The sequence below is a fragment of the Netta rufina genome (assembly GCF_964035555.1).
Source record: "Netta rufina genome assembly, chromosome: 4".
Classification (NCBI taxonomy): Eukaryota; Metazoa; Chordata; class Aves; order Anseriformes; family Anatidae; genus Netta; species Netta rufina.
Genome location: NC_140127.1, coordinates 74,501,336 through 74,643,241, shown reverse-complemented (window position 1 = coordinate 74,643,241; position 141,906 = coordinate 74,501,336). Strand labels below are relative to the sequence as shown.

Genomic DNA, 141,906 nt, shown 5'->3' with positions numbered 1-141,906 from the left:
CATTACCTTTCTGCAGGCTGTTAATTCAATAAAGCACTGTAACCAATCCGTTTCTGCCTCATTTTCAGATGGTATCACATGCTTTTATTGCCCCCTGAATAAAGTATGGAAAACTGTGAATGGAAAGCTGGCAAGGGTTAGAAAACAAGATAAAAGCACAAATTTGGCCTTAAGAGTGTGGGCTGATGGAGGGGGAAGAAAGCTACTGGGGTCAGAACTGAGGTTAAAATTTGTATAATGTGTGCATCTCCAGTTACACTGAACTTTAAAAAAAAAAAATTGGTAAAATTCTTGTTCGTTCAATCTAATTTTGGAGCTAAACTGGGGAAACCCAGTCTCTGCAGGTGGTATATTACTCCTGGTCAAGGGTAGACTTTCTGCTTTAGAGATCTGATGGCCATTGATTAGAAGTAGGTATGCTCATCTCTCACCAACAAATAGTGAAGCTGTCAAATACAGTAAACAAGCCTTTGCAGTCGCCTTTGCAGTTAGCAGGATTTCATTTTAAGCACGGGGTATCGCACATGTTAACGCTTTCTTATTTGAAGTTTCTTTGAAGGAAGGATGAGATCAAGTACTGACTCCTCATACAGCTTTGATGATACAAGTGACAGCAGATTACTTGAAATGTGCTTGTATTATTGATATCTCCTTAGGACTGGAGATATGTCCTTTATCTGAATGCTGTAGACCTCAGTTGGACAGGCATTTAACTGTGTAGCTGTATTAATAACCTCTGCATCCTACATAGCATGTGCATAACCAATTTCAATTTCTTGGTACTATGTACACTGACTAGAGCTGGAAATCTCTGGCACAGTCTAACTGGTGGTAGAATCTGCTGGGGTTGACTTAATTTAGAAAGATGCAGCCCTAACTCACTTTTCTTCTAAAATACAGGGAAGAACTGAATAACGATCAGATATAAGGTTATACAGAAGTTAAGTTTGACTTAGCAAGCAGTGGTGTTTCAGATAGGTTTCCCTTGAGCATAATGCCCAAGACACAACTTCATACTAAGCTGTTAAAATGTACAGGCCACAAAGAGCAGTGCTGTAAAGCACAGCATAATGGAGCTAATGCTGACTGTTTTATGGTCAAATAATTAAAGACTGACTTATACTCTTTCACTCACAAAATAGGAAAAACTTGCAGAAGCTAATTCCTGCCTGCTACTGTGAAAGTGTTTCCCCATGTGCCCCTGGTGCCTGTGCTGTCCATCAGCAGGTTTGTGTTTCCAGAGCTGCTGGGTGGACTCTGCTCCTTAAAATGATAACCTCCAAAAGAAAGTGGCTTCCTCACTTAAACAGCTCCAGAAATTCAAAATATGCTTTGGCTAGCAGAGCTTCCCTGACAAGGAGAGTGGGGAAAATGAGGTATTCCCAAGATAAAGTCATGTTCTGCAGTGGAACCAGTAGAAGACGTCTCACAGTCTGCCTCAACATCTTGTTACAACTCCTTGGTCTTCCGAAGCTCCTAAGCCTGCTGGCTCACATGTGGGTTTTGAATCTTCTTCATTTACCAGTCCTCTTGGTAGCTCTCTCCTGCTGCTGCCAGTTGTTTGTTGGCTCCTGTTCCTTGTTACCTCCTGCCTGCCCTGTACCTGCTTCTAATTTTGCTTAGTGAAGCCAAAACCCTTGAGTCTTAAATTCTAAAGTCGAAGGGTTGTTGAGCATATGCAATTTAGTTGCTTTTTCTCCTCCCCTCAAAAGGCTTATAATTTGCCTAGATTTTTGGCGATGACAAAAATTAAATTTGACACAAAAAGCTATCCCCTGCTCATTAAAGTCCCAGTTCTAAATCATGGGTCCGAGGCTGTTCAAAAAAAAAAAGTCACCAGAAATTGAACAAAACAATGTGTTTATTCCCATGCTGCTTTCTGAGAAGCAGTTGAACTCACATGTTCCAAAACAACTCTGCCTGAGGCAGAGCCGGCTAGCATGCAAACTCCTATCTTGAACAGCCAGGACTTGGTGAATTTATAAGCAACTGAAAACAGTACTGGGAAGGGTTAGGCAGCCTTAATAATATTGTCCAAAGATGCAGTCTTGGAAGGAATATTATCTCTTTAAAGTCTCCTTAAAAAATCAAGCCCTGCTGAATTCCCCCAAGAACGCGATGGATTTAATTCAGACTTGCCACACTCTTGCGCAGACCTCCACAGACCCCACATCATTCCTGTTTAAATAGCCCAGTATTCTTGAATCTACCACAATAGCACAAAAGACAAATGGAAGTGATTGTGTGCTTGCGAGTCTATTTTCTTTAATGGATGCATTTCAGGGGTCATGGGCCATGTGGCCCTCCCTTAGATATACAATCAGACCCTGAAAGAACATTGTCTGCTGGAGAACTTCCTCTGACACACCACCCTGCTGAAACAGCATGACAACAGCCGTGTTTCATTTTTCAAAGAGCTGCATTCAGCCAACTTTGTAATTAGGACAATGAGGAGTACGTATCTCTAAAGCAGCGTGTCTTTTAATAGTTGATTTATTTTTAAGAATGGGTGTGATTCAACAACTTTTTAAAAACTTCATCTCCTACTGTCTGTATCTTAAGGAATAAGCCTGGTGTTGATCTAGTGGTTCCTTAAATGGAAGGCCACAGTTGGCTGGCTTCACTGTTTTGAAAGTATTTTTTATCAGTGTTATACCAGTGTCTGGGTTCTCGAGACTTGCTCCTTGGCCTCTCTATTACCGGCACTTTTGCAGTATGTTCGTCTGACCTATTAAAGCGAGCGCCTTGCAATGGAGATGTTTCCTGTGAGAGGTTAGTGACATTTGTCTGGTCTGACATCTGTGCGTGAGCTCTGTGGTTGCCAGCATGAGTGCATGTCTTTGGGCTAGCCCAAGGGGGCTGTTGGCCCTTAATTTGGGGAGGGAGAGGTGGAATGCTCTGTAGGTCCTGCTGCCTGCCCACCCCAGGAAGGGGTATGGTGCATCGCTGGGAGCTTCACAGTGGGCTTTCCAAGAGAATGCTTATAAAATGTATTTTTTTTGTCCTGTTGTCCATCATTTGTGTAAGGGATGTAGCATGTTAATAACTTCAGTAGTCCAAACTCCACGCAGGCATTGGAGGATCCTTGCTGTCCCTTCCTCTGGAAGGAAAAGGGGAAAGGCTGTAGAAATAACTGGCTGTTGTGATGCTCATGTGGTGTGTCCCCTGTAAAAGGGGTTCTGCCCTTGCTGCTTTTTAATGCCATATTCTCTGGATATGGCAAATCATGTCATATCATATGATATCAATGTCACATACTGGAACGAGAGGGTTTCCTGCACAGATCCTCTCCTATGTCAGAGCTTTCTGCCCTCCTGTTTTCCTTCTAGGAGGTGCTGACATGAGTAATCCTTTCTGAGCAGCAACTATAGACTCCTTTTCCCAGGAGCACACAGCTGGCTGATGCTAGAAAGCAGGGCATGGTGCTGTCAATGGAGCTGGGCTTTGGATTTTGCAAGAGGAGAAGATTGCAGTGGGTGACAGTGCTGTGCCTGCTAAAATGGTCTCATATTTTGTCACTTCTCTCCCCATCAGAAGGGTCCATCAATGCTCCCTGACATTTTGGTTGCTCGCATATAGTTATCAGGCTATTGTTATAGGCAACTGCTATCTCTGAAGTCTTGTATCTCACAAGTGCTTCATCTCATACTCTGCCTTCTGCCCTTTCACTCATGGGTGCTCTGAGCCTTAAGGGCTGTTGAATGTTTATTGTGCAACTTGGGGTGAATGTGGGTGTCAAATACTGAGATGAACAAAATTTACTTCCCCTTTTTCTGCCCCTTGCTGCCTCGTCTCTTCAAGTTGAAGCCACATTTACTGATGGAAATTTCGGTTGCTCTTGGCATCTTGGGTGGGCTGAGCATCTCCCTGATAAGCCCTTGAAGGGTCTTGCTTGTAATAATGTTCCTCAGTGCATGGCGTGGGCGAGCAGCACTGAACTCATGACAGAGCTCCATGGTAACAAGCAATGAGATTAACAAGCAAAATAGCCAGTTCTCCTGCTTGCGAGCTCTTATAAAATAGCCTTGCAGCTGGATGAGCACATGCCTGGACCAGGTGTCAGCTGGGTTCACCCTGAAGTTGTTGCCGCCACCAGTTCGTTGTGGACCTACAACTATGTCTTGTTCTTCAAACATTAGTGCTCTTGGGTTTTCCACCTAGAAATGCTTAATTTCTGTATGGAAGTGTTAAAGATTTCCCTCATGTGGCCAGACCTCTTCCTTGTCTACTAAAGATGCTGTTTGGTACCACAATGTGGTCAAGGCCTCAGCTGGTCAGACAGCTTCTTGTGGTGCAAGGTCAGACTTAGCAATGCATTTGAAATGTGTTTCCTCCAGCCTTTCCTTTCCCCAGAGGAAAGGGATATCATCTCTTACATTGTACACTGGGGTTAATGAATATGAAACAAGTAGGGTCAAAAATACATCAAGTAGCAGGCTTAGGTGCTGAAATCTGAGAGTGGATTTGCCTGGGGTTCAGGGTAAGCAACATAGCTCAAGAGGAGTCTGGGCATTGGTTTCCAGCACTGTCAGGTGTTAAAATTGAGGATATGCAGCCCCTTGAAAGAGGTAGCTCCTGCAACTGTGCAGGTACTGAGAAACACTAGCTTAAATTTCAGTCAGGACTGAGTGTGGGCAAGGAAAGAGCTATTGAAGTTTCCACAACATGAGAGGGGAAATTATTCCACACATTGAATTCCTATCAGAAAGATAGAATTCAGTAGCTAGTTTTTAATTTGTTGTGCAGAGTACAGGAACAGCTAACCTGAATGGTGGTAACTGACAAAATATTAAATGTCTGCTTCTGGCAAGCTAAGAGATGTTTTTTTTTTCTAGTAATAGGGCTGACTGAGGAGCTACAATGAGCAATAATAGTGCTCCCCACTGCATTTTGCTTAAATATACATATGACTATTCTGTTTAAATGTACGTATGACTACCATCTTGATGTTAGGGATGAAAATTGTGCAGATAAGATGGCCCTTCTGGAAAGGCACTTGAAGAGAGAACCTTTCTTTATGGGAGACTTAAATGGTTTTCCCTGCTGAATTACCTGAACTTTTCTTAAAAATGGCTTTTAAGTGCCATCATGAAGTACACAAAAATAACATTTCATCTCAGAAGTACTGAGTGTGCACTAAATTCTACTGTAACTCCTAGGAAATAAAAGTTCTGGTGATCAGCAGAAAATGAATGCGATGTTTCTGTATTTGAGTCATTGCACCTAAAATAGTAAAAGATAGGGGTCTGGCAGGCAATTATGTAGCCCAAGTGTGACACACTTATCTACTGAGGAGACCAGTGCAGGCACAGGCAACTTGAAATGATGAGCAGTAATTATCTGAGGCAGGTTTCTATTAACATGACTATTTCTTGAGTAATTTTCAGCTGTAGCTCTTGTCTGAGAATCTTCAATGTGGATATATTAAATAGTACATAGTGTACCGGAGATAGAGAAATGTACTGGGGGACTGGCCATAACCACACGGAGCTGTGTGTGCTCTTCCCCTGGCAGACAAGAGTTTATAACCCAACTGCCAGAATGCAGCTGGAGACTAGCTGTGTGAGGATGCTACCTGTCTTGTTGAAGTTGCTTTTAAACAAAAGACCTCTTCCCTTTGGCAGAGGGGAGGGATGTATTTCTTTAAATGTGAAGGTTTTAGTTTAATTGGCATCCTCATGGTTCATCAGGACGGTATCTGTGGGTGATAGTGCCCTTCTAAAGGAAGGATAGTGTGGGTAGTGGTTATGAACATATTTGTTTTTCTTCATTCCTGTGATTTTAACCTCTTTTGACAGCTGAGAGTAATGTCTTGTTAACTTGCTTTATCTTTTTGAAAACACTATTTCTCAGCTGCTCTAGCAGACTTAAAAGATAGATTCAGCATTAATTTGTGTATTTTTTTTGTTGGTGTTTACGGATTCCCACATCTCATGGGGGATTGATTTTCACTGCTGATTTCTTTGGAGGTACTACAGTGCTACAAGTCCCTTTCCATTTTTTTTTTTGAGCTGCTATTAGTTGAAAATATGAATTCACTCCCTTCACACTGACAGATACATCAGTAAGTTGTCACTTTACTGCAGAACTAAAAACCTGTGTGGTGTTAACCAGCAACCTAAGCTCAGCAGAGCTTAATCTTTCTGTGACACTCTTTATCAGTGAATGTCCCTTCACTGGGTGCAACTCTATTAAACTCTTCTAGAGTTTCCTGTGTGCTGTAAGGTCTCCTGCATCTTGTTCGTGGTCTCAAGATGTGGCCTTTGTCTGCTCCTACTTCTTCCTCCTAGAAAATGGATTGTTTACTTATCTAGATGTGTTATTTAATATGCTGATGCCCTATGATGTTTCTCCCTTGCTATATGTGCACCTCACCTTGGAGGCTGGTTAATTATGAAGTAAGCCAGTTCCTTTAAAACCTGATGGTGTCCTTTGGGAATGAGAACCCATGGGCGTGTGGCTCTGAAAACAAAGCAGTTGGAAGCTGAGCCTCTTAAAGCCCAAGTGCTCAGAAATAAAAGTAGCTTTGCTTTCACCTTTGAAAGGCAATAGGTGACAGCTTTGCTGGAAATCTGTGTAGAGTATCAGGAAACTGAAGACCACAGTGCTGCAATGGCCTGGTGAGATGCTCTAAATTCAGTGCTCTTTCTATTGCCATGCTGATGCTGTGCAGTTGAAGTTCAGCAGAATCTCTTTAGAGGACCAGGGTTTGTGCAACATGACTTTTCCCCTTTGAGGTAGAAGTGGAGTCCCTTAGTAAAAAGGGTTTGCAAGACCTCTACCAGAGGTCTCATGGCTTGCTCAGGAAGACAACTTAGTCCTTGGTCAAATTCCAGCTGAGTTTTGCCTGCTGGCAAGCTGTGAAGGCTCAGTAAGAAAATAGCTGTCATCCTACACCACACGAATGGCTAGGTGGGTCCTAATGTGTTGATGTGGGACCAAAAATAGTGGAAGGCATGATATAGGTTCTGTGGGCAGCATTGCAAGGACTCTTGGTGGAACAAAGGGCTGTGTTTAACTCTGAGCCTGTCTTAAAATTCTTATGCAGATAAAGATTAACTGGAGAATATTAAAGTATCATGAACATGCCACGGTCACTTGGTCTCTCCAGCTTTACAGATGAGCAAATGTGAGAATGACATGTTTTTGGAGGAGTCTTAAAGGATAGGCTGCTTTGATATTTAAATATGTATCCAGGGAGGCGGGTAGTTGTGTGTGTTGGAGAGGAATGCAAGTTTGCTTGCTTGCTTGGATGATCGTTCAACCCACCACTTGTAGCGTGAAATATGAATTTGGAGAGCAACTAATAGAACAGCTCCAGAGACTGCAGGCAGATGTGGGGTGGGGTGTGCGGTCTTCAATGTGTATTTAACAAGCTCTGTTTTAAAGACTGGATATAGAAACACAGCTCTGCATGTGTATCCTCTGTAACCCTTATGAGATCTTTTGACTATTGGATCCTTAATTGTGACTTTCTGCTGAGAAGATTTGTGTGAAGGAATTGAGGGGAACCTTAAACTGTGCTGGGAGGTCCTGGGGAGCAGTACTGCCAGTCTGGCCCTCCTGCTCACTTCTCATCAGCTTTGGAGGTTTTTAAGCCTGAGCTGTTGCTTGAATGGAAGCAAGGAGTATTGCTTTTATCTCCTTGGGGTGAAATGAAACAACCTTTTCCTCAGGGTGACAGCCATCCAGCAGTCCTTCACTCAGCTGTTTCTGAGATGGGCTGATAAGATCTGCTCTACTTGACACTGGGCTGGAGGACCTTGGGGAAGTGCACCTTGAAATAGATCTGTAGTATGGCCTCAGATGGAGTATACTGTGTACATGCAGTTTTAGCTGCTGTTAAAGTCCAGCTAAGAGCCAGTCTACAGGATGACATCTTAAAAATGAATCTGATGGATTTTTCTATGCTACCTTATTGTGAACAAATACAACTGGTTTTCTTTATCCAAGTACTAGAAAAAAAAAAGCAGAACAGAAGATTAAAAGAAAACTTCTTCCACTGTATTTTGTCCAAAAACCTCTTACCAAAATAAATGCTTCTCAATGTGGAGAGAAGAGTGGATAGGAAGGAACATCTTTAGCCTTTATTTGTCTGACTTCTGCAAAAACTCTGGACAGGGTAGAGAACTCAGCTGTGGATCCATCAGGGCCCTCAAGATGAAAGGCCAATGCCCACCAGCAGTCCCTCTGCCTAAAACCAACTCTCATGGCCCTTAGGTCAGTACATAAGGGTAGATTTAGAAGATTGAAAGCAAAAATACTCTGGTTGCTGTGGTCACTTGTATCTGAGGTAACACTTCCAAAATAAGTGTGCTCTTGAGGTTGGTTACTGTGATACTGGATGTCAGTGAGGTTTGTATTAAGTGACTGATAGTGATGATCTTAATAAGTATGGTTGAAATTGCCAGTGGAAAAGTTCGAGGCAGTTAGCATTTAAAAAATAACACTAATGCCTGCTTATATTACCAGGCATTATCTTAATATAAAAATGTTGGTACTATCTGAGCACTTAAAAATATATTTTACCTCAGGGTCCCCGAAGCGGAAGGTCATGTATCTATTACCTAGTGCTTAAAGTAACTTCTTTTAGGTATGTGAAATTCCCTGTGGGTAGATGAACCTTTGGTTCATCCCACAGAGCAATGGCAGTAAGAACTCAACAACAAAAACTGGTGCTGATCCACCTTAAACAGCTTTTACCTCAGTATCACCAGCCATCTGGCCTCTGGGGATACCTTGAGCAGACACTTCCTTCTGGTCCTTTATCTTCTGGGGAGGCTCTCAGGGACCAGCATTGTGGCTTGTGCACTGTGTGCTCTACTGCTGTAGATCAGAGTTGTTCCCTGTTCTCTCATAGTGCTGATGTAGCTCTGGGATGCTCTGTTCTGCCTGTGAACCTTCCTCACCTGCAAAATGAAAGGGGCTGAGTGCATTAAGACTGTTACAGGGCATCCCTTTTGCAGAGAAGAGGGAGGAGCTGTGGCTGTATAACTTGCAGGATCCCTCAGTTAACTAATGCACCCAAACTTGTTAGCCTAAAGCACTTCTTTTATCTTCTCTGGCAGTGTCTTTTCTTTCAATCCAAATGAACTTTGAGATGAAATGCAAAATAAGTCTTTGAAATAAAAGCTTCTTAGGTTTAAAGCACTGCAAAATTCATACTGGATTGGAAGATAGGGGGTTTTGCAGGCACAGAATTGATGGCTCCCATGCAAGTAATTCCTGTTGATTAAAAATAAAGTAAAATTAACCCTTGGTATAAACATCCCTTGAACTGGAAAGTGAACGTGTTCTTTTTCAGAGGCACTAAGTGTTTAATCCCTGAAGGTTCTCTCCCTTCAGACACAACTTGGCAATTTATAGCAGATCTGAGATTTGTTTGAACTCGGGCTCTGGCAATACTTTTTGGCTAAACATCCAGATTCACATCTGATGGCCTTTCAACTTGGAGTGTGTGAAAATAAATTCAGAACTTGCCCATCTGCAATCCAAGAGGGTAAGAGTTCAGGCACACTTCAGAGGGCTTTCTGTCAAGCCATCCTGCTCGTGGGTTTGATGGCCAATTCATACTGCAAGTGTGTAGCTAAGGTGGTGGTGTAGAGGCAGCATGAGAAGTGGCTATGATAATGATGTGTGAGGTTGGCAAGGTTGCGATAGCTAAATTGTGTGTAATGTTGCAGGAGATTTCTCTATGAAACAACAGATGTCATAGTAAGGCCAAGAGGAATGCTGGCCAGAATTGAGCGGAGCAAACTGCATACCTATTCTGGACTTCATTTGGTTGGCTTATATAAAAGCATAGTTGTTGCATGGTGGTCGGGGTTCTTCCTCGTGCTGTCCTTGGATTTTCTGGCTGTGCAAATCTGACGTGCCCAGAAAGGCCTCTGACACTCAAAGGCTCTCGTGCTGGGAGATGTCAGCTCTCTAAAATATTATTTTTGGGGAAAAAAAGCAGACCTCTGCAATTGAATTCAGTCAAATTCAAGATGTGCATAACAGGAATCCTACAGTGTGGGACAAAGCGGGACATGCTGTGCTGTATATTCTGCTGGGGTTTCCTTTCTTATTAAATGACTTCACAGAAGGAAGTCATAACCCAAATGTTCCCTCTTTTGTCTGGAAGAGTTAACTCTGCAGCACAAAAACAATCCGGCACAGCAGAGTGACCGCACTGAGTGCAACACAAATCCATTTACTAAATGGTGGCTTTCTTGAGGGTTTTGGAGAGTGCCTCTCTGAAGAGAAACTCTAACACTACTATAGCTTTTTTTGATGTAGCAGAGTCCATTTTTGACAAATGCAAGATGCTTATTATGTGTGGCCTTGCTACAGTCTGTTACACTGCAGCTACCTCCTGAAATGGCCTTGGACACCAGCTTGGCTTCAGCTGCCTTAGGTTGTGTGAGGATGGTGTGGGCAGGGGGAGCTGGGTGTAAAACTGCTCATTAACAAAGTGAGCAAAACAGGCTGCACACTTTTCCTCAAAATCTAGGGAAAATGCATTTTTGGGCTATCTAGGCCTGATAGCTTTCTGTCAATAACTAGACTTTATCTGGGTCCAGCTGTAGCTAGAGCTGTGACAGCACTTGGAGGCAGATGAGTCCCCTAGAGGCAAGGCTAAAAGCAGAAAGGTGTTGGTGGCCCTGGCTGTGCAGAAGACAAACCCATTCTAAGTTCAAAAAAAAAAAAAAAAATCTAAGCAAAGAGGAATTGGTGGGAGAAGCCTCTCTGCCAACAGGTTGTCTATGCCAGGTCAGGCTGCTTCTAGCTCAGATGTCTGGAGTTTGCCCAGGCAACTTTTGGGGCACCTAGAGAAAAGTCTGTTCTAGATGTAGATGCTTAAAAGTGGCAAATGCCTGTGCTTTGTATGCCTCTGCCTTCCTCTGGAGAGCTGAAAACCTCGAGAGCAGGCTTCAAAGGCCTAAGGCCTGCTCCCAGGCCTGCCTCGATGTTTCTAAGAACTGAGTGCTGTGACCAGGCTGTGCCTGCACTGGGAATATTGTGACACTCAGAAGCGACGCCCTTAATTGGGTTCTGCCTTATGGACAGACTTCTTCAATAATAAAACACAGCGTTTCTTGCACACAATCCCTGATTATTTTTTTTCACCCCCACCCCAGGCCAGGAAGCTTCAAGCGAATGTGCTGTTCTCGGCTGTGGCTTTGCTCCCTGCTGTTGCTGGCAGGGATGGGCTTTGTCCCAGCAGCAGCCCCTCTGTGGGTGACAAGGGACCAGGAATGGGGGTGTCAGGCTTGTCTGAGCGAGGAAGGATCACCCAGACACATGGCTGGGACAGAGGAGACCAAACTGTGCTCTCTTTGCTCTATTCACCTCCTGAACTCGGACTAGCAGCTCTCTCTCTGCCTCCATCTCCAACTCCTTTTTCCTTTCAGGCTGGAAGTGGGGGGGGTAGGGGGGGAGGAAAAAAAACTTAATGCAGGAGCTGGGGCACCTCCCTGGGAGATGCTGAAAGGCCAAGCTGCTCTTTTGAGCATTGTTACCCGCTTTCGTGGCTTTGCTCTGCTGCGTGAGCGTGGCCCCTGGGGCCATCCCTGCAATGGGTAATTGTTGCAAGCTGAGCTGAAATGCTGCGGCATCCCCCCGGCCGAGGCTGCCAGCACAAACAGCTTCCCCGGCTGGCCAGGAAGCTGCTTTGGGACTGCTTCCCCTCAGAGATTCTTCCGGAGGCAGGGGGTCTTCCTGCACGGGGACACCAGCCCTTTTCCAGCTATAGCTGGAGGAACTGGACAGCCCAGCCCTGTGTGACTCCTGCAGTGTGGGTCCATGCTTGGGCTATTGTGGGCAAGGGGGGGAACCCACCTCTGGGTTGGGATGAAGCAACGGGTCTGCTGGGGGTGAGGTGGTTGCAAGGTGGTGGAGTTGGCATGTGGTTTTGGTCTGTCTCCTCCCAAAGAGGGCTGACAAATCACTCTGACCTCAAGTGGTGAGGCTGGAGGCAAGGCTAGCCATGGGGAGTCTGCTTGGTTTGTTTTTCTGTGTCCCTCTTGGGGTGAGAGGTTCTGAGTGGGCTATGAGGCAGATGGTGAAAGCTTGACCTAGTGCAAGTTTGCACCTGCTTTGCAACTTGATATTAGTGTGCCATGCTATTGAAGTTTAGAAAACAAGATTTATCTGTACAGTGAGTGGGTTGGATAAGGTGCTAGTGGTGGTGCATGTGGTCAGGGACCCTCTGGTGTCTGCAATATGGAGAAGTAAAAAGGATGGGAGGAGGGCTTTGGGGATACCCTGGAGAGCTCCTGCACTTGTTGGTCCTGTAGTGGCTCCAAGGGAGTCACAGCTTCATGCAAAGCAGCCTGTGTCAGCAATGCCTGGGACTCCCAGCCCTCATCACCTCTCAGGAGCTGCTTGTGGGGAGTACTTGGAACGCACTCAAAAGCTGCTGGTCTCAAATTTATCAAGAGCTTCCAGCTCTGAGGAGGTGGCTCCAAAGGACACAGGTATAAGAAAGTTGCTTATTTTAAAAGTTTCCTGTGATTGTGCCAACAAACCATATTCTGAGAAAACAATCATTGCTTCTCCTGGTCTGGGTCTACCCGCCTGTCCAGTCTGTTCTCAGGAAGGGCTGTGTGGAAGTGTCTGTGCATCTCCCTCTAGGGAAGCATTTAGCTGCAGGAGGCCACTTCAAAGTGTCTCAGGTGCTTCCCCCAGAGCTCCCAGTACTGTTCTTGTTGGCTGCCATGGTCTCTGCCTTCCAAACCATGCTGCTGAATGCTTGCAGTCACTTTGCAAGTTACACTTGCTTTGGAGCACAGGTACTATGCTTTAAGAGCCAGACTTCTAGAAATCTTTTGTGTTACCAGCAACTTATGTTAGGATAATCAATGGACAATTACTTAACCCCTTGAACTTTTGGTTCTGTGTTGCTCCCATTCACACTGTTAATCGAATCAGTCTTCATTAAGTCTGTGCTCCAGTGTCATTACTAGAGCATAATTCACAAAGGGAAGTGGAATGTAAACGTGTTACTGAGCCCAGTTTGCTTAACCTACCTAAAATAGCCTATCAAATGTGTATTCCTCTAGGCCATGGCTAATTCTGTTTCAAAGCTGCTGAAGATCTGAATGACTTCACGTGATATGATCTTTATGTGACTTAGGGCCTCTTGGTTACGGGAAATGGAGTGAAAAATTTGTGGCTTACCCAGATGATTATGAGGGAAAAAGCACTTACCTATGGGAGCCAAGGAGAGGTGTCCTCATCTTTGTTCCTCCTGTTCTGTGAACCTGGCTTGTCTGCCTGTAACATGCAGAGCTCTAACATGTAGATGTCTGTGCTGCCCCTCCAACAGCCCTAGGAACCTCTATGGGGTCAGAAAGGCAACAAAGAGGACCACAACCAGCTAGGAGTAATAGCAATTTAGCTCTTTTTTCCCAAGGTGGAAAAGGTCACAAGGGAAGGGATCAAAGAGAGCAGTCAGTGGTGGGAAGTTAAAGGGCATGATGCAGGTTCTTGGCTCAAAATCTAGCAGAAGACACAGTCACAAGAACAGTTTGCAAGCTGTTTCCATGCTGTGGGATTTTGGAGGTGTTGAAATGCAGGTGACAGTGATTGACCCCTTCTGTGGAAGGGATTCACTGCAGGCTATGGAGCATGGAGGCCTTCAGACCTGCTGGAGGCTTAGGATACCCTGTATGGCCTCTCTGTAGGATGGGCTGCTGGTGCTAAAGCTCTCTTCCAGGTATTTGCTGGTAGTGGCTATACAAATTAGGCCACTTGCCTGGATACGTATTTCCTTGCCAATGGAAGGAGCTGTTCTTAAGCTCTCAAAATGCTTTTGTGTTCTGCACCATACCCATCACCAGCAATTCCCATTACGTTCAAAGCTAATGTATGAATAGCCATAAAGCCCTAGGCTTCACCTAGCTTTCTCTGAAGGACCAAAACCTTGATGCCATGTTTGTGGGAGAAGCATGGCCAGAAACTCTCTGGAGTGGTAAGGAGATGGACTGTGATTTTTAACTGTCTGCAACCTGCTCTGTTCCCAAGTTCTTACTAATCTGTTCCTTATCTTTTTCACAAGACTTGCTAAACTGTTTCCTCATTTCTGTTGCTTGTTGATGATCTTAACCTTCCTTACAGTGGAAGTGCACCAGGTGACTTTCTTCACCTTACACAAGGTCAGATAATAGCCTTGAATCTGGCTAGGATGGTGTTCTCAGCACTTCAAAGAGCATATTAGAATTGGGACACTGGTGGTTAGTGACTTCAACCTTTCCATGAGCAAGGTTGAAAGCAATCCGGTGACTCAACCCACACCAGATCTAGGCAGTGATATTTCTGATACAGACTGAAATCAAAAGCAAATTGTTTAATAGTTCTGAGTTAGAGCATATACCTTGGGCAATAAAGGATAAGACAACAGGTTTTGAACTTCTCAAGGGCTGTCAGATATCACTTATCTGGCTTGAGGTAGTTTGAAATCTAAATTGTTCTGTCTATTGAGACAGAACCAGACTGAGGTGTGGACAGGCACAAACTTTTCTGGACACAAGCTGCTTCTCCAATCTTCTGAGGGACAGAAACCAGATGTATGGTGTGTAGGCAGGCTGTCTGGTGGAGAATTGCTCACAGTAGAGCTATGTGAAGCTGGGTAGCAAGCGCAGGTCATCATTTCAGTGAAGATACCTTGCTAAACCTAGCAAGCGCTTAATTTAGAAGCATGGACCAAGATGGATATCTTACTCCCAACCTGTTGGGCGTTGAGTCTTACATCCTGAGGAGGTGGCAAAAGGCCTGGGAAGATGGCATTGTTCAACCAAACATGAGCACAACAGGGCTATCAGTGTTTAGTAATCTATGTAGCATTGCTTCAGAGTACAGTAAAGTGTTTTGACTGATATTTTCTTGATTGCTACCGAAACTAGCCTAAGAAAGCTGTAGCACACCTTGACAGAAGATGGCTTCCAGTTACCTGATGTCTTTGTTTTCTGGTATATAGTTGAAAAACAACAAACACCTTGCAATGGCAGGCAAGCCCTGTATTCAAATGTGCTCTAGTCTAGGTATCTGCTTTATGCTTCCAGGGTGAAAACAGCTGCAAAAGCAGCAGTCTCCCCAGATCTTTCACGCTAAATGCTGCTTTGATTTTGCTCACCTGTTTTTGCCAGCTCTCAGCAGCACAGAGCCTGTAGCTTGGACTGAAATAGGGGAGAAATATCTGAAGGAATAAAGCTATTGATGACTTTGACCCAGCTGGGGGAGTGTTGGACAACCAACAACCAGCTTGAAATAACTGTGTGGCCAAGGAGAGGTGGTATATCTGCAACTTCTCACCTAAATGTTTCCCTTTCTTGTAGGGAAGGGCAGAGCTACTTATTTAACATATAACAAGAGTGCTTGGCATGTTGTGTAGAAAGGCAAATATACTTTTAGAATTGCTGTGGTGTTTTTGATGTTTTGCAGATCAGCATATTGGGTACCTGGAAGGAGGCGGGAGGTCACTCTTGCTGCTCTGCAGGAGGGATGCTCTGGGCAAGGCATTACAGGACCTCCCCTTCCCTAAAGCCTTGAGCAAGGTGGTGTTACGGTAAACTTGATCACTTAAGGACATCCTCTGCTCAGCAGCATGTGCATTAGTTGGTTTAATGATATCAGCTCCGTGACCCTGATTCTAGTTACTTATTTGGTTCCCAGCAGGTCTCGAGTTCAAGATCTCAATGTTCAGAGACAAAATGATCCAAGGCTGGCACTGGCTCAGAGAAAGATGGGAAGCGATTAGCAGGTTTTTGGGAGGAATGAAATGCTGCGAATAGAGGAGCCGTTCCTAGCTCTGAACTAAAATGCTTCCAAAATGAAACTGCTGTCTGGCTTATGAGGGTGTAAAAATACGCTCTTGTGGGAATAGCAATTCTAGGCTGGTCTAAGCTGAACCCAGCTACCTGCCTTCATACCATCTGCTGGATTTTCTCAGGTGGTACTGGAGGTCTTCAGGGGTTTTAAGGCATGTGATTTCTCCCACAAGTATTTTTTTTATTAAGGGAGCAAGAAAAACCTTTAGACTACCAACAGTATTGAGTAATTCAGTAAGGACGAGTGGTGGTTCTGCATCTCTAGTGAAGACAGTACAAGGGAAAACTCCCTCTTTGAGCAGAGCCCAAGGTTTGTCTGTCTTGGTGCTGAGATCAGAAAGCCATCGAGCCTTCTACAGACCCATCTTTGTGGTAGTTTGAACTGTTTGAACTCCTGTGGATTTGTTGCACAAGGATCTGTTCCAGACACTTTACTCAGGCTCTTGGTGTAATTTCTTGTCCCATGCTAGGTCTTCAGGACCTTCTCGCTGGAAGGCTGGTAAAAGGGCAGGGCATGTGGGAGCTTCCCAGAGAAGGAAATTACTGTCAAGTTGCTCTCTGCTTTAATTTCAGTCTTTTCTATCTACTTCCTCAGTGCTCTTAGCCAGGAGCCAGCCTGTCTGCAGCAGGAAACCATCTGAATGGGTGACAGCGTGCCAGCATTTCTGGGGGTGGCTTTTGAAGTCTTCTCGCTATCTTCAGCCAGGACACCCAAAAACCTGGAAGCAAAGGACAGGGGAATAGGTGTTGTAATCATAGCTGTCTGCAGAACTGGCTCTGCAGCCTGGCATACACGGGTCTGTCATAGTGAACATCTCTGAATGCGCTTCTCAAACAGGCAAGTAAGGGCTGGTGTCTTTCAGTCTGTGTGAAACTCATCTCTGCTCACTGGGGTGAATATTGTCATAGTAAGGCATTTAAAGGCACTTCATGTATTTCTGCGACCTTGAGTGAAGATTGAGGCAAGGGTGGGGAAAATTGGAGTATGGCATCTCAAAAAAAAAAAAAATCTCAAATGAAAACTAAGTGGCAGAGTCCCAGAAATATTAGCCAAGCTTGAAAGCCACAACCTAGAGGTTTTGTGGGTTAAGCCTTCTGCACTGTGGATGAGTTTGGCCCATTCAATATGTAAGATGTGAAACTATCCAGGTGGGTTACAGACTCTTGACTAGGTAAGAAAAGCTCTTACCAGTAAAGCTTTGTAATTGCCTTGAAGTGTTTGTGCACTTAAATGTGATTATATAGCAGTGTGCAAACGCAAGGTTTTGGAGATGAATCCTACACTGAATATCTTGCATCCTTTTACATATAAAGCTGTTTTCTGCCACGAGGAAGTAACTTTATATTCCTCTGGCACAGAACTAGAGGTAAGACACTGATTCCAGAGATAAGAACCACTTGTTTTCCTTCCAGCTCTGTTTTTCAAAAAAAAAAAAAAAAGCTCATGTTTGCTGGATGGCAACCTTTGGGTTTTTCCAGTTTGTGCAGGAATAATAGTCTCCTGGGAGAGGATGGCTAGATTGCAGTCTAACTAGATTAATAGTTGAAGACTTTCCTGCTAGTCAGCCAAAACTACCTTGCTTGGGTTTTTGTTCTGTTCTTTTCCAGTTCCTCAGTCTTGAAGCCTATCCACAATTGCTTTCCTCACAGGTCAGCTTTCCGAGAAACTGTAATCATTTTATTGTTTGCTCTCAGGATTTCGTTAAGCTCTGCCAACAACGTTGGAGTGAGCATTTCCAACTGCAGCCCTTAAACCTACCTGCCCAATGCTTAATGCCAAACCATGGATCTCAATTATTTAAGATGGTGACTATTAATACTCAGCTGCTTGATTCTGAATATGAATGGGACAAATGTAAGCCACAAAATAGCTGTAAAATATTCTGGTGGTCTGTCTGCAAGTTTTTGTGGAACTGCTTTTCCTTGAGCCCTTTGTAGACTGACTGGTGACTTCAAGCTTGTTATTTGGGTACTAAATGCTTAGAAGTCTCCCCTTCTGCCTTACAAAGACTTAAAAGAAAACTAGAAACCCTAGATAGCTCTGAAACAGCTCCTTCCTTTTATGAAAGGAAAAAGCAGGCTTAATCATCTCAAGAACGGCTTGTCTAACTGCATGTGTCCTTGAGAACAGCCCTCCCATGGAAAATGGAGCTGTGTGGCTGGTGTTACAAGGGGGGAAAAAAGCAACTAGTGTGGTGGTGGGGAAGGTGCAGGTAGGTAGGATCCAGCCACAGCCAGGTAGATCAGTGACTTGTTGCCTGAAAAGCTTCTGAGCTCCTACAGGAAGGGATTTTTATGAAAGCTAGCTTGTCCTTGCTGGCAAGAAGTCCTTTGCTCAAAGCTTAGGAAAGCCCTGGCTGAAAATTGGTTGGCTCAATGTGAGCTGTGGGTAACTTTCTGTAGAACAAACCATGGACTGAAAACCAGGCCAAGGAGAAGGCCTCAAGCTTTGGGTTGACTCCCACCTACCCTTAAGATATAGCTTTGCAGCATGATTATTTGCATTTTTCTTCTGGTACCTAATACAAGCGTACATTCAAACGAGGTCTAAAAGTGGTGGAAATAGCCATCTTTCCTGTTCCCCCCTGAGCTTTGTTACTACTCACAGAGGGAGTAGATAAACCCTTGGTGCTATCAATTTGACTTTTACTGCAAAAAAAAAATATATAATTATACTAGTATAGAGGTGCTTCCTAATGGCATTAAGGGTTTTATTTATCCAGTTCTCCAGGCAGTGAGACTGCTACTGGTCTAAACTAGTTTTAAAGAACAAGTGCTATCTAACAGCTTGCATATTTGGGTCAGCTGGGTTTTTAACATCAAAAGGGCTTGGTTTTGTTTAATCTGGCAGTAGGGAAGGTAACTTTGGGAGCTGGGTTTCCAAATCTTGGGTTTGCTGTTGAGAGGCGCTGCTGGTGTTTATGTCAGAGTGATGGGGAGGGTGAAATGCTGTAAACCCACAGTCAGTGATGGTCTGCAACCACATCTGCCTGCACATGGAAATAAGGCAAAGCTGTGAGTGTCTTCAGGCAGTGGCTTCTGCAGTCTATTATGCCACTGATCTTCCAGCAGCTGATTAAGTCTTTGATTAATGAGTACTATTTTAATGGCCTGTGCTTCAGTATGTGCATACCCAGCTACTGCTTTCATGCTCTAATTAGCTCTGAAAGGCTCAGTGGTAAGTGGGAGAATTCCTATCCCACATCTGTAGGGCTGGAATGGGATGGATTTTTAATTAAGCTCAAGCAGCTCTTAAGGAGATGAATGCTATCTGACTGCTCTGTGTCTCTTCCTGAGGAGGGTGGTGAAGGTGGCTAAGACATCCTTAGACCTGTCCTGGAGGCACATTTTGGTCACCTATGTTTCCTAGTGGGAGTAGAAGGTTGCAAAGTAGACAGCTCTAGACTTTTACCAAATTAAAATGGGGGAAAAAAAAAACAAATTTTAGCAGCTATTTGTGCCATTGAGGTGCCTTAGTAAACCCTGTGGATGTTCCTTAACAGTGGGGAAAACTGATCCCTGTGCCTTATTGCAGCCTGTAGGTCATGTTGGTGCTAATGGTGGGGAGGCAGAGCCTCAAAATGGTTTGTCCAGGGCTGAGAATGATACTCTCCAGTTAGCTTGGCTTCATCTGATCACTTATGCATAAGCTTTGTGTTTTAACAGGGCTTTGTATCTGCTCACCTTCGACTCCTGTATGTGGCTGGCCAAGAGGCTCTCCAGTCTCTGAAGGGGCCAGGAATTAGCATCCATGTTCCCTTCCTAATAATCAAGCTGAGTCCCAAAAATGTCCCTCTACTACTGAGTTGTGCTGTTGTCAACTTTTTACTTTCATTTTACTGTTTTTCAAGGGCATGTGTCTTGTTTAAGATTAACGTCCTGTTAAAGCGGAGGGCTCACAAAACTTGAGCAGATGCAATAGCTCATGGATATGTGGAAAACCTCTGCTCTCAATCCATGGGAATCCCTTGGGAATTCCCCATGGAAGACAGTGATGCCCATTCTCAAAGAGAACCTGAGCAGGGATGCTGCATCTCACATGCTTGGCTCAAACTGCCTTCTTGTACTTGAGATATTTCTTAAAATGCCTCTACTACAGCATTGCTTTACCAGATACCCAGCTCTGAATCCAGTCTGTGCAGTGTCAAAGCTGGAGGTGCCAAACTGTAGTCACTCGAGTCAGAAAACCAGTGCATGCCTGCTACTGTCACACTGCTGGGGGAGGGTGGCACCTCCAGGAGAAGCGAGAGGCTTTTCATGCAACTCAAATTTAATTAAACAAGCATAGCAAACTGCGAATCTGTTTTAGCAGCGAGTAAAAACACTACAGGGCTTTGAAGCCTGTTGTGGAACTTGAGTTTTTTTTTTCTGTCCTTGTGTGTTTGCTGCCAGCAATTGTATCTGCTCGGGGAGATGAAAGTCTTCGTCCCAAAGTGTGAAGAATCTTCAGAACCGCATCCCAGCATATGATCCTTTTTCATGTCAGAAGTGGGGGTTTTAGCCTTGTTTAAAAATGGTCCCAGTTGCTCTTGACTACCAGTCGCTTTGTGCTGCGAGCCCTCGTGAACCTGCTGCTGAGTCTGTTAAAAGTGACTTTGCCTGGGAAATGTTGGGCTCGATCTGTCTTGTTTTCTTCTCTACTGCTTCCTGTGTGCTTTTGCTTGGTATGAATCTGCACCAGTGCCTGGTGCCCTCCTCTTCCTGGCCTTGAAGGCTTCAGGTAAATATTTACGTCCGTAGATGTAGCGTGATCTAAGTGGATGTTAGGCAAGGGGCTCTGCGAGTGTGCATAGCTAAGATTTAAGGCTATTCTTCATCAAGCCTTTCGGTGTTGCTGAGTGTTCCTGTTTTTTATCTGTTGCCTTCAGTTGTGTAATTCTTTATTGCTCTATTACATGACATCATCTGGATCTGCTGCTCTGGTCTGTTCTTTGGGCTTCATAACATGTTCAGCTGAGTCTTGGGTAAGGACCATCATTTATTTCTAAATCCATTAGTGTTCTGAAAATAACTAAATAAATGCCACGCTAAACTCCTTATCGCCAGCACGTTGCCTCCAGCAGTAGTGAAAATATTCACATTGTTTGAGTTGCTGCTCAGTGCAGAGGGGAGGCTGGGTTGCCAGTGGCTGGACTGGGTTTCTACTGAGGGTTTCTTCTCTAAATTGTGCTCTTGCACACAAAAAAAGAGGCTGGCAAGTGTCTTCTCTACTGGAACCAACAATCTCCTAATGCTCTGAGGCTAAACTGAGGCTGAACTCAGCTATTCAGCTGTGGCTGTGTATGAAGCTATTGTGTGTTTATCTCTGCCTGGGACCTTCTGAGGCTAGCAGGACTCATTGCGTGGCTGTAATGTTTAAGGGGGTGTCACTTTCCCACAACCTTCCCCATGTAGAAAGCAAAGAATGAAAAAACATCTTTATTGTCACCTCTTAAGAGACTTCAGTGGCTGGATCTCAGCAGTCCTACTATGCCAGTGTATGCTGTGTCCTGTAAGGATGGGATGTGTCTGTTCTCCTGCCTGTGCTGGCAGGAGGGAGATGGAGCCCAGGCTGGCCCCTGCTTGCTATGGGGTCTGGGGAGCAATGGTCCAGGCAGAGATGTGGTGTCCTGTTGTTAATGAGCCATGAAGTGGAGATGTGCTTCAGTAAGCTCCATGGAAATGCCCCTTAATTGTCATAAAAAGGTAAAAATGACTCTCAGGTGTTAGTGTCAGGCTGGAGTTAAATCCAGTTCCCCACCAGTAGCTTACAGCACCATACTTAGGGCATAGAGCTGGTTTGGAGTAGCAGTAAGCATCATTCCTTCAAATGCTGGCTCCAGTTCTTCCCTTGGGTGGAACCTGCTCAGGTGCTGGAGGACAGATCGTAGCTCTAGGAGTGATGAATTCTGCAAGTGCATGTGCTGTTGCTCCTCTCTGAGCTGCTCTGTTCACATCTTTCTTGCCCTCTTGAGCATCCCTACTGATTGAAGGGTGCTGGAAAGCCTTGGGATGATGATTGGTGTGCTTAGGTGTTTCCTTGGCATTTCCCTGGGGAAGCCTCTTCTGCTTTCTGCAAGTGTTTTGCAGGGAGCTTGGGAGGCCCAGTGAAGCTTGGGAGGCCCAGTGAAGAGGTCTGTTTTTGGAGGATACTTTAATCAGATAACCTGATCTTTAGCAGGCAGGAGGGTTGGAACCAAATGATCTGTAATATCCCTTCCAACCTGAGCCATTCTATCATTTAGATTTAGATAGCCAAGAGGATTGCTTGAGGCTAAATTGTCCAGCAGAAGCTTTCTGTGGCCAAAAGTCCATGTCAAACTGGTATTTCACGGGTAGCTTCTTGGGAAGAGATCCAGATAAATCATCTGCTTGCCAAGATTTCTAGAGGAGACCACCAAATGTCCCTCTGGCTCCCTTCATTTCCCTGGGAAGCCTGACTAATGTGGATATGAGTCTGACCATGTCTTGTCTTAGTGCTGTGACCCCATCCTTCCAGTAAGGAGGGAGCTTGGCCAGTCTCAGACTGCTTGAGCAAGTGTTGCTTGTGAAACATCTTGGGGAAATAGGTGGCTGGGTGAGGAGCCAACCTTTGATGTCCCAGTTATGGGGAAGACCTGAGTGTCCCCAGTTCATGGGAAGAGATGATATTCTGGCACTGTGCTCCAGGCAGCTTCCAGGTATTGCCAAGCATTTCTAGCTAATATTTTGGCCCTTAAGCTCCAGGCAAGGAGAACAGGGTCTGCTGGGTGACTTGTTCCCATTATGTGCTTGCAAGAGAACCTTAGACTTTTCTCCTGGAAGCAAGAGCATCTTTTAGACTAAAAAAAACTGCATTTAACCTGAGTTCAGAGCAGGGGCTGTGCAGCAAATCGTTGTTTGAGGGCTCCATCCTGCTCGCATCTCTCTGCTCTGCTTGGTGGCAACACAAGCTGGCTGCACGGCGCTGGCCTAATAAAACCTGCATGCTGGTGTGACTTTTTTGCCAGGGAGTCTCTGCCTCTGGCTCTGGCAGAGCCTGCTGGGGAGGCTGGCTGCTTTCCCCAGCTCCTAGCGGTGCCAGGAGGAAATCACCATCTGGGTGCAATCTGCATTACAGGAGCCTGACCTTCCCAGCAGCTGCTGGCCTCAGCGCCAGCCCTGGTCCTTGCAGGCTCCGAGTGCCTGCAGGAGAGAGCTAGAACTGCTCGAGGAGCTGTAAGAAAATGGATCTGCAGGAGGGAGACGAAGGAATGAGCATTTATGTGCCTCTTGTTTGATGATAACTGGTGTCTCCTCCTGCCAGATGTGGCCAGCTCTCTTCTTAGCTGTGAATGTGAGCCTGGAGAGGTGCCACCTGTAAGGGGCAGAGTGCTGTGTCTTTCTTGCCTTTACAGCATCAGTTTTATTGGGTCAGTTCCTTGTGCTGCTACTTCGGGAGCTCCCTCGATTCCCCCTCCTGCTAAAGGTGCTGCTGTGCCTTTCCTTGGGCTTATTTTGTGACTGCTCCTCTGGTCCTGTCTCCTGTTTGGGTGAGCCTCCCTTGCATGGAGAGGTGCAGAACAACCCTGGAAGAACAATACTGGACTCCTAAGGTATACCTCAAGCTACTTTTTCACACTTGAAGGGACTGATTCAGTCCTGCCTGAGGCTTGTTTGCCTTTGCTGTGGGCTGGAGGAAAGGCACCAAGCAGTGATGACAACTGGGCAGCTTGCCCCATGTCTCCACCTGCAGCTGCTCGAGCTGCGAGGCCACTTGGCCTCCAAAACTGAACTTCTAAAAACCAAATCTGGTGCCCCAAGCCACCCTGGGCTGCTCACACCAGTGTGCTAGAGCAACTTCAAACACATGCAGTGAAATGGATCTCTTAGTGCTGTGGCTGAGACCTGAGACCGGGGTGAGGCCAAAGGGCATTTGAAGCAAATGGTGGTGGGATCAACCCTTAAATACCTTAAAGACAAGAGCTGAAGTTCCCACCTGGCTGCTGCTCCCCCAGAGGGGGATCCCAGCAGGACCCTGTGCTCCCTCTGCTGTGCTGCAGCATTTATTGCACTGCCCTGCAAGCAGAGCTGCTCCCCTGCAGCTGCCTGCACAGCCCACTCATGGAGCAAACTCCTTTCCTTGGAGTCGCAGTCGAAGCCACAGGAGGGATTTAAGGAGTTCAGGGCATGGTTTAAAAAAGGATAAACCAACTCTAGCTGCAGGTTATGGTAGTGTTTAAATTTTTTTTGATCCCATGAGCAACTCTGTTTTAGTCTTGGCTGGATTCGATGCATGGGAATCCCAGCATTGCTCTGCATGAGTACTGGATAGGAGTTTCTCTGCAATGCTAGGGTCCACCTAGTGTTTCTTTCTGGGCTCCGAGCTCTGTCTCCAGTATTGGCCCACCAGGAAAATCATGGTCTGGGCAAACATGTCCCACTAACAAGAAGATATGCCTGGTATCTGTCCCTGACTTGGAGAAAACCCAGGAAACTTCTGCTCAGTTAAGTGGCTGATCCTTCTGCACTGGGGAGTCTGGTCCTATATGATCTGGTCATAAAAACAAGCAAAAATCCCACTTCCAGCTGGATTCAGCCTGGGTATGAAGAGCTACTTCATGCCAGTCAGACATTGAAGAAATAACTTGCTGAGAGGATCACAAACATCCTCCTTCGGGGAGGCTGTCTTTGTTCATCACATCATTTTCCTGCTGGAGGTGATTCTCAGATGAGGCTTCTCACAGGCTGATGGGTTTGGGGTAGGATGTAATGTGTGCTCCTTGGAGGCAGCTCCCTCTGGGTGGCTGTGCTCAGCTGGGCTGGTGGGGACTGCAGAGAGGTCTGGAGCCACCAGGGTAGACCAGATAGCGCCAGACAGAAGATATCTGGTATCTTCTCTGGTGCCTCGCCTCAAATCAGATAAGCTGATATCTGTGTTCATCTTCTCAAGAGCTATACTGGTGGTGGGGCTAATATTTCCAGCAAGGGATACCTGCTGCTGAATCTTCATTATGGGGGAGTAGGGTTTGGCTTGAGGTATGAGAGGAAATGAATATGGGGCCCTGTTCTCCGTCATTAGCTTCGTGGCTATAGGATGGAGGTCTTGAAGGAATTGTACAAACCTCTGCAGGACACTTCTGTGGAATAAAGCCCTGAAAAACTGCCTCTGTATGCTTTGCATCGCCCTACCAGTCTGGTGAACTCTTATCCAGTGATGGGTCTTGGTGGTGGAGCCATGGGATGGGTGTTACACAGCACTGTTGTCTGTTAGTGTCGATCTTCAAAAACTGTAAGTGCCTCTGATGTACAAGCTGCTTATTCTGGCCATTTTCCTCCATACCTTGAATTTCTGTCGCGTGTAGCACAGCTATCGCCCGCTCAGCTGCCAAGGAGCTGGAGGAAGAGCTGCTTGCCCTACAGAAAATGCCAGGCTCCCACTTCCAGAAATGCATCCCACTTACTGGGGAAAAAAACTAATCATCTCCAGATTGGGATCAAATGGCAGGAACTTAATCTGAGCATTTTGCCCTCCTGGCAAGGCGACAGCTTGGGAGACTGGGCTCCTGATCACCTGATATAACTGAAAGCAGTGTGCTCACCTTGTGCAAGGGGTTAATGGTTTAAACTGGCGACCTTTAACATAACATTTCAAATGCCAGATGAATTCTGCAGCATTATCAGAGCTTCAGCAGAACCACAAATCACTTAAAAACTTTAAAATATACCCTTCCTCCAAAACAAAATTGAATGAGAAGTAGATCTCCCCCTACTCTTCTTCCCAGGATGATTTATGGGTGGGAGTGGGCACTTCTTGTGGGCTTAAGGTTGCACTTAGGGTTGCATTTTAAATGCAACTTAAGGTTGCATTTGAAACAGGAAAGAAGGTGAATTGCTTTCTACAACTGAATCTAGGTACTAAATAAGCATGAACTTCTTCCTCCAGTATTTGCTACCTTGATCTGTACAGTCTCATAAGCCTTTAAAGGGGGCAGGTGGGGATTTTAGGTTTCTTTTTTGTCTGGGTGTAGTTTGGTATTCAGAGGATGACGGGGAAGGCTTAGTCTGGATAACACGGCCTTGAGACCAACATCTGCAGCAATCAAAAGCTGAGATGTTTTAAGATTTCTTTTCTATCCAGCTAGGAGACCCTTCTAGAGGAAGGAAAGATGGAGGAAACAAAACCAAAACATCCTGAGTCAGCCTTCATGGCAGGATAGCTATTCACCCTAATGTGTCATGGTATACCTACTGCAGACAATACTAAATGTCCTCTTGCCAGCTTCTAATCGCCACCTTGCTTTTATTTCAGTGCAGGCATTAAGTTTCAGTTGCTGCCTTTCTCTGCGACAAGTTACACCACAAACCTGTGATGGGCTCCTAGCTGAGCCCCTGTTCTCCAGCTCCTGGTGCTGGCACCCCCTTATTTCTGGGAGAGGGGTTTGAGCAGGGAAGCTAAAACCACCAGGCTGTGAGCAAATGAGGTATCAGCAACTGGGGGAAAAACTCAAATTTCTTGTTTTTTTTTTTCATAAAGCAGAGGCTTGTAGGCTGGGGAGCAGTGCTGTATGGTGTGTAGCTGCTTGGGTTTTGGGGGGGAACTTGTAAATCACTGTGGTGCTCCAGGGATCAGCTTGGAAACCTGGCTGGCTGCTTGAATTCCAACTCACCTGTGTCAGGCCATCTCTTGGGGGGAGAAAAAAGTGGTCCAAGGGAAGGGATTTGATGTACATCATCCCCCAATCTGTTTTTTTTTCCTTGTTCTGCCTTGTTTTGGGGTTCCCAACAGCACCGCACCTGGCGATGCTCCGGCCACATCGCGCCCCTGGAAAAACAAAATCCCGTTTTGTAACAAACCTCAGGATAAGGAGTTACGTGTGGGGAAGGGGGGAAAAAAGGAAATGGCATGAGACGGTGGTGTTTTGAAAGCGGCTGGGAGGGCGCTAGGACCCGGCGGGGTGTGCCCGCTCCGTCCCTTCCCCTCGCAGCCGCCCGGGGACTTTCAGTTTTGGCTGCGCTGCCTCTTTTTTTTGGGGGGGGCGAGCAACTAAAAAAAAAAAAAAAAAACAAAACTCAACAAAACAAGGCCGAAACCGCAAGAAAAGTTCCCCCCCAAAAAAGTGTGGCAAGATGGTGAAGACGGGATGAGAGGAAAAAGCGAGGCAGCCATGGCAGCGAGAAGGGTTTTTCACCTCCAGCCCTGCGGTGAGCAGCCGAGGTGGCAGGAGGGGGGCAGGCACCGGGGCTTGGATGAGTTCCTACAGCTGGGGGGGGTCCTGCTTGTGTCGCCGCTTTGCTTCTGGCTTTTTTCCCCCTCCCCACAGCGGTGGAAGCATTTGCAATGGGATGCGATGGGGAGGGTGGGCTGGGGATGCGTGTGCTGCTGTCCTGGGGGCTCGCGGTCCCTTTCCCCTAAGGGCTGGGGGACAGGGAGGGTTTTGGTGGTCCCATTGCTGCCTGGGGGGCTTGTATGGGGTCGCCTGTTGGCTGGGAGATGGGATGAGATGCTATGGGTCGGGGCTCCCTGGGCAGCTTCAACCCAGAGGGCACGGGTACGGGGCAAAGGTACTAAAGGAGGAGAAGGGAGCAAAGGGACTAGAGGGGGAGAAAGGAGCCAGCCCAGTTTGGGGCTGGTTTTGCTCTGGGGGGTGCTTTCGACCCCCTTTTGGTGTTGCTTTTGGTATGGGGTCGGTGGCTGCTTTGGGGAAGGAGGGCACCATGCGGTGCTGGCTCCGCTCGGGTGCGTCGCTGGCGGATGCGGTTGCTCGACTTGGTGCTGGTAGTGGGGCAACCACCACAAGAAAAAGGTGAAATCACAGCAAAAAGGGGCTCGGGCAGCCGTGTGCGTTGGCAGGACCCCAGCCATGTGCCTTGGAAATGCAGCTTTGGAAGGCTGGGAGAGGAGGGGGGGGATTTACGTGCGCTTCCAAACGCGCTCGCGTCTTGGCTCTGGCTGAACTTTTGGGTTATCTCGTAAAGTGCCTCACCCCCCCCCGCTGCCCTACCGAAGGAAGCACTTCCTTCATCAGCATGGCTGTGCTCGTGCTGGCTTTCCACTCAATTAAGGGACAGGGACTTGAGTTTGCATGTAGGGAAGTTTCTTCGGGAGTAAAAGCAACTGTAGGTGGCACACCAGCTTTGCCTGAGAAGCAGCCGGTGGGAGAACGGTCCTCAGGATTCCTGCTGGGAGGATTGTACGTCCCCCAGCCCAGCTTGAACCGAAGCAAACTTCTCTTTTCCTTACGTTCTTCCTCAAAACTTTCTTCTGTAGTGCTATTTTTCACATCACTCTGAAGTCCCGATGGTGCAGGCTGTCTGACCATCAGCGGTGTGCACACGAACAGCCCCTGTTGGGAGCACACAGATTCCTTTCCAAGCTGCTGCAAGGTCTGATATGTGCAGTATCTCTCTCTAAACCTGTAAGTTTTTTTTTTTTTTTAATCTAAGCCTGTAAGATTTCTCCAGGTGTAAGCACAGCCTCGTCCCTCCTGTGCAGTCACTGCCTGTCAGGCTGCAGCTGAAGCATGGGATAAATTGAGTGAGGAAATCCCATAGTATCTCACCTGGGCTGCTGCTGGAGTTGATTTTTGTGGCTTTTTTTTTTTTTTGAAACTTGAAGGAAATGGTGATGCAAGGCTTTTAGCCCTGTCTACACTTCCACCTCAGTCACTGCCACCACCCCGTGCGCTGCACGCTGTTGCCTCCCTGCCATAACCAAGGCACGTTGGCTAACCCAGCTCAGCCAGAGCCCTCTGCTTCTGAAATATCTGTGGCTTTCGTACAGTTGCCACTCTGTCAGAGTTATGTACCACAGAGGAAGTTCCTCGCCAGCTCTTGTGTCGTTCCTTGGTAGTTTGAGTGCTTCAGCTTGTTTAAAGGAGCGTAGCCAGAAATAGGAGTCGGGCTTTTAGATGCTGTGTGTGCTCGACTCCCCCAGTGGCACAAGATCTGTATGGAGACTCGGAGGCTGGACTTATGGTAAAGCCTGCAGGGAATCAGTCGAGGCTGTGAACAGTCCTTAAAGCAAGCTTCATTTTTCTGTTGAGTCAATGGGGAAACAAGAGGACTTTAAAAGAGAATCCAAACCAGAAGCATTTTGTGTCTGAAAAGTAGGTTTTGGTGAATGTTTGATAAAGGTTTGATATTTCTTCTGAAGGGAGCTTGAGCTTAGCTGTGAAGCTTGATTTTAGTCCTGAGTTATCAGACTTAGCCTGGTGCCCTGTCACTTGCCTGGTTGACCCCACGTAACAAACCTCAAACCTTGTCCTTGCAGAAGTGTGGTGATGTTTTGTGTGTATGCTTCATGCCCAAAGGCAGGTGTGAAATCATATCATGAAGGGGGAAACTGTTTTTTCTCTTGTTACTCTAATGTTGTGCTGTGATTTAGGTGTCTCTAGGAAGCCCCAGTGGCTGCAATCCAAAAGCTTTCTATTGCTGCACCTTGGGTGGCACTTAAGCTACCAAGAACGCTCCTTGTGCAAAACTACCTCTCCAAAAAGTCCCATTTCTGTCTGTAGGGCTTCTCTGGAAGTAAACAGCTCTGGGACGCCTTAATGACTTGTCATCGTGAAGCTGTCATCCACCCTCTGAACGCACAGGCTGCTGCCAAGTGCCCCAGCAGATATCCAGCACGTGTTAAACCCAAGCTACCTTTGTGGCTGCCGCTAGAAGCTGCTGGGGCACGGCGTGATGCCATCACTGCTGGGTTTAGGGAGAGTGATGTGAAGGATAAACCACACTAAGGGTGAAAATTAGGAGCGCTGAGCCTGTTCCTCCAAGTTCATTCAAGTCTGAGCAGTGATTTGTGACCCTGAGGTCTGCAAAGCGGCTCCTTTAGGAGTTTGTGATAGGATGTAGTGAAATGGGATTTTAATTTATCTTTTTCTCAGTGTGATAGAACTTTCTAAATATGATCTAGCATAAGCTCCCCGTAAAGCCTTGTCACCGAGCACGGTGCCATGCTGGCCCGGGAGCAGAGCGCTGCAGGCTTTTCGGCATCTGTCAGTGCTGGCTTTGATATCAAAGAGCAGAGCTGTCACTTGTAACTTCGTGGGTTTTTCTGTTCCCCCTTTCTAAATTCATCCTTGGCTCTGACTTGCAATTAAATTTAAAAAAGAAAAAGGCTGTATAAAGGGCTTCAGTCTAATTCTGCCTGCCTCTTACTGAAGAAGGGTCTGCTGGATGGACCGGTGGGAGCTGTGGCTTGGGTAGGACACCAAGGGAACAGAGAGGCCACTTTGATTTATTATGGATGCTGCGCAGAGAAACTGCAAGAAATGGGGGGATAAAAGCATAAAAACCTGGCATAAGCCACTGGATGGGGTAACACTGATGCTCTTTATACAGGGGCAGAAGCTTTTTTTTCCCTGTGGGTGTTTTTTGGCTGCTCAGGTTTGGGGGACCTGATGCGAACTGCAGCAGAAGGGCTCCCAGGGCTGGAGCTGTGCACCCCTGTGGCTGCTCTGTGGTGGGATGGATGGGACAGGTGATGGCAGGAACAGAGGGGGAAAATAAATTTGAAGCTGGTGGAGGGAAGATCTCAGCTGGACAGCTTTTGTTTTGTGATGCTGAGAAGAGCAAAGGTGATGGGGTGAGTTATTGGGGGTGCTACCTGCTGGTGAGGGCAGAGGAGTGGGAAGGAGAACTGGGAGGGGCTGAGGATGAGGAGGGGCTGAAGCTGAGCCCCCCTAAATCTTGGTGGGCTTCTAAAGATGAGGGTTGGTGAGGAGGGAGGCAGTGCACATAGGATTTGGTTGGATGTGTGCTGGTGTGCTCTCCTCTCTGGACTTCTTGGTGTCAGGGCAGGTGCTGGCCCCCCACAGCACTGGGGGCTGCTGCTTGGGCTCACCCCCGGGGGGGGAAAAAAAAAAAAAAACAAACAACACCAAAACCACCCCGTGGGTGCTGTGTCAGGCTTATTTTTCATCTTGCCTGCTGCCATCTCCTTCTCCAGGAGTTAAATGCCTCCTCTCCTTGCTCCGAGCCTAATTGTGTCCCCGGGGTTTAGCACGCGTGTGTTTGTTTTATTCAACGCGCTGGCTGTTCCCACCGGAACAGGCTGATTCTTTTTTTTTTCAGGGATTGGGATTTTTTTGCTTATTGTGCACAACAAGCTACAGCCCAAGATATTCATTGGGGGTGGAGGGAAGGAATTGTAGTAATGCCAATACTTCTTGAATATTATAAACCTGGCTTATCAGCCCGACGCAGGGCTGGAATTTGTCTCTTCCTGTGCTGCATCTCTGCTTTCTGAGAGACGCGTTTAAATACGGGCTGGAGACGCAGCCTTTCCAGTGTGCTCTGCTAGGCTGTGACAGCAGGAACGGAGCTTCTTGAGAGGCTCTTCTCTTTTCTTTCTTTGCATCAATTCCTCTCCAAAAAGGAACTTCTCGGGGAGAAGGCTCTGAGACTGCATGTCCCAACAGTACCAGCTGCAGGAGGTGAAGGGAGACGCGGTTTGCTTTGTACCTGGCTCTCCTCTCTTCTCCGTCCTCATGGAGCCAGCTTCTTTCTGCTACCCCCGGCTCACCTTCCTCCGCTCGCCCTATGGCCAGTTTGGGGCGAGTGCTGACTCTTCGCAGGATTTGGCCCCATGGCCACAGCGCCTGGTGACGCAGAGATGGACCGGGGCAGTGGACGGTGCGTGAAGGGCTTGGGGACCAGAGGAGAGGGTGGCGTGGGGAAGCTGTGAAGCCCACCACGATTTGAGGGGGCTCTAAAGATGGGGTGATGGTGAGGAGGGAGGCGGTGCACCTAGGGTTTGGAGGATGTGTTGATGTGGTTGTTGGTGCACTCTGTTTGCTGGGTTTCTCCTGGTGGTGCTCGCTTGGCTGCTGGCACCTCCACCAGGGAGCAGCTCCGCTCCCTGCTGCACCCTCGTCCCGGCAGGCTGGCCAGGGGTGCTGATAAACAACCTCAGCAGAGAAAATTAAAAATAGAAAGCAATCTTAGCCAGCCTTTTGTTTCATAAGCTTGTTTGCTTGCCGAAATGAATCGGGCAGCGTTCGAAACCTGAAATACCTGCTGGAGGCTAGGCGGCTCGTCTCACCTTTAGGGCTGCGATGCTTTCAGCTCTGGCTGCTCAAACTGTTAGCAGAGGGATCAGGTGTGGGGGGATAGGTGATTTAAGCTCCTTTATTATGAATTTTTCTCATTACAAGAAAGTGCATTAGGTATGTTAACCTGGTTCAGGACTGCATGTGTTGCATTATTGTGAATAATCCAAATGGGCAAACTCAGAAAATCCTGCTGTGTTAGGAGCTGAGACCACTTTGACTGCTGATCCTGAGGTTTTATGTTCTGCCGAAACTTTTTTAGGGGAAGGCATCACTCAGATATCACCCAGATCACTCTGAGATGAGGTCCCGAGCAGCCTGGTGCAGCTTTGAAGGTAGCATTGCCTGGAGCAAGCAGCTGGGCTGGGGACCTCTTGGGTCTCTTCCACCCTCAAATCCAGCATCCCTTACATCTCAATAACGAGCTGACCGTGATGCTCCCTACCTGGAGAAGCTGTCAGGTGTCCTGAAAAAAAAAAAAAATAAATATGGAGGAGACTGGATGAGCAGTCTCAGCAGAGAGAATGCGTGGGAGGTGTTTAAAAACATGCACTGCCTGTGGTTTCGTGCAGCGGAAACAAGTCTGTAGCAGGGACCGGGGACGGGCGATGTGGCTCTGAATCCCGCTGCTGAAAGCGATGCCTCTTCCCCAGCTGTGCCCTGCCTCGCCTTGCCTCGCACTGGAAAGCCTCTTCTGCCTCCCGGTAAATACGTGATCACTGGGGATTTTTTATTTAAATTGCGCTAATCAGTTGCTGGAAGGGATTGGGAGATGGAAGTGACCCTGGTGTTTGGAGAACTTGCTGTTTATCTTTTTTTTTTTTTTTTTTTTTTTTTTTTTTTTAGGGCTCTGCCTTTTCTAATTTTCTAAGGCTGGCTTGATGTTGCTTTGGGGAGCTGATTTATTCCCCCCTCCTTTTTCTTTTTTTTGGCCAGAATAGACCATTCCCCTGTGGGCTTTAAGTATCCAGCTGGGGGAGACTTGGCTTATTGTTATGAAAATGTTGAATTGTGAGGAAAGTGAAGCAGTAGAATAGGCTGGAGGGAGGGGGAGAGGATGTGGCATCTTCCCTCCAAAGCTTTTTAGGCGCTGCTTAGCTGGCTGCTGGGCTGACAGGCTCGGGTATAAAGCTTCTTGGATCAGGTGAGGTCTCTCCAGCTCTATCTTCAACTTGCTGTAATAGTGTGGACTTAGGGAATGAGAGCCAGGGCACTAATGAAGGCTCCTTGTTTGCTTCTGAATGCCTGCATTAACCCTTGCTTGTGCTGGTGAGCTGGATAGCTTGAGGGGGGTTAAAAAAAAAAAAAATTGGAGCCCAGCTGTGCAGTCAGGCATGCAGTGTGGTCAGTTCAGCATCTATGTCTTTAAGAGATTTGCTCTATCTACCTCTCGGCAGCAGCTTCCCCCCGCTTCATCCTGCATCTTTTCATCCTCTTGTTTCCCCTGCACTTCTGGCCGCAAGGTGCGGTATCTTCTCTATCTTCTTCTTGAGCCTGGTTGCCACAAAGCCTCATTTAAGGAGGCGCACGGGCTTTCTCCGCACAGCATCCAGCAAAAAGCACCGGCTCCGGAGCGCGGGCTGGCTTTAATCCTTGTTTTTCCTCCTTGCTCCCAGAGGCAAATAGCTGGGAGATGATGCAGATCGGGGTGGCTGGAGGAGGAAAACCGAAGCCCAGCGTGGCTGTGCTGTGGCAAGAAGTGAAGGCGTGAAGTTAGCAGCTCGCTGGCATCTCCTCTTGGGGAGCCAGGGCTTGGAGGTGCCCGGCTGGGAGCTAATGGGTCGCCCTCTCACTCCACCCATCCGCCGCTCGCCAATTGGAAGTGAGGGAGAAAGATGCTCCGGATGGATTAATATTGGAGCTGTTGAACAAGCACGAGCCATTGCCTCCTCGGCCACCTGAGCAAGTGGTGTGGGGGGTCAGGATTTAGGATCGAGCGTGCTGGCTCGGGGGAGCAGCGAGGAGAGGAGCGGGGGCTGTTTGAGTGTGAACAGCGTCTCTGCTACAGAAGTAGTGCAGGTAAGTTGTGGTCTTGAGCGAGTGCTGAAGCCCTGCTGGGTGATGCTTTTGGACAGGAAATCCAGAAAAGCAGCCCTGCCAGCTCTTTAATTATTTAATTTGCTGAAGTAAGGCAGGACTTGATGCGTTTTCAGCGGGCTTTGCTGCTTGGTGATGCTATCTGTTGCCAGCGCCGGATGTCTCTGTATTGCTGTGCTTAAGGATGGAGAACACCTCCTGAATTCAGTTTACATCAACCAGCGTGCTGCCGTCCAGGGTTTGAATTTAATTTCAAGATATGCATGGGGAGATGAGTGAAGATACCTTACCTATTCTTTTTTTTTTCTCTGAAATTAATGCTAAAGCATCCTAACAGCCTGTCAGAAGGGCTTTACATACTGATGCTTCACGTGGGGAAAGTGCAGTGCTGAGTGAAAACGACGTGCATGCATGTAATCTGCCTGAAATGCTAGCAAGCATCATCCCTGTTGCTGTAGCCATGGAAGCCATGTAGACGAACCGTAAACAGTGTCCTACTGAATAACACCCTATGTGCACTGTCAGTCGGCAATGATTTCATCTCTGGACCAGAGCGTTTTGATTTCGGGTTGGTAATCCAGGGCAAAAACTGAGCTGGTGCTGCTGGATTCCCCCTGCCCATGTCTGCTGTTTTGTGGCTCCTTGATGTAGAAACTGTACGGGGTGATTTGTGCCATCCTACCAAGCCTGTTGTGATTTGAAATCCCTTTGTGGAGAGGACTGAGGCTGCAGAGTGCATCTCGGCCACCTTTTCTATATCCCTTAGGCTATTTCTGCTTTTAATCCCAGTGTTTTTTTGTTTTTTTTTTTTTTTTTTTACTTTGTCTGGCACCACAACTGGAAATATTAAAGTTTTTGTTGACCAGGTGGCTGATCACTGCTCTACTTCTGTCTTTCCATGTACAAGCACAGACCTTGGTTTTGATCTTGTGGCTTTGAGTCGGAGCAGGTCTCCTGTCCCATCCAGGTGTCCTTTGGGTGCTGGAGGTGGGATGAATTGCAGGATTAACTTTGGTGCAAAGCTTGGCCCTGCTACTGCTGCCTCGAAGAGCTATCTTCTATCTCGGTGGCAATGAGATGGAGGATAAAAACTTTGTGGTAATGCACTTTGTGTTCCAAAACATGATCCTGGTCCCCTGGGGGGATGCTGCACCTGCTCCTGGAGCAGCTCTTCCACCAGAGGAAGGTGGGACCGGAGGTGTCTGTGGTTACTTGTTTACACCTTGTAGCTGCTGAATTGTTGCAGTATTTAACGCAGATGAAATATTGCAGGGAACATCTGTTCCTCTGGATAGCTCTGAGCAGGTGAAATTTTATAGACTCTTAACCAAGTTTGTGTTTTATGCAGTACCACTGTGGGTACGTGGCAGGTGGTGGCCTTGGGAAGGACCTCCCTGTCCAGGGAAAGCATTTCAACAAAAACATCAAAAACACCTTTCCAAAACACCTTTCCCAACCTGTATCCAGCTCTGAATGAGATTTGGGACCATTGTTTTATCTCTTTCGATTAAGAGTTATGAGGTTCTTTTGATAGGGCCCTGTAAGCAAAAGAGCTGTCTGGAAAGCTGTCAGTAAGAGTTAAAGCTTCCTAAATTATTCAAATGCTTCAGGAAAAGTGTGCTGAAGCCTCAGCTGGTCTGTCCTTGGGTCTTTGCCAACTTGTGGGATCTCCGGAGGTATTTGCTTTCACTCCTCTCTGTGTAGCACTCCCGCAAGAAATCCTTGCGAGTCTTAAATCACATTTCTAGAGGGCCCAGCAAAACAAAACCCTGGGGGGAGGAAAGAATGATAATAGCCCAAATTCTTCATCTGGCAGCCAAATCCCAAAGTGTCCTTGTTCCCCAGCTCCTCGGCTTGTCCTGCTCACCTGCTAAATGCTGGCCAAGAAACATGGCTGAGGAGGGGGAAGAGATCCCATTAGCAAAGCAGCTGCACAGCTCTCAGTTTACGGGGTCGTTTCCTCTTGCAGCTCACCTCTGGGAGGCACCCTCGGATATTAATTGCTTGGGGTGGGCTAAATTGTGATGAGTCAACCTTGGACAGCCTGGTGCTGCTGGTAAACCCAAGCACCACTGACACCAAAACCTCTTCTGCCCGTGTTTTTTGGGGGGGGGAGGAGGTCTCATTGCTGTCACTGCTGCAGCAGGCAATTTTTTATTAGGTGGCTTTATTGCAGTGGGTGCTCCGGAGGAAGCCGGGGAGGGGATGAAGAGGGGGATTTTTCAGTGCAGCAGCAAGGAAAATGCTTTTGCTTTGAAAGCAGACGTGTCTGATCCCCAAGCTCGTGTGTGGGTGTGTGTTTGCCTGGGAGTGAGCAGGCAGGAGGGATGCTTCCTGCTCTATCCTTTCAATATCGTGTTTTCTATTTCCACGGCCAGCAACTGTGAAAATGAGTCCTGAGGTTTTGTGCACTGGAGTGACCGTGGCATGATTTAAGACCTCCTCACACCACTTTCTGTATCAGAATATCCAGCTCCTTGCGTACAATCCCCAATTAAGTGTTTTAGTGCTCCCTGAGCTGTGAAGCCAGAAAGTCCTTTCCTGTCTGGATCAGGACCAGCATCCCAGGGTGGCCGTGCTGTGCTGGGCACTTTGTAGCTAGACCTAAATGATTCCTGCACCGCCTAGGTTAGCCTAGATGTCAGAGGGCTGGTGGTGTCCTCCAAAACCCAAAGAAATTGTTTTCTATGGGGTTTTAGAGCTATTAGCCTCAGGTCAGACAGACCTCATGGACATAAAAATGGGAGTTTGAGGGGTATAGGACTCATGTAGGGAAGCAAAGAGGAGGGTGCAAATCCCTTAGGGATGCTTCTTTTTGGGATGAGGGGTGCAAGTGATGCTTTGCCACATTTTTGTGGCAAGAAAAGTATATTAAACATCCATACTTTTTTTTTTAAGCATCCTTGACTGGTTGTCTATGAACAGGGAAACCAATGCGGGTGTCCTTGCAGGTCCAAACTTCTTGGCTCAAGTAGCAACTGGCCAGCAGATCGGGCTGCTTAAGAACAGCTTCCTCCTTAGTGCCTGTTCCGACCCACATTGTCTTTGGAAAGCTTACCAAGGCGAAGGGGTTTGGAGTAGATTTAAATAGCCCTTGTAACAGCTGCCTTCAAGACCTCACAAGTTGATGTCTTGTGTTTGCAGATGCTGTGCTGAACAACCTGTTTAGGTAAAAGTCTCCAAAGAAAATCCCTGCTCTGTTGCATAGCCATGCCAACTCCTTCCATACCATACCAGCACCTGCTTTAAACCCCTGGGTGTGCTGTGTGGGGTGAAGTCTCTCAGGCTGGGTGTGCTTGGTATGCCGTGGCCATCCTGCAGCACCCAGTTGTGCTTTGGGGCTCTGCTTTGCCCTTCTCCCTGGTGATACCACCAAGATGAGTAGAGGACAAGAGGAGGAGGGATAATAGGGCACCTGCATGTCTTCTAGAAGGGTTTATCCCTGTCAGTCTCTGCTTGGGAATGATGATGGGTGTCTGCAGTGAAGAAGCATGCATGGTGCTTGCAGGGAAAGGGAGGCTGTAAGGAGGTCTTTAGCAGATCTTGGTTTTTATCCCTTCTAGGTGAAACACCCTAGAAGGCAGCTGAGTGCTGATATTGCCCATTTAATGAATCACAATTTCTTTTTACCCTTATTGAGTCTTTTCTATTATGTTGTCCTATGTTTTTGTGGCTGCAAACCAGTGCTTTCTGGGGAGAGATCTGTGTTTGGGCTTGTCACAGGCAGCAGTGCTCCTATAGCTGTACTTCCCAGCTGCTTTTTTTCCTGCCCAAGTATTAACAAGCGTGCCTTACTCATCTTACAGTTCCTTGAATTACGGTGATTAGTTCTGAAACCTGGACTTCTGTGTTTTGTTTTTTTTTCTAGCCTTTGTCACACCTCTCAGGTGTAGAGAAAACAGGTAAAATTTCAAGCTTTTGTCCTGTATGTCGATCATTATTGCTCGGAAAAGCAGCATATTGGCATGTTTTTTTGTCTCTCTTTGCCAATATGAGATGAGTTCTCACCAGCCTCTTCCAGCTGAAGTATTAAGGGCTGTGGGAAGGGCTCAGCTACTTAACGTGTAGATAGAAATAAGAAGTGGTAACTTCAGGCAAAACAGCTTTTCACATGCTGCTGTCCATCCACTCTTGCTGACTTGAAGGGCTTTAAATAATTTGCAGCAGATGTCTCCACCGGGAGACCTCACTGCTTGGTTCTTCCATGAAAACTGCAAAGATCTTGTTCTGTAAGCACGATGCTATGCAGGGGAATCCTGCAATATTGATACCTTTTGAGCGTGATCAGTGAGTCAGTGTGATCGGAGTCGCAGCCTGGTGAGCTGGTTTTCTATTCTTCTGCAGTGATGCAGTGGGATTACAAAAGGAGCTTGAAGCTTCCTCTTTCTCCAGCTGTTGTTAGTCTCTTACTGCATAGAGACTTTCAGACTCGCAGTTACAGGTTCCTTTCAGTCAATGCTTCCCATAAATAAAAGCAGTCCCCTTCTGAAGGTTTCTCTTGAGATATTCCTTGTTTTTTTTTTCTTACATCTGTCTAGTTTTCTGTGGACTTCGGGTGGAGGAGGGAAGCAGTATAACTTGGTGAGTAGGCAGGTGAAGCAAATATTCTCTCTCCACCCCAAATCCCATAAATCCCATGGACCTTGGTGCATCTCCCTGGTCACCTGTGAAGCTGCAGCCCCTTGTCTTGTGGTGTTAAGTCATGGTAGGGTGAAGAGAACCAGAGTGATGATTGAGCTCCCTATTAATATTAAAATAAGAGGTTTGGTGGAGCCCTGGTTAGGGGTAGCTTTGTATTGTCAGAATTAATCCTTAGATAACACCCTACACATCTAAACTAGGCTTGGCCTCAGATCTCAGTTTGAGGTAGGGAATCAGCTGCAAACTTCCCCATTATGCGGGGGAGCTGGCTCAACTATTTAGTGGTGGTGATGGATGCTTTTAGCATTGACGAACGTGTTCATGGAAGGAAGCCTGAAGTGGCTGATGACCTTTCTCAAAGCTAAAGCCCTGTGTGTCTTCTGGAAAGGACATTTATTTCCAGGTAAATGTGCTGTTTAGGGTGGCGTCATGCTGAGAATTGGTAATCCCTCCTGGGAGAAGACCGGGGAAGTCTGAAGGTTTTTCAGCTGACCCTTTAAGCAAGAAGTTAAAACAAACTGTCTGAAGTGACTTGTTTTTCTTTGAAATCCTCCTGAAGGCAAGAGGTGTGTGTACTGATGAGTTCCAGAAGCGTCCCCGGAGCAACAGCAAAACAGTACTGGAGGAAGGCTTGAAAGTGCTGGGGACTAGGGTATTGCAGCATAGGCTGGCTGAAAGTACCTAGGATGTTCTCATCAGTACTTACCGAGTAACTAAATGTTCCAGATGTGCTACCTGTATTGACAGACCTAAGAGGTGCCATCATTAAAAGGCTCAAAAGTGATTTTTTTTTTGTCTGGTTACTGTTTAAAAATTGAGTTGCTTCGAAATAAGTTCCAGTTATAACACCAAGACACCAGGATGTGGAGAGCTTTACTGGAGGGAAATCACAAATGCTGAGGTTTGTAGTCAAAATTCCCATGTTACTGACTTGTTTGAAACCTACATTTTGCTTCAGTAGAAGGCTTGTGCTGCAGAGCTGTTTACTTGGAAGATGCCAGCAGCAGAACACTTTAATCGAGTTATCGAAGTATCCAGAGAATGTGTTTTTATTTATAATCTGCTAATATTGCAAGGCTCAAGAGAGCTTATTACTAACCTTAAAACAAGAGAGTTAAAACGGGTTATTAGGAGATCTGAGAGGCATCCCCTGCAGGAATTTAATAATGGAGGATGGCATGGCAGGGTTTTGTCTGTTCCTTTTGTTGTGAAATGCAAATGTAAAAATGGTAAGAATGTAAGAAATCAGGAAGCACATCCACTTTTTGTCTGATGCTTCCCCCTGTGGATCACTTAAGTCCTAAGACTGAGCACCTTAAGCTACAGCAAACTCCAATGTCCTACCGGTTAAAGTACTCTGAGCTTCATATACCTCCCCCCAGTGGCTCTTTCCAAGTGATTACAGTGGCTTCGAGTCAAAGGGCAGTGGCTTCCTTTTGAGATCCAAGCTGTTATCCCCGAGTCTAGAAAAATAAGCGCTGCTTTCCACTTTGCAGCACTTCACTGGGTTTTGCCTTTAAATTCAATGCTCATGAAGACGAGAAAACAAGTGTTTTATGTGAAGGAGGAACTACGTGGTGATGCTCTTAATGCCCGTCCAATTTATTTAATGGATGTCTTTGTAGGGAGCAAGGTGGGGTGGCGGTTGAAGTTTGTCAGAGTAAATTAACTCTTAAAAATACTGAACTTATCAAAAGAGCTATACCCTGTGCTTTTGGGCAGGTAGGAGGTAGCATCCCTTTGGATAAGGAAAGCAATTGAAGAGTCTGGTTGTCCTTGTAGGTGCTGGATGAGAAAGGAGAGCCTAGAGAGTGAGGACGTAGCCCTCTTCATCAGATATTGAAGGCATGAGAGGCAATTTGCTGTGGTGTATATCTTAGCTCCTCAGGGTAATCTGTTCCAGCTTTGTCTATAGAAGTCTGTCCTTATGTCTTGCTGAAATTGCCTTGTTTGGATTTTAATTGCTGAAATCTAAACAAAAAAACAAACCTGGGGGAAAGAAACTATATAAACATGGGTTTGCATCTGATGGAAGTGGCATGGGGAGAAAAATCCTGCCCTGCAATAACAAAATGCTCACCAGCATGTAGGTCTGTTCTTCCAGCCTGCAAAGGTGCAGGGGCTGATTTTACTTCATGGAAACAAGTCTGCAACTCCAGACACACCCTGGATCATTTTAACATGCATCTCTAATGTACCTGAAGGCTTGTCCAAGGCCAGGCTTCTTTAAGCTAAGCAAATGAATTAATTACTGCAGTGTTTTATCGCTACCTCTTGGATGGGCTTTTGAATTTTAAGGACTGGAGGGAGGTGAGATGGGAAAAAATGCTGTTTTGTCTCAGGCTTTGGGTATGTACCGTCTTGATAGAAGAAAGATAACTCTGCTGTGATGTCAGTTGTGTGCAACTCAAACCCACTACTCCAGTCTTCAGGAAAACATGACTAAGGAGCCAAAACCTCATTAAAATCCCAAAAGCCTTGTGGAAGGAGAAGCACACAGAGCTTGCTGGCATGTTTTGCCTTGCTGACTGCTGCTGAGCATCTACTGAAGCACAGTCTAGCTGGTTCTAGCTGGTGTTGCTCTTAGCTAGTAAGCCACAAATATAAGCAAGGCTTGCTTGTGCCAAACAGCTTGGAGAAATATGGGATTGAAAGGGGAAGGTGATAAGGAGAGTTGTCCTCCTCTCCCTGAAATGTCTCCTTTTATTCTGTGTGGTTAAATTGGATGGATCTCGCCTTCTGTAGATCCTCTGAGATGCAGATGGTGTAGCCCCCAATTTACCCTTCCTACCTCCACTTCTGCGAGCATGTTGACCTTTAAGCTAGTTCCATAGCTCCATGTGTGTCTGTTTTACACTTGTGTAAACACCCCATTGCCTTTTACCTCCTGGGCACGTTCCCTACCATGGTTGATGTCAATGTGCGTAGCCCCTTCCGTGGGGGATGCAGCAACTTCTGAAAAGGCTCCGCCACTGCTGTTCTGAAGCCCAAATCCCATTGGCACTCTGGGATGATATTACGTAGGGAGAAGGCAAATTACCAGGGCTGAACTTCAGCCAGGAGGACATAGTAGGGTGAACGCCCGACTTTTTTTTCCTAAACGTGCCATTGCATCTTTAATTATAAGGTTAAGACCTTTATTTTATGACTCATCTGAAAAAAAAACACAACACAGCACCTCAAAATAATTGCCTGAGCATGTTGCCTAGGGGACTACTGCTCGTTTGTGACTCAGAGGAGTGAGTGCCACCTAATGAAATGGCACTGGTGCTGTAACACTCCAACCTTGCTCTTTTCATGCTTAGTCCAAGCAATGACCAAGCCAATCTCCCGTGAAGACACCAGGTCAACCCAGGCAATGCTGCAGATGGGTGTTCCTGATGAATAAAGCACGGGGTGTTATCTGACCTGTAGGAATAAGTGTGTTCAGCTAAAGGAAAACCAAGTGGCCTCATTCTGCCTACCGAAGGATGAACATGTTGCTTCAGGCTCCCTCAGAAGCCATAGTAGATGTGAGGAATTGATATACCATCCCAGGGGAGTGCTGGCCTCTGTTCCTTGGGTAATCCGTCTGCCTAGGAGGACTTTGTTTGTTTCTCTGAAATACGTAAATGCAATCATTACACAATAAGAGCCTCTTTAACAACCTTCCTTTGATCATTAGCATGCTAATCAGCCTGGATGGATCTTCTCCTTCCCTTCCAGGTGGAGGGAAACAATTGACTCGTGTAATGGGTGCCCCTTGGCCACGGTGCGTTTGTTCCTCCGGCCCATTGTTCTGGGATGAACTTGGAACATTGTGTTTCTCTCTTGGACCAGACACTTGAATTGCCCTCGGATTTGTGTGTGTTTTCTTAATAGTCATCAGGGTGTCCCTCCAGGAACCTGCGCAGCTAATGCTGTCTGCTCTGAGATGTCTGAGCCATGCTGAGCTGTGACAAGTGTTAGGGCTGGAAGATGCTGTCGTCAGGGGTGTGACTCGTATCCGCCTGGTGCACAAAGGCTCCCAGTGGGCCAGGATGAATTGTAATGCTTGAAAATGTGACACCCTAAAGGGAGAGGGGAAAACAAGTGCATATAACCTGTAAGCCAAAAGTTATGGGGTAGAGAAAGGGTCTTTGGGAAATAATCTCATACCTCAAACGAAAAGCAGGAAACCTAATCTGCAGAACAATAAAGCAGGCGAGACCTCTTTCCTTGTTGGCCCAAATTCATCCCAGGCTTGCGTAGGTAATGTTTGATTAGCCTAATGAAGTGGGGAAAGACAGAGCAAACCTATTCCTCTTTCTGATTGCGTTTTGGCTGGGAAGCTGTGAATAGAGAGGCAGCATCCAGGAGCTGCCTTTGCAAGGGAGTGCTCAGGTGACCTGTAAGGCTTGAAATAGACCTTTATCAACTGGCTGTTAAAACAGGGCATGCACCTGTGTTTGAGTTGGAGTTGGTGTTTCCAGCTCATGCAGTCTGAGTTGTCAAATACTGCTAGTGTTATAAGCAATCAGCCTGGGTTTGGCTACCAGACTTTGATTGCACTTGAAAGCAGGTGCTCCTGTGCTGTACGAACATCTTGGTAAATACCAAACTTCCCAGCAGTAATTGCAGAACTGACTTGCTAACAAATAAAACACCCCATGATGAATGAGGGACTTGGTCCTGGTGCTGCTGTGTTGGTGGATTTGCTCTTGGTCAGTCGTCTCCCACTTGTGGTTTCCTTGCAAGACCCTCTTGGTGCAAATGGTGCTTCCTGCAGGACCCCAGCTCAGGAAGCAGGCAAAGGAAGGCTACAGGGTTTTGGTGCTTATCTTCAAGTGCCAAGAGCTGTTTGGGGGATGTCTTAATGACTAAGATTGGTAGGACAGGATGCAAAAACCTGTTCTTATCTGAATTGCGTTGTTTTTACTACACAAAACTAGTTCTTTTTTATCCAAGACTGGACTTCATTATGGCCTATATTTTTAAAAAGGATTCTCTTGCATGCTTAGCATCTATTATTTGTGCATGCATTTGCTTAGGTTCAACAGGTCGCTGTGATACAATCAGGCTTGTCCTGATCTTTGGTCTTGCTGTTTTGTGGTCCCAGCTCAGGATGCCTGAGACAGCCTAACTGTTTTCATGTGGTAATTGCAACTGTATGGGATATTCTGGTAAATGCTAAAGTCAATAAACAAAAGGTTAAAAGTTGCCACATCGAGGAAAATTTTCTGCCTGTGGTATTTTGGGGCTGTAATCCAGGCTTAAAGTGAACTTAGCAGCGAGGTGAAGGCGTTCAGCATCGTGATGATTCTTACATTTCCTTTTTCTCTTTCTAGAGTCTCCACCAGCAGCGATGTCAAGAAATGGATACTTCTTTGAAGAGAGTGGCAAGTATTATTTGACTGACTTATGCCTTGTCTCACCTTATTGGAGTGAGAGCCATGCTACAGGGTTAGCTGAGAACTCGAAACGGGTGATACAAAATTCACGTAGCTTAAGCAGCATGCGAACGCAGGCTTGCTTCATAGTTGTGTAATCTAGTACTGGAAGCAGACTCTGCGTTTTTACATCCTGTAGATGGTCTAGATATTCAAAGCAGTAAATAATCACCTCATGTTGTCAACGCTGACTATTCTGGGTGGCTCCTTGCTTTTCCAGTTCTCTCAGGATGTTTTCCTGTAATGCAACCTGGCAAGTGCACTTATTTCCCACTTTTTGGAGTGGAGATCAGATGTAGGTGTCAGATCCCTTTTGGAGACAGCCTAAGAGCATCAGGCAAACATTGCATGGCTCCAGCAAATGCATCTTTTAGTGCAGAACGTCCCAAGGATTTCTTTTGAACTATGATTAGACTGAGGCATTTAGAAGCTTGTATCATCATCTGCCTTAGCAAAGGTGGCTGAGTTCTTAGATGTGGTACTGATAAGGGCAGAAATAGCATACAGCCAAACTTGAGGTGTGGGAAGTTAGAATTTTCTCTGGTTTTAAAGAAACACAGGCAGGAGGTTGTTAGGGAGAGAGAATCTTGAGATGTAAACCCAAGACCAGTCCCTGTGGTATGTGCTATCTGAAGGCATGGGGTTTCTTGCCTGTGAGGAGGTGGTGTAGTGCTCAGAGTGCTCAGGATTGCCAAATGGGGAGAGCACAGGACTGAAATGCTCCGGTTATTTAGGTCTGCAGATGCTTGTAGCTGTCACAACACTCATCTTCTTCCAGAGGGCCAAACCTTTAGGTTAACATCTGGGAAGGGGAGGCTGAATATCTGCCAGATGCAGCTGCAGTAGATCCAGCGTTACTATTGACAATCCTTCCTCTGGCACTGGCTCACTCATCTTCTGCCTTCTCTGAAAGTACTATATAAGCCAATTTCTCAGAGGAAAAAGGATGAAACTGGGAGCAAGTCCCATCAGCTCTAGCAAGAGGTCTTTTGAAAAGGCTGGGTAAACTAAAAGAAGGGCAGAAGCTAGTGCTTGAACTCCAGAAGGCTTTATTTCCTTGGTATTTGTGGGTTTCCTAAAGGCATGTGGGGTATGAGGTTTGGGTAGCCCTGCTTCTACCCTTGTTGGATTGCTTGTGTCCCCTTGGGATGTGGCTGGTGCTTTCTTGTGAAGGGGAATGTAAGAGGGTGATCTGGGTTGGAGCCTGGAGATATGACAAAGCCTCCAGTTCCTGGCTGAGAGCTGTGTAAGGGTTTGCTGAGGGCTAAGGGAAAAACACAGCTGCATTTGTCCTTCCCAATTATGCAACAATCTCCTAGATCCACCTATTTCACCCTAAGCCCTCCTGCCACAGAACACCAGGGTAGCTATCTGTCCTGACATCGTATACTGTGAAGCTGCTGAGTGTCCATTTTCAGGATGTAACTGCCTCTAGCAGATGAACTCAGCATCTTCCCTTCCTCTTATTAAAGAAAAATATCAAACCCAAGCCCCAGCAGATTTCTGGATGTTCTTTAGAGTACATGGTTTTTGCCTATCTTGTGTAAAGCTCTTCTTTGAGCTCTGCCTTTTTTCAACTTGATGCTATGGCAGTGAGAATTTTTATTTTCGTCCCAGTTGTATTATCCAGCTCCTTGGTCTTGAAGGAGATGGCACCTTAAAGCTACCAGTAAGGGCTCGATGAAGCTGTGCCTGCTTTTTTCCTGTTACACTTTTGCGTGGATTGGGGAAAGGAGGGATTGTTGCTTGCGAGTTCATCTTCAGCCTGTGTGTGGTATCGAACCGTGTTGTGATTGAAAATACGGTGTATTTTCCTCACCCTTAAATTTGCTGTCTTTCTTGTTCCTCAGAGCCTTCTAGTCATTACAAACTGACCTTTTTTGAAAGTTCACTTGGTGTTGGGTGATGAGTCACCTTATTCTGCCTGGTTGAGCCGAGGGTTTGTGTTTCTGCACAGAATATGCAGGCAGCGTATCCCAGGAGCCGCAAATGCGAATCCCCACATCCCTCTGCAAGGCGGCATCTTGGCTCACTGTAGAAATTCAATGTGGATTTTTCGAGGGGTTGCCCAGAAACTTAATCAGGCCTAGAGGAAACCGCAGAGGAAGAAGTTACCTTTTCATGTTGTTTCAAAACAGCTTGTTTTGAAACTGAGGCTATGTAATCATCAAGCTGTTTCTTTGCACCACTTGTTTGGATCAGCCAGTTCAGTCCTGAGACCAGTACATGCTTTAAAATTCGAAGAAAATCCTATTTATTTTTTTTTTTTTTAAAAAGCAACCCTTTCTTTGGTTTCCTTAGCACTTTCCTTAGCACTCCTCTCCCTCACCTCTCAGCTGAGAAATCTCTCCTGATGCTATTGCCCTTTGCACAGCTGGGCTCTTTCCTTATCTCCTCCTGAGATCTCTCATACATATGGTTTTCAGTATCCTTCGTAATTAGGATGTTTTTGTTCCAGGCCATATCTGAGGCTCTGTTTGAAGACTGTGTCTTGCCAGCTAACTTTTTTTTTTCTTCTTGTTGTGTTCTCAATAACAGCTGCAGCAGTGTCAGACCTTAAAAGTTGAGATTTCAATTTTAGCTTAAATCATTATATGAGGGGTAATTGCTGCACCAACACAATGCTTTGTAAGACTTGCCTGGATATTTGCTGTTCGCAAAAACTTACTGTGGTATTTAATAATTTGTAGTTCTGTTTATTAGTCACCGAGGAGCTGGGAAAAGCCCAGGAAGGATTTTCTAGCAAACGGATGCTAATATATGACTACTCTGAAAGCTCAGAGGGTTTTTTTTTTTTTAATAGCCTCCTGTCTGATAACTTCTTAAATGGCTAAAAATCTGGAAAGTTGATCAAAGGAGCCCGTGTATTTAGTCACAAGTTACAAGTTTCTGGCGTACTGCAGTTCTCTGCTACTGCTGGAAGAACTAAGCTGAAAGCCATGGCTGTGTTCTTCAGTGCATTGCAGAAGGTAAATTGGTGTGATACGGCTGGCAGGAAAAAAAAATCTGCCTAACATCTTTCTGCAGAGGCAATATTAGGATGAAAAATGAGGAAATCAGTTCATGTCTGCCCAGTTAGAAGTTTTTCTGATGTGAAGTGTGGTGACAGCAGGTATGTGTGACAGTTGTTGGCCACATTTGGTTTTGATTCATGTATTTCATCAGACTTAATAGCTGTCTTCTGACAACAATATCTCACTGGAAATCTGTGTTTTCTACCCATTCTTTTATGTCTGGATTGAGCCTTTTTCCACAAACAAAAGAACCAAATCTGGCATTGTGCAGTAGTACTTTTTGGTGCGGACTGTGTGTTTAAGTCGCTTGAATCATCAGCAAGGTTTTTCTCAAATGAGGTTTGTTCCTGGCAAATTCAGGTGACTAATGAGATTTCATAGACCCAATCCAAAGCTGAAGATAATGGGAATCCAGATGAAATGTGGCTCTGCAATACATGTTCAGAATAACTCACCAAACTCTGAACTGTTCCCTGGCTGTCAACCTCCTGCACCTTCTTTATGAGGAGATGGGGGTGATGAGCAGCCAGTGCTCACTACAAGTCTATTAGCTCTAAAGGCATTGCTATTAGCTGTGAATGATTAAATTCTGCTGGTGTGTGATGAGCTGCTTAATTGGTGCAAGAACTTTCTCTGATAAGGCACAAAACCGGAGGCTTTCTAGTTCCTCTTGCAAAATCCCACGGAAGGAGTCGCAGCGTAGCGTTGGGGATATCTGAATTGTTGCATTGTTTTTAAAGCTGGCTCAACAGATATTGCAGCATAAATTGTCTTCCAGAGCGAATCCCTTACTGCTTGGTCTCCTCTGACTTATTAATTGGTTTTGCTGGCACAATAAATTGCAGTTGTGCTGAAGGGCCCCAAGGCCCCAGTCTGGCTTGGGATGTTTGGATATATTTTATCTACTTGCTTTTGTTTTTCAGTTCGGTTTGGTATGTGTGGTGTTTTTGTGTATTTTTTTTAGACTCATCTCTGTCTTGGAATTGTTTGCCCAACCAGGAGATTAATCTTAACGTTTTTGTGAAACAAATTCTTTCGCAGTGGGTTTTGCTGATGAGATGCCCAACTTAACAGCAGATGATACACCACTGCTACCTGTGGATGGGGAGACTGAGAGAAGGGTCTCTGGCAGATGTATTTCTGAGAACTGTCTACCAGGAGGCTTATAATAAAATGAACACTCCTGATTTCTGTGGGTTCTGGTACAGAACTGAAATTCCACGTGCTGCTGTGTTTTTTTAAAAACAAAACAAAGCCCCACTGAATTACTTGGATTATTCACAACATTTCCTAGAAATCTGGCTGCAAAATACAATACTGGAATTAATTCAAAAGTGCCTGGGTGTTTTTTTTTGTAGCAGATCAGTCCTTTCAGTTCTGTTATGAATTATTACTGAAGTGGCAGGGGAAAGTTTATATTTCCATCTGGCTCTTCATGACAAAAGAGGGACTCAAAATAGGGTTGGAAACATGCAACTGAAGTTATGGCTGGCTGGTAGTGTTACCTCAAGGATGTGGATCTTGTCTCAGCGACTCACCTGCTGGATGCTTTCTACCTTTTTAACCAGATGAAATTCTGGTTTAATTTGTGGCCTTGAAGCACTCAAAGCTCAGAGAACAGGTTGACATTTTCACAGCAGGTGGCCATTCATGCACAGAGCTGTATCTGATGGGCTCCCAATAGCTTCTCCAGAGCCAAGAAGCATCACCAGCACATCCCCAGCTATTCTGCTTCTCACAAGCTACCTGTGGAGGGGCTGGAGCTGGAAGATGCTTTCTAAATCTCACCTAAATGATCCAGAAAAGCCATTCGTATACCTGTGCCAATGAATAGCATTCAGCCTAATAAAGGAGGTTGTCCAACACAAGCAAGGGAGGTAACATTTGGATGCATCTTGCCAATTTGTTGTCAGAAGACCTCAAGCAGTCCAACAACACAGCCTGTGGACAACCCCCTAACCCCCAGTAGCCTTCTCCTGAGCTGGCATAAACTGTCCGTGTGGCTGCCTGCCACTGGGTAGGTAAATCTCCCTAGGTTGAAAATAGTGAGATTTGCCAAGGAATACCTCAACTGTGAACCGAAGGAAAAAGCTTAAAATTCTAGCAAGCATCCAGCTGTATACAGAGCTGCTTTATTTAATCAATGGCTTAAATTTTTAATTTTGGAGACAGCTTCGCAAAAAGTGATGTGATAGCAGCTTTTGGAGAATGTTGCTCTGTGGCTGCAGCGCTAATTTGTCTTGTCGATGGCATGGAGTAATTTGTTAGGAAGGAGGAAATCTTTCATGATTTGCTTTTCAGACTCTTATGAGTTACCAAAAAAAAAAAAAATCTGAAAATAAGCTTTGAAGTTTAACCTCAGCATGAAGATATAAAATCTAGGCAAATGTTTACCTAAAAGCTGCTCTCTTGTTCTTGTCTCAGATGAATTTCTGATAAGAAATTATGCTGAAATCTGCCTGTGACGTGTGACCAGAAGCTTGCCTTGGTTAGTGTGTGTACAGGATGCTATATAGATCCTTGTTTCTGAAATACTGTGCGGGCTGGAGAACTGGTAATGCTTGTGCAAAGTGCTTCTAACCCTCTCTGCATCCCTTGATAGCTTTATCCCTGCTAATATTAATCAACTGTAAGATGGGCTACCCTTTGGAGGCGATAGGAGTCCACGTTTTTGTGTGTTGTGTAAAGGTCAGTATGGAGGTGGAGGCTCTGTTATTAATAGAGTTTACTTTTGCACTCAACACAGGGAATTTGGGTGTTTTCTGAGAGGTGGGATGAATCCACAAACCTGCAGTGCTCAGGGAGCAAAGCAAGCCCTCTAACTTTCAGCTCAGGCTGATTACTGTAGGCTAATTAAAACTTCATGCCTTTCTTGAAAATTAGTGTCTACTGTTAAATGAAAATCCAAAGGATTGGAGAAAACAGATGAAGCTCACTGTTAAACTCAGACTGAGACCCTTAACATGGTATTATGGCTGAGCACTGGGATGCTTGAAGAACCAGACCTAATTTTAGGGTAATGTCTGTGTCTAAGTTGATGTCCCTTTATTTTTAAAAGCTGTAGAATGTATATTACTGCTCCTGTTCATCCTTCTACAATTAATCCACATTTCCTTGGAGAAAGGCGGTGCGCATAGCTCTTGGGCTTCTCAAACAAAAATTAGCAAACTCCTGTGCTTGATCAAATACAACTCCAGCAGTGCTGGCCATTTGGCTTACGTGAAGGTTTGAGACACTAAGGGTGAGGCCAATGGTTGGGTTTAGTTCTGAATGGATTAGGATCAGTGACAAAAACATCTAAAGCACTGGAGTTAGAAGGCAAGTTTTTGACAGGAGCACGGTGCACACTGCTAGCTACTCTGGTGGGGTGACCAGTGCTGCTTTACAAAAAGGACTGTCCTGTGACTTGCTGCCTTCTGTGCCTAGAAATTAAATCATGAAACCAAATCATTTCAGCTTTCTTAAATGAATTTAATACGACTGCCTCATCTTGTTAAACTACCAATTGTGTGAACCCAAAAGAACTCATTTAATGGGACTTTTTGGCTTTTTGAAGAGATCTCATGGGCAGGGACAGCTACCACTTCAGAAGGGCAGATGCCATCCCAGTGTTCTGGAAGCTGGAGTTTGATTTGGGTGAAGGAATTGACTTTGCTGTGCAAACAGGTGCTTGTCTGCATTTCCAGGCTTGTAGTTTAGGCAATTTTGGAAGTTGAGGATAAAAATCAATCTTTCCAGAAAAGCTGCTTTGAGAGTTTTTAGTGTTAAGGATCACATATGGCGTATTCAGAAATAAAACTTTTTGCAAAGATTTGGCAGAAGTTAGCAACTCTCGATAAGCTTTGATCTTAGCTAGATTGGTAGAGTAAAATAGAAAAACTGTGGATGTGTATCTTACTCTCATCTATGCTACTGCTGTCTAAACAGTAGCAGCAATCTATACTGAAACAAAACTTTCCTCCTGTGTAATACACACACGCCTAGACTGTGCAATGCTTGGGTAACAGTAAAGCAAAAATTCCCAATTTTCCCCCTAAACCCTTCCTTAGCACAGGAAGACAAGTGAAGCATCTAAACAGTCTGCAGTGAGGTGTGAATGGATGCATGTGTACTAACCTCCTGGATAGTGTGTGTGCTTGCAGATGTTGATTTAAAATAACATGATTGGCTTTGTGTCCCCTCTGAGGCATACCGAAAGGTTATGCTGGGGCTGTGTCTGGCATGAGTCTCGTAGCCTGGCATGTGGGATGATGTCATTAGGAACATAGCTGCTTTTTTCCCAGGAGAATTTTCTGATTAAGACTTTCGGCTTCCTTGGAGAAGCCTGCAGCCCCTGGGCTGTGAGAGCTGCTCCCACGGAGCAATTAAGCTTTTCGAGGGAATGTGCATGGTGTTGGAGTTGTGCTTTGTGATAACTATTCCTCCACTGATTTTTATTGCTGCAGGTGCTGCTTAGACAGTGGTGGGAGAGGTAATGCCACCTCCACTTGCTGCAGCTCAATTCAGGGCTCTTCCAGTTCAGAGCCCAGGGCTCTTAAAGTCCAGATAAAAAGCAAAATAACTGCAGGGTAAACACTTTGTGAGAGGGTTGATAGAAACAGAACTGGGGTGGTGATTGGAGTGAAGTTGAGGCTGGGGATGGGTATTGAGATGGTCCTGGGCCCTGCATGATTTACAGGGAGACTGATGAGGAGAATTAGGATCAGTGATCCTTTAGAGGACAATGTCAAGAAAAACTGTAGCTTCCTCCTAGCCATGCTATAAAATGCAAAGGTGGCTTATTTTCCTATTCCAAGTGATGAGCTGAGGTGCAGAAGGACTTAAAGTCAAAGCTCCTTCTGGCTGCACACTGTGAGGAGCAGATTTTGTTTCAGTAGGATGGTGCCTGCTGTGCTTGGCCTTGTGGACTTCTTGTGACTTTTCATTTCTGTCCCCTGTGAGATGGGTCCTGTAGGGCTGGGGGAAATCATCCTGTGACCACAAGGTGCTCTTCAAGGTACAGGAGGGCTGTGCTGATCTTCTCAGCAGCCTTTGCCTTTCTACCTAACTCTAGCCTCAGGCTCAGCAAAATATCTTTTCTGTAGTGGTTTTAGACTGTTTCAGGCTGCAGTGGCCTTTCCTGTGCTCAGGGGTCTGACTCACCCTGTCATGTAACTCCTGGCATTTCAGCAAGTGCTGCCTTCCTATGAAGATAGCAATCTGCAGAGATAGAGACGGGGTGTCGAGGTGCTGCTTTGGAGGTCTTTAACTCTTCCCCAGCTAATTTAAGGCACAAAAGGTGTTTAATCACATCCCCTGGGCAACTACTAGCACAAGCCACAAAGCACCAGAGTTCTTCCATATGGAAACACGATCAATATTTTCACAAATTATGCAATGGCCGCATCAGATCCTGCTCCAAACTTCTGCAAAACACTGCCAAAGCTTTCAGAGAAACAGAACAGCTTCTGCTGTTGCTTGTGGCATCTGCCACCCCTCGAGAAGCAGGGGTGGCACTTGGCAGCCCTTAAGGTGATGAGGGGAAAGCAGCTGCTGGGGCTGGAGGTGGCTCTCAAGCTCTGTGTCCACAGGGAAGGTGCATCTGCCATGCACACCGCTCATCTCCTTGCCTTGAGGAGACCCTGTGCTTGACAGGTATAAGTTGCTTGCATTTTAAAATACCTGGCAGGCTTAAGCAGATGAATTCAAAACAGCCTGGGTTGAAGCCTTGAGGTGGTTTAGTGATAAAGCAGACACCTGCCTGGGAGTGCAGTTCCTGTACAGCCCAGGTTTGGGATTATTTGCAAGCAGTGTGTTTTGTCCGTCCCTTGCCCAAGGGACAGGAGACTCGGCTGCCTTTTGTTTTGCTCTTTCCTCCCCTAAGGAGGGAGGAACTGAGGATGCTTCCCTTGCCAGAGTCCTCACTGACCTCTGCCCAGCCCTGTGATCTTACTCCACCCTTGCCCTTCTTCCAGCTCCTGCACATTTTCTCTCCCATCTCTAGCCCTGTCTGCTTTCAGGGCTTACCACTATTGCTCTCCTATCAAGCCAGTTGCACTGGGATTGGGAAACAAATGCAGAAGTTTTAATGCCTGTCTCTTACCTATTTGTTTTGAGATGAGGTGGTGAGAAAACTAAATCTCATGCTCTGTAAAGTGTGCTTAAATGACTGTGTGCCTCCTGTCTGACCCACTCCTCAGGAAAGATGAGACACAGACCTGTTGTGACATTTTCCCTGGGATTGCCATCCAGGATATAGCTGAGATGGAAAAGCCAGGATCATGAATTTTGGCCCACCTGTGGCTGTTTTTGTGTTGCAGGGCTGCCTAAGCTTCTTGGTATCAGGGGTGTGTCAACACCAGTGGGTGCTCAGCATGGGTCAGGAGAGGTTATGGGTGTCCACTAAGTGTTTTGGAGGAGCTAAACCCCAGGTTTTGCACATTGCTTGAGGCTGAAATGCTTGTACAGGAGTCTGTAGTGCTGGCAGGCAGCCTGCCTGGCCCTTGTCTGTCCCTCCAGGGCACAGGCTGCCCCTCAGTCCTGGTATATCTGCCAACCCTATTTCATACCTGATGTGTTTGTCTCCTATGCTCTCCTTGTCCCTCTTCTTTCTGGCTGTTTTGGGCAAATTTCCATTGTGCAGGGATGGAAACAGCTGCTTGAGCTCCAGCAGCAGCAGAAGACAGAGCCCTTGGTGTGTATTACTGGCTGTCTGACAGGCTGGATGGGGACAGCAGGAGCTTGAGTGCTTTTTGAAGCCTTGAGAGCTGTTCAGATGGGACCGGTTCATGCTTTCCACTGCTGAGCAGGCAGATGGAGGCAGAGGTGGAGAGGGATAATTAATTAGATTTTTTTGATAAGTTTCTAACACATCAGAAAAGTGGCTTAGAAGTCACGTGAAAGTTTGAGCCCCTTTTGGTCTTTGAGTCCTTCCTTGCAAGATGCAGAGCAGTGGGGATGAGCCTGTGTCGGTGCAGGGCTCGCAGCAGGAAGCGCTGCAGCCCCTGTCCTGCCTCACAGTTCCTGTTTGTGGCTTCCCTGCTCACAACTTGTTTTTTTTTGGTTTTTTTTTTTTCAGTGATGAGCTGTTGGCTCGAGATCCCTCAGACTGTGTGCACTGTTTTTAGCTGCTTCTCTTGGTGCTGCTGCATCTACATTGGCTCGTATGAAGCTTTAAAAAAAGCCATCAATATTTTAGGGTTTCTATTCAGGCTCCTGCCTTGAAGCTCACCCTTTTCATTCTGCTATAGTGCCTAAAGCAAGCTAATGAAATATATCCCTCCTGCTTCAAATTAGGCATAAAAGACTTGTCAGAAGATGGGTAGGAGCTGCTGAATAATCCTGGTAATGTAAAAAATTGACGTTCTATAATGTCCCTAATTCTTCTAATTATACATGATACATGAGCACACCACAAGAGTTTTCCAGCTGCTTCATAATAAAATGTTGCAGTGAACCAGCTTGCTGTTGAATGTGACTAGGTTAAACTCTAATTAGAAACGTTGCGAAAGGGTAAGGAGTTGTCTGCTGTAATTAAGAAACTTGTCTCTCTCTCTCTCGGTGCTGCCACCTTCTGTGATCTACTGCTTTGCTCTGTGGGGAGCGACAAGTCTGTCTGTCCATCTGCATTGGGTGTCTCCTTGGAAACCATTTTTTTTTCCCCTCTCTGTTTTAAATTGCTAAAATGCAAGCACAGCAACCACCCTGCCAGTGGGTGAACACACAGTTTGGCCGGGGAGGGCTGTGGCACTGTGCTTGCTTCAGGGTCACTGAAAATTGCAAATGTTTTGAACCCCAGTCTGTTTTCGTACTGGTTTTTGATCCGAGTGGGGTGGTGCCTAATGAATTTGGAGCTGATTTACTACATGCAGGGCCTGAATTTCCACAAACAATAAAAAAATAACTGCTTGGTGGTGCACCTGGAGACTTGATATGTGCCAACCCCACCGGTGGGGTCACACAGAATTGATCTGAAACCGCTTGCTCCAGGCGCAGGGTGCTGAGGAGGTTCGGTTGGTGGCATTCAGCCCCTGGTGACACCGCTGGTGCCAGGGCCGCCACTCGCCCTGACCCCACACCCAAAATCAGGCCCATGTTTATGTGCTAAGCTGGATCGTGGAGCGGCCATTTTGGACACAGGCCTCAGCATCACCAACAGAGCCTTGTGGAAGCCGATTCTTGCTTCCCTGTGGCAGTTGCCGGTTGAAGGCTCAGAGAAGGCGCTCGTGAGGCCCTGGTGCCTCCACAGCTGCATGGCTCTGGCCCTTAGTGGTGATGATCAGTGCGTATGCGTGCCCCCATGGCTCTATCACAGCACGCAGTGTGGCTAACTTCATGTCCTTCTTGTCGGCAGGGTACCTCAAGTGTGACACGGATGATGGCTGCGAGGCCAAGGAGGAGGCAGGGGGAGAGGAGCTCTTCGACGCTGTGAACTCCTCCATCGTTTCAGGGGACAGCATCAGGTTCTTCGTCAATGTCAACCTGGAGGTGCCGCCCAATGCCACTGGTGAGTATCACCCTGCCACTAGAGCTTGGGAGGACAAAAACGGGTGAAATGGCTGACCCTGCTTTCCCCTCCTTCCAGGCTGCACTGTGAGCGTGTTGGTTTTCAGCTTTGAGATTTCTAGAGTGTTTTTTGGAAAACCCAATAAGAATTGGCTGCTGGGAGCTGTTCTTCAGCCATCTGTATGAAGTGTCCTGATTCCTTTTTCCCTATTTTTTTTTTCCCCCAAACAAAAAAAGCAGCACCCCATGGTGAATGCTTACCTATCTGATGCAGTCACCTGGGCCATACAGCACAAGGCTGTCAAGTGTTGTGCTGGGTGACTTTGCGCCCACCCTTGCGAAATTAAGACTTTTTTTTAGAAAAAACAACAACAAAAAAAAAGTGTCTAAGAGCCTAGATCAGGTCCAGTGGGACTCAGTTCTGCATTTGGGGCCTGAGGACCTGCCATTGCTTTTGGTGCTGCAGGCTGATCACTGGAGGAGAGATCTCCTAATGACAAGGCTTTCTTGTGAGAAATCAGATGGGTTTTCTTTGGTGCATGTACTGTCTCCAAGTAGTTTTCATGTGCCTCTGGGGTTTCCTATGATGCAGGGGGTTTAGAGCTTTTTTTTGATGTTCTACATTGATTCAATGCTGGAGGTGAGTCAGGGCTATGGTTTGTACAGGTCAGTTGCTGGTGGTAAAAAGTGTGTGGAGGGACTTGTGGTGTCATGTATGTGCCTCTTGATTTTAACTGTGCTGTCTGGAATCAATCTCCACACCATTTGCACTGAGACTGGAAATAAAGGGGGAAAAACAGCCTGTTAATCCTCTGATAGAGGTCAGGTCCCTGCAGAGTAAAATCAGAGATTCACCTGGTCCAAGTGTAGCTTTGTATCAACAAATGCAATCGCTGTTCCTGTCCCCTTTGCTGTGTTGAGCAGGGGAAGCATGTGCATGCAGGACTACAGCCCTGGGTGGTTTTTTGTTTGATAAGCTTGCTGAGGTAGGCTAGTCCCTGTTCTTGACTCCTAGAGGAGCAGCAAGCCACAGGACAACACAGTGTTGGTGAAACCTGGTTGTTTTTTGGTCCTGACCAGAAGTACGCTTGCTGAAAAATTGGCCCTCTGATGGGAAAGTGCAACAAAGCATCAATTGTGCATGGGCATCCAGTGTTGTATTTAAATTATTCTCAATCTGCCCACAACAGAGGGGAATGCTGTTGTGTGCCAAGCTCTGGCACTTGGCCCTGGAGCAGGTAACTCTATAAACAATCTCCCCTAAGCCTTTAGCAATATTCATGCGTGCTATAAGGCAGCTTCATGAAGGGGAGGAGGGCCTGTGGGACAGCGGTGTTGGCATTGGTGCAGAGTAAGCAGTGAAAACTGAACCCATGGGACTTCTACCCTCATTGAGCTGTGGTGTCTGCTTTAAGTGGTCAGTTGGTTTCTATAGGCCAAGTGCTTTGGGAGGGGGAGAGGAGAGCTGCTCAAAAAGCAAGTGGCACGGAGAGCACCAGATCTGAGTACAGGTCAGCCTAATTCTGCTGGCTCCGGTGCTGTGCTACTCCTCAGGGGGAGAAGACTGAGAACGAAAAGGTGGTTGTGCAGCTGTGTTGCAGGGGGACATGCCTGCCCAAAACTATGTTCTTTGTACCCCTGCCAAGCTGACATCCCTTATAAATTTTGCCTGACATAGAGAACAACGTAGAGGGGGCTTCCAACCAGCCTAGTTAGCACTGAACTGTGAAAATATCAAAAATGCTTGCTATGACTAAAATCCTTTTTTTAAGCTTTTTCTATGGGTTACTTTTGCCCTAGTACACAATTTGAATGCACTCTGCCATGCATGTGCTAAATGTAAAGGAGAAGGGCTGGCTAACCTGGCTTTTGTGCTATGTGCTTAGGAAAAGGTGGCCTCTGGAACATGAGTGACTTGGCTTTCATCCTGGCAGCTGGAGGAAGCCTGCAGCCTGCGTGAGTGGGTACTGACTGTTCTGGAGGTTAAATGCAAGGGCTCTGGATTACACTTGGCATCACATTTTCAGAGAGTCCTTTAAGTTTGCTCGAAGTTATTTTTGGATTACAAGCAAGTCCTGATTGATCTATAGCGTGCAGTTACTGGAATTGGTGATGCAGAATAGCCGTAGCACGGCCCTCTACTTGGCTATATAGAAGCCTGCTTTCTGAATCTGAGTTGTGACTTTAAGAGTAATATCTAGCAATTTTCAAGCCTGCAATTCTACAAATGCCATCTCAATTGAAAGACCTAAGAGGGCATGTACTCAGCTATGACAAGTCTGGGCTTAATGCCGTGGGGTGCATTGTTCAGGGATGAGGAATGTGAGCACGGTGGATTCTTCTGTATCTGAGGAAGCTTGACTTTCCCTCTGTGTCCTCCTGGGCTTTTTTGTATTTTCCCTTCCATTTGAAAAAGGACACAAAGGACTTCCTTATCTGCCTCGAGCAGTGATGTTTGTGACTGTGGTATTAGTTGTATCCCTTTTCTTCAGCTGAGATGTTTGGAATGCTTCAGAAAAAAATGGACTTCTGATGTGCTGGAGTCCCCTTCCCAAACACAAGGATGGAGGTTTTAAAAACAGGCTTCAGGCAGAACTGGAATTGAAATTTTCAAGAAGGATAGGTGTAAAGCGACATGTTGATGCTGTCAAGGAAAAAAAAGAGTAAGTAGGACAAGGAGCAAAAATCCAGGTCCTCTGAATATCAGCAGTAGGATTCATCAGACTCCAGGTGTTCATTATCTAGGCTGTCAGCTCTTTCTCAGAGGTGGCTTTGAAGTGTTTTCCAGAGTTGATTTTACACATCACATTGGTCCCTGGCTGTAGAAGAAGCATAACTGACTTCTCAGGTGGTTGAAAGTAGCCAAGATGAGCCCTGGAAGCTCTTCTGCTTATGGAAGTAGCCTGAACTTGGGGGAGGAGAGAGGTCCTTCACAATTTCTTTCCAGAAATAAGGTTTAACTATGCCAATTCTCTTCCAACACAGTGGAAAAGCGAATGTGGCAATGACAGCCTTCCATCCTTGTCTCACTTCCTTGTTTCTTGAAGCTGGGTGAAGCCTTTGAGCCCCAAAGCCTCTTTGTGCCAAAGGGTCCAATATTGCCCACTTGCCTCATGAAACCCATTGAGGGACCCCAATCATGAGCCCTCTTCTGAAGAAAGCCCTCCAGCACTGTCTGTATTGACTTGGTCCCTAGCATTTGATGCACTCACTGCTTAAAATACACTTGTTCAGTCTCCTGAAGGAAAAACCTGAGAAAAAGTGCAGCTCTGTAGTATCTGTGAGCCTGTGGATGGTTCTTCTGGTCATCAGTTTAGTTTCTTGGCTAAATGTGGTGTCATGATTCTCACTTGTTGGCACCTTTTCTGGCAAGCTGCTGCAAGGTTCCTGCCTGCCTTAGCACGGGGCTAACAAAATCCAAAAATCTCCCTTGGGGAGGGGATGAGTTGGTACCCCAGGGGCTGGGTGCTGGCAGGCAACGTAAGTTGAATCACAGACCCGGTGACAGCTCTGCCATCATCCTGTCGAGCTGTTAATCTCCGCATGATGGATGTACAGCTTGCTGCAAGCGTAATTGGATGCACTTCACTGTAATACTGTTTTTAAAAAGAGCTCTGCGTGGGATTAAACATTGAGCCAACAAAACCAAGCACGGCCCATAAAACTCTGACAATTAACCATTGTCATAAAACGCTGGGCTGTGTGCACAGATGTGTGTAAACCAGGAAAGCCTGAAGAAATTTAGGGGGTAAGGTATGGCCTGTCTCATTTTTATTAATACTGGCTGCTGTTGCATTGAATATTGAGCCCAGATTGATGCAGATTCACAGGCTCTGAAATGTTTCTCTGTCTTGACGCTTGGGTCCTTTCTCCCGGGTGTTTTATTGCTTCCTTGTGGAAGCTGATGAAATGCTTTTTTCTTTTTCTTTTTTTTTTTTTTATTCTCTTCTGCCTCTGAGCCTTCCAGCTTAGGGTTTGGTGATAAGACGTCTGCTTTCAGCAAATGCTGGTAGCTCCACCATATGAAGGTGGGTCTCATCTGAAGCTGGTTGGTCTTGGATTTGGGATCTGCATTTCTGGGAGAAGGTCAAGATGTTATTTAAAGAGATTAAGATGTGTGCTGAGGTAGCAATAAACACAAGTAAAATGTTAGGTCTGTACCCTGTTGTATGTGCTCTTTCAGGAATTGGTGCTGCAGTCCTGCTCTGAAGGAAGTACCTCTTCCCTGATGTCCCTGCCCCAGGCCAGAGGGAATCCCTGCTGCAGGAGCAGAGGGATATTTCTTGTGCTGCAGGTGGAAAATCAATCAAGCTTGGTGCTCTAGTCCCTGGGGATTTGTACCAGAGAATGGGGGCATCAGCAAATTACTATGCAGGCTGGGAGAACCTCTTTCCTCTCCAGACCTGTGCTACAAGCCCTGCATATTTCATAACCACCAGGCTAGCCAGATAGTGTCTTGCAGGCTCCCTCGCCTGGCTTTAAAACTCCTTTCCTATTCTCACCTACCCCGAGGTGCGTTAAGCCTTCTGTATTAGTGCTATCTGGATGTGAATTTAATTTTTTTTCCTGGAGTCTGGGCTGAAGCTGCTTCAGCCTGCTGCAGAAACATCAGACTAGGGGGTAGCTTCATCCGCAGCACCCTTGGAAATAAATCCCTGCAAACCAATACAGAAATTTGGTTTAGGTGCAGTCTGGAAGTTGGCAGTGGGTTTGCAACAGGCACAGGGGAGGCTGCTTTGCAGGCAGCTATGGTACACCCTGATCTGCTTGGCAGCTCCCTGAAGCCAGCCAGCTGAATATTTTCATGCTTCAGACCTGATTCTTGCAGCTTAGGGTTTTTCAAGCAGCTCGGAGTTCGCCTTCTCTTCCTTCCCCAGATTTCAGTAGTGGCTTGCATGGTTTTTTTCAGGGTGTGGTTTCCCAGGGATTTGCAGAGCTGTCATTGCTGAACTTTTTGCTGTATGCGTTGCTACTTGCAGCCGATGCTCATCCTGGTGGCTTCAGCTGCAGAGGGGGGTGCCTGGAGCAAGATTTTTGGGGTGGAGAGGAGACAAAATCCCGCTGGCAGCGCGAAGCCAATCCACGGCCAGGCCGGGGCTTTGTCGGAGAGGGAAGGGGGGGAAGTAGCGGAACACGGTTTACGCTTCACGAGAAATTAAAGCCTGTTCCACCCCTCCGGACAATTGATCCTTCCTAGATATGGAGAATCAACAGTTTCCTGTAATCTGCTCCAGCGGCACGCACGTGCACGCCCGCCACCGCCACAGCAAAACACGGTGCTTCAGCTTCTCCTGCCGAGAGGGCTTTTATTTTATTTTATTTTTTTTTTTTAAGGGGACGAGGAGAAAAGCTAGATGCTGGCGCCAAGGATATTCCAGAGAGAGTAGTGTCCAGAGACAAGTGGTCTGGGCCTGAATGGGTATCATTCTGCACACAATAGTCACATTTCCTCACATTAATACCGAGGTCCTTTTTATGTCTCACGGCACAATGCTGACCCACGCGTTCCATCTGATAACTCCTGTTTTAGCAGTTTGATGTCAGCCTGGGATGTTGGACTCCCGAAGCTTCCTATACCCTAATGGAAAGTGGATGCACCGATTGTGCTGGGGGGGGGGGGGGCCGGCCGGCCTCCCTCCGAATTTCCTGACCGGGGTGGTTTCAAAGTGGTGTTTACGGAGGCGGGGGGGTCGTAGTGCACGAAGGCAACATTTGTCCTTCTGGGTGCTTCACCTTGTGCTTGCCTCGGGGCGGCTCCCCTGGGATTTTTGGATGCCCTGGCCCTTCAGTTGGCATGAGAAAAGAAAACACCTTTCCCCCTGTCCCTTCCCCTGCTTCTAATTTAATATCAAAACCCATTGCAGCTTTTTTTTTTTTTTTTTTTTGAAAATTCACTTTTGTGTCTGAGTTAAGGGGTGTGATAAGCGATGCTGCTCAGCTCCTGTCCTGTCCTTGGCTCTGTGCAAAAGCCCTGGTCAGTCTGTCTGCCTCTCTAATCCCTCTGCAATGGTAGGAAAGCAGTGAGAGGCAATAAACCTTCACCTGCCCAGCTTATAATGCCTGTGCTGAGCATTATTCAGGTGAGATTTTCCTCTGTGCCCTGCCAACCCCTTTCCAGCCTGCTCCAAACACCAGCAGCTATTGCCTCGCCCCCCTGCTTTTAACCTGGGTGTCAGTTTAAGGATGAACCCAGCTGGTTTTAGGCTTTCTCCTGCACCTCAGCCCACTGTCCTGTTGTGGGAATGTGGGATAGTAGGGGCATAATTACTTAGCTAACAATTCTATCTAACCAAAATTACTCAAGCCTGTTGGGAATGAGTCCAGGGTCAACACAGACATGGCAGGACAGCAAAGCAAAGCCCCCCACCTTGAGATCCTGCTTGTGCAATACCTTGGTGCCAGAAAAAAGCTGGTAATACCTCTGTAGCTTCTTTGTGAGCTGCTCTTGTCCTGTGTGTTGATGGGCTTTAATTTTCTGAGGCAAGAAATTCAAAGACCAAAACAGTTTTTGCTGCTTGCGATGTTCTTCAGTGCCAAGTGATTGAGGCTTAGATTTGCTCAGGGCCCTGGAGAAATCACCCCTGCCTAGATGAAATAGCTGTTTGAGAATAAATACTTCCACTTATGTCAGATCCTTGTTTGTTGAGGAAAACCATGGAAATGCTAATGTAGGATTCTGCTCTGATTTATTAGTCTATTTACCGTGCAGGCATGCTGGGGAGCACATGTAGATCTAAAGCAATGTGCGCTGACACCTGCACAGCCAAAAACTTCCTGCTCTCCAATTTTGCACTCCTATTTATAGGAGAGATGCTGTCAACATCCAGAGGTGCTTTGGACCAAAGGCTTTTGGTCTTCTCGGGTGTTAAGGGCAGCACTGGGGTCCTGTGCAAGGAAGGGGTGGTGAAAAAGCAATCTTAAGTGAAAGGGGAGCTAAGGTGGAAGGTGAAAAGCCTTGAATTTTATGGTGTGACTTCCATGGGTTTGGTTTTGTGTTTTCAGGGCTGTCTTTGCATAAAAAATATTATCCAAAGAGGGAAAAGGGGGGCAGGGAGGCAAGTAGGAAGCTTCATTTCTCTGCATTGCTAGCAGTGAAGTTATGTAAAGGGGAAGCTAGGGTGGAATCCCTTTTAGCTGCAGCAAATGCATTTCTTGCCTCCAAGCATGAAGTTGCCTTGTTCACATCTAAAAGCTGGTTGTGTCCTGTTTTTCCCCAAGTGATGGGAAAGAAAAAATGGAGGCATGCCATGGTGTCCCTCCAGGGCTCGGAGTGTGCTGACACGAGGCCGCGAGAGCAAGTCTGATGTTGGCAATTCATCACCGCTGCTAACATAGATGTTAACTCCCAGGGAGCTGCCTGCAGCATATTTGGTAATGCTGTGAGCTCGCGTGCGTGCCCTAGAAATTTGGGATGCGTGCGTTCCTTGGTGGGGCTTCCAGGGGATGTCAGAGATGCGCTGCTGACTTTTTGGTTGTCCCATGGGCAGGAGCTGGAGGGCAGCCTAACAGATAAGGCTGGCCAGCCCTGGCAGCTCTCCTTTAACTGTGTGTGGGGACAAAGACAGCGAAACGCCCATAACTAGCCTATGTGCTTAAAATAAACTTCTGCAGCCTTTGTCTGTCCAGCAAAGCAGAACCACAGAAATAAAAATGGGAATGTTACGTGACCCTGACCTCTTTCTAGTGAAGTGTACTTCATCCTGACTCTCAGGTGTGAAATCTGGTGATTATTCCTGCTAGTAAGGCATAATTGATGGTTGATGGGTAGGATCTTCCTTGCTGTTAGAGGCTGAACCTGTGGCTTTCTATATCCTTTGTGCCTCCAGTGAAGGGCTGCTCCATGAGATTGCAAGGATCCAAAGGTATTACATCTTTCCAGCTCCTCCAAAACTGGAGGAAAGCAATGACAGCGCCAGGAGGAAGAGGAGAAGTGGCAGGCACATCTGTAGGTTTTAGCTTCATCCCAGCCACCCTTTAATAGCATAGGCAGCCTCCTGCAGGGTTTTATCCTGGGTTTGCTTAGCAGGTTCCCCTGCAGTAGGTAAAAACACACTTGAGGTGTATATTTCCATTTTTCATGTCCCAGTTAACTTGCTACTCTCCTTTTCTGATGCTACCGCACTCCAACAGCCCTAAAAGTGACAGCCCAGAACTGGTGACATCCATCAGCCTCCTTTCCCTGGGCTGAGTCTAAGCAGCGTGTTGCTTGGCTGAAATGATGAATGAGGCTCTGAGCCTTCCAAAACATCACCTCTGTACCCGGAATGGTACATCTGAGAAGTCTTCAGACTCCTCTTCTTTTAAAACCCCTGTCCAAGGGACGTAATGAGATGTTTTTGCTTGCTTTGATAAAGCATGCTCGGCGCTCACCTGAGATGAGAACCAGAGAGCTGTCAACAGAGGATTGATATGTGCTTAAAAGCAGTATGAGGAGCTGAGAGATGCTGTGTGATAAAAGGACAACACGAATTTCTGCTGTCTTCGTGCATCCCAAAGGGTGGCGTGAAGGACAGGCTGCGGATATCGGCCTCAACGCGTGTCCGCTATTGTTCGGGGCTGTGGGTGCCTTTGTCTATCTGGAGCTATTTCATGCGAAAGCTGCAAAAACCAAAACATGTTTTCTCTCAATGAATATTTATGGCCTCCAAATCTTCCAGCATACTTTTGCATGCGTAATTAGGCTGTAAATTGAGTAAGTGAGCATTGGAGAACTACAGATGTAAAAGCCCGGGGAAGATGCTTGATGTTTCTGGTTTAGTTGGGTGCTTGCTTTTTAATAATAAATAGCATTTTCAAGATAAAAACAGCTTGTGCTTTCCAAATGATGTGTCAAAAGCAGTAATAATTGGGGCTGTTGCGCCAGCAGACTTGTCTTAAGTGATGCTTTTAATCACATGCACAGCATCCAAGTGAACTTTGGAAGAAGTTGGGTGATGTAACCAAAGCCTCTGAGCCGTCTTATTTTGTTTAGAGATAAAGGCAACCCTCTCCCTCTTTTCCTCTACTGCAGTCAACTCTGTTCCCAGTTTGAGTCCCAGTATTTTAACCTTTTAAGTGAGAACATGACTTGAATTTCTGGTTTAGGATAAAGCAGCTTTGTGTGTAATAAATCAGTCATTTTGTGGAGTTCTGGTGTTTTCACTCTGTATGCAACTTAATCGTGTTCTCAGTCCTCTCTTTTCGGAGGGCAGCAGGGCTGAGCTTGTAGCTGCTTTCATGCTGGGGTCAGCCTGCGAAATGGGATCGGAGCAGTTCTTGTTGGTTGGGACTTAAAAATCCAGATAAGTGGAGGAAACAATCTCCTCTGAATATCTGCAACTCCGTCTTGCATCTCTGTACTTTTCCACAGCTTGGCCTCTGGAAAGGTTTTTGGTTTTCAGTGGGGTTTTTCCATGCTGTCACTGCACTCATTCAAATGAAAACTGTTCATGTGTTTCCTGTGTAATATTGGTAGCAGCACAATCTTGGGGGGCTTTTTTTTTTTTTTTTTCCAAGTGTGAAGATGGGGGAGAAGAATGAACAAACAGCAAATGCAGTATGAGTGGTGTTGCAGAGAAACTACCTTGGATGCAGGCAGTACAGAGGGGGCTGTGGCAGAAACAGCTGGGTTTTATTTATGGCTTTTCAGCTCTATACCAAAAAAAAAAAAAAAAAAAACCTGCTTTGTAGACACTCTAAGAAAATAATGTTGCTTGGAAGTCTGCACTGGGAACTTCTGGGGTACCCCTGTCCCAGTAACTCAACCACCTAGTGACACTTAATAGCCTCTAAACAGCAGTTTTCTTTCTCAAGAGCTCTGTTGCTTTATGCTTAGATTTATGGAGGCAGAGTGGTGAGTTGACAGGACATTAATGTGCTCATCTTCAAGTCACTGTGTGTGATCTGTCACAGCCCGCTCCCTTGGAAGTGCCTGGGTGTTATTGTTGACTTTTTAACGAGGACAAGAATGGTTTCCAAGCGAGCGTGACTCATGCAATCTTAGCCTCAATCTATCAAACAACGATGCATGGGATTAAATGATTACCTAAAGTATTTGGAATTAGATTTTATGGAAGCAGGGGGGGGGGGGGAGTGAAGGATAAAAATACATGGGGAATCTGAAAAACAAAAAGCTGCAAGGCAAACCCAGGCTGATCAGATAACGATAAAGGATGCTTCTGTACTTGGTTTATATTTCCTAAATGGGAAATGTTGTAAAAATTGAATCTCTGCTTTTCTCTAGAGAGGGTTCTCTGCCAAGAGTGATACTTCACCTTGTTCTGAGCCTCCTGTTGCCTGTCATATACCTGTGATCGTAATGACCTGTTATAGTAACGCTGTCTACGTAACTTTTCTTCTTGTTTTCCAGCTGAAAATGAAAGTGCTGGCTGCGTGTTACTACACACATCAAGGAAGGTAAGCAGGAGTTCTGTGTGGTAAACTTATTTTTCATATACTTGTTCTTGATCATCTAGAAGCAGAGAAAAGGATCTTGTGCTCTGTGGGGATGGGAAGGAGGTTTTTACTGGCCTAACCAGGGCTTGTTAATACCTCTTTTCCTGAATTCCTCTGTCTTCATTTAAACCTAAAGATCCATGTGCTGCTTGTACTCCAAACAGTTTCTATGTAATTCTGATTGTTTCACTGTTTTTTGTCCCAGACAATTCCTTGACATGTTAATTCATCATTTTCTTTCTGCAGCTGCCTGCAAAGGGATCCAAGTGTACACCATAGAGATTCAGGCTGCTTAGCTGCTCTCTAGCCGAAAGCAGAAACACCCAATAGACACTGCTGTGATTTGGTTTCCTGTTTATTCCAGCTAATCAGATCTGCCTTCACGAGGTTCAGCAGGAGTGAATTCCCTGGAAACATGCAGTCTAGGAGGAGGATTGGGAAATGTTTAGTTTACACTTGCATTTGAGACCGTAACTCAATAAGGATAAGGCGGAAACGCACCAAGCCTCGTGGAGGCTGGAGTAGTGCAGACCTCCATCTATGCAAGTACAAAGTTAGCAGGGAGGAAATGAGCTGATATTTAATACCACTTTCAGTCTTTGGGGCTGCCAGGCATGACTCACAGTGCTCGGAGTTGTTTCAGCTCTCGTCCTACCTGCTGGATGGAGGGACTGCCGATGTGTAAACTTCTAGCATCGCTGAAGCTGGCAAATCAAATATTGCAGGCTTCGTTGCAGGCTGTAATGTGGGTATTTAAATCTCTGCACTGAAGCCCTAAGGGCATTTTAGAGAATCCCAGAAACTTCCTTGACTTCTTTTAGGCCTCTGAGCTCAGATCCTGAAAGGTGTTTCAGCAGGCTGAACTATTATGGGGAAGAAAATGCGTAAATACTTCTAGCAGAAAAAACTTTCCTCTACTCCCCAAGTTTAAAAATACATCAAAAAAGACTAAATATCGCTTGATAATAAGGCATGGAAGTTAAAATCAGCTATTCTGTGCTCAGGAATGGAAATGTCTGTTAATAATTTGTCTTGTCTAATACTACTGCCCAAGCTGCTTTGAGTTCTCGACACTTGACTGAAAGTAACCTAAGAACTTGGTCACTTAAAGTGCAAATTCTAAGCCCAAATGCAGGATCTGCTGCTGATAAGAAATAGCTGGAAGCTGCTAACATGTAAGTGGCTCATCTTCTGCTCTTTTCTTTTCCAGAGCTGTAGGAGTCCTGCTTTTCTGGCCTATAGTTCATGCTTGAGCACTTTAGTGTGTGCTGTTGAGCAAGAAATACCAGAGGGATAGCAGGCTTTCTCAAGGCTTGAGAAAATATACTAATTGCCAGTTATTGCTTCCGTGGAGGACATGTAAAATTGTTGTGCTTGAAATATTAAGGAAATTGGGTCCTGGGTCACAGGAGAAGTGGCTCCAAGTGCCTGGGAAGAGAGAATCGCTAAAAATAAAAGCGTTTGGGTCACAAATTTTATAGATGTTTCCCTTGGGTTGTCACCACCTCTGGTGGTAGTCCATGGTTCCTGTGCCCCTTCTGGAGTCCTGGAAGGGCAATCCATGTCTTGGGCAAGGTTGGCACGGTCCTTGGTAGGCATAAGGAGGAGCTGCTGACAGCTCCAACTGCTTAATCACCATCCCAGAGTCTTTCTGAAGAAAGTGCCATCAGTATTTGCAGCAGCAGCATGGAGGGAGCAGGGCTCAGGGCAACGTGTATTTTAGGAGCACCTTTTCCTAAGGTTCTTGCGGTGTATATAAACATGGGGTTGGTCTCTAGAGCAGCAGCAAGGCTGATAACTTCCATTTTGGACCTTCCTGATGAGCGTTGAGGGCTTTGTTTTGCATGGATTGAATGTGCAGCTTTGTCTTATGGTGGTTGACCAAGAGTCCTGCCTGCCTGATGTCAGGAGAGGCTGTTTCAATGTGATTGCATTGCATGACAGCTTCTCTTGCCAGTGTATGGCTTTGCTATTAAGGGTACTTGATGCTATTAAAATAAGTATTGGGTAGCTGTCTCATTTCTTTCTTGGCAGTTTCCAGCATCGAGTCACACCAGGATACTGGATGATCTAGCTAAAAATATTTGTGAAGGAGTAGTCATTAATTTCTGCTCAAAGCAGTGGGTGTCCTGACTGGAGTAGGTTCTGTTTGAGCTATCTCTGAGGTGTTGCTGTACCAGCAATCCAGCTAATTTGTTCTTGGTTTGTCTCAGCTAGGCAGTGATGTATTTATTTCCTCTCGTCATGGCACGTTGCCTTGTGTTTTACGCATGTATCATACCCAATGTTATGGGAGTGATAATAAAGACAGTTATTGCCCCTATTTCTTGTAAAGGACCAGGAGAAGGAGGATAGAGAGTCTGATTTACAGAAGGCATTGCCAGGAGCTGGAGCTGAACCCTTAGGACTTGTATTAAGTAGCTGACAGAGCTGTCCTGCCACAGCAAGCAAATGGTGCTGTCTCGTGCAGATCACTGGGGAATCAGTGTTGATTGAGATGATGTGGGCAGATAACAGCCCTCTGAATGCCTCTGATTCATTCCTGCTCTCCATCAGTCAACTTCTTGCTTCCACAGTTTTCCTTCTGGTGGCATCTCAAGTGTTGGGAGCATGATGACACGAAGCCCCTTTTGCTTGCTTGAAAGCTCCTTGATGCTATAGCACTCCAACTGTTCTTGACCTTCCCAATACTTCTTTTGCTGCCTCCTTTGCAATCCACCTCAAGTTCTCTCTAGGTTTAGTCCCTTTGCTGTCCGAACCTAAGCCCTAGGTCGGACTCTGCGTGCCAGATGAGCTGAAAGAAGACCTCTGAGAAACAGCTGCTGGTCACCAGGTGATCCCATGAACATTACCAGGTGGTGATGGCTATTTTAACCTGCTCTCATACAGGGATAATGTAAGGCTGATTGGCCACTTGCAGTTAGACACCTCTTTTAGTGGGGTGATAATATGGCTGTGTCACCCTCTCCTAAAAGCAGACAACATTAAAGCCTTGGGGGTGGCGGTGAAATCCTTCAGAGAATCCTCGGTCCCAATCCTCCAAGGCTCTGGAAGAAGTGATTGATGCAAAGTAAAACAGTGTTAATTGCAATGGATGTGTACTGACAACTTGATAGTTGCTGTGATAATTACAGTAATTAGTGAGATGTTAGTGTTTTTCCCTGTGTCTAGGCTATAAATGGAAAAGGTAGAAAGGGTACATGTGAGAGGAGTGGATCTGTGACTCAGGCAGTGGGGTGGCCCCATAACATGGGAAACGTGCCAAGGTCCTGCTTGTGGAGGCAACTTGGTGGCAGATCTGTGAAAGCAATCCAGAGCGTGCTTCTCACTGAGCGTAATAGGAGCTGAAGGCTTAAATGCATCTCTAAAATCTTGTCCTGACCTCGTGAATTCAAGCTTGGCTGGCCTCCTGTGGGATGGGAGATCTGCGTAACAAAGTGAGATTCCTGGGTTCCCACTTCCTTGCTTGGTCTCAAGCTGCTGAAGGACAGGACTGTCAGCCGCTTTTGACTCACTGCCGTGAGCGTTAACTGCGTGCACGGATTTCTAAGAACTGTGAAATGGGAACGACGCATCTGTAGTTTGATAATTCAATTAACAAATGTCACAGCTGACAAACGCAGAAAAGGTTTGAGGTTCTGCAATACAGCGTGGCTGTTCCTTCCATCTCAAGGAAGACTCCGTGAGTCTGTCTGCGACAGCGGAGAGTTGAGGCAGTACCAGCCTTTGTCTGCCATCTGTTTTTCCTCCTGTCATGCATCGATTCAAAGCTAAATGTTATGTAGAGAGGAAGAAAACTTCCTCAGGAGTAGGAACAATAGGAGTTTAAGTATAAAAAGGTGATGAGCTGGATGGGATTCCATCTCCCCTTCGAGCTCCTGAACTAGGAGGACAGAGATGGCTCTTGGAGAAGAGCTGGTTTAGATGCACTGAGATGCACGCTGACAATTCTTCATGCTTCTGAGCTGAGAGTTCACTTCTTCCTAGTAACTTTGCCTGTGTTGTTACAAACATCTTGAATTGTTTAGACCAAAAGAGGCTTCTAAATGCTCCTTAGGCGTTTATGCTTCTAGACTTAATTCTGTGCTTTATCCTCGGCAGTGAAATTGATTTTTTTTTCTGCTTTCAACATCAGGGTGTAAAACTGTGCGTAGACATTCACCCATGGTTACTAAACGAGCAAAAGTGTTGATTTTGCAGGCCTTCAATGTGTTAATAACATAAAACAACTTCTCTTCTACAGTGGGATTTGGAAAGAGCGATTCCAGAATCACTGGTTTTGTGGCAGTAACATGAAACTGTCTTGTGGACTACACAGTTCCTAGTCCTTTGCTAGGTGTTACGTACACCTGTCTAATGCTCTGACCTCTTCTTAACACAGTACCTGAAGTTAAAGAACTTTGAGGAGGAAGTCAGAGCCCACAGAGACCTGGATGGGTTTTTGGCCAGAGCCAGCATCATCCTCGATGAAACAGCCACCTCCTTGGATGATGTTCTTAGAGAGATGCTGAAACATTTTGCCGAAGATCCTGAGAACACAGAGCCAAGCTGCAACTTTGAAAAAATCATGAGCACTTTATTCACAGATTCAGGGACCCCACGAGAAGGGAATGGTAATTAATTCCTTATTTGCAATTACTGTTATTTGTTATCCTTTCTATTGGGGGGTGTGTTGATTACTCACTACTGCATGATCCCCAGGTTTGCATGTTGCATGTGACACTAGGGTTTTATTTTTTGTGACCTAGACTGAAGGGACTCATGTCTCCAAGGTTTTGTTTTGGTGGAGTTTTGTGCCTATTTCATTAAGATGAGATGTACTGGTGGTTTTTTTGGGGGGGAGGAGACTCCAGCACTGGAGTATCTTGTCTGGCCCCATCAGGTGTGATTGTCCATAAAGTGTCAGATCTGGTTTTGTACAGAGATGCTTGCTGGTGTCCCTTCAGAAGTGGCTCCTTTGCCTTGTGATTCTCCATCTGAATTCACACAGGCTGGGAGAGTTTGACTGCTTTGAATGAGTAATTGGCTGGGGAGGGCTGAGCATTTGTGTTGCTCCCAGCCTACTGGAAGGGGTGATAAGCTCCTTGTTTTACTCCAGAAATTCAAAACTGGGGTAGCCCCAGCCAACTTCAGCTTACGTGTCACTATGAGCTACCACTGAATGTCATAGCATAGTCTAAAACACTGCCTTTTAGCCCAAGATGTGAAGAAGCTTAACTAAGCGTTGTTTCTCTGTAGGCACCCATGACGTTTCAGAGCCAACAGGAATGAATATACAAACATGTACATCGCATCTCAAATGTAACTGTCACAGCCTGAGTGAATTTGTTTAACAGATATGTCAAGTCCTGAGCATGTAGTAAGCATGTTCATGCTTTGGTTACTTCTTGCTGCCTGTCTTAGAGCTTTGCATTTATAATCTCTTTAATTTAGGCTTTCTGCCAATAAAGAAAAATTAAGCAGTGCCGTAAAATGATCAGAGAATAGTAATTACAAAGAGGGGAGAGAGGGCAGGGGAGTTGGAAGATGAAGTCTCTTCTAGTCCTGTGTGTGTTGAATAATGCTAATATAATGACTTAATATTGCAGTAGGCTGCTGTTAGGGGGAGAAAACAGCTGCCTTCTCAAACTGGAGAGTTTAGGGACAGAATTCAAAAGCATCAGGTCAAATGCTTCCACTTTCTCCTATTGTCATCCCCAACCCCTGCATCAATCCAGTATGCGGTTAAATAAGTATGCTTGGTATTAGCATTTAGCTTCAGTTGGAAAGGAAATGTAATTTGCAGTGGCAAAACAAATGTAGACAAACCTGTAATGTTTCTATTTTTCTTCTCCTAGTTCACCTCTTATCAGATACAATTCAAGGGGTCACAGCAACAGTCACGGGGGTGCAGTATCAGCAGTCCTGGCTCTGTATCATGTAAGTACCTGGGTTATTAATTATAAGAATACACAAACGGCTTGAAACTTGCAGCCCTTTTTGCTGTAGGAAGGAACAGCAGTTCAGAACATGCCCTTGTAAATTTGAGTTGGTGATGTCTTTGGCCATCTGTCCTGGCCTGTGGGTTCTCTGAGCATTGTGCTGTTCCTCTCTGCAGATGGTCATGGTCTCTGCAAGGCATTAAGTTGCTGGATACTGTCTAAATCTGGGGTTAACAAACTAAGAATGCTGAAAAAATCTGAGCCAAGAAATGCTAATTACTGAAAATGTTAATCAGGAACTCCTGAATAGGACAAGTGAACTTGATCATTGACTGCTTTGGCAAAGCCTGAAACCTTATCCTGAAAGACTTCTTAGACCCTTTGAAAGCGTCTAAACTTTGCAACTGAAATTGAATTCAGAAATTCATGCTATTCAGACAGTGATTGTTGTCTGGCAATTAATTCAGACCCTGTCAACTCAGTTAAATGTTGGATCGGTAAAGACTCCGTCACCTGGGATTTATGAGGCATGGTGGCTTCACCCCAGCTTCCACTTGACTAAAACTGGGTTGCTGGGTTTTGAAATCACTGTCCCAGAGTCAAGCCTGCTGGGTGAGCCAAACTGTCCTTTTGCAGAAGAAAGCCAAAACCTGAGTCACTGAGCCAACCAAAACAATGCAATTTGACTTTCTGTCACTGTATGCAGATGTAATCTAAGTCAAGTTGTCAAGAAATACCCCAGTAATTTCTCTGGGAATTAACCTATGTTGGATGGGTGCCTAAAGGCTCTGAGTAAATGCACATACTGTAGCAAAATTCACAACTGGTTTGCTAGAACAACTGTCATAGTAGCTTTCCTCCTCCTAGCTGTGATTTTCCTATCCTCTGCTTATGGCTGAAAAAAAAAAAAAGTAGATTCTGCCTTAGAAATAGATTGTTTTAAACTTATTTCTAATCTCTTATGAAAGAGAAGGATGTGCTTTCTACGTAAAAAGGTATCTAGTTCACTTCTTTAATAGAACAGGAACCTGACATGCAGTAATGTCTAAGTGCTACTGTCAGCCTCTACTTTTTTTTGCCTGGGATGTACAGTACAGCTTGTATGAATGAGAAAATGAGTTCCTACACCAAAATGGTCTTTCTGTGCCAATCAACCAGGAGGGCTTCTGAGTTTTTTTCCCTTTTGCATGCCACAGGCATAAGGGCACTAAGGGAATGTGTGCGCTACTCTAGGAAGTGCAGAGGGTGGAAGCTTCCATGATGGTATGTGACATGGCTCTGTAAGAGGGCTTTAGAGAGTTTAGAGTATTGACTTAATTACAAAACACTTCTAGAGGTCATGATACAAATGCTGTGGTTATATACATGAAGCTGACAAGGGTAGGTTCAGCCTTCCTACAGAAAGTGAGCCAAAACTTTGAATGCATCCATGTGAGTAATGCTAGCTTCCATGACAAGACATGATTTGAGGAATAAGCTTACAGCCTAAAGGTGTCTTGTGCAAAACTTTCCTTGTTTCTCCCTTTTGTTGCTCTGAAGAGGGAGAAGAAAGTGGTGGGAAAGCGGTGATGAGTTATTAACTATAATTATATAATTATTGCACTGTATTTCTGCTGCAGCTATTGTGCAACAGATTGAGAACCATATTTTTAGACCTTACGTTTTTCTTGAAGTCAGATTGCAAAACAACTTCCAAAACTCTGAAGTAGAAGGAATTTGTTGATGATTTTTTCCTGCATGAGTGGGAAGAACCTTTAAGATATCTTTTTACTGTTCTTTCTCCTTGTGCTTAATATCTATACTCTTTGTTAAATCTTAAATCAGCACTGCTGTTTTCTGTGTGCCTTAACTAACTTGTTATTCCTAGCAAATGAGATAGGCTTGAATATCCTAAGATTATATTAATGAGGAACAGCAGCTCAGGGATGGCTTTGGTAGTACTGCTTCTGCATTGATTTTGAGGAGAAATATTAAATCCTAAATTAGCTTAGAAAGAAAAACGTACCTGTGTGTGGGATCTTCACTGAGTTTTACAGAACCTATTGGAGGAGGAGCATTCCTAAAGGACACACAAACTTGGTTCCTTCTCTCTTCTGTGCTGGGAAGAGAGACTGTTCTTATCACTCCACCTTAGGTTTTACACTGCATGCTTCTGAGGTTAAGTAGCTATTCTGCTCCTGCTGTAATTTGCACTCTCACAGTTTCAGGTCTGTTGAACCACTAGCGAGGTCAGATACCATATGCATCTGGGCTACATCCACAGAACAGAATAAGCTGCCTGGGGAAACCAAAGATCTCAAGATTCAAATGTTCTGCTGAAGTCCAGCAAAGCTGGTTTCTGACTCAGACTTCAGGGTTAGGTTTTGCCAATTCCTGACAAAAATGATTTTTCTGAAGCCATTACGAGGGTACGTAAGCATAAGGAAGCCTTGAGGTTGCTTCATTAAAATGCTGCTTAGCTGAGTGCTGATGTCCCACTACCAAGTGGGTAGTGGGCACTTGCTACCCTTCAGCTGCAGAGGTGTGAAGATTGCTTTTCCTAACAAGAAAGCAGATCTTCAGAGATGCAGCTTAGCTTCATCAGTCAAGGCTGTAATCACATAGCTTAGAAACCATGGGCACAGCTTTTTTCTTCTGTTCATAGCATTTACCAGAAGAGCAAGACCAAAATGTTATGGACACCTCCTGTCTCTTCAGTATGAAGCTGATTCGTTAGAGAACTTGGGACAAGGGGTAGCCAAGGACCTGTTTGAGAGTAGGGAGTGCCAGGAGTGCTGAACTGTCATCTGCAGGTTTAATTGGTCATTTAGCATGAGGAAGCTCAGATTTTAGGAGTTCATAGACACACTGTGGTACCCCTCCAGCATGTAATGATTGCAGCAGGTACATGTACTGCTGGGAAGGTGCTCTGAGTTCCTCAAGGAACCAGCCAGATCCACCGTGATCCAGAGTCTGGAGGGGGTAAACTGAGTATACTTCACATATCTGGATTCAGAAAGCTGGGGAAGAAGCCCATATAAGAGCTATTGGTTTTGGTTATGCCCAGCTCTGTGGCTCAAAAAGCCCAAGGATAGCCCCCCTTGTCCAGCGGAGAGCATGTGGAGGAGTGGTTTTCATCACAACTAAGTCCTGTCAAACCCAGTTGCTTCTTTCACGGTGTGACAAACGGAGATGCAAATGCCAGACTTTTTTCTTCCTGGGATGTGGTGAAGAATCCCTAATTCTAAGGGTGTTAAAGTTACTGTCAGTTGACTGCTGGTATATTTCTTTACTTGATGTCCTCTAGGAGAAACAGCAGCTGTTTGGATTATTGAACAAATGTTGCCTGCGCTGAGTGGAACTCCTCAGGCAGTACCACCTCCAGGCTATATTCTCCTTGCCAGGAGATGGGTATGATTTGTTTTCCAGAGTTGAGTCCTTAAAAGAACACGGAAGCAAGCTGCTCTGTAGTTTGTGTTCAGTAATTGAAGAGCTGTTTCCTTTGGTTGGGTTGGTAAGGCACAGGAACTGGTGAAGGGTTTACTTTTAGTGCATTCAACTGATTTTTTTAAAGCTGTTCTAACAGGTAAAGCAGAGGAAAAACCTATCTGCAGGTGAAGAGGGTGGTTCAAAGGCTTGTGTCATCCATGCTGCTATAAAACTTGTTGTTTTCATAGTAGTCATTGCAAAAATTCACGTGGAGGGTAGCTCAAAAATACCAGTAGCCTTCCAAAAGTTAGTGGTGTGAGGTGACTCGAAGCAACAGTCTGGCTTGATATCCAAAAAGACTAGCATTTAGGAATATTAGTAGCATTTAAGAATATTAACTTTTTTTCTAGTGTAAAACCAATGGTTGTATGAAACCTTGTTACCTATGCATCTCTGAACAAAAGTAAAGCCTACACAAAAGTGTCACACTGGATGCACATCTAAAAATTTGCCCAGTCCCAGGGGCATGTAGATCTACAGAAGAGCCACTTACTGCTGGTTTAGGTGTTGAAAAGACTTCAAAGAATTTAGATTTCAAAGAAATCTTAGTTACTGTGTACCCTGCAGAACAGTGCCCTTCTTTCAAATGTCTAAATGGGATGCTGTGGGGAATTGAACGGTTCAACTCTTTAAAACAAAAACAACAAAAAAACATTAAAGGAATGATTCCAAGACTCGAAGTTTGCAAAACAAGCCCATTCTCTGCACTTTGCAGCAGTCATCTGTCAAGTGCTATTTGGGTTCAAAGATCTTCAAGTACATAAAGGCACCCTCGATGGACTGTCCCAGGTAATGTCAGTCCAAGCTCTTGCAGATGCTGTGTTACGGAAGGGAGTTCTCAAATCCAAATTATTCACTGCGAGTTTGAGTCCCAAAGGAGAGCTCTTGGCAAGAAGGATGAGTCACTCCAGTGCCCACAATGTGCAGGGCTGTCTCCTTATGCACTGGCCCATAGGAAATACTTTCTCCCTAACTCCCCTGGAGAGGATTTGTCTTCCTCGAGCTCCAAATGCATTTAGTGCTCCAAGACGATACTCATCCTGGAGCAATTTTTCTCTGGACTGCTGAAACAACCCTGTGCCAAACTGCTGGTGAGCTGGCCTGCTGGTCACAGCTTCATTCCTCGCTTGTAAATTCTGGTTTCTGAAAAGCCTGTGCCTGGAGCTGGTTCACAGAAGATTTATTTGCAGTGGATGCGAACAAGCAGCGTCATTGTTGTTCTGCACTGGGACAGGAAAAGGCTGGCTAGCTGATTACCTCTACTGGGCATTTTTTCTTACTGCAGGGGATAATTTGTTTCTGAATTGACTTCCTTTCTTGCCCTGCTTCAAGGTGGCTTCTGTTTTTCTTGGTCTCTGAAGTTTGGCCATTTTTAGGATTTGTATGAGGAACGTGTTATTGATCTGATAACATCTTGGGTGTGGGGTGGACCAGCAGCATGTGTTACTTGGGGTATTGATGATTTTGGGGGGATGTTGTGGGTTCTCACCATCCAAATGCCACGCTGGATGCTTGCAGGATAAGCAGCCTGGAAGGAGGAGGACAGCAAAGCAGGAAAGTGTGTTATAATTCAAACAGCCTTTTTTATGAGGTCAATTATTGGAGAATAATGATGAAATTGCTGAGAATGCAACCTGGTGTCTCGTTAAATCATAACCCAGTATTTCCATATGTGTGTAATACTGGGTGAAAATAGATTTTTCAGCTTGCTGTCCAAACCAGACAAGAATCAAATTTAGCTCAACACAGACCAAAAGGGAACTTGGAGCCTCTGGCCAAACCAGACTGAGTTTAGTCAGCTGAAAATGTCTTGCTAGCCCTCAGGTTTTTGGAGGGGTTTTAGCTATTTGCCCTTCAGATATTTTTCAGTGGGAGTTTAAGTGCTGCTTGGAGTTGTTTCGTTTTCAAAGTGCCTCTATTTTGGCCAGACCTGTGCAGTTTTACCTACAGATCTGCATAGCTTTTGATTTCTCCATGTGAACCAAACTGTTGTTGTTGTTGTTTACTTTACAAATATTTGCACAAATCTAGGAAGGGCTTCAGTATGAGTTCTTTTTATATTTGTATCTAGCTTCTGGAATTAAAACAAAATGGAGCAGTAAGTGCTAGACCAGGAACTAGCTGGACTTAGGTCAGTTAGGTAACAGCTGAGATTGTGAGTTGCTGATTGACACATGGGCAGAAGGGACAGGGGCTTACATTGAAAGTACTGAGAGCAGGTTTTTGTCCAAATAACTGGATACAGCAGTAAAACCAAGCTTGGTGTGGATGAGGCTGCACTCAGTGGACAGGCACTGCTCCTCCACTCCATGTAGCAAAGCTCGGGTGCATCAGACCCCGAGCAATAATAATCTGGCAATAATATATGTGCAAAAGTTGACCATAAGTTTAGTGGTCTACCCCCAGTTTTACTGGTGTAAGTGGTATTGGGATTTAGCTGAATGTGTCAGTGCTTCAGTCGACCTCTTTACAGAAGAGTTGATGGAAACTGTCTCATAGGTGTGAAAACCTCAAACTCCAAATCTGTGCATAAAACTGTTCCAGATAAAGATGTGTAATGATGTCAACAGGTTTGTCAGTGTCTTGTGAACATGTTCAGTGTTGTTAAATCTTTAGTAAATCTAAGCATCCTAAGTTCTTTTAAGGGCGTGCTTTCCCAGTCCTTCAAAGTAAGAAATCATCAGACTCCTGATTTAGAGAAATGCAAAGTTTTGGGGTGGCTGCTAGGAAAACTCAGGACAGCTCTAGAGAGGATCAGTACGCTTTGTGGCTTGTATGTGAAAGTGAGCTGTCTTTGCAGAGTTAAGTTTATCCCTTCAAGCTGAAGAAGCTCTCAGGTTGACCTGATATTATACACTGTCACTGTTGGTAGGACTGTCACCTCAAAAAAGCACAGCCTTACAGACGAGTTACCAGAGCCCAAGCATGTCCCTGTCACTTCAGGAAGAAAGCTAGCTGCAGCATTTAACCTGAAGAAGAGGTGTAGCTTGCTTAATTATAGCCCTATATAATTTTTTTCTTCAAGTAACCTGCAATCTCAGGAGCAGGGCTCCTGTGCCTTGGCTTTCCAGCCTCAGGTAGGAGCTGAAATCCTGTGTGTTTTTTTGTTTTTTTTTTGAGGTTTCATTTCTTGGATTCATTCAGACATGGTGGGATCAGGCAAGCTGCTGAGCAGTGCTACTGAGAGGTGTCTGAGTTCCTACATGGTGTGTAGGTACAGGTTATGTTCCCATGCATGCCTTGGTATCCTGCCCCACCTTCAGCAGTGGGGCACGTGCTGGTGTGATCATCCCTTGTCCTGTAATAAGGCCGTGTTCTGTACTTCAGTCACTCCTTGCTATGTCGGGAACTGCCTGATAGACACAGTAGGAAAGGAATGATGTCTGGAAAGTGTTGGTACAGCACTGTGAGCAACAGGTATCTAATAACTGTTTCTGGCCATCTCCAGAGTAGAATTATGTTCAGAATGACCAGAAATCCTTCATTTTCAAAGCAAATTTAGTGAGCTTGACAGCTGAGGTATGAACCTCAGGCAAAGCTTGCACTCCATTTCAATTACTTTAGAGAAGACTTATTCCTAACCTTAGGACCTGCCTTGGTTTTTTCTCTCTTCCAATGCTAATTCAAATGACCTGAGTAGAAAGAAGTCAAGGCCCCACGGTGGAGGGGAGGTAGAAAATATGAAATGCTGTTTTCTTACTCATAACCTATTTTACAGCTTCATTTCATTACAGTGAAGCTGTTTGGTTGCTTTCAGACAAGTGCCTTTGTCAGACTAATTTGTGTAAGTAGCTTGACTTCCTGATGACAGACTGGAAGCAAACTCACTAAGAAAATATTTGATGGGGTGTCTTGGTATGCAAGTTTCTGGGAACTTCATGAGAAATGTGATGTGCTCCTAGCTAGTATGTCCCCAGCCAAGGATCTTCAGGAGCCATTACTGGAAGTGACCTTCAGGTTATGTGAGTTTGAGAATACATCTTAAAAAGAAAGACGAGTTGGAATGATGGAAGAGATGATCTAAGGACTGTGATAGGTGACTGCTGGATGAATAAAAGGCAGCAAGCAGTCTAAATGACTTTGAACCAGGAAAAAAAGCACTTTGAATTGGGAAAGCAGACTTTCATGCCTCTTTCTGTGTTGATATGCAAAAGCTGTGTGTTTCCCTGTACTTTCTAGGAGACTATTAGAAACAAGAGACTGGTCAAGGCTGGTAATAACCTACTGCAACTATTTCGTGCCAGTTTGTTGCTTTTTCAGAGTTTCCCAGCAGCAGAAGTGATGATAACCCAGATCACAGCTCTGTTTAAATATCCCATTGTGGAGACAGACCTAGTCTTTCATGGCCTCCAAAAATACCCTGTGTTTATTTCAAACAACCTGTTGCTAGTCTAGGTTGCGCTGGTCAATGAGCCAGTGGGGCTGGCCCCTGAGCAGTAATCCTGCCTGCTACAGCCTCTGCAGATCCTGAGCATGGAGATCAGTTTGGTTTCTGTAACACCTGTACCAGAAAGGGGAAAACAACAGCTGAGAGCAAATTGGGAAATCCATTCAAACAGATCTGCCCAAGGCGAAAGAAGTGGAAATATGTTGGTTTGGCATCTTGCCTTAATGTTTCCAAAAGCGTTTTAGAAGATCAGATGAAATGAAGTGTAAACTGCTCTCCCTTAATGTAGGTGTTATTTTTAAGAGGTCTATTTTGCAGGAGTTTCTACAAATACGAAGTATATTGCAATCTTTTGATTTGTTGGTTTTAAAAAGCTAAAAGGCAGATGGGGGTGAGAGGGGGAGAATAAGCCTTGTAACTTTTAAAGTGACTTCCTTTTAAGAAAATGTGTATAAAAATCTATAAAACTAGCAGAATCGGGCTGAATGTAGGTTGAAGTCACTGTTAAAGACTTCAGAAATGAACCTTTCATAACCAGCAGCACTTTGTTTTTAGAACCAAAATGTGTTTTATAAACTCTCGCACCAAGAGAGCACAGCATGTTTCAAACTTGCACAGCACGTTTCATAGTGTCACGTATAACCATGCCATCTTTCTCCACAGTTGCACTATAAAGTCCCTTCAGCGACGTCACGTTTGCATCAGCCGCCTCGAGAGACCTCAGAACTGGGGTGAAAACTCTTGTGAAGTGAGATTTGTGATATTAGTCTTGGCTCCTCCTAAAATGGTGAGTGCTGCTCACATTCCCTGTGTTACTTCAGGGGATTCTCCCAAGATATTTTCTTGGTCTCCTCCTAGAGTTAATGACAACACGTTATTTTTGAGACATAATGGGATATGAAAAGGCCTGAGATTTTCCCACCCCTTGTCAAGATGGCTTATTCTAACAGTGTGTGAAGGGTGGATTACAATTGTCTGTGTCCTCAACTTATTCTGGGGAATAGCCTCTAGCCTGACATGGGAGAACGCTGCAGGTCAAGTGTCTGCAGTCCCCATACTCTTAATTTTTGCTGGAGGTACAGCCACGATGTATGTAATATTCCACAGATTCAGCTTTACTAGTTTAGCTACCTGGTTTTGGAAGTAAAGGCCATTCCTAGTTAAAATAAAGGCTGTTTCTAGTTAAAACCATGCTTGTGAAGGACTATTATAAGTCTGCAAAAGCTTGGGCTGCTCTTGATGGGACAGTTACACTGCAGATGTGGCTGCATCAGTATAGATGGAACTACATCTCAATTATATCAGCCCATGAGTTCTCTTGCAGTACAGGTGAAGCTATTCATATTCAGAGCCTGGAGTGCTGTGTAAAGTCACTGTGCCAAAGTGTTTTTATAGCTTTTGGAACTTGAAGCAGTAAGGTTAAAGTTTGCTTGGGTGTACTTACTGGTTCTCAGGTGCAGACAAGGCCAACAAATGACCTTGTAATGTGCTTGTTCATTGCAATATCAGGGGAGGCATCAAGGTCAATTAGGGATCAACATCTTCCCTTCCTAGAAAGCAGTGGCTTAATCAACTTGGTGTGTCCTGCTAACTAATGGTTGAAAGGTTCAAGTGAAAGACCTTTTCACACTTAAGTTGGCTGTTAACACCTTGGGGTTACTAGGTCTGTGCTCCTGGGAGGTCCTGGAGAGGTTGGGGACCTTGTCTGGAACAAGACAGATCCAGGTTTAATTTCCTGCCCTTCATTGCTATCTGTATGACCCTGGGACCTTTTAGGCTGCTCCATCTCCTCCCCCTTCCACCATCACTGTTGTTTAAATGGAAACACTGGTGTTTCCTTCTGGCAGATCTTTCCCAGCTGAGCACTTCAATGCTTTTGGCATAGATCTCAAACCCAGCAGGCTGAAAACAAATTGATGTTCCCTGTGAGAAGCAGCAGGCAAACAACAACCTGCTCACAATTGCATCGATCTCTCATTGTGTGGCAGCTCACTTATCTCCAGCCAGCTATGTGCAAAGCACCCAACAAACGGCTCTGCATCCGCTTGTGTCCTGAAAGCTTGCAATTCCAATGGGCAGCATCAAATTAAGGAAAGGGAGTGGAGGCCAAGCAGAGCTGGAGTTGCCAACATGCTTTATTTTAAATGAGTTTATCTAGCCAGCTCTAAGTACGCATTTCTGGTACAGCAGTTAAAATAATTAACCTGCTGACATTAACAGATTAAATGAGTCTTGGTTGGGGGGAGGAGGAAAAGTCCAGAAAGTAGGCATCTGTTGCACTGAGGAATCTAGTTCCTTATCCATCACTAATATGGAAGATGGAAAAACTAGAATACTCTTTCAAATCTCTATGGTTCCTTAGCTTCTCCAAACTGTTCTTCTGTCTCTGGGAAAGACAGGTTAGAATGGGGAAAATAAAGCAAAGGAGCAGTGTTGGGTAGCCTGAAGTAACCCACTCTAACACCCAGCCCAAGGAGACTGCTCCTAGGTAAGGAGAAGCCTTCCCTGCAATGGCAAATCTAGGCTGGTTTAGTTTGAATGGATCAAGATTACAAACTCTAAAAGCTAACCCCAGAAGCAGGCTATCTTCTCTTACATCCAGACTCTTCTCCAGAAACTTAAAATGAGCATGTCCTAGCAAGTGTGTCTGAAGGGAACTTCCCTGTGATGGAGGGAGAACAGATGAAAGGAGAAAGGAGGGCAAAGTGAGTAATAGAGCAAGCAGAGCGTTAGTGGTGACAGTGCTACCTGCATGTCCATGCCTCGGTGTTGAGCATCACTGAATTACTCAGCTGCATTCATGAAGAAATTGTTCATCTGCTTTGTTATGAATCATGACAGCTTAAATTAATCACATGCTCACTACTACCTTCTACAGTAATGCGAGCAGTTTGGAGGCTGCCCAAAAGAGGGTGGCTGTTTGGCTATCGGCAGAATTGGCTACATGATGGCTGTTGAGTATAGCTAAGAGTAGAGGGGAGTTAAAAACATTTCATCAAAAGGGGACTTTTAAGGAGCTCTGATTCTGTAAACTGCCTTGGTAAGCATCTTACCTGCCATGACCCATGTATGCAAGCAGATGAGCAGATCTGGGTTTGTAGAGCCTGGGTTTTGTAGGTTTGTGTAGAGATGAAAAGCTCGGTCTCCTTTATTCCTTCCATATGTACCTAATTTCCAAGGTGCTCAGAGCAACAGGAGGGCAGGCTTTGGATACTGTTGAAGGTCGACCATCAAAGACTGGGCCCGTGGCTTACAGAAACATTAACCTAAGTGGGCACTTGCTCCTTTCCTTGGTTGTGGTCTTCTGTCCCTTCCAGGATTTGGTGAAGATGGACAGTGCTGCTTGTGTGTGCTCGCTGCTTTTTTCCCCCTCTGCTTTTTTCCATGCCAGTAGTTGCTTTAGCTGAGAGCTCTCAATCTCCACTTGTGCTGCCAGAACTGCCCCAGAGAAGCCAAAGGGATCGATTTTTATTTTAATGCCCAGAAAACAGGAAGCTGAAGCAGATATGCACAATTGATCTCTCAGAACAGATATCTGTACTGCAGGAGCCTTTACTACAGTCTCTTTTCACCCCAGTAGTAGCAATGCTGAGATGTTGCAGGGCTAGCAAAGACTTAATTATTTAGTTATAGCAGCCATGAAGAGGGAATAGGGGATGAAGTGCATGCTCAGCTTGATTCAGACTTGGCTCAAGTCCTGGAGTCTTGGAAGATGATGCCTAGTGGGGCACATATTTCATTTTATGTTCCGGCAGTGAAATGAAATAGTTTTAAATTTTTTCATATTTCTCTTTTTTCCCCCTTCAGAAAAGCACCAAAACTGCCACGGAAGTGGGCCGGACCTTTGCCACGATGTTTTCAGACATAACCTTTCGCCAGAAACTCCTAGAAACCAAAACCGAAGAGGAGTTCAAGGAAGCCTTAGTCCACCAGCGCCACTTGTTGACGGTGGTGAATCAGAGACCCTCGGCAATGAACGATGGGCACAAGTCACACAGTCCTAAGCCCCTCAAGGTAAGGTTGGCCAACATCTCCCAGTGGTTTGGTGTCCAAATAAGTAAATGCAATGGTTTTGGGGTAAAGATTTGAAGAGCTTGTGGTGCTTGCATCCATTAGGCTTGTCTAGCTAGCTCTCTGAACTGAGCTTTCTATAAACAGCTCCCATATGTATGTCCACTTTCCTCAGCTCCTGCTGTAAATCTAAAGAAAACACTTCAAAGGTGCAGGTGCTGAAGGGACACAGAACAGTAGGGGGGTGAAATGGTTGCAGGACTTTGAATCCAGATGCCTAGTCGAGTGTGGGACTAATGGATCACTGTGTCAGTCCAAGGCACTTAATCCTTACAATCAGAAGTCTCTGAAGAAGCTGCTGCTTGTCTTTCCTACAGCTGAAAGGCTTCTTGGCTGTCCCTGCTCAATAACTTCACTTAAAGGTTGCCTGTCAGTACTTGGACTGATTTCTCCCTGTTTGATCTGTAGCTCTGTAAAACGTTACTTGCTTTGTACTCAAGTTTGAGGGAAATGCTGTAACTCCGCTTTCTTTTCTGGAATTTCCTGTGTATTGGTCACTGCTTTGCCTTTCCGTTCAGAAATTCATTCTTTAACCAAGCAGCATACCTGAAAAACAAACTGTTTGTACCATCCCTAGTCGTCTGCTCCTGCCCTACAATTGCAAATAATAACCTTAAAGGACAACTTTTGGGTTGTCTATATTGCAGAGGCTGGCAAATTCACCAATTCTTTTCTTACTGAAGTAGATTTAAGGAGTTTTGATCTGCACATCTGGAAACAAGTAATGCTCACGTTTTTCCAGCATTCTCCCCTTGTTTATAGGTAGTGCTTTGAACTTTGGTAGACCCCATACCTGCTCGTAAGTGGTGGTTTCCACCTCTATCACTGGGACAACAGCTTTGGCCAGACAGAGCTTTCAACATCTCTGAGCCAATGCAGTGTGTAGTGACAACTCTTTTTTAATGCTTCTTCTTGACATTGGTTGTTCTTGGTCTGGATTTGGTAAATGAAGGGTTTTGAAGTTGTTTTGGCCTGCATCCCTTGAGAGCTGAAGGATGTGCAGTAGTAAGTCTGCTTTATCTCTTTTGAAAAGCTGCCCCTGCTTGCCCAAAGTGGGACTTGCCAGGATTGATTTTTAGGAGCTAGGCTGGAGACTTCTTTCCATGTTCCTGGCAAGCCAAATTTTGCCTGGAGAAGAAGGGTTGATTTGAGGTCGTAGCCTGCATTCATCAGTTCTAAGGAAAGCCATCTCCAGAAGCCCTTCTCCTCTGCCTGTCCTGTGTGACAGCCCTCTAGAATGAAACCATTTAACATCAGAATAAACTGATATGCAACCAGAGGTGTAATTTCAACCTGTGAGCCACCCTGAGTGAAATACATACCTTAATCTGGAGCTGCTGTGTTATTACAAGCAAGCCTGCAGGAGGGCCAGATCTCTCAGTGGTATCTGCCTCCCACCTCCCTTTATCCCTTGATCCTGCAGTGACAGGAGAAAAATGGACCTCAAATGCTGCGTGAGTGGGATTTTTAGCAATTGCTCATTTCTATCTGTGCTAAAATACCGAAGGGGGCATGGCAATTGTGTACCATGCTGTGCCCACAGCACAGTCGGTTTGCTTTGCCTCATCTCAGGATTATTTAGACAAAACAGCATCCTCACAGCTATAATCAAGTCAGCCTGAAATCCTTTTTGTTTACTGAGGCATCTAATTGTGATTTTGCTCATGGAGGAGGCCCTGATGGTTTTGATGTTTTCTAGCTGTGACCATATCCGTTCCATACCACTGTGTGTGATGGAGGGGTGTATTTTCCAAAAAGGGCTGGGCTGTGCCTGCTCAGCAGTAGCAGGATGGAGGATGGCTTCTGTCACATGAACTTCATCTAGAATAGCTCTGGGAAAGAAAAGCCTTCTGAGTAAGTCCACCTGGTATCAGTATGTCAAATCCAAAATATAGCAGGGCCAAGAGAGCTACCACCACAAATAGGAGGAGAAAGAAGGACAAGCCACACATCCCCTACTGAAGGGGAAAGAAGCAAGGAATGGCAGGCCAAGGAATTTCTGGCTCCTGAAGGTGTGAGGAAGCCCTTCAAAAAGGGTGAGGATGGAGTGCCAGCGTTGTCCTTCCCAAGATTTTATTAAAACTTTGGGTGGTGAAGACTCAGATGGCAGGAAGCAAAAGCCAGATTGAAACCTGTTTGGAGTAGAGCTACATGATGGAGATGCATAGTGGACAAAAGTACTGCCCTTTTTGGCTTTACCTTGAGACGTCAGTAAACTTCATCTCTCTCCTCAATGTAACCCAAGTTAAGTACGTGGTTGGAGCAAAGAAAAAGGTAAGAGGATCAGCCATACAGGAGAAACAGCTTTCCCCATATTTAGCCACAGACTTGATGTCAGTGGTCCCTATAAAAACAGCACTGATCTTGATGGCCCCACCCCAAGCTAAACTTGCCCACTGGCAAGAAATAAAATGCATAAAGGGACGAGGAGTCTCAAACATAACCCATTGCCTCCCCTTTTCTCAAATCTGCTTCGATGAGTGTCGTGGGGCAAGAAGTTTGGCAGTGTTTTTCTGCTTGTCCACTGCTGCCTACGAGCAGGCAGTGTGCATGAGTGCCCCTTCCAGCCCCAGGCAAGCAGCAGGCATGTGGATTCTTCCCCCGAAGGTGAGCTGCACTGAGCATCCCTTTCCCATATTCGCTGCAGTGAGACAAGTAAACATATTAGTTATTAAAGCTATTGTGATTCTCTGGCTGACTCGTGCCTTCAGGAATGCCTTTCTGAGGGGCAAAATTAAATTGCTTTTCAAGTGCGTATGGCTTTGATGTCCAAATATGCCTGTTGGGTGAAGTTCATAGTTCTCAGAAATGCTTAAAATGCAGAAATGCTGTTGTCTGTTTTCCTTCCCTCCTGATTTTTCAGGGTAGAGATCTGAAACTGTCCTGAAATAATACAGGTGTATTGGCAAAATGCAGCAGAAGTGACTTAAAGAGCTGAAATATAAGATGTGGTAACGACTGATAAAGGAGTTGGTCCTTTGAGGGATCTCTTACATTGGGGGTTTTGGGTGTGTGCTGTGGAGTATTCCCTTTACAGGCGGTGTTTTTATTTTGTTATATCTTGTGATGTAACCCTGAAATTCCAGACACTGCAAGGCAGATAAGCCCCATGAGAAAAAGCAAAGCTGCACAGAGTCTGTTAAATGAGCACTGTAGGGCTGAGTCCCTTCTAAAGCAGTGCTTTCTATCAGTTTCTACCGGAAAAGAAGTGGGGGAGAAGAAAGTATTCTGGAAAGGAAAAAAAAAAAGGGTGGGGGAGAAAGGGTTATGGGTTGAAATAAGGATAATTAAAGGGAAAAAGGGGGGAAGAAAGGAGGAAGGTACAAGCAAAGACCATGCAGAAGCACAGAGGGAAGGAAAAAACTCTCCTGTAGAGCCTAGTGATATGGTTTAGTGGAGGACTTGTTATTGTTAGGTCAGAGGTTGGACTAGGTGATCTTCTACCCTAAATAATTTGATGATTCTGTGATCAATGAGCATTGTTTGGCCACATCCTGTGAATCAGGGCCTCAATACGCCTACCACTTTTTTGGGAGGACTCGATGTCTTCATAAGAGCCCCCCTTTTCCTTCCCCACCTTTTATTGCTGAATGTGACAACGTATGGTAAGGAATATCCCTCTGGTTGCTTTAGGTCAGCAGCCCTGGTGATGTCCCCTCCTTGCCTGTTGGCTTTTGTGGGGACTTGGAGGGAGTCTTGGTGCTGTGCCAGCACTGCTCAGCACCAGACACAACACTGGTGTGATACCAGGGCTGCTCTAGCTCCAAGTGCAGAGCACAGCACTGCATGGGGCTGCTGTAGGGAAAGTGAACTCCAGCCCAGCCAGACCCTGTGCTCTGAGTTGAGGATAACAGGAAAAAAAATAAAATAAAAATCTGACAGGTGCCTCATTTGCAAGTGTTGCCTGCTTTGACGCTTTCCATGTGCTTTTTGTAAGGATGTAGCTGAGAACTGGGAGGCTGTAAGTCAATAGCAGCTGTCGTGTGTTTCTAAAAAGCTCCTTGTTGCCTGTGCGGTGTGTCAGCTCACATAAGCAAACATATTGCACCTTGCAGGCCCCCAGAGCAGGAGTAAAAGGAATGCATCTGAGTTTTTGGAACCCTTTCATGATGATCTTATTGCTTTTTAATGGGCAGAAACTCACAGTTTGACTGTGAAGCTACTCCAGCTTGTTCCCTTGGGGTGGGGTTTGGGGTGTAGATGGTCTTAATTCCCTTACTATTCCAATTTGAGGTCTCTTCTGTAGTGATGCCAAGGAAAAGAGCACTTTTTGGGGATCTCCTTTTAGAGGCTTAACATGGATTTGGGGAAGAGTTTGTGGTAAAATACAAAGAAAAGTTTGAAGCAGTGGGAGGACACCCCTACCCTCATGTTAATCCAGTGGGTACCCAGGCATTATCCAGTGCCCTGAGGTCCAATCCTGCTGTCATCCAGGGTGTCTTCAGCAGGTCACTTCCACGCTGTGCATCAGCTCCCCCACTTGCAAATCAGGGATGCGGATATGAATGGGAGGGGAAAGAGGGAAGGAAGGGAGGAAAACAGGGTGGTCTGGGGGATTTTTCTCTTTTACAATGCTTTTGAGGATACAATTTGAGGTGTGAAGGGTTTATTTTTATTATCATTACAAAATCCAATTTGAATGCCCTATTCAAAATGACCAGTTTTGCTCCTATCAGTATTGAATAAGAAGGTTAATCTCTTTAACAATGCATGAGCCTTTAAACTGACACAGCATTTCCTTCCTTTCTTTAGTTGCACGAGTTTCTCAATGTTGGCAAGGGAATTTCTGATGACATTGCACGAAGATTTCCAGTGTACGCTTTGGACTTCACTGATGGTATGTTGGCCAATGTTTATGGAAGCATTGGCCCGATTTTAAAATTTTTGTGATACAATGTCCTGTTTACAGTGTGCATTGAATGTTCTTTGATATGTGTAATGGCTCTCTTATTTCTTATTCAAAAGAATATGTTGATAAAAGCTGGTGAATAGGTGGCGTGGCACATGGTAGATGAGAAGCTTGCGGCGTTCCCTTAACAAAGGTGGTAGCTTTATGGAGATCTTGTTTCTTATTAAACAATGAGGCAGTTAAATAGATTGATTATGGGTGTGTGCAAACACAGATCAACTCATAGAGACCTAATTAGTCAGTGGTGGCCTAATAGAGCCTTTCTGCTGTCCTGGTAAGCCAGAATCTGTAGCAATTATGATGCTGTTGGAGTTGAGAATGCTAAAAGAAAACCCGAGTGGCGCTAACTTCAGCTCTGTACCTCTTAAAAACAGGATAGAGCTTGTCTGCTGTAGTCAGATCACTGGAGCATCAACACAATGTTTACATTGGCCTTGTTGGTTTTCAGAGTCACTTTCTCCCTTTCTCCTTGGGGCTTTAAGAGATTCTTAAAGGCCATGAAAAATCTTAACAGGGTTACGCAGCTTCAGCCTGATATGGAAGCATGTTCAGTTTCTTACAGCTTTTGGGGGATTTGTTTAATATCTTCAAGTATCTGGTATCAAACCCAGAAGGTTTGCATGAAATAAAGATGTAGAGTGTAGGCAAGGAGAATCCAGGAGCTCTATCAAACACCTTTCTGCTATTAAACTCCTTATGTAAAGGCACAATTGTCCCAACATGCACCTCTGAGGACTGTTGCCCTTGGAGATGATATAAGAAGGCAAGATGCCCACCCAAGTCCCATTTTACAGAGAAGTATTTTAGTGCAAAGCCACTGAAGTCTAGCTAACACTCCATTTTTGTGGAGATCAGGGGCACATTGAGGAGGAAGAGGGACAAATTATTTTCAGGGTAACAGCAAGGAGCCAGATTCAAAACAAAATTGTTTCTTGGCAGGTGTATCATTAGTACCAGGTCTGTCAGAGGACATAAGCTCCTGATTTGGACACCTCTGGAATAGTTTCAGGATACTTCATCTCCATGACTCTTGTTTTCTAGGGCTGTCAAAGTCCAACTGTTCATTGTAAAGGGGTAACAAAGCACTTCAGAAGGGAATTGCTGCAAGACGGCTGTTCAAGGAGAAGCATCCTGTGGGGAGCATTGAAATGTAGCTGTCTGCATCCTGAGTGCAGGAAACAGTTCCCAAAGTGCACCATTTGATGGTCCTGCAGCCAACATTGGCTCTCAGCAGATCTTGGAGGGTTTTTTTGGGGGTCCATGCTCTGGCTTTGCATACAGAATAACCTGTGTGTGCTGCTTCTCAGCCCTGGGTCTGTCAGCTTTAGCAGAGTGAAACTTAAACTATTGCAGCTCAAATGTGAAGCTCACCTTAAGAGCTGTTGTGCTTTCATGTATGATATGGGGGAGAGGAGGATTTTCAAAAACCTGTATATATTAGGATGTGCCACTTCTTCCCAGAAACCAGAAATTAAGATAAATTCTTTAAGGATCTGCATGGAATGAAAACCAGATGGAGCTTAAAGCATCTGCCATAAACCACCAAGACCGAAGGTGATCAGGAATGTGAAATTCCTGGACCATCTCAAAGCAGCAGTGTACCAAAACTGTAGGGATTTGAGCTATCCAAATATCTGTGCTCCAGACAATCACATGTACATCATCAAAGAGCTTTGAATTGCAAGGATGCTTCTCTTTTTGAATGGTCGGAGCCTCTAAATCCTTAATCTGAGAAGCATCCTGGGATTTTGGTTTAGACAGATAAACCGATTAAGAGCAGGGTGATAAATAATAAGGCTTTTGTAGGGCCAGCAAGTGTTTTGTCAGTTGGACTTTTTGTGCGATTGATCTCATTCACATGCTGTGCAAAGCTGGCCTTTAAATTATCCTTAACCATTGTGATTTGAAAGGGGCAGAAAGGAGTTATCTTCCTTTATTTTTTTTTTTTTCCTCCAGATTAGGAATTGTAGTTTAAGTCTGTTTTGGATTGTGGAAGTCATGTCTGTTTAGTGCAGCTTGACTTCAACTACTGAACACTCAAGGATCAAGGAAGAGTTTTCTTGACTGTTCCTCCAGAATTGGTGATCTTTATAAAGGAGAAAAAAAATAGTGAATGCAGATGGGCCTCTTCCCTTAGTGCTTCTCCTACCCGAAGTTAGATGTTGGGGTAGCTCCTGCATCACTTCACAGCCCTTCATTCCTAAACATCACCTGGGCGCAAGAGTTCAAAGCCCAGTTGAGGTCTGACTTCTTGGCTGCTTTCTGGCATCATGACCTGCATTCACAGGTCTTTTTCAGTGGTTGGATCTTCAAAAACATGTTTTCTGTGTGAATGTTTCTCCAACAGGCTGGAAGGAATGAGAAGTTTAAGCTTTGAGTCTTGGATTTGTTTCTTCGAGCTTCCCTAGTCTGAGCACATGCTTGGCTTCTCTGTCACAAGATCGGCTGGATTTCCTTTTTCCAGCAAAGTTCTTGGTCTCACTTGTAATGTGATTTACTCTTTCCAGGACTTTAGGGAAGATTTGTCTTCTGTTCATCTTTAGAAAACTGGGCAGACTCCAGCACTTATTAACATAAGTGAAAGACCAGCTTGAGGGCTTTAGCAGAAGTTTGTTTTGCATTTTATGACTAAACTTACGAAAACCTACAGGTATCTTTAATGTTTTTACCATTGAAAGGTGACTTTTTTTAATCCAGCTTTAATAGGCACGTCGTTGCTGATGCAAATCCGTATAATTAAACTTGCTTTGCATTAGAGATTTCAGAGAATTGGGAAGGAATGTTAGTCAGACACTTCACAATGTCCATTTGTCTCAGGTTTGGTTTAATCTGCAATTAGTATACTTGAGGAGCTCTAGTCCCAGCCTCTGGATCTGTTGGTCTTCACTTATGGGTGCGTAATACCAGGCAAAATGAAGCCAGTAATGCTGCAGAATTCTCTGAAACTCTAACCTGGTAATTTAAAAAGAGACATTTCAGAAATACGAGCAAGTAAAATAGAGCTGTCACGTTGATGAACATAATTGCTTCCTCTTTCAGTGTGTAGATGTACCTTAATTTCAAGGGATTGCTTCTGTAATAGACAGCTACTCAAATCTCACAGCTGGACTGAGTTGATTTTCAGCTATAAATTTACACGGTGCAGTTGGAGTGACACTCTCCTGGATGGCTTTATGAGCCTGCTGCAGATGAAATGCCATCATAATGCAGCCCACCTTCCTTTAAATGAAGTAATGTCAGTCCCTGGGTTGCAAATAAACCCTGGAAATATTTAGCCAGATGTCGATTTTAAAAGGTGAGTTGTGATTAATGCTGGAATTTGGTGCTTGTCTCATCTGAGTCTGTACAAGGAGACAGCACTTGATGATGATTTTTAACTGCAATTGAAGAGTGATTGTTTGTGTGAAAGGGTATGTTAGATTTGTTGTTATTGTCTCCATTATGAAGTGAATTTTGCTGCCCACCAGAAGGGATTCTTTGCTATTTAGATCTCTTGTGGCTGAAAACAGACTTCCCTTCTGCTGGAAACCTTGAACCCAACCATGATGTGGCATAAGGTCCTCCGTGGTCAGCATGGACTCCTGCTCTAACTTCTGCTTTGCAAGCATTGAAGCTGAAGCCAAGAGCCACACACAAGCTTTTATGATGCCCTTCAAGGCTTCTCGCTTCCCCCTTCTTTATACTGTGGTTTATTTAACTGAAAGCTTTTTAAAGAGAGCCTCACCTCTTACAAAGCTTTCTCTGCTCAGAAAATGAGTACTCTTTGATTTATTTCTCTGGTCCCGGTTGCCTGTTCCTTTATGAATGCTTTCAAGTGGTGCTGCTTCTCTCCTTTCATGTTGAAGAGACTCCTTTGTCCAAAACTGCTTTCTGAAGCCACGCTGAGTAACCAGAACAAGGAGTGACGATCTCTACTTGTAGAACTACCACTTGGTCACTACTTGCCCTTTTCTCTAAAGGTCTCAGGCACTTGCGAGTGTGAGGTAAGAGCCTGTAGCTGTTTGACTTGATCACATGAGAAGACTTCATCTGCAAAAAAAAAAAAAGACATTTTAGGCCCTGTGGTTGCCAAGAGTGGTCAGGAATGTGGTTTGTGGTTTCTGAATCTTCGCAATAAGCTGAAAAGAATCTGCCTCGAAGTGGCTGGTCCCATGACTTGTGGAAGGTCAGGCTTATATTTGCACGTTTGAGATGTCTCCCGTTAAGTTTCAGCACTGCCTCTTTTCTTTACTTTCTTTCAAGGATGCTGAGCATTGGAAGTCCTGTTCGTGTCTGTCTTGTCTGCAAGCAGGAGCCATCGCAAGGTGTCCTTTACTCAGGTGTCTGCCTGATCATCACACACCATCTCTGGTTTTTGGCTCTTTCATCCTCCTTCTGTCCTTATCTCTGCACTGCAAGCGGTGCAGAAAATGGTGCAGAAAACAGATGTTTGATAAGATCTTAAAGTCATTGGGTGATTGCTTTTCACTCCAGTGATAGCCTGTTGTGGCAATGCTCAAATTTTCTCCATTTGGCACCAGCAGCCTAAGATGCAAAGTCCTCCCTTCTCTGATTCAACTCATTGGCTTGTAGCTCCCTCAGCAAGAGACTGATGCTAGCAAAGGCTTAGGTGGGATTTTTGGGAGCTTAGGGGCAGATGCCTGTGTGGGTGTTCACTGCTCAGGTGGCTTCCACAAAAGGTGATTTAGGACTCCAAGCCTGTACAGATGTCTGCAGGAGCATCATCAAGGGTGGTAGCACAGGCAGGTTGTTGCAAGAGCGGATTTTCTTTGGAAGAGGCTCTCTGAGGCTGCTCAATGAAAAAACTAGTTCTTGAACAATATCAGATGTTGTCATCTTGCCTCCTTTCTCTTATGGGGTGATATGAGCACACTGAGGATGGACACCAGCCTGAAAACTGGAAAGGGAAAAGATAAACTACTTCAGAGGTCCTTAAAGTCATAATATGACACTTGAATCCTCTTTCTGGCTGCTTTTGTTGTGGCCTGGCGTGTGTTTTCTGATGGAGATGAGAGGGGGTGAGTGGATGGAAAGAAACGAAAAGCCATTCTTTCAGAAGGCTTTTTTTAAAGCAAAACTCTCTTAATGTACGCATTCCTGACCTCTTGTGCTATTTGTTTTTGTAAGTCTGCTAGCACTAATTGGCTCAGCATAGCACATTATTGATTCAAGCCCTGTAACTCAGATTTCTGCCTAGGGGAAGATGAAGTGCTTCATGTTTTCTTGCCCAAAGCATTGTGAGTTGGGAAGATCAAACTTGTTAGGGCCGTAACAGAGAATACCTAAAAAGATGGTATTAAAAGGCAGGGGGTAGGGATTTCTGAAGCCTAAATTTCTGGCTTCTGCTTTGATCCCCTTCAAAAGTTCTTGGGCTGTTAAAACCAAACTGCTGTTGGTGTTCCCTGTTTTTGATGATACCAGAAGTCTGAAGGACTCTATCTGGTGGCATGTTGGTGCTTCTAGTTCTGGTCCCAGATGAATACAGGTATGAGTGTGCAAAAGCAAATGTCAAATACCACCTATATGTTTAAGAGTAAAGCATGGAAAACTTCTGCCTTCCAGTATTAAAAAAGCTAATGGTACATGTGGCTGTTGTGAATATGGTTTGAAGGTTTTCCAAGTGAGCACCACTAATGTGACTGTTTGGGTTTACACTAGGTATTATTGGAAACAACAAGGCTATAGGAAAATACATCACAACTATGATATTTCTGTATTTTGCCTGCCTCCTTCCATCTATTGCATTTGGGTCCCTCAACGATGAAAACACACGAGGAGCTATTGGTAAGTTTATCCTTTTTTTGCATCTCTTTTTAGGATCCTGTGTATTCCAGTTGGGTAGCTCTTGTCACTTAAAGCTTTGATTGCTTTTCTTTGCAGACTAAAACATCACTGGAGATTTTTTCTAACTTAGGCTCATGAGTTTTTCTCACAAGACAAGCAGTTGAACACTTTGGGCATTCTCATCAGTCTCTGATGGATAGAGATGTATTCTACCGTATTTTTAAATAATGCTTGCTTTATAACTATGCCATTACCTGCACATTCTTCCCCTAGGACAAGCTCCCATGCTTTTGATCTGAATTTGATTGCCAGTATCCAAACCACTGGTATAGTGGATGATGATTTGCTTTGTTCCAGCTGGGGCCCTGAAGCAGTTCCTGCTGCTATTGCAGTTCATTAGATTCGTAGCTGAAATCTTGTCCTGAAGGTCTCCTGAATGAAACTTGATGGCATCCTAAATTATTGTGCGGTTGGACTCAGTCTTTGTAGGTCCCTTCTTGAACTATTTTATTAATACAAGTTTGCCAGGAAAGGGTCTTTTCATGTTTTCACAAAGTCTCACCTCTATATGTTTTAAATATTGTTCTCTGTGAATTCAGTGTTTGTTGATTAGAAAACAAATGTGTTTTTCCATCCTTCCTGATTCTTCATAGACGTGCAGAAGACAATCGTTGGCCAGTGTATCGGAGGGCTGCTTTATGCACTCTTTTCAGGGCAACCTCTAGTTGTACTCCTAACTACAGCTCCTTTAGCACTCTACATTAATGGTAAGCCTATTAAATGTGTGTGTGTGTTGGGGCCTGATGTCATTGCAGTTGGTGGAAAGGGACTTTGGATGTGAACCCTGCAACCCTGTTAGTGCCCTTGTTTGTTTTTTTTTTTTTTTCCTTAAATCAATTTTAAAGGGATGTTTTTGATGTTGAGAGAGAAGAAATTTGATTCATGTTTAGTTAAAGAAAGCTGGTTTTCAATGGAATCATCTTGCACAGAAAACATTTTGAGAATAAACATTTCTGCTTCAAGGAGGAAATCTTTTTGTCAGATGGTTTTCTTGGGGAGGTGCATTTAATCACCTTGAAGCTAAGAGGCCAGTAGCAAGGGTTCTTTGTTGGTCTCAAAGTGTGATAAGCAGCTTTCCAGTTATGGCTGTGAGATATTACTGAGCTGGAAGTGTAAAGGAGCAAACTCGATCCCCATCTTTAGAAGTGATCAGATGGGCTCCAACTAGCTTGAAAGGTTTAAGACATTTAAAGGTTTAGGGTTTTAGTTCATTGAGGTGACTGATTAAGCATGACACAGAAGTGTGAGTTCCCTTGCTCAACAGCACCTGAAGTGTCAGTGAGCAAACTCTAAGGGCTGATTCTGTGGCCTTGATTCTTAGGGGAAAGATGCTTTGAGCAGTGTGGGAGAACGTTTTTCATGTGCTTCTCCCTGTTTACAGTGGAAGGGGAGATGGAAAAAAAAATAGTTTGCCCAAAGTTTGTATGGATAATGTAAGAACAGGGTTTTAATGGTGTCCACAATAGGTGTGGTTGGGCTGCCTTGAAAGGGGTTCTCTTTGCCATCAAGCAAATGAGAATTTTGGGGTGGTGATGACAGGAGCTTAATCTGACATGTAAATGCTTCAATTCTGCAGTCATCCGAGGAATCTGTGATGACTACAACTTGGATTTCAGTGCTTTCTATGCCTGGATTGGACTGTGGAACAGCTTTTTCCTCGTGATGTACTCCCTCTTTAATTTCAGTCTTCTGATGAAGCTCTTTAAAAGGTAGCTATTTTCAAGAAGTCATATTTTGATCAGATTATTCAGCAAATGGAAAAATTATACATTCTACAAGCTCCTTAATTACAAACTTGCTGCAAAATGTATTTTGTGAGATGAGGCTGGTATCATTTTGGCTTATTGTTCCAGCTTGAAAGAAGCTTTTAAAGATTCACTGGGTTTTCTTTCCTGAGTTGGAGTCTAACTAAAATTGGTATATTTTCATGTAAATGTATGAATATGCTGATTTCCTTTGAACGAAGTTGAATGCAGACTCTGGTAACGTCTGTATTAATTCGTGGGATTTTTTTCCACAGGTCAACAGAAGAAATAATTGCACTTTTTATATCCATCACGTTTGTGCTTGATGCCTTCAAAGGCATTATTAAAGGTAAGTCTTGCAATGATACTCTTCAGTCCAGATCTCTGCTTTGCTTCATTGTCAAAGGGAAATATGAGGCTGCAAATATGCATGACGCTTGCTTGTTCCATGTTCTTTCAGGGTCTTCAGGAAAAGATCAAAGTGTTTGAGACATAAGCAGCTCTGTGTCAGCAGTTTACATGGATATGCAGAATTTCTATCGTCTCTAATTTCAGTTAGCTGAGATAGGATTAGGCTTTTAGCTTTCCAAGAGGAGAAACCATTATTAATGTTGCTGTCAGTCTTCCCCTGATATCACTCCTTTTGAATGATCCTAGCAAAAAAGAGTGATTTACATGCAGTGCATCTAGACCTTTCCTGTCCACATTATTAAACTATATGGATGGAAGTAGTTTTTAAAAAAAAAAAAAAGTGCCTCCATTCTTCTGAGCTGACACCCTTCTACCTTAATGGCAACTAAAAGGCTGCAGTGCATTCCAGAGTGCTGCTAAAGCTATTCTGCCTTTTCCAGCCATGTGCTTCCCATTTCTGGGTTAACTTCTGGATGTGGACCCATGAGTAGCCTTCATGTTTAACACATTTCTCTAGCACCTTTTTCTGACCAGGATTGGCAGGAGGTATTTGTGAAGGTAAAAGTCATTAACAGAAATTCCATGTGGATGACAGCCTTTCTGTTCATCCCAACAAGGAACTGGCCAAGTCTAAATTCAATGTGTTTTTGATCAATTGTCCAATGGCCCAAAGTTTGGGACTGTTCCCTTGAAGTCCTTCAAGATGAACCTAACCACACTGAGCATGTCATGTAATTTCAATGTCCTCACGCTTCTTCATGGTATCTTGTGTATGAGAAGAACACCTTCAAAGAAGAATCTTGATACTGAAAAAGGAATTTGGAGCAAGACATTTCCTGGATTTATTGGGAATCCTTAATTTGGCTCCATGGGCACATGCTTTGATTGTGCAATCAGTGTTTTTTCTCTGCAGAACACCTGCCTCTTTCAAATATCCTGCACAGGCAAAGCCTGGTGAAAGAGAAGCTGCTCTGGGGTGCTTTGCTTTCTCCTTGCTCAATATGCAGCTGTGTTTTACTAGAAGTGTCCTGTTAGTGCCCTGTTTTAGAGACACAAAACAGCCTCCCTGTGGCACTGAGCAGTTGAACAACTAGCAAATGTTTGCAGTGTTTCTGTAGCAGAGAGCTGCTTCCCTGTAACAAGGGCATGGGATGCAAGTTAAAAGTGCAGAAAGCATCCTTTCATCTTTGTTGCCAAACCCTCAGGAATATATAAGCAGTACTTCAGTGGGGACAGCAGAGGAGGCTGAAAGCTAATCACTAATTGGTGAATTGGAGTAATTCTCCTGTGAACTTGGAAAGGGCTGAGTTTATAGGAAAACGGTAATAAATCAAGCCAGTGCTCTGCTTGTTTGCCAGGTCCTATTGGCTTGAGCTGCATCTGAGGGTGTTTAGTGCATCAACAAAAGAGATCTCATGTCCAGCCAGGTTCCCAGGTGTAGAAGGGCAGTGATGCTGGCACGCACAGACTTTATCCTAAACCTTCTCTGTACTCATATTTAAACATGACACCACAGCTCACAGCCACGGGCTTGTTTTTGCTCTTCTGCCCCCATTTTGTAGCAGGAGGTGATGCTGCTGCCATCACCCTTCACACTCAAAACTTGCGTTGAGCAGTTAAGTAGGAGGAAGAAGCTGGTCCTGGCAATGGCTAGCCAGCTGACAGGGACTTTGGGGCATGCTTAGTGTTGAAGTAGATGTTCCTTTTGCTCAGATATGTTTTCCTCAGTCTGTTCATAGCCTCATTTTTTGCAAGGTACCCATAGATATGCAGGAAAGAAGGGGGGAGGGATGTGATACTGTACAGATGAATTGGGCTGCGTGTTGGAGCCATTCCGGTGACACTTTGTTTTCGGCACGTGGCCCAGCCACCAAAGCTGTATTTGTTTGATCTTGACATCTGCACTCTGCAGGAAACAGCGACAAACTGGCCGAAGCAAATAACACAAGTTAATGTTGTTGGAAGGAACTTGAGCGTGTGCTAGGCTTCGGGATGGCTCTGTTTCAGCAAGAGCACCACCTGCTTTGCTCTGAACAGGGGCAGCAAGATTCACTTAGCTTTCTGTTATCAAAACAAACCAGTGCCAAAATCTGCAGCAGTTTAGTACATTATAGCAAATCATGGTACAGGACAAAGGCCTCCCACTACTGTATTGACACATTCTGAGTGTAGTAAACAAAATAAGGAAAGTTTTTCCTGTGTATTAAGGTTGAGATGTCAGCCCAAAATGTATTATTGGGGCTGTAGCAATGTGTGGTAAACTGAGAAAATCCCCACGACCCAACACAAAATAACTTGGATTTTGAGTCCAAACCTAATCAGAGGTGTTCAAATGCATTCTGTGTAGTTGCAGAGCTGTATGTGCTGTTTATGCTCAGTAACTGTGTGTGTTTCTGGGACTTAGTAATGGTTAGGGTCAGCTGAGACAGTCAACAGGCTTCTAGCTCTGGCAAGCTGCTGATCCCCAGGAAATACTTCCATAATTTTTATGACAAGAGCGTCCTTTAACATTCAGAGCCGGAAACGGTGAGTCCTCCAGCAACCTGTTTGATGCTGGTGTGCAGGTCGTGGCAGTGTCCCGTGCCTCAGTTTACCTATTTGCAGAGCAGGTGTGGGTGTCCTGCCTGAGCTTGGACACAGCTGCGAGGATGGAGGGAGGAAATGACAGCAGCAGAGCCTCTTCCGCAGCACGCGATGCACAAGTCCAGGGTGCTGACAGAGGCCATAAAGGGATCACTCCTTGGGGGAAGCTTTCTCATGCTTAAAAGTGCAGTGATCTCCTCATTTCTGGCTGCTGCTGCTGGGAGCAGCTTGAAAGGTTAAACCTCAAACTGCAAACTTTCTTCTGTGATGTTTACACTTGTGTACAAATGTTTTGAATGTGAAGTAACAGGTCTCTTCTCCTGTGGCCTTCGTGTCCTGTTGGACCTTGCTGTTGAATGCCTCAGTTCCTTTTTAAAAAATAAAGGTGGTACAAGGAGGGCTGTAACTGCTCTTCAAATGGCACCACAAATAAACGTGAGGCATCTTGCATTGAGATGAGCTCCAAACCAGCAGTAACCCCAACTGCTTCAGCCAAATCCAAGGTGGTTGCAAATACCAGTTGTGCTTCGCAAGAATGCTTAAGGGTTGTTTTTGTCTCCTTTCAAATGTTTAGAATTTGTTTTGCCTGTTTTCCCTGTAGCTGCTGCAGATGGAAAAGCTGAGCTGCTTTGGGGTTTTCAGATTATTTTTTTATTATTTGAGGGGGTGCAGGGTGGAGAATGTTATGAAGAGCATTATAGCCTGAGTTTCGCTGCTGTATTTCTGTTTTAAAGGGGATGGTCTTGCCTGAAAACCTTTGAGTTTCCTTCTGCAAAGCCTGAAGGAATATTTTTGTCTAAAGCAAAGAAAGGCAGAGGGACTGTAAATTTTGGACATGGTGGTTTCCATCCTCCTGTATCTCCCTGTTGGGGTGGGGAAGAGCGGGTGCTGCCTTGCAGTCACACAAAACGGGAGTAGCAAGGCTGCAAAACAAAACTCCTACCTTCTGATTTTACATGCTCCTTGTGACATTTCAGGCTCTTGCTCCAAAAAGAGGTGAAACCACCCCAACACCACATTTATGTGCTTGGAGCCAGCCAGTGCCATAGGAATGGCAACATGACTTGTCTAAATGCTCAAAAGCAAGAGTGCATTTACAATGGTTAATTACTTGTATAAATGACTCTTAACTGAGCTAATCTAATACATTTATGGACAATTCCAGAGGCATTACCGTTTCACTTGTACAGGTTTACTTCAGATGCTCTATTTCAATTTGCAGTGTGAATTTAAATGTTCTGCCAGATTTTGCATATTGTCAACACTTATCTTTAAATCTGGACCAGCCCTGGAGGAAAAGTAATTACTGTGCATTGTGCAGTCCTTTTAAGGATCCAGGCAGTCTGTCTGCTCTTAATTTTTTCAGAGATCCTGATGTAATTTTTTAGCAGCCTGCTTGAAAGTAGGTGTCTGTTTTCTGCTTAAGAGCAGTGATTCCAGTGCTAGGAATAAAATATTATAATTAGCACTGTAAGCACTTACACTTCATACCTGTTGATTTAGATCCGTGTAATTTTTTTATCTGGCAAAAGAAGTGAAAATTTTGTAAAGTGCTCGCTTTATGAGAGAAGCAGCTCTCCTGATTTCTTTTCACTGGTTTGAGGGGTAGAGCTATAAACCTGGTGAAGCGTAATGTTAATGCTGCATGATCAAGCAAGAAAGAACCACATTATTTTACTTGCTCTGATTGTCACAAACCTATCCTAATGCTTGCCTGTTGGTTGTTTGTACAGTTTTTAAGAAATATTACTACCATGGGCGCACAGGAGACAGTTACTTGGAAAAAGCACGAACTGATGCTATTCCAAGCCTCGGCATCAATACCACCTTCTTGATGAATTCATCAGTGAGCAGATCCATGTCCCTAGAGAATCAAACAGGCACGCATGATGTGCATTATGGACGTGAAACTGCCGTCCTTAGTCTCATGTTGATGTTGGGTACCCTTTGGCTTGGTCATACGCTCTATCAGTTTAAGAAAAGGTGAGTTTACTTTAGTCTTAGAGCTCAGACTATTGATTATTTCATATTATCTATGAGGAATCGCTAATGATTTTGTGACCCAGGGAAATCAGGTGGAACTCTTCCATTAGCAGCTGTGGAAGCCAAAGCCAGAGACAAGCTTGGCTGGCCACCTGGAAAATGTTAGAGCAGAACAAAATGTTCAGTCACTGGATGATGCCCTTCCGTATTTGGTTTGGCGTCGCAAGTGACATTCTGGAAAGCTTTGGGTGAATCATGCATTTCATGTTTGGAACTCTTGTAACTCATCAAGTAAGCATCGAACCATTCTGGGGGGGCAAAATCCCTTCTGGTGTAGGACAGCCTACTGGGAAGGTACCTTCAGTGTACTCTTGGAAGTCAAATGGCCACCCCTAAGATGGGTTTTAACCCCATTGCCTTTAAAAACTCTTGGAAATGCTTGAGTAAGCAATTAAACTGATGTGGAAATTAGATGCCAATTGGTGCTGCAGGACTGCATTGTATCTCTTGTTTCCTTCTGGGTTTTGCTCATGCATTCATCAGCCATCAAGGGCGATAGATTCCAGAGGATTTAGGCTGAATTGAAGACTAATTCTTTGCTCCAAACATCTCTTTAGAATGGCAAGATTGGACTGAATTTTCATTTGTTAGTATTAATGCTGTCTGGATAAAGCAACTGTCCATTCAGTGTGGTGTTGATAGTTTTTTGTCTTTAAATTTCAGCCCATATTTGCATGCGAGAGTCCGTGAAATTCTGTCCGACTGTGCCTTACCGATTTCAGTTCTGACTTTTTCTGTTGTGGGTTCCTATATCTTCAAGGAAATTGAAAGTAAGTTATATTTTTTTATTCTCTGAAATACTGGGGGAAGCTTTGTAGGGTACATAAGAGGAATTAAATCCCAGGAAGGCTTTGCTATTTAAAAAAGGCAAAGTTCTCCCATGTAATATTGTGAATCCTGTGTGTATTCCCCCTAACCCAGCAGCTCTGATTTCATCAATATCAATTTAATTCATTCAAAACAGGGCTGAGTAAAGTTTTTTCTCTAGATAAATTACTTCAGCCTGTCTTTTCATCTCAGTGTAATTTAAAGTGTATCTCTTACAACAAAGGGAATCAACAATTTCTGGCAAAGAACAAAGGACAGTAATTAGCAGACAGGAACTGTTGTTGCCAGTTGTGCAGACGTAGAGTTGATGATCCCAGTCTGTCCTCTTTGTCTCCACTTTACGTTTTCCTAATTTAGGTGAAATGGTGCAGAGCATCTGGGCAGTTTTAAGTTACATGAGGAAATCTAAAAATGATACACCATTCATTGGCCAAAGAGATCAGCTTTTCCATATCAGGAAGTGATAATGGGGACAGGAATTGCATTGTCCTGTGGTGACGTGAATGGGTGATGTGAGGAAATGTATGGAAACAAATAAGAAATGACTTTTCTGTGATGACCATTCCATCCAGTTGTGGCCATGTGTAATTTATCCCTACTGATGGATTACTTCTACTGGCAGAAAGTAGGGGCACAGCTTGTTGCATGTGGGAAAGTTTTTCAAAATGTTTGCTCAGTCAATTAACTGAGCAGGAGGGATCTACAGTTAGGAATAAGGATTTCTAATCTAAAAATGCTTTGCATCTTTGAAAAATAAGCCTTCCGTTTTTGTTTCAAACATAATGTCTCCCTAGAACTAGCCATAAACCATCAAGTAAGGATGGTGGCCAAGCTTTGAGAAGGGAAGAAAATCTGAAGTAGCTAGATGGGCCTGTCTTTTCTGGCCTTCTTGTTCCCACATGCCAGAATGTCACAAATTTTTTTTGTTTCTTCCCTGTAATGTGAGTTAAAAATAAAATGACTTGAGTCCTTGTAGATGGTTGGTCAAGAAAGTTGCATCCTAACATCACTCCTCTCCTCTTTCCAGTGTCTAAATTTAACTACAACCCATCCGAGAGCTTGTTTGTGCTGGCCCCAGTCCAGTCCCTCTCCATTGGGTCGGTGATGAGTGCCATGGGGCTGGGGTTCCTCCTCTCAATGCTCTTCTTCATAGAGCAGAACATCGTGGCATCGCTCACAAATGCCCCGGAGAACAGGTAATGCTTTCAGTGTGCCTCTCCCTTTACAGTGGTGCATTCTCAAGTCTTTTCCTAGCATTGCTGTAGGTCAACGGGATCTCATCTAACGAGCTGTTATTTGTTGTTGTAGCACTATGTTCTCCACCTTGCTGTTCAAGTAAATTCCTCTCCATTCCGGTAGCTTTCCGAAAGATAGCCTTGAATATTAGAGAAGATATTCAGGGAATATTCTGATAGAACTCATCATCGCCATCCCCAAAAACCAATATTGGAGTGGTGAATCAAAAGTTCAAAGCATCGGTGACTTACCACCTCAGCCCATTTTCTTCTTTGCTCTTTGAACACAAAGTAGATATTTGGTATGTTCTGAGATTTATAGGTGTACCAACAGATGTGTAGGGAAAGTCTGGCCCTTGTGGAATTGTACATGGCTCTTGCAGTAGAGAGAACTCCTTGAAAAGGAGGAGTCAGTGACCTGGACAAATGTCATAGCACCATATACTGCAGCTGAACATCAGAAAAGCGTTTGAAACTCTTAAATTCTATTAGAAGTGAGGTAAAACATATTGTGGTTTCATTTTTATCTGGTAGGTCTGATTTATGCATAAACTTGAGCAGAGATATTACATTATTAGAATTTTTTTTTTTTTGTTTTTTCTGCAAACTGCAATCAGATGATTTCAAGAGTGAATGTGTATGACTTTGTTAGGGAAACTACCATGTCTTAAGATTTTTCTGCTAATGTAGTGTGTGGGAGGGTTTTCTCCTTGCATGGCGCATTAGCATTCTCCATCTTACAGCTGGAGTGGCACTGAATTGGGGCAGAAAAGACGAGCTCAAATTCAGTTATACTAATCTGATTTTCTTTGACCACTTTTTTTCCTCATCTTGATTATATCCCCTTTTAGTTAGATATCCCCTTTTATTTAGTGTTGCATAAATCTGTGATGTAAATGGGTCATCTTTTTCCTGGAATGTTTTTCTGAAAACTTGATGTTTTCCTCTATAGTGTCTTTAAGGAGTATAAAATATTCTTTGTAGTTCTTGATAGTGTTTTTCATAACATATGAGGCAGAGCTTATGCTGATCAGGTAGCAGGGCATGGGTTTGTAGAGAAGGAAAAAATAGAACTTGACAGCTTGTGTTTGTGGTACCATCACAGAATAAAAATTCCATCGCCTATCCCAGCCAAACAGAGAACATGTTTTTGGTGTCTTACCAAATGTAGTGATTTCTTCCTGGAGAATAAGCAGGGAAAATATGCTTGCCTGAAAGTACACTGATGTGCTTTGCCAAGGAATAATCAAAGCATGTGTAGGGGACAGTCCAAGGGATAATGGGCTGTTTGGGCACTGTGAAGATAACCCAGGATAACCTAGAGCTGTTATATACATCTTGACCTAGACAAACTCAGTGGAGCACATCCATTGCTCAAAGTACCACATCATGCTGCAAGCCTGAGGTGTTCTAAGGGGACTAAAATGATGCTGGCATTAGACATTTGGCCTTTGTACATAGAAAACCCTCAGAAAACAGCAGCTAGGACAATCAAATGATAGCCCTGGGGAAGGTGGGAGATGCCTTTGCTCTGAGAAATTTGCACATGGGCAGGGGCCATGCTTTCCAAGCGTAAGCTGAAGCAGGAAGCGTGTACAACCCTACTGAATCCCACCCTTCCTGCCAGCACCTTCCAGCTTCAGAGGCGGTGTAGACATCCATCTGACCTAGTCACCCCGTGGCCTCGGTCAGTGGAGGGGAGCACTTTCAATGAGACAAGTCTTTGTTCCAAAACTGATCCCCACCCAAGATTTCTGCTGCCCAAATATTGGCATCTGCTGCTGTTCTGAGATACCCATAAGGCACAGATCTTCTGGATGTGCTGGGTTGTCTGCTAGCTCCATGCACCTACTACCCTGGAGGATCTCAGGTGGTCCCAAGTTTCTGTCAGGTATTGAACTGAGCCTTCCTGGGCTGCATTAAGACACCTAAAAGATGTCTGAGTTCATTTTTCCAGTTGGTGGTGCCTGGAGATTGATTCAGCTGATCCTTTGTGTTGTGTAGGGGTGAGCTCAGTTGCTGACTGTGCCCTGGTTCAGCCCAGGGACAGAAACATGGCTATAGACCTTTAACTTGGGTATCAAAGTATGAGACCTTACCCTAGCCTTCATCTAAAATTACTAAAAGTATCTGAGAAGTTAGTACCAGATAAATATGTTCGTGAAGGGGACAAGCCTTGCAAGAATTGCAAGGCTAAATGAGATGCATGTTCACTGTTAGCAGCTGCTCTGTATGAAATCCTTGCAAAGTGAATGATGTGGCTGACACCTTGGTGGAGGCTGCCAGTGTCACCCTCCCCTAACAAAATTGGTGAACACGAGGTAGCCTCCCCAAATTAGGAGCATGTCTACTTGGCTGACTACTGAATAAGAGCTGATGTTTAATAAATTCCTCCTGTTTTCTTATGCAGCAGAAATAGTTGTAGGGGATTATTGTAGGGTACCAAGCATGTGTTCTGTTTGTGGGGAATGAAGGAGATCAGGGTTAGAAGTAAGGCAAGTGGGAAATTCCAGTGTTGCTAGTTTGGCAGCCTGTGCCCAGGTTTCAAACCACTGCCCCTGAGGACTCTGCTAGCAGATATTACTGCATCCACTCAAGATATAAAGTATAAACGTAATGGCAAAATGCTGATGTAATTTTTGTGGGCTGTTATTTTTGTGGGTTGCCTTTCTGCTCATTGTTTTTTCCAGCAGATGATTGCTTTGAGGGAAAGCTAGCAAGTTTCATTACCATCCGTGCTCAAGTAACGCCTGCTGTAAAGCAGGAGGTGTGTGAAATCACTCTGTGCATGGAAGTGCACTTTGATATTTAGTGTTCCAGCTCAGGTTCAGCAAGAGCAGCCCTGTTACTGTTAGCATCATTTGTAACGTGTCTACACAAACCCATTTCAGGTTGGTGAAGGGAACAGCCTACCACTGGGACCTCCTGCTTGTTGCGCTGATCAACACGGGGCTGTCTGTCTTTGGCCTCCCATGGATCCACGCCGCCTTCCCTCACTCCCCAATGCACGTCCGTGCTCTGGCCTACGTAGAGGAGAGGGTTGAAAATGGACACATCTATGAGACGTAAGTAGGAGCCACAGAGCTATCTTGGATCACTTCACTTTGATTTGTGGTTTCCTTATCCTTTGGGTACAGCAAGATGCATGGTTGGGGAGCTAGCTCTTGTCTTGAGCATCTTCCAAGATGAGGGTGGAAAGAAAAACGAACCAAACGAAGCCACCCCAAGCATCATGGCTTTGTACTCTGCTTCATTCCCCTTCACCAAAGCACTTGTTTTAGGAGAGCCGCAAATATGTGCTCCTGTCGGTGGCTGGAAGTGGCCTGAAAGGATTCAGCCTGCTCTGGTGTAGATTGTCCTGTGAAAGAGCCAGCCAAGGCCTTTTTTGGTTCTATCCCTGTAGAACATCTCAGCTTTCTGGCCAAACTTTTCCAGATGTCTTCACCAGAAAAAATCCAGTCTGATTCATTGCATTAGACCTGTCTGGTGGTTATTACAAGGGGTGGGAAAAATGCAGTGTTATTTGAGAGCTCCCATAGAATCTTCCACCATCTTTTGGAAAGGCTTATTAAATTCTATTGTTTTTTAAGCAAAAACAGCCATGAAACCATGCTTGGGTCATGCCTCTAAGACAAGTTTTTTGTCCGAAGTTGTCAAATGCTTTCTTATCAGACACCTATTTAAAAATAAAAATCCAATTTCTTATGAAACCTACTCCCAAATAGAGATTATCTGGTCTGCTTGATCTCAGTACATTACACTTGAGTGCTTTTACCTCAGAAGTGGTAATTTCTACTCGCATGCCATTAGTTTTAATTATCTCATCTTGGTTTCCATTTTTGGAGTTGCTGCTTACCAAAAGTGAGGCTAAGTGGTCATTTACTTCAAGAGATGGAGTGGGTCTGCCTTTTAATTTCCATTTTGCCTTTATGCTGTTCTTGGTGTCTTCTGGCCCAGCCCCACCTGGCACGGCTGCCTTTCAGATTGCTGATTTCACATGCCACATCCGGAAACTGCTGAGTCCAGCTGCTCCCTGCAGAGCTTTTGCAGTCCTTTCCTGGCATATCAGTTCCTGGGATCCTATTTCCATTAGTGTTAGTTGCTCCTACAACTATATCTTTGTCTTGAATCAATGCTAAGCCCTACCTCAGGGGAAAAAATGTAGAATTTGAGTTGCTTTAAACAGTTCTGTAGGGTTTTAATCCATGCTGGTGCTCGTGGTGTCCATGTTCTGTTCTGTAATACCTCTGCTCTGTTTGAGATGCAGAAATTATCCTTGGAAGCCTATGAGCCAAGCTTCCCTTTTGTCTTCTATTGTTGATTTTTAATACTTGGTGTTTTTTAATTTTGCCACCGTCTTTATTCTACACCCTGGCTTTTCCCTGACAAAGCCCAGTTACCCGTCTGAATTAAGGACTACCTGCTGTCTTTGTCCCATGCTTTGTTACCCAGTTTCCCCAAAGGAGCACAGGAGAACCCTCTCTGGCCATGTTAATATGAACATGGCTTCAGCAATTACCCTAAAAAGGGCTGAGGGATGAACTAGTCTCACTGAGTGCTCTTGCTCTGCTGGAGGCAAATTGGTACATAAATGAGTGCAATGAACTGGATATAGGGAGTGAAGACAGGAACAAGAGTTGCCTAGCTGTCTGAACTGCCTTTGAGACCAAAGCTGCTTGTTCTCTGCAAAGCAATGAGCTATGAACAGGAGGATCTGTGCAACATTGTCGTATTTTTCGTAGTCAGCTCTGCTGGAAAAGAAAATGTATTGAAGCTCAATTAGAAATCAGGAGTTCTTTGTGCTGGCTCCCCTAGCAGGTTCCTCTCCTCACTGAAATCAAAGCTCTCAGTGAGGATGATATAAACAAGAATAAAGATTTATCAAAATGAAAGTAAACTTTTCTTGTCCCCTGTAGAGTAAGCACTTGAGCCTGTGAGCTGATCTGGCAATCTGCAAACAGGCTCTCATCCGGCCCATGGAGGAGACTGGGAATGGTTAATCCCATGCTAGCCATATTAAAGGATTCTGGTGAAATGAGCCTGGATTATGCTCTTTAATCTCCATTAATGACTTCATTTCCATTGCAGGCTTTCTGAAACTCTTTCCTCAAGAGCCACACCAGGTTCTGAACACATGCAAGCTGCAGGGTGGCTTCTGTTATTGTGTTGATGTCCTGTGCTGGAAATAAGAGAGGTGCCAAAGTTAGCAGAAGACCAGCTTGAGGCTGTGAAGTTGAGCTTTATAGATTTCAAATTTGATAAATGATGAGCACCTTTATCTTCTGATAAGGAGTTCCAGACTACTTTAGCAGGAGGTGACAGGAGTAGTTGCAGAACTTGTATGTGATCAAACACTCCAGTACTGATTGCTCCATCCCCAAGAGAAGACAGGTTCATGACCTTCAAAAATCCATTACCAAAGGGCTGCTACTCTGGGCTGTTCTGTTCCTGTCCTTTCAGGCTTGCATAAGATTGCAATGTTATGGTTTTGCATTTAACTTTGATCCCGAGCACTTCAGTTTCCATTGCTTCACTCACAAGGAACCCAGCAGACATACGAGTGCTCTGTTTGCAGGTCAAAAGCATCCCCAGAAGTGGTATTTATTTTTTTTTCTGAAATAATTCCCCTGTAGTTTGCCCAAAGACAAAGTCAGGGGAACTCTTGCTGTGCCTGGATGGGCTAAATCAGTTAGTGCATCCCTTCCCTTCTGTTTTAAGGTGGCACTTGAGAGGCTCACAGTGGTTCTGATAGTGCTAAAGTGGTCTGCCTGCTCCTTATTGTGTTATCAGATTAGTCTGAATTAGCCCCTGCAGTTGCACTTAAAGCTTGCTTGGCTCTCTCATCTCCGAGACTTCTGTTCTGTGGTGATACAGGCCTGGAGGCTGTGAAAACGATGCCAAATTATATCCACCTTGCTGATGTCCCAGTTCTTCTAGAGCTGGCGAGAGCAGTTTGCAGATAACAGGGAAGATGTGCTCTGCTCTGCTCTCCTCTGGCTTCTCTAGGCATGGGTGAGGATGTCTAGACATAGCAGACTTGTAAGAGGATCTGAACAAGTGTGTTTGGAAGGAGGAAACCTGTGGTTTGTGCTGTTTAAATATAGCTTGGGAGGAGGAAGAGGGGTTACTTAGAGGTTAATACCTTCTGTGTATCTCTTCTGTGCATCTTTTGGCAAATGTCTACAATCTGCCCCATTACTCACCAAGGAATTCAAGCGTTGCCCTCATGACTTTGTTCTGTTAACAATATCTGTTATTCATTAGGTCTCATGTTAATTCCCTTATGCTATCCAAATGCTAAGAGCAAACCTTAGGCTGTTATTTCCCCCTACATACAGGTGTGGAAGACTTCTTCATCCATCCCCTCGCAACTTCCTTATATTCCTAAATATATAAACAGTTTGACCTGACCTTACTTAAACGGAAGACTCAAACTTAATATTGAAAGAATTCACTGTGAAGCAATCTCCTTTAGGACAGAAGGGATTATGAAGTGCCAGCAGTACATATGTAAAAGAGGGAAATGTGTTTTCATAGATCTTGAGGCTGGCTCTTATGTTAATCCTCAGAGCACTTTGTGGAGGGGGTTAATTCAGAATGAGGTCTTGCATGCAGGGAATGAGGCCAGTAGATGACACCAAAGCAGCCTGCGATGAGAATTTCACCTGATAATAGGGGATTTACTCACTAGCTTATCCACTGAATTGGTGAATTTATCTTCTCAAAAAAATTACTTTAAGAATCTCCCTTTTCTCTATTTAAGCACTCTTGAGAGATGAGGGTTTTATTTCCTCCTATTGTCTCTAGTAATTTTTTTCAAGCTAAACTGAAATGCTCACAGGTTTAGTTGGAGTGCAAACAAAACAACCTCCCCTCGCTCTGAAGTAGGCTCTGAAAGTTCCTGCATGCTTTCCTGTCAGTCTTTTTATTCCCATAAAAAAAAAATCAGTCTGTGGTCTGTCAACTCCAGAAAATTTGCATTAATTAATTACACGTTTTGCATGGTAATAGGCAATTTGCAGCACAACTGCTGTAATCTGCAGCAGAATTAAACTTCTCCCTGCCTAGTGCTCTCAATATCTCCCTCCATATAAACAAGGAGATCCTTGTGTACATCAAAAGTGCTGACTCTCAGGCAGAGTGCAGACCATCCTTTTCTTTTTTACAGGAGGTTCATTAGTTCCCGTAGAAGTCAATGAGTTTTCTTTTTGGATAGGAGCCAATTGCATATCCATTGGGTAAATCAAGGGAAGGATTAGTGCCCAGAAAGAGGATTCTTGCCTGTTTTCTCACAATGTGCTAAGCAGAATTAGCTTAGAGGGCAATTTAGTTCAGGATAGGATCTGTTGGAGCTTCGGAGAAGGGGAATTTGGCGTTTTTCCAGGTGCTCTGTTTGAGTTGTGGATTAAGTGCCTGGCCCGGATCCAGCAGAGCTCTGCCTTCTCAGTGTCAGCACGGGGCCAGAAGTGCTGATCTCAGTGTGCTGGAGATGAGTTTCCCTTTCCCGAGTGGCACGTGTCCTGTGCTTAAGCTGAGCTGTGAGCCCCGATAATAAGCTTATGTGGGTATTGGGGTATTATCCTTCTCCCCTAATTCCTGTTCTCATGCTTCTAGGATTGTGAGCGTGAAGGAGACGAGGCTGACAAGTCTTGTGGCCAACTTCTTGGTTGGCCTCTCGCTCCTGCTCCTCCCTTTTCCTCTCCAATGGATCCCGAAACCAGTCCTCTACGGCCTCTTCCTCTACATCGCGTTGACTTCCATTGATGGGAACCAGCTCTTTGAGAGGGTGGCTCTCCTGCTCAAAGAACAGGTACACAAAGCGGTGCACCAGCCTAATGGGAATGAGAAATCACGTTTACAACCTTGGGACCAAGCAATGCCAGGCATTTGGGAAGCTGATGGCGTTGGGAATGGGGTTACCTCCAAAGCTCAGGAGGCTGGCTTCTATCTTCAACCTGCACCTTGCGTATTTATTTCACCTTTCTCTGCAAAAATGGAGTGAAAATTGATGGGTCTGGTTTAGTCTGGCTGCCACTGAGATGTGAGCAAGAGAAATCTTTTGCACTGAAGCAGATAAACAAGTGAGAGAATAACACAGTGTCAAACAACAAAAGTGGCAAGGTTTTTGTTGGGTAGAAAAAGGTGGTAGCTAAATTGTTCATAGAATTGTACTGCATCTCACGTCTCCCTCAAATTCTGCATAATTTTTTCTGTGTTTTCCCTGCTGTAAAGGCATTAAAGCTTTCCTTTACAGAGCACTGTCCCAGGTAATCCTGTTCTTTTCAGTCTGCTCCAGAATTGCTCTGGAGCACCTTTCTTCAAGAGGCAAAAATGAGTGCACGGATGCAGCAGGGAGAGCTGCTATCTGGGAAGACAGCCCCTAAACTCTCTGTATAAAGCACAAACAAAATTATTCAAATGTTACCTTCAAAATAAAGCTGCATGAATTATTGCCCACTGCATGCAAGGTGTCTGTAAGTCTTAAAAATCTCCTGTGGCATCTGTCAGCTACAGAGTACGTTCAGCTTAAAGATGAAAACAAAAAAACAGATGCATAGTGATGACTCTTTCTACAACAAAGCTTCAGGAAAGGTCATTTTTGCCTCATTTTACGCTTTTGTTTTGACCTGTGTGAAGCACGAGGTAGGATTTTAGACTCAAAATGAAACGACTTGCATTATTGAAATGCTTCTGATGTGGGATGAAAACAAATCTGGGAGATCTGCTTTCAAGCCATCTGTATTGCAAGTGTGAAGAAGGCACTCGTTTGCAGTGTAGGTGGTACCTGGAGCAATAACGAGTCTCCAGCTCACCTTCTTATGTAACGAGGGTCAAGGGCTTCATAAGTCCAACATTTGGCTCTGTACTTCTGCTAATCTTTTTTGATCTGATATTACATCTCAGGTTAAAACTGTGAAATCTGGGTAAAGATTACAGTTGTCACGTTGATTTTTTTTTTTTGAGTGGAGATTGAATAGTTGCTGATGTATGTGGAATATTACTTCTGGTTTTAATACAAATTATGCGTGGAATTTTCCAAGCTTCAGTTTGGAAAATTAAAAAACATTCTCAAATATGGATCTCCCCCCTTTTCTGGAAACCTTTTAATGAGTCATGGCATAATCTGAAATCCATCGAGTCTGTATCAGTGCCAGCAGATAGTCGCTCATATTCTTCATTGATGTATAGACAGTGAGTCAAAGCTTGTGCTCAGACATGAGCAAGTAACTGTCAGAGGAAACCACGAGTGATATTTAGCCTATTAATGTCACTTTTCCTCTTTCTCAAAAATGAGTAGTTGATATGAGTTGGGAAAATCACTACAGTCTGAGTACAGCCTCTTCCAGCACCTCCGCAATCTCATCTCCTGCTGTATCAGGGTTCAGCTGGAAAATGGGACGACCAGGGCAAGCAGGAAAGTCTATAAAATGATGAGGAGCTGGATTTCAGGTGGAGAAACCATCCAGCAGTACCAACACTTGAACGTATCTGTTTACCATCACCCTCTGCGCACCCCCACAGGCACTTCACATGTTGCTGCAAAGCCCTGATAATCCTACTCAGGGGAATCTCATTACTGTACTTATCGAGATATTTTCTTGCACTCCAGATGCTCCCCAAGGCAATCTTGGTTGTGTGGTGTGTTTTCTCCTCCAGGTTTCTAGTGCCCAGTCATCTGCGTGTCGTTGCCAATGCTGCAGTTTGTTCGTTATGTGCTTTAACCCTACAAACCCTGTGTTCAGCTGAATGTATTAAGGACTGTTGGTGCAGTGTATGTAAACTGACCTCCTTAAAAGCTTGTGCTGTGTGCTGAATTCTTAAGTCCAGGTTGTTTTGTGTCTAAGATGCTATTCTTCCGTTTGCAGACTGCTTATCCTCCGACACATTACATCCGCAGAGTGCCCCAGAGGAAGATCCACTATTTCACAGGCTTGCAGGTCCTGCAGCTCCTTATTCTCTGTGGTTTTGGCATGTCACCATTGCCCTACATGAAGATGATCTTCCCACTCATCATGATAGGAATGATCCCAATCAGGTATGAAACTTTTCCGAGCAGAGTTTGGCTGTATTTTTCTCATTCTCCCATGCACTTTGCTTTCTGCCTTGGACTGCTGGAAGTCTGACTGGGTCTAGAAGGATATCCAGTAGTCTCCTGAGCAGCCAGACCTTGGAAGTTGATAATGGTGACCTCTTCTCCACCTGCAGGAGGAGGAATAGTCCAGAATAGCTTGAGGAGGAATAGTACAGTCTGATTTTAGTAATACTGGGTGTTGTGCAAAGGGATGTGGGCTGACAGGTACATATCTAGTTGGTGAAGAGGCAAATGGCTCTCCTTTTGCAGAGCCTGTGAGATGTCTTCCTGAGAAGCTGTGGTCTGACCCTTTCCTCTAGGTGTCAATAATGTTCCTTCTTGCTTTGTGGTCTGATTTCTTAAGACCTGTGCTCATGGAGGGCAGGGCTGGAAATTTTCCCTTGCACCATATGAATTTAAAGAGGAATCCTTATCTTTTATCTAGTGCTGTGATGCTGTGCAGGTGGTCTATAAGGTCAGTACTGAATGCCATTGTAAATAATCAAGTCAAATAGAGCAGGTATAGACTTAAAAATGTGTCTAATGTAAAACAGGGAGTACTGCACACTATCTTTCAATTTTGAAAGAGAATTACTGAGGAGTTGAACTTCTTCCCTAATGTTCATTAGACAGTGACTGCCCATCATTCTTCAGTCAAATCATTCATGCTGTCCTCTCCATTATTTGGATGTAATTAGAAGCCCTAATGAGATCTTGGAGAGAACAGATGTGTTTCCAGTCCAGTTGATTATTTTTAGACCTGTGTGGCATCCGGTGGTATCTGGTTGTCTTTGAGCTTGCAGCGTTGGAGGTTTTCCATTTGATCTGAAAGTTCAGGGCTACCAATGTGATAATCTGCAAAGGCAGCTGCTGTGGCATTTTCCTTGGGTGGTGAAGATAGATTCAGTTCCTTCTAAAACAAAAGCAAATGTCAGAGCTCCACTGGCTTTTGACAGGCTCCTGTTGGAGCTATTTGGGTGTGGTTTTTATAAATGGACAAAATTGTAGAGAACACTAAAACGATCATTCTTGTGGTAGGAGTGTCTCACCCACCTTTCACATAGGCGGTACTTTAGATGCCTAGTTAAATGGCTGGCAAACATTTTGTGATGGTAGATGATTGAGCCTTGTGAGAATTACAAGTCTGCATGGAGCAGCTCAGGATAGAAAAGAAAACCCTTTTTTTTGCCAAACATTCAGGTGACAGATTTATTATAATGTTACTGTGGAAAGTGCTGGGTCAAAGAACTGAATTTTGTGATGGCAGATAATTTAGTCATGCAAATGTATCTCTTTTCAGTAAATAAGATACTGTCATCCTATCCTATCTCTGTTGCTGACTTGTTTCTCTTTCCAGAGCAGCTTTTCCTAATAGCCTTTTTAATTAGCCCTGCTGCTAATGGGGACACGGTACTGCTACCTGGTATAATACGAAAATTTGTCCTCTGCTTCCCTTTTCTGAATTTTGCTGCCTTCATGGGCAGCATGAAGCTGGAATCTGGGCTCCAGCTGAGAAGGCAGCACTGTGATGTATAGCTCTGTAGCTAATGATGACTTTTTCATGAAGATTTGGCACTCTAAATAGATGAGGCAGAGTGGGAAAAGTGAATTGTTTTTAAAGAAGTGGAGGGAGGAAGAGGAGATACGGGAGAATAGCCAGGGGTCAAAGTAAAGAAACAAACCCAGATGAATGAGTCATGGCTCAGTGTCCCATCCAGAAAACCAGCCATATTTGTCTCTCAAGGACATATTTCTATGTCCAACTGCATTAAACACATGATTTGCATCATCATCAGCTGAGGGACCAATCTTTTTCCACTGGTATAGTCACCAAAATCTGTTACCTTTCATACTGGCTTATTGCAGTGGAACAGCCAGTTGAGAGAAAATTACTTTTTCTTGTTTGTTATCCCAAATTTCTGGGTTTGATTCAAAGCTTTGGGGTTGACTAGTTTTTGGTTACACTCTAATCCCTGCTCTGGGGCATACTTAAGGTTTCTCAGGGAGGGATCTTTTTTTTTTTCTATTTTTTTTTTTTCAAGTTCTCTGATGTTTATCTGTGCTCCCACAGCTCTCAAGCATTTTATTTCGTGGCAGGTCGATCTAAGCAGATACTGGTATTTCTCAGTAAGTGCTCTTTGGGATCTCCTGTCTAGCTGTTGAAAATGCCCTCCCAGCTCTTAAATGGGCTTTCTAGCACTTTGTGCCCTATTTTAACAGCTGAAGAATAGCTTCCTTGTAAAGCAAGAGGTGTCAAACTACAAATGTGCAGTAGGATTTAACAAGAGCAACTTCATACTATACTGTTAGTGGCTTTCCTTTCTCACCCAAATACATTAATTCATGAAGTTGTTCATGCAAACAAACCACCACGAAAACAAAGGAACCGCTACCTCCATGACCCAAAGGAAACCAGACACCAGGTAGGGATGGAACTGGTGGAATTAATGTCACAGCCCTGATCAGCCTCTCACCTTGGTCTCAAGTCTTGCTGATATATTTAGTGTTTTTCAAAAGACTCCTGAGTTGCCAGGAAAGCTGCATTGTGAGAAGAGCTGGAAGGAGTCACCTGAGGAACTTGAACTGGGGAAGTGCAAGACAAATGAGCTTTGTACCCTGGTCTTTGAGACAGCCCTATAAATTCTGGGGAGGATTTCTCCTGTGAGTTCTTAATGAATGGTGTTTGCACTGTTGTAATGGATGTAAGGCTGCATCAGGTGGGTTTTTATGTTGGGAAACTGTAGGAAGAGTGCTAAAGAAAGGATAAACTAAATATAAATGGTGATTTTTAGCCAAGTAACCATCTACTAGTGAACTGGGGGAGCAGGAAGCTGCCTGCCACCCCAGCACAAACCAAGAGCACAGCCACGGGAAAATTTAAACAGTCTTGGGACACACAAAACATTACACAATGGTTTAAAAAAAAAAGGACTAATTCTCTCTCTGTTGTTCAACCTTAGGTATAACCTGCTCCCTAGAATCATCGAAGCCAAGTACTTGGATGCTATGGATGCAGAGCATTAAACGGGGTCTGCCACACATGGAGCAGCAAGGATGGCTCTTTTGGAAGGATGGGGCGGCTTTGCCGAGGCATAGAACAATCTATCTGCAGTTCTTTCTTTCACCACTTTCTTTCTGCTCTAATATGGTATTGGTAATGCACATATCAAAGACCAATTGAGCATTGAAGTGTCAGACCAAAACAGCCTTGGACTCGAGAGGCTAACGCTCCTTGGAGCTGTGAGGCAAGCAAGCTCTATGGAAATGCTATTTTCCACATCCCAAAACTGGAATCCCCAAAGATCAGCATGCCCATACAGCTGGAGCATGCATTCAGAGCTGTTACGTGTTCCCTTGTCTGAGGGGTGGGGGAAGAAATCCCTTTTTTATGCGCCACGTCCCTGTTTTCCAAAACACTCTAAGGACAGCAACTGACCTTTCTCTTACAGAGTGACAGTCCTGTTCTGGCCTTTGAATTCTATTTCCCATGAACCCAGTATTCCCGAATTAGTATTCCAGGTGGGATGGCCTCATGGTAAATCACTGTCAGGAGAGATGTCTGGCTGTCTCTTCAGACTGCCTAGCAGAAGGGTTAGAAGCAGATTTAATTCGTACTGATACAATCCACGGCTTTGGATGAATATTTCATTCCTACAGATGAGCTGGAAATGTTCGGAGGTTGGGCTCGCACGGTGATGTTGGTGAAACTGCACCTGGGTCTAAGCTATTTGGGAATTATTTTTGGTTCTTTCTGCCGTTGCCACTCGGTAATCAAATACAGACGTGTAGTTTTGCACAACTGCAATGTTCTCGCTTGTACCCGGAGTCAAATGCTGAAACTTGTCAAAGGGCAGTTGTGTTAATGATTGCATATACATATGTACAGTAGTGCCTATGTGTACATATATACATATGGATTTGTGTATATATTTTGCATAGATATACAAATAGGCCTGATTCTTTCAAAATATCAAAAGTGTTTTGTGCAATCAGTGTTACCCGTGATGTCTTGACCATACACTTGTTCTCTGCTTCAGTGCTGCTTTTTCTTGTTGGAGATATGGTCACTTTTAATTTTTTTCCTTCTGAAGCTGCTCATTTACTGTTTTTGTTCATGTGTTGCTTTATTTGAGGTGTTCCTTTTCTTTCTTCTTTCCATGGCTTGAGACCTTCATTCTGTCTTGATGCTCTGACGTGTGAATTTTGCATTTAATTTTAATGTACAGCATGCAATGAAAATTTTCCTCTTTTGCCTAATCGATATTTGTTGGTCATTTCATTATTTCTGTTCTGTAGCTAATCTCCATTTTCCCCCTGCCCCCCCCCCCCACTCCCAGACATTATATTATATTTCTGGATGAATTTAACTTCTGTCTTTTATAGTTCAGTTTATTTAATTTTGCTTGTACTATGGTCAGTTTTCTTATTTGAAGTACTGTGAAACCAGCTGCCCTTTAGTTCAGTGCTTGCCCATTGCTGCACGTTACAGATCACAGGTGTAAAGTGTTAAGGAAAATGTGGAGCTCTGAAGATAATGAACTTTCAAAACAGCAAAAATGAGGGAAGGGGAACATAAAATGAAATGTGCATATACTGCAGATTAGCACAGAGGAATTTCTTACCAATTGCTTGCTCAGTCAATGGTGTGCAGGGTTTTATCAGCCTGTTCCCTACAGATTGGATGTCTCTCTGTGTGAGGAAGGCCAGCTTTGTGATGAGGGAGAAAGGCTTTGGGGAAAACGTTTGTATGCTGAAACAGAGTCAGACTCGAGCCTCTGAAGGTTTGGTGTATTTGCACTAAACATCAGATGGTATCGCATCGTAATGGAGTTGCCTACAGTTTTAAAACGTGCTTGAAAAAGTTTCCACTTTCTTATGGAAACTTTTCATCCTTGTATTAATATTTAACGGAAGAGAGCAGAAAACATTCCTGAAAAACGTTCCTGAGAATGTGCCCTTGTGGGCACGGCCAGTAAGTCCTACAGCTATCCCAGGGGAAAGCCCCAGCTTTCTTAGCAAGAAAAGCAGCAGCACGAACAACCTTCAGGTCACACCAGCCAATTCTTGTGGGAATGCTGAGAAGGCTCTGAGTTGGGGTTTGGTACACCGAAGCAGGTAAATGCATTTGGTTTTCAGTCAGTTTTGAAGGCAGCAGAGGCAACTCATGCTGTGTCTGGCCATAGCATGACAGCAGGCGTGAATCTGGTTTCTGACTGTCTTGGTCAATATTTTCTAGCTTTGAGTCATTCTGTGGTGAGGTCACGAATGGCTCTTACCAAGGTCTGCATGTGGAAACAGGACGAGCAGGCAGCAAACAGGATTTTGGGGCAGTGCAAAGGCGGAGGTGGTAAAAGCATGTCTGATCTCCAGTCAACAGAAAAAGAGCAGGTGACAGCAAACAGTTGAGTATGTCGTAAGACAGTGATTGTAGAGGCCTGATGATGCTTAAATAATCATTAATTAAATAATGTGCTTTTCCCATAGATGTCAGATTGACCAAAACTAGAATGAGAAGCGTCATCTTATGGCTAAGCTCTTAAATGCAGGTGTCCAGAGGGTGCGTTTATGGTGTCTCAGCTCTTGGTTGGGAAAAGTTACCCCTTGGGGTGGCTCGACCCACATTGTGGGTGCTGTAGCTGCAGGAAATAGGATGTGCCTGGTGGAGAGTAGCTCTGGTCCTCTTTGAGGAAGAGCAGAGAGGGTGAAATTCCCTCCAGAACAGAGCACGTTGGGATGAACTGCACGTGGGTCTTGTCAGAGGAAGTAGTAGTTGTCAGAAATAGTTCTCAGATGTGCCCCCTGTCCCCCAACTCACAAGGACCAAAAAATGTCCCTTATTTAAAACCACTTGAAAACATCAAAAAAACACTTGAAAACATCAATTTCAGATTGAGTGATCTCATTTAACAACATTTGACAAAGCCTAGCTAACCGGGGGGTGTTAGAGAGCAATCACCATTCTTGGGGTGGGTGTTTTGTTCGTTGCTGTTGCTTTACCAGTACGACTTCAGTCTTTGTATTTTCTTAGTGGCGTCAATAAGAATCTGTTTTGTGGAGTTTTCTTTCTGCAGAAGTCATGGGCCAAAGAACCAAATGATGGGGAAGCAGCACGACTCCCGAAGTGAAGCTGTGCTGGCTTAAACTGCTTGCATATTTTGTGTCTAGCTAAATGGGTAGGAGGGGTTCTGAGACTCAAGGCCTCTTGGCTGTTACGGGGTCGTGATGATCCCACAGAGGATTATTTTTTGTTTTTTTTGTACCTTTTCTCTTGTTTGCTTCTGGTTTTGCTGACAAAAGTGCAGGCGCTTCCAGGAGGTGGGCTAACTAGGGAAGGAGAGGTGGTTCAGAGTTGATTGAGCACTTTAATACTTCTGTGAAGGTTAAGACAATTAGAATGTACAAAGTTTTATTATAAGCTCTTTATATACGCACAACGCTATGTATAACTGTTGCCAAAGAAGTGGGTTTGAAGGATGTCGATAGCTTTTTGACAGTCCACGACGTTCACCTGGAGCCACGAGGTGGTGGAGCACTTCTGAAATGGGTGGGTTTGGGAAGTTAACCTTTTGACAGTTGCCAAAACGATCACAAACGGGGAATAGAATAAATTTCTGCTCTCAAACCTGTAGGTTTTGATCCTTGCACTGAATGTAGGAGCTAGAAATTAGCTTGACAATTAAAATTGGATTTATACCTGAATAGTTCTGTTGGTCTGAGACTTATTTTGTTGCCTTCAACGATGTTGACACGCTGATGTATGGAAATAGATGTTTCTTCATGTAAATTAAGGGAAGTTGGTGAAACCTGGACTGCTGAACAGGCGATGCAGTGCTTTCTGGATTGCTTAGAAAGCAGATCTGACAACTTCACTAGCAACAGCCTCCCAGATTCTCTGGCATCGACATTTGAAGCTATTAATAAATGTCAAACTCGAGTTGGATGATGTGTGTCAGTGCATCACTGCAAAAGGATAGGGATGGGGTAAAATTCAACTGGTTTGCTTCAGAGCTGCTGTCTGGAGAAATGTTTGAAGAGGAATCCAACCACTGTGGGATGTGACATACGCTTCCTGATGGCCTGCTTGAACTGGGATGCCCTGAAAAATAATTGGTAGATGGTCATGTACCTGTATGCTGTAGATCAAACAATTCTTCCTGAAAGGCCCCCCTCGTTCCCAGCTGTACCAAAAGACTGAATCTTTGTAAAATTTTTGCATATTGTATTTCTCTGCTTTAGAAGATGCTGCTGGACTGTGTTCTCTGGGTGCTTTTTGGAGGAAAAGCAGAAGGAAACATGAAGTTGGATATACCTGGAGAACACTTTTTGGGGTGGGGGTTGTGGGGTTCTCAGCAACATAAAAGGGACCTGAAGCACGTGCCATGTCACAAAAAGTTCCTGCTGTTTTCCAGTCTGTGTCCCACTAACATGAATCTTTTACCTGTTGACACATGTTCGTGTTATTCCTTGATCAAGCTTTTTTTCTTTTTCAGTGTTCTGTACCTGTCCTTTGTGTTTCTGCCTGCCTCAAAGGTTAACGGGCAAAACTGGGACTGGGTGAAAGTCATCGCTTGCATCCATTTCCCCCAAAACTTCAGTGCAAGCCCCTTCCTCTCTAATTTCTAATAATTTGACTTCACTCTCATCCTCCCTAGCCCTCCTCTGAAGGTTGCCTCTGGTGTCCCCACTGTGAAAACGCTGCCAAAATGCTGAGTGGGTATTTTTATCCGGAGAGCTCGAGCCTGTGTCTGAGCAGCAGCGTGGCAGCAGCCGCTCTCTTGGGGCTTGCTTTGCCATAATAGGCAATTATGAAGGATTCATAATTGTCCTACAGTTGCACTGTCTTCTGCATCTCGTTAGATGATTACTTGATGGCACAGCGTTCCAGTTGGGCTGTCCTCTTTTCATCTGTCAGGCTTCCAAAACAACTTAAATAGACATTATGGGATGGGCTTGCCCCATTTTCTATCTGTGCTGAGGCCTGTGGATGTTAGAGAATAGTCTTCTCTAATTGTTTTCATATCTAATTAAGGCGTTTAAGTACCAAACCCTGTCCATTACACTCGTGGCTCCAGATCTGGTCACAAAGAGCGAGCCATCAATATTCTGTGAAGAGCAGACAGATGAGGGAGTTGCCCGAGTCCATCCTTTAGAAATACAAATTAGCACTTTCCTCTTCAGCCTGTGTGTGTTTTCCTTTCAAACTAAGACAATCCCTGGCTGCGTCTCCTTTTTCTTGTAGAAAACTCTGCCTGAGCTTGGATCGCTTGGCATGATCCTGACGCCGCATTAAATATTAAGAGCGTGTCCTGGGGGACGTGCTGCCTTCTGCTCCCCATCTGCATCCCTGCTGCAAAGATCTCGCTTGGAGAGCTGAAGTCCCCCGAGTGGAAGAGGGGGATGCGTGGGGCATCTCGGTCATCCACGTGGCCAATTCTTGCTGCTGCTCCAGAGACCATCAGTGTCCCTTGCTTAGCCGCAGGTGGGAGACCCAAATGTGAACAAAATGGCAGAGTTTGGGGGAAAAAAAGTTGTGGTTTTTTTTGTTTTTGTTTTTTTACTTGAGCTATGCTAGCGTTCAGGGGGAAAAAAAAAAAAAAAAAGAGAAAGCTCTGGCAGTAATGTATTTGTTATGTGCTCAGGGTTTTTGCAGAAAATCAGCATATCAAATTCAGCAGCTGGAGCATCAGTTTCAGCACCCGGGAGGCTTGCCAAAGGGCTGAGCTCTGTGGCTGGGTCTATCAGCAGCAGTCAGTGTCTCAGCGTGCTTTTTCCAGGCATCGCTTTTAGATAAGTTTCCCGTGACTGGGGGACTTGGACAGTTCCTGCAAGGGTCTGTGTGAGCAGTGGCAGCACAAGGGGGCTTGTCCTGCCATGCAGCAGGCAATCGATCCCTTTTCAGAAGGATGTTGGAAGGATTGATGGACATCTGGGTGGCACAGCTGAGCTCAGGCCCTGTACCCTTCCCTTAGGCGCAGCGTTAGCCACTTGTTTTTTAACGCATACATCCATAGCACCAACTAGCTCCGAGTTTCTCAAATTTGGGACCAGCACCATCGATTTCAAAGCGCAGAGCCCCAGCCTGCACAGATAGGCTCACATCACTCCTGAGCTTCCTTTGCCTGCCCAGGTGTTAGCAGGTACGTCCCTTCTCTTAGACTTATTTGGCAGAGCTGCTCTGATGCAGTGAGGGTGCTCTGCTGTTCTCAGAGGTGGCTCTCTTCTGCTTCTCCCCCATCCTTTTCACTGATGTTAACCTCTAGCTTGTTCCTATGCAGCTATTACCCCCGAAAAATGGGAATTATCAGAATTCAGCCCTTGAAAACCCTCCCTTACCCTGAAATACGTGCTCCTGTATCAGTGTAAATCAACCCCCTTCCCCTTGACCCAACACAAAAAAGGGGCTGCACCCCCAAATACTCTCATATGCATTCAGTAGAGGGAGCAAAAATGCAGAATGACCGGGAGCTTTCCCTCACAGGCTGCTTGGGAACTATTTAAAGCGAAGGGAAAGCACCAGCTCCTATTTATGGAGGCACAGCCTATAGATACTGCACTCGCTAAACACGCTCCCAAAGCGCATGCCCCTGCCTGGTGTCGGTTCTGCAGTGGGTGATTTCTTTTGATAAGAGTTGCTTGGGGGGGAGGAGGAGGGAGAGGGAATTCCTTTATTGTCATAAGGAAGCTCTGTATTTAAAAAGGAAATTAAAAGAAATGTACTGTTTATATATTTCTACTCTGTGCCTAAGCGGTGTCTTTTATTTAACCTTTAGCTCCCTGCGCAGCTTGGGTTTGTGTCCCAGGGCAGGGTTATGAGTTTCTTTGGTGGTTTGGGGATCAAAAAAAAAGGGAGGGGGTCAAAAAAAAATTAAGAGACCGTGTAGCTGATGTAGCTGAGATATTTATGTAATTCCCAGCACTGGTGGCATGGGAGCATCTCAACTGTGTGTGCAAGATGTGCTGGCTTAGCAGTTGGACTTTGACCCTTGTGGGTCCCTTTCACCTTGGGACATTCTATAATTTTTACAGGTGGGAGCCTGGGTAGCCAGAAATAGGATTGCTTTGTGATTTAATGGGGCAGAATGAGAAATAATTGCACCTTAACGGTGCACTGAGTGTGCCCAGGCTGGGCTAGCGCTGCCCTGTGTCTCTGGTTTCCTTGGAAGATGAGGAAGGTATTGATGTATGCATGTAGACAAGCCATTGGGGAGGGAGTGGAGGGGAAAGGGGGTTAAGAAGTGACTTCAAACAACCTGTACTCACCAAGAGAATCACAGAATCACAGAATTTTCTAGGTTGGAAGAGACCTCAAGGTCATCGAGTCCAACCTCTGACCTAACGCTAACAGTCCCCACTAAACCATATCCCTAAGCTCTACATCTAAACATCTTTTAAAGACCTCTGGGGATGGTGACTCCACCACTTCCCTGGGCAGCCTGTTCCAATGTCTAACAACCCTTTCAGTAAAGAAGTTCTTCCTAACATCCAACCTAAAACTCCCCTGGCTCAACTTAAGCCCATTCCCCCTCGTCCTGTCACCAGGCACGTGGGAGAACAGGCCAACCCCCACCTCGCTACAGCCTCCCTTGAGGTACCCATAGAGAGCGATAAGGTCGCCCCTGAGCCTCCTCTTCTCCAGGCTGAACAAGCCCAGCTCCCTCAGCCGCTCCTCGTAGGACTTGTTCTCCAGGCCCCTCACCAGCTTCGTCACCCTTCTCTGCACCTGCTCAAGCACCTCGATGTCCTTCTTGTAGCGAGGGGCCCAAAACTGAACACAGTACTCGAGGTGCGGCCTCACCAGAGCTGAGTACAGGGGGATGATCACCTCCCTCGCCCTGCTGGTCACACTGTTTCTGATACAAGCCAGGATGCCGTTGGCCTTCTTGGCCACCTGAGCACACTGCTGGCTCATATTCAGCCGACTATCCACCATCACTCCCAGGTCCTTCTCTGCCTGGCAGCTCTCCAACCATTCCTCTCCAAGCCTGTAGCTCTGCTTGGGGTTATTGTGCCCCAGGTGCAGGACCCGGCACTTGGCCTTGTTGAACTTCATGCAGTTGACCTCAGCCCATCGGTGCAGCCTATCCAGATCCTCCTGCAGAGCTTTCCTACCCTCAAGCAGATCGACACACGCACCTAACTTGGTGTCATCTGTGAACTTACTGAGGGTGCACTCGATGCCCTCGTCCAGGGCATCAGCCTTTACCCATGGGAGCCCTTCTGAGAGCAGCATGTGGCATACACAAGAGCCACTCAGCCCCTGCCTTTCTGAAAGCTCTTCCCAAGGACTCCATCTCCATGTGAGCCTCTCAGCTGAGAGCTCAGGACTAAATATCTTTGGAGGAGGCTTGAGGTGTGAGTACCCTGCTGCCTGGGTCCCAGAACCACTTCTTGTGCTCTCACAGTCAAAGGGCTCTTGAGTATGAGAGCAGCCTCGAGTCTGGGGGCCTCGAAATGACCTTGAGGGGCTTTGGGGTGGGTGTGGGACATCGTGGGGAGGTGGGGAGAGCTGGGTGCTGTGTGCTGCTGCAGGAGGCTTCTCCTGGGCTGCCAAAGCCAAAAACTTGCTCTGGCATGGCGATGGGGAGGCTTTGCCATGCACGAGGTTGTAGCAGAGGCTGGGGGGAGGCCAGACCCTACAAACTATGAACAGTTGGGCTCCATGGGGAAGGTGAAGCCAGCTGCCACCCAGCCTCGCAGACCTTCATGCCTCAGAGTTTTGGGATGTTTTGCTAATTCAGCAGCCCCCAAGGGAAAGCCACAGCATCCTTTTGCTCTCTCAGCTGTCTTCCTCCAGTGGTGATGCCCAGGACAGCCCCAAATCCCTTCAGGGGGCACAGGAGCAACCTGGAGAAGCCGGGGAGGGGACACGGGGTGGGCAGGACACCTCTGTCACCTCTGGCTGTCACTGCGGGGACATTTAGCTGCCGGGCATCCACTTGAGACCCCGGGCAGCCTGGCAGGGCCCTGTCCTGCGAGGTGCCCTGCTAAAACAAAGCCTAATAATAGTCTGCTGGCACGTCAGCACCCTTTGGTGCAGGTCCCAGCCCAGGAAGGAAGGGGTCAGCTGGGGACGTGTCCCCTCCACCTCATCCATCCTTCCCCACCAGGATGCTGCCAGCAGGGATTAAACACCCTTGGGCCAAAAATAACAAGGATAAAGGGCTCAGGGAGATGTCAGGCCCCACGGATGCAGTCTGTGGGACTGTCAGCGCTGGTTTTTCCCTATAGCAGGTCTTGGTATGGGAGCACGGAGACAGGGGGAGCTTTTAGGGTGGCTGCATCTGGGCTTTGCTCGCTGACCCAAGGAGCGTGTCGGCACGATTCCCCTCCTGATGTCCTGATTTGATTTAAAATCAAAACACAGTTGGTGTATTCCTCCCTTTCTGGGTTTCCCATCCCTATAAAGGATAAAAATATTTCCCTGGGGTGAGCCAGGTCTGTGGGGGGGTCCATTTTTGCCCCCAGATGGGGCTCAGCTCCTTCTGTCAGTAGAGTTTGCTGGGGAATTGAGCACCCAGAGGGAAAAGCAGATGAAAACAATGCAGGGGTCAGATAGCTCAAATTCCAGCTGTAAGAGACAACAGGGCCTCAATTCTGGATTGTATTATTATTATTGTTATTATTATTTTGTGTTTGGGGCGTTTCTTGTTTGTTTGCTTTTCCTGTTTTGTTGCTGTTTGCATTTTTCCCCCTCCCAGGCACCCAAACCCGCTGTTTTTCACCAGGAATTTAATCTGCTGCGAGCAGGTGCCATCTAGGGGACAGACAGAAGAAGACAAGGGAGGTTTTTTTGGCTGTCAAAGCTGCCAGCTTTGCTCCAGCACACGAGGGAGGCTCCCACCGCCTCCAGCCCACCCCTGGGGGCTCTCCTGGGCACTTGGGCACCCAGCTTGGGGGGAGCATCCTCGGGAGCCTCCCTGCTGCACCCCCTGGGCCTCATCCTGCCGATATTTGGAAGAAGCTGGTCCAGGAATACATTTTCTGCACCACCTGCTCCTCTCCAGCTCAAATTTGGGTAGGACGGAGGCGTAATTTCATCGCTCTTGTTGAGGGGGGATGTATGGTGCCTTTATCTCGGCCCCCCAAAAATGAAATCAGCACCCACCTCGCTGCGGACACCTGAAATCAGGCTCTACCCTTTGGAGATGGGAGAGCAGCAGGTGGGGACGGTGCATCTCCCCCACTTGGCCATCACTTGGAGCCAGAAATGAGCTCTAACGAGAGCAGCTTGCTAATGAGAAGTTGGCAAACGGGTGCCCGGGGCTGCGAGCCAGAGCTGTGGGGCTGAAGGGTTTGTGCTGGGAACTCCAGCCAGGTGCTCATTTCTCACCTTTTCCTCTTTAATTGCAGGCTTTTCGCTTTCTCTCCGCTTGCTTCATCAGCCCCACCAGGATTTAGCCCTCCCTTCTGCCCCTCAAAGCTCCCCAAGGTGCCTTTCAGATCCCTGGGGGCTCACCCAAGGGCGCAGACAGCTTCAGGCTGTGTGTGCAGGCTCCAGCAGAGGGAGTGTGGCTGCTTCTTCAGCAAAAAAATGTGATTTTCTGAGATGAGTTATGTGCACAGCTCCTCTGGATGGTGTTTTCCTGCGAGGTTCCCAGCTGCACCCCAGCACAATGCATGGGGTGCCTTTAGTATAGCCCAAAACATATTTTTTTTCCAGATTATTTTTGTTTCCTGACTATTTTGGGAAAGGTCCAGCAGGAAAAAAAAAATAAAATAAAATCATAGAGCCAACTCTGAGCGTTTTAAGTCACTATTAAGTCATTAGCTTCCCAAATCTGCTTTGTCTTTCCCTTTGATGGAAAAAGGATTTTGTGCAGAAAGCATAAAATGGTTTGCACGTGGTCAGGTTGTTGGCCACCCCTTCGTGACGGTGGGTTTAGCCCCTCTGGTTCCAAATCTGAGCAGGTTTGGATGCTCCCTGGGGCGTCTGGAGGCAAGAGCAGCCCGTGCTGATGCTCCTTGAAGGCACCAAGAGATTAATTTCACCCATCTCTGCGTGCTCGGAGGGAGAAATGTCAACACCTGCGATGCCTGCCTTGGGATGCTAATCCTACAGACTTGGAGAGCTGGAGGACCCGGGAGTTAATGAGATTTCTCAACATTTGCATATTAATAACCGCGCCTATCACCTTGCCATTACAGTTAATAGGAATTAATGGGAACAATTAATAGCTAAAATAGCCGCTCCTACGTGGAAGATGGAAGAAGACAGCTGGGCAAGGATTTGGGGGCTGCCTTCGTGTGGCACGGAGAAGATTAAACTGGACTTGTTTCTCCAAACCCTTGCCTTGCCCTCAAGAAGGGCTTTGGACCGTGGCTACTTGGCATCTCCAGCTTGATTTTCTGCTGGGTTCATCCATCGCTCTCCCGCTCCCTGCCCAGCCAAGGCTGCAGTAAGCAGCTAAAGGTGCCCTGCCCACTTCCTCCCCTAATTGCCATTAAATGCAATTAGCGCTTCCCAGAGTGCCCCAGAAGCAAGTGTCTTAGCAAGGTCATCACGGCCTGCAGTTAAAGAAACATCTCGCTAAGGCTTTCAGCGAGAAGGTTTAATTATTATTATTATTATTATGACTTTTAATCCTTCCTTTGCATGATTGGCTTTTTCCCTCCTGTTTCCCCCAAAATCAGCCGCCAGACCCTATAAGAAGATGCCCCCAGATGCTCACTGTGAGTCCTCTGAGCCATCCCATGCTTTTCCAGGGCTTTGCTGAATTATCAGAGCTGCTCATCCCACCTAGAAAAGGGGTAAAAACCCTTCTTTTGGAGTCTCCTGATCTGCAGGGATGTTGGAAGGCATAAAATGTACAAAAATGGGGCTGGGAGGGGAGAGAGGGGGGTTAACCCTGCTCCCCAAAGCTGTTGCAGGCAGCTTATAGGGGGGTGAAACAGAGCAGAGAGGCCACAAGGCTTTAAAAGCACTTCCAGGGAAGCTGGAAAAACCCCTCCCAGTTGGATGGGAGTATTTTGGGGTGAATTTTTGTGGCTTTTTGACACCGCCAAACCTTTCCATCCCACGGCAGGGAGTTCTGCAGCCCTGCCTTTCTCTCTGGAAACGCAGGGTGAGTTTTTCCAGCAGGTGTCAGGATGGGGCCGGCAGGTTGTCTGGGCATCAGGCGCATCCCGTCCTGTCCCCTAAGAGGGAAATCCACCCTCGTGTTCCCCCAGTGCTCAGCACACGGCAGGGCACCGGGAAACACGTCCCAAATGTGCCAGCAGCTCGAGTGCTCCTCTCCCGAGGGGTGCAGGATGGGACCCACGTTGTCGTCCCCCTCCCAAAAAGGAGACTTCTCTCCCCTGCTTTTGCCCCTGGTTTAAAAACCGGAGGAATCCCGGCACCAAAGCATCCACGAAGCATTTAGCAAGGGGGAGCTGGTGGAGGGATCGGTGTGCTCCTGCCTGGTTTGGTTTTCCTCTCTGCTTCCATTTCAGTGGGGTAAGGAAAAAGGCTCATCCCCCAGCCAAGGGAGCGCAGGACCTCCTACCAGCAGGAACAAAGGCACGGAGAGGGGAAAGAAACCCCCTCCTGCAAAATAATCCTGGAAAAAAAAAAAAAAAGCAGGGAAGGCTGCTCCCAATCCTGCACGCCCCCAGAGCCTGATTTCACTCTCACAGGCTGCTCCTCGCCGCAGGATCGCATCCAGGGGCAGCTGCCCAAATCCCAGCCCTGCGCTCCGGGTCCCCAGGTTCCTGTAGGGTGCAAGGACCCGGCTTTTGTTCTCATCCCCAAACCCCTCTGTGGTCCTTGTTGTCCCCCAGGGGCTCGGGCAGAGCCTGGAGCATCGGGGTCCCTGCCTGGGAGGGGCGGTGGGAGGGACCGGGGAGGGAAGGAGGATGCTCCGGGGGTGGCTCTTCGCTTTTTCGCCTGCCCGGAGCTCGCAGGGGCTCGCTTGGAGGATGTCTCACCCTCTCGGCACAGGTAACGGGACCCCCATCGCCCCGGGAGGGGAGAATGGGAAGGGCAGGAGGGGGCTGCGAGATGATTTAGGTTTCTTAAAGCCCTATTCGAGTGGAAAAGGGGCTCTGAAGCAGCGAGATGTGGGTTGTGCGGGATGCTCGGAGCCCTGCACCGGGCGAGCCCTACCCCAAAGTTTCCCCACCGATGGCTGGGAAATACCCACAGGGGTGAGGACTGGGGTGGGAGCGTGGCTGTGCTCGTGGGGGCTCCCGTGTGCTTGGGGGGGATGCCCAGGGCTCCGGGAAACCCTGACCTGCGTGGTACCCAGGGCAGTGATGCTACCCGTGTGTACGGCACGGTGCGCTACCCTGACACCCCAGTGCACGGGTTTGTGGTTGTGGGGCTAAAATCTGTGTGCTGACACCCTCAAGAGATGTGTGGGCAAGGGTTTTTGCAGCCCTGGCTGCGTTGTCACCCCCTCTTTTGTGCTCACATGGGGGGGAACGTGGCTGGAGGTGCAGGGCGTCTGCACGGATTTACGCCTTGAGCAGCATCACGGCTCGGCAGCAAGGAAAGACAGGCAATGACAATTATCCGCTGGGGTCTGTCCTGCTGGAAAATCAGGCAATTAAGCAGCCATTGCAGATGGAGCGGGCAGCCTGTGCTGCTTGAAAAGTGGGGGGCGAGCTCTCCCCGAGCAGCCTCCCGCAAAACCGCGCGCCTTCGCGCAGATTTGGGAAGCCGCAGCTCTGGGGGAAAAGAGAGAGGGCTGGGGAAAGGAGGAAGGAGGTGGGGGGATTTTATTTTTGTAGCCCGTTTGCGATAAAATGTTCTGGTTTGTCGGCGGAGGTGTCACTGCTGGGAGGAAGCCGCTGCCCGCCGCGGGGAGCTCGGAGCATGCTGCTGAGGGCTGGCCCCAGGAGGTTTCTGGAGCAGCACCTTCTCTTCGTGGGGAACGCAGAGCAGCAGCACCCGGCTCGGAAAGCTCTCCCGAATCCCTTCATGCCTGAGGAACCTTCCTCAGCCGAGCCAGAGCTGCCCTCCTCCAACCTCACCAACGCCACGGACTGCGGCGAGGAGATCCTGCTCTATGGGGACACCGAGAAGATCGTCATCGGAGCCGTGCTCTCCATCATCATCCTCACCACCATCGCGGGCAACGGGCTGGTCATCATCTCCGTCTGCATCGTCAAGAAGCTCCGGCAGCCCTCCAACTACCTGGTGGTGTCCCTGGCGGCTGCCGACCTGTCGGTGGCCTTCGCTGTCATGCCTTTCGTGACCATCACCGACCTGCTGGGGGGAGAGTGGCTCTTCGGGAAGGTGTTCTGCAACGTCTTCATCGCCATGGACGTGATGTGCTGCACCGCCTCCATCATGACCTTGTGCATCATCAGCGTGGACAGGTAAGGGGGGAGGCGGACGCCACGCAGGCTTTAATATTTGGTCGGGGGCCACCAGGATTTTGTTCGTCTTGGGTCGGTGCTGCTGCGTGTGTTTTCTGGGTGTGGGAGGTGGGTGAGGGCTTTCTGTACGGATTAGGGGCCCTTTGGAGGGGCCGAGCTCAAGGTGCTTTCTTGGGTAACTTCTCTAAGTCCTTGCTTAGTCCTCCCCCTCTGTGCGGCTGCTTCGTGTTTGTCCCTGGCTGGTGGAACAGAGCCTAGAGGAGAGACTTTGCCCATCCACAGCTCGGTGGAAGGAGGCTGGCCCATAAAAGCATTCAACAATTTTTTTAAAAAGTGCATGCGCTGTGAAAATCCAGGGATGGAGCATCAGGAGCCCAGTCCTGTGGGATGCTCTGCTGCTCCCCGGCCTTGTGCCTTGGCCAAGGGTGCCAGCAGCTCCCCCAGCCCACCCCAAATCCAGAACCCCCTAGTACCCCAAATCCAGAACCCCCTGGTGTAGCCCAATGAGTGCATTTGTGGGGTGTCGTTGGCTTCAGCTCCCACACCTGGAGTGGAGAGGGAAAGGCCGAGCCTGTCTGGCAAACTGGCGAGACTCGGGCAAGCCAGCACCCCCATGGGGCTAATTATAGCAGCTGCGTCATTAGGGACATTGTGCTGACGAGCTGGTGGGACGGATCCAGATCTGACGCGCTCGCTGGCTTTTTTTGGGGGGTTGGTTTGGTTTGTGCTGGCACCGCGAGCGGGGCTGGTTGGTGATAACAGCTCGGGGAGGGATGGAGCCTGCATGCCTCCAGCCGTGAGCTGGTGTTTGCGGCCACCCTTGCCCATGTCCTGGCCACGGTGGCCGTGCCACCACCCTGGTAGCTCGCCATCCCAGTGTGGCACCGGCTGACAAAGCAGAAAGGCCAGGGAAAACCCGGCTGCTGCAGCAGCGAGCAGCATCTCACGCTCCCAAGCCCTCTCCTCTGCTCCCACAGCAGGTTTGCTGAGCAAAATCCCCGACTGACCACACAGAGAGGTCTTGCTCTGCTGTTGGACCTGCCGTGGTAACGTAAACAGCCTGTTCCTAAAAAGCTGGTGTAGCCAGGAGAAAAGTCTGCCTTGGTGAGAGGGAAGAGAGCAAATGCAGCAGTGGGATACATGAACGTCTCCTCTGGATGAGTGAGGAGCAAAGCAGCAGCTACGTATGAATCAGATTGGCTTTGCTTTCCAAATTTTCCTTTTTCCAAATTTTCCTTTCCTTTCCTTTCCTTTCCTTTCCTTTCCTTTCCTTTCCTTTCCTTTCCTTTCCTTTCCTTTCCTTTCCTTTCCTTTCCTTTCCTTTCCTTTCCTTTCCTTTCCTTTCCTTTCCTTTCCTTTCCTTTCCTTTCCTTTCCTTTCCTTTCCTTTCCTTTCCTCCCCATCTTCCCCATCTTCATTCCCCATCCCTCCTTCAGAGACCCCCATCCCAAACACACCACCCAGGACAGACCCTTTAGGACAACCATTACAACCCATCCCTGCAGCCCGCGGCACGGCCTCCTTCCACCAGGAAATGACAGAGGTGCTTGTGGGCACCCAACTTTTTGGGGGCTCACCCCTTCCCAGCACACCCAGACAAGCTTTGGGGGACTCTGAGGAGCCCCAGGGCAGGGCAGCATCCCAAAAATGCTGCCAGCACCCTGCACCCATCTCGCACTGAGCCCTGCTGCAGCATCTCTGGTGCTGGCCGTGCAAGCCCTGCTGTCCTTTTTGGGTGCCGGTGAGGAAAAGGGAGCTTCAGTGAAGGAACCAGCATGGGTTTTGGTGCTTTTAGACAAATCTTGGCCCTTCTGTGTTTCAGACCTCTCAGCGGGGTGATGGAGGAAGGAGCTGGGAGGGCAGGAGGCTGCTGCAGAGCCTGGCTTTCCTGGCACGGGCTCGCTCCTTGTGTGCATCCACGCAGGGACCGTGCCGTGTCGGGAGGCATTTGCTCCCAGACCTTCATCCCCCTGCCAAAAATGTTGAAGTTGAGCAGCGTGAGAGGAATTTTCAGAGATGCTTTTTGAGCTGGGGACAAGAGAAAAAGAGTAAAAAGCTGTGATTTCAGCCAAGGGAGGGCCAGCGGGGCAGTGGCACGGGGTGGATGTCCCGATGGCAGTGCCCTCCTCAGGCTTGGATGGCTGGATGGGCTCAGTCCATCCCATGCTCGAGGAGGGAAGGGGAATATTTGGGATGTCCTCTGATGCCCTTGAGGAGGAGCAGGTGACCGGGGCACCGTCCCACTGCTTTCTGCCCCAAGGATCCCCAGGAACAAGCTGCGGGCTGCAGGGATTGCCCTGAGCACCCCCAAAATCATCATTGCTCCTCCTGGCCTTGGGATGGGCAGGATCTGGGGCTTATCCCAGAAGCAGACATTTCAGCTTCTGTGCTGATGCAAAGCAGAGCTAAAACAAAAGGGTTGCTGAGCTCACACAGAACCTCCAACACTTGCTCCAAAAGAGATGAAATGGCTGTTCAGCAGGGGGCTTACTGAAATTTCCACCAGTTCCCAATTTCTCCCGCCCTGCGAGAAAGAAGAGGGACAGCACCGGTACTTCCTTCCCTCGGCATATCCTGGGATGCACAGAATCATCGAGTCACAGATGGTTTGGGTTGGAAGGGACCTTCAAGATCATTTAATGACCTTAAAGATCGTCTAATAGCATCAATGCTTCCTCTAGCCCTGTCCTGATGGCGATGTGGTCCACACCATCAGGCAGCTGCCTGCTCCTGCCAGAGAGGAGGTCATAAATTTTATCGATGGCCGAAGTGTCCTCACACTTTGGTTAGCTCAGGTATAAAAGATGCTCGGTTTGCCCAAGATGACAGGCGCTATTAAACCGTGGGCTGCTACTATTGATTATTAATGCAGAGCGCTTTCTAAAAGCCTCTTGATTGAAGCTGGTAGAGAGAGTCTTGTCTGAAGGGGAGTTTGATTGATTTTCTTTTAAATCAGAAAAAAAAAAAAATAAAAATGCTGGAAACGTCCATCTTTCTCTTACATTTTTCTTATATAAAAGCCTGCCAAAGTTATAGATTCTTTATTGCCAAAAAAAAAAGAAAAAAAAGGAAAAATGAAACAACAAAAAAAAAAAACGTTCGGATGTTCAGCTTTTGATGAAACTCTGTAAAAACGCCAAGCCACTGATAAAAGAAGCCCCTCAAAGTGTTTAAAATTTTCTTGGTGGAGGAAAAAGTCTCCGTCCCTTTCCCAGGAAGAGACTGGAGCTCTCCCTTCACCCTGGTGAGTGTTTCCTACCCAAAATCAGACAGCAGGCTCCAAACTGATGTTGTCCCCAGTAGAAGGGATGCCTCCTGAAAGAGTCAGGGTGAAAAAAAAAAGCATGCACTTTTCTGGTTTGCCTCTCCTGTGTCCTTCATCTGAGTGTGTCCCAGGCCAGGTGGGTCCCTGTGCTGCATCTCCAGCCTGCTGAGAAGCTCCCGTGGGTGCTCCCACCATCCTTGGCCTTGGGCATGGGCACTTGGCCCCCATCTGCCCACCATCCTCCACCTGGAGGTCCCTTCTCCTTCAGCAGGATGAAGCCTGGAAGCAGATATGGAGCTTAAACTTGGCCAAAAAATGGCAAAATGGGGTGCAGGAAACCTCAGCTCTGAGTTCATTTAGGCTCAGCTGACCTGCATGGGTACGGGTTGGTCCTCTCCCAGCATCTTGGAGAGGTTTTGCTTCCCTTTGTTGTTTAATCCCTGGTGTAAGGATTCAGTGGTTGCTGTTCAGCTTGGAATAAATGTCCTGAATTGGCTGGTCCAGGGGGCTGGGGCAAGGCTAGGGCTGCACCAGTGAAGCAGGGATGTGAAACATCCCCTTTTTGTTGTTTTATTTTTGGTGGAACGGCAAAAAAGTGGTCACCATCAACTCAGCGTGGCACGGTCCCACAAAGTCACACAAATTGCCAGCAAATCGCTGTTCCAGGAACTGGCTTTTGTTACCTGATTACTGCTAAACCTGATTAACAGCAACGCACACACACACAAATGAATCAGAGCGAGGGAATTCGATTTGCATCCCGGTGCCTGCCTGTGCAAGCGCACCTCCTGTGGATGCTGGTCTCTCATCACAACCATAGGCAGAGACCCCAAAACGGCCCCGTGTCCTCCAGCAGTGGTGGCACAGGGCACACACAGATGAATTGTGTCAGCCTGTCCTGCCTTTTAAATCTCATCACTGTGCATTTTGCTGGGCTTGCTTGTAAATTCCTTGAAGTTTCAGCAAATCCCGGGTGGATCAGCTTCTAAAGAAACCTCGGTGATGGCATAACGAAGGGCATCACACGGTGCAACAGATATTAGCGTGCAAAGTTCTTGGCCTGGATCTGTGATTTTTGGGTGCTGAATTTGGAGATGCATCAGTAGGGCATGGTTCTCTCCCAGCTCAAAGGACACTGAGCCTGCAGCAGGAGGGATTTGGGGCAGCATCTCTCCACCCCAGTCCTTCAGCCCCATTCTCACTGAGCTCAGACCAGGCAGGAAGGAGGAGGTGGTATTTTTTGGAAGTGCAGCACTAAAACCATCCTCGTTGCCCATCTCCATCCCACTAGGTCTCATCTTTCCCAATGCAGACAGGTTTTCCATAAGGTTATGGGGTTAAAAGCATTTTCTTGAGAGGCTGCATTGCCTTCACACCCACGAACATCATCCTGCAGCCTGTGCCACCTCTGGGTGTTCAAACAACATTGGGGGGTGTGTAGAGTTGTGCTTGGCTTGTATTTTTTTGTTTGTTTGTTTTGTGACTTAGACCAGCTGAAGAAAATACAGACAAAAATAGAAAAAGAATAATTCTTCGAATGAAGTAAAATTCATTTTATTTGGGATTCAGGTGAGAATAGTTTGGGCTTTGAATTTATTTGGCACTGGGGAGGGAACAGAGACTTGGATTTTTTTGTTATTATTTCTTTTTCCACTCCCGGGGGAGGATTTGGAGAAGGGAAAAAAATAAGGGAAGAAAAATCTACTAACACCTACAATGAGATGGTTTGAGTGTTGGGAAAAAAAAAAAAATAATAATGATACATCAGGGGTACAATTCTCTGCAGAAATTTTCCTTTTGGCAGAAAAGTCCATTCTTCCCCAGAAATGCTTTTAGCAAAAAACTGTCCATACAGCTGCTGTTCTCACTTCCCCTCCGGCCTGACCCAGTTTATCCCAGGCAATTAAGAGGTGACTTGATCCTGCCTAAAAGTGCCTACAAATTCCTGACAGCGGCCAGGGTTTGAGGCAAAGAGGCTGTAACCCAAAACCACGCAACAGCTGGAGGGTTTTGCTGCACTCGTTGAGATGGAATAGGAGGTTTTCCAGTGGGAGCACGGGCTGGCAGTGGCCAAATCCCTGCTGATTTATTAGTGTACAACTGCAACTTATCAACTAACAGCTGACACGATGTCTAAGTCATACAAATCCTCCCAAGCCTGGGGATGTTTCAAAATCACGTGCTGTAGTCTAACCAGGAGCTGATGGTTGATGTTGTCTCCACCCCGTTTCAATCAGACTAACAAGATTAATAACTCCAGGTGTCAAAATTTATGAATCCAGGGGTCACCATGTACTTTTGGCATCTCCCACTGGGACCCCCATCCATTTTACTCCCCAGGGACACCACCTCTTCAGGAGCAATCAGCCATCCGTGGGAACAGCCTGCTTCAGACGTTTGCAAGAGGCTCTTGATCCGATCTTAGTTTCCAAAGATCTTTTCCAGCAGATGTTGCGGGAACATTTGGGTTTGCCCTAATATTGCAGGCTGGATGGAGAGAGGGATGATGTGTTGTACTGACTGTGGTGTGCAAGCATTAGGCTGCAGATCACCCACCTCCTTCCTGAGGGTTTCCCTGGGTGGGCAATAGGTTGGAGTGAGCTACGTGCCATCACTGGAATTTGTTGTGAGTTCTCTGTATAAAATAGTTCTGGTAGAAAATGAACCATTTCTTAAGATTTTTTAATCCCAAGGAAGCCCAGACTGATCTCAGCAATTCAATGGCATCTTGTGTCATGAATGAGGTGGCTGCAAGGAGAAAAAAGGAGAAAAAATGAAATGGGATTTTAGGTTAGAGAGCTGGAGGGTGTGAAGTTGGGGAATTCACTTCTTGTGAATTTTATTTGGGGAATTCTCTTCTTATTCCCTCTCCAGGCTGAAATTCTCCTGTGATGGAGTAGGGAAAGCTGATGAGGAATGAAAATCTCCCAGTGCTAACCAAGTGCGATCATGTCTTGCAACCCTCCTAAGCTCTGCGACTCTTCTCCTAAGCTTTGCCACTCTTCTTTTCACAGGTATCTGGGGATCACCCGGCCGCTGACGTACCCCGTGAGACAAAACGGGAAGCTGATGGCCAAGATGGTCTTCATCGTTTGGCTCCTGTCCGCCTCCATCACCCTTCCTCCTCTCTTCGGCTGGGCCAAGAATGTCACGGTGGAGAGGGTCTGCCTCATCAGCCAGGACTTCGGGTACACGGTCTACTCCACGGGGGTTGCCTTCTACATCCCCATGGCCGTCATGCTCGTCATGTACAGCCGGATCTACAAGGCCGCCAAAGTGAGCGCCGAGAAGCACCGCTTCATGAATTTCCCCAAGCACTACGAAGAGGAGGGCGTCTACTGCCTGGAGGCCTCCAGCCGGGGCCATCACAGCTCCAAGCGCACCAAGGCGGTGGAGGAGTGCGCCACCCTCTCCAAATTGCTGCGGCAAGACCGAAAGAACATTTCCATCTTCAAACGGGAGCAGAAAGCGGCCAGGACCCTCGGGATCATCGTTGGGGCCTTCACGTTTTGCTGGCTCCCGTTCTTCCTGATGTCGACGGCTCGGCCTTTTATCTGCGGCATCCACTGCAGCTGCATGCCGCTGCGGCTGGAGAGGACTCTGCTCTGGCTGGGGTACACCAACTCCCTCATCAACCCCTTGATTTATGCTTTCTTTAACCGAGACTTGAGGACTACTTTCTGGAACCTCCTGAGGTGTAGGTACAGGAACATCAACAGGAGGCTCTCCGCCGCCAGCATGCACGAGGCCCTGAAAGCCACAGAGAGGCACGAATGCATCCTGTAGAGCCGTGTCCTCTAGCTCAGTGCCTGACCGATGAACTCCTGCCCCTCCATTTCAGGTTCCTTGCTTCTCCTGCCCCTCAGGGCTGGAAGAAACCACGCGTGCCGTTGCCCCCTGTCAGATGTCATTGCTGAGAGCAGCCCCCTTCCCTCACCCCAGGAGGAGATGCTGATCTCCTTGCCCTGAGGGGGAATGAGCGGGCACCCTTCCCTTCTCACCATGCCCCAGGTGGGAGCTGAGACCGGGGGGGATCCATGGTCTACCACCAACTGTGGGCAAGTCTCACCACCTCTCTGTGCCTCGGTTTTCCCATCTGTTAAAAAAAAATATATATATATATACATAAAAAAAAAAAAAAAAGGAAAAGCAACTCCTCCCCCGACCAAACAAAACAAACAAAACAACAAAAAAAAAAACACTTGATAAGACTATGGCTCTCCACCTTCGAAAAGGGCTCTAAGGTCGGTGGAGAGTACAGGATGTACTCTGTAAAGATGATGCTGGCCGCAGTTCCCTTATCAGCTACAACAGCAGCTGCAGGCTCCATCGTAGATCCAGGCACTCGTGACATCCCAGCTTCTAGGACCTCTTCCCACCGATGTGATTGCGTTCTGCACACTGAGCTCGTGTCCAGGTTTGCACGTCAGAGCCGTAATACCAATGACCCTCCTTCCCCTCACACTGTAGCACTGCGGCACGTGAAAGAGGCACGCTCGTGGGATGCAGCATGACCGAACACCAAGTTCCCTCTGTGGTTGGATAGGACAGTCGGATGGCGTCCTCATTGGGGAGATGGCCAGTGAGCAAAGGATGGATGTGTTCACTGGGGTGTACTCCAATTCATTCTCAGACAAGTGATGTGTGTTCATAATTTGTGGCTAATTGACTCTATAAAAGCACGCTTTGGTTGACAACAGAAAAAAAGTATATAATTTCTCTGACAGCTTTACAGTGCTTCAGTATGATGTCCAGCAAGCTTGAAAAAATACACTAAAAGTGATGTATCTTTTTTTAAAAAAAAATACAGACTGGTTTCTTTATTTCTGTGTATTTTCTTTGGGCATTTGGGTTTATGTTCATGTGATGATAGGGCTTGTCTTCCTGCAGCCCCCTTTGCTTTTGACCTTGTTTTTCTTCAACAGGGTGTCCAGTTTAAACTGGAGATTCACAGCAAGTTTCCAAATGAGCAGGACAACTGGCTCAAGCCCACTGGGAGTGTCCCAAGGGGCCAAGAGGTTGGGAACAGTAAGGTGTCCAGTTGTTCTCCTGCTTCATATTCAGAGCCTAGCCCATTCTGCTCAAGGGCTGCTGTGCAACTCCACGGTCCCATAGTCCTGTCCAGAACCAGCACAAAACCCAACCTCACTGAACTGCCTAGTTATATGCCAGTATTTAGGATGTGTCCTGCAATGTTCTGCCTAGGAGGGATGTCATTGCCCAGGAAAACCTGGGCGGTGTCCCTGTGATATCCTGTGGCCTTACATCCTGCAAACCAGAGATCCCAGGGACACAACAAGGCAGGACAAGGCGTGAGCACACCCACACCGTCTTTCTTCATCTGTGGCCCTACATGAGTGTGTGCTAAACCTCTTTCCCATGTCAGTGCCTGGTCACCCTGGTGTATTTTGCTACTCATCACCCTTCCCCAGCTTGGTTGGAATTTCTCCTGATGCTTCTGCTTCCAGGTCCCTACAATAGGTCCCCCCCCCCCCATACCACATCTCTAGGGCATACTTTGACTGCCCATATCAGGACCATTTATCAAAAACAAACCTTCTCTTTCCAGAAAACACCATAGGCCAGCATTAGCTCTATCACAATATTTTAGCAGCAGCTGGTCGCTGGATCTGACCAGCCATAGGGACATGAATTTGCTTCAGGGTCTGGTTTCTTCCCTGGGCTCCACACCTCCTTCCCTGCCATGGAGCTAGCAGTGCCCTTTTGACTGCGCTGCCTGGATTAAAACTAACCAGCTGCTAATTCAGAAGGTCTCATCTGGATGTGAAGGTCCCAAGGCAGCCCACTTCACATTCAGCACATAGCAAGAGTCTGGTTGTTCTGCTGTCGTGTATATATACATATGCATAAGGTCATAGTGACATGGTTTTACTCATTTTCTGCATTACGGGTTCTTAAACTGCCTTCAAAATTCATAATCTTATTTAATTCCACTGAACATCCTTGTTCTGGTGGCATGTCTAGCGCTGCTTAAAAATAGACTGTAGGAGAGCCTCGAAAAAGTGTTTGGTTCTTTTAAATGAAGTCATATGGATAGTGGAGGTTTTTTGTTTGATGGTTCTTCTGGAGGAAAAAGAGGAGAGGAAAGAATATGATTCTGGATGGTCCAAAGCAAAACTTCCTGTAAGTTAGGGATCAAGAAAAATGGTTTGTTTATCTTAAAAATCAACACTTACCCTGGAACTGAATGTTTTATTTTGGTCTACGGTTATCTGTCTGATATTATTATTATTATTATTATTATTATTATTATTACTATTATTATTTCATTTTTAGCTATAGTTCCACTTGAAAGAATATCTTTGTTCCCAGAAACTATTCAAAAAGCTTACATCCAAAACCATTTAAATGTGACAGGATAGATTTATTGAAACAAAACATTTTGCGCAAAAAAAAAAATGAGGTGGCTTGCATGATCTTTCCAGCAGTTACTGTCCCAAGCTATATTGATCTCAGCTTAAACTCTTGCCTTTTAACTCTCCAAGATGAGATTGTGCTCAGATTAAACAAAATAGCGTGCATCCAAAGACAGCAAGGCCTTTTCCGTGCACGAGTGAGCACCATTTAGTTAAGCCAGTCAAGATCCTTGTAGATGCGCTGCTAAATCATGCTGAAAATACTCCGTGTTTTGTTGTGTATTATTTTAATCAGACAGGAATCAATGCATTTAGCATCTGTAAAAAAACAATACTTACCAAAAAAAAAAAAAATTAGAGCCACTTTGAAACCAATGTAAGTGTGCTTGGAAGTGTCCAACCAAACTGTGTAAAATTTAAGAGGCAAAAATCAGAGTTCTTTGAGAAAAGTATCAATTTAGGAGGACAAAAGAAACTTTCACAGGCAATGAGAGATTCCCAGCAGACTAGTAGCAACGCAGTCAGAAAGAATGAGGAGCCTCGGGCAGAGAAAATTGGAGTAATTCAGGCATAAAACGAGTAGGTCTCAAGTCAGCTCTTTATTCCACTCTGCATGCAGAGGAAATATGTACAGAAACACACGCAAAAGTGATCTGGGGAGCAAAGACAATTCTGACAAACCCCTACGGCTGCCCCAGCTGGGGTTCAGAAAATTTTGATAACGATATTGAGCCAAGGCAGGGGAGATCAGCTCGAGATGTAACGACAAGCCCAAGGCAGTGAAAGCCTGCATGTCTCTGCCCAGAGAGCACCAGACCCTCTGAAACCAGCACTTTTGTGAATGGGTTTGACCAAGAAACACATGCTGGAGATCCATGAGGACAGCTCGGCAAAATCCCCGTGGTTATCACCTCTGTTTGAGTCCTGCCGCCTCTACCATCTCCTGATGGTAACACAGTATTAGGAGAGCTGCTCCATGTCAGGCTGGAGCTAATCTACCCCTGGACTCCCCCTTGAGCAGTGGTGGATGCTTACAGAGAGAGACTGAAGCCCAGAAAACGTGTTGTGATACCTCCAGTGCATCCTCCTCTGCCCCAGCAATCAAAGGTTCAGCAACTTCCTGAGCCAGAAACACTCTCGTTTAATAACCTCCCATGGATGCTTCTCTTCTAACCTGTTTACGTTTTTCCTCCTCTGACATCCTGAGACAATGAGTTCCACAATCTAATTATTTTTTTCAGGTGAAGAACTATCTCCTTTCCCTCGTTTGGAACCTGCTGTCTGCTGAGCTCATTAGGCTGGCTAACCTTTGCATTAGGAAGGAGAATGAGTGATCATCCCTATCCACCCTCCCCGGGCCAGTTATGGATTGTAGACCTCTGCCTTATTCCTTCCCCAGCAGCTGGGGTTCCCGGTTGTCGTTGTGCCCACAGGAGAGGGACAGGACAGCCCACCTCTCCCATGGGATGCAAAGGTAGGGCCAGGACCACTACCCGGGAGATGCTACACACCATAAATGTGTTATAAAAGCCCCCAACTCCTTCTGTTTGCAGCTTTTTTTGCTCCTGAACAAAAATTAAGATTTATTGTGAAGTCCTCCCAGACCTGCTGGAGCTGCTTCTCA

The 141,906-nt window shown here is 45.7% G+C and overlaps 2 protein-coding genes across 4 annotated transcripts; both read left to right on the top strand.

Moving 5' to 3' along the window:
• Positions 1 to 26,843: 26,843 nt before the first annotated feature.
• On the top strand, positions 26,844 to 122,892 carry SLC4A11 (solute carrier family 4 member 11). Of its 3 annotated transcripts, none has more exons than XM_084286333.1 (21): positions 26,844 to 26,954; positions 43,789 to 43,839; positions 55,237 to 55,389; positions 65,737 to 65,783; positions 70,204 to 70,435; positions 71,061 to 71,123; positions 71,660 to 71,741; positions 80,262 to 80,385; positions 83,406 to 83,612; positions 88,422 to 88,506; positions 94,237 to 94,362; positions 95,016 to 95,129; positions 95,999 to 96,131; positions 96,443 to 96,516; positions 100,895 to 101,144; positions 101,868 to 101,974; positions 103,060 to 103,228; positions 106,159 to 106,332; positions 110,882 to 111,077; positions 113,134 to 113,303; positions 116,300 to 122,892. In XM_084286333.1, the coding sequence occupies exons 1-21, from the start codon at positions 26,894 to 26,896 to the stop codon at positions 116,361 to 116,363; spliced, it is 2,682 nt and encodes an 893-aa protein (XP_084142459.1). In that variant the 5' UTR covers positions 26,844 to 26,893; the 3' UTR covers positions 116,364 to 122,892. The 3 variants fall into 3 exon arrangements, with proteins under 3 accessions (XP_084142459.1, XP_084142457.1, XP_084142458.1); XM_084286331.1 differs by lacking the exon at positions 26,844 to 26,954 and adding an exon at positions 31,073 to 31,388; XM_084286332.1 differs by lacking the exons at positions 26,844 to 26,954; positions 71,061 to 71,123 and adding an exon at positions 31,073 to 31,388.
• Positions 122,893 to 130,134: 7,242 nt separating this feature from the next.
• Positions 130,135 to 137,691, top strand: LOC311208895 (5-hydroxytryptamine receptor 7-like; the record flags this gene model as incomplete). The annotated part of the gene is made up of 2 exons (XM_084285925.1): positions 130,135 to 130,640; positions 136,920 to 137,691. The coding sequence occupies 2 exons, from the start codon at positions 130,135 to 130,137 to the stop codon at positions 137,689 to 137,691; spliced, it is 1,278 nt and encodes a 425-aa protein (XP_084142051.1).
• Between the last annotated feature and the right edge of the window lie 4,215 nt (positions 137,692 to 141,906).

What these genes read in the sequence shown, in the direction of transcription:
- SLC4A11 (XM_084286331.1), top strand. Translation starts at nt 31,163, where the DNA reads ATGTCCCAACAGTACCAGCTGCAGGAGGTGAAGGGAGACGCGGTTTGC. An exon ending in TACTACACACATCAAGGAAG is followed by an intron (nt 65,784 to 70,203) that starts GTAAGCAGGAGT and finishes TTCTTAACACAG; the next exon opens with TACCTGAAGTTAAAGAACTT. An exon ending in AATGGACACATCTATGAGAC is followed by an intron (nt 106,333 to 110,881) that starts GTAAGTAGGAGC and finishes TCATGCTTCTAG; the next exon opens with GATTGTGAGCGTGAAGGAGA.